Source organism: Drosophila miranda, assembly GCF_003369915.1.
Source record: "Drosophila miranda strain MSH22 chromosome Y unlocalized genomic scaffold, D.miranda_PacBio2.1 Contig_Y2_pilon, whole genome shotgun sequence".
Lineage (NCBI taxonomy): Eukaryota > Metazoa > Arthropoda > Insecta > Diptera > Drosophilidae > Drosophila > Drosophila miranda.
In genome coordinates, this window is record NW_022881614.1 from 20012590 (window position 1) to 20150837 (window position 138248).

Sequence of the window (138248 nt, forward strand, 5' to 3'; positions counted from 1 at the left end):
CACCTTGTGGCCTAGATACCGCAGCTCTTTCCTAAAGAACTCGCACTTGTCTGCGTTCAGCCGCAGGTTCGCCAAGCGCAGCCGTCGAAACACCTCTTTCAGGTTTCTTCGGTGTTCTTCCTCTGTTCGCCCGATGACCACTATGTCATCCTGGTATGCGAACGCGTGCGGCATCATTTCTGGCCCAATCACTTGGTCTAACGCCCGTTGGAAGGTGGCCGACGCGGAGTGTAACCCAAACGGCATCACCTTCCATTGGTATAGCCCCTTTCCGGGCACCGTGAACGCCGTGATCGGCCGGCTGCTCTCGGCCAGGGGGATCTGCCAATATCCATCCTTCAGATCTAGGCTACTTATGAATTTCGCTTCCCGCAGTTGATCGAGGATGTAATCGATCCTGGGCATTGGGTACGCGTCCTTTACTGATCTCGCGTTAACTTGACGAAAGTCCACGCACAATCTCCATTTGCCATTTTTCTTCTTTACCATCACTATAGGCGAACTGTAGGGGCTCTTTGACGGCTCTATGCATCCCATTTCTACTAGTTCGTCCACTTTCTGGTTAATCTCGGCCTGCATTTTGGGGTTCTTCGGGTAATATCTTTGCTTAATCGGTTGCGGGTCACTCATGGTGATTGTGTGCACCGCCACATTAGACACCCCCTCGATCTTGGAAAATGCCTCTAACTCTCGGGCTAAGAATTCCTCCACTGGCTCTTCCCTCGCCCTTATTCTGCCTCATGCCCGCTGACACCCCTCTGGCGGCCATTCTTAGGGTCGTGTCCGTTTCGTTGTCGGACTCCGGAGCCGTGTCTCCAGCTTCGGCCTTCGCCACGGACAGTCTTTCCTCCTGGTCTCCTCGTTCCCGATCTTGGGCAGGGATTACCACCCTGTGCCCTGCACAGGTCACCACTGCCCCGACCGCGCGGAGAAAATCCCATCCCAACACTAACTCATCAATCACACCCGGCAATACGAGTAGCACCATTGGGATCTCCCTGTTCCCAAAGCATACCTTCGTTTCAATCTGGCACGTGACCTCCTGGCTATGGCCATCCGCCAACCTCACCCTTTTCCTTGCCGCCGCCTCCCGGCCTTCACCCTTTAGTCGGTCCGCCAGCTCGCGGCTCACGAAACTGCTGGTAGCTCCTGTATCCACCGTGGCTTGCACCTCCACTACTGCGGATAACTGTTCCTCCTCGCTGGTCAGCCTGCCGACTAGGCTTGAGGGACCGTTTCTTGCGACCCTGGCACGGCCCTCCGCGGCGTGGGTCGCGGGGCGTTTCCCGTCTTCCTGCAGCATTGCCATGCCGAGATGCCCACTTTTCCGCATCTCCAGCAGTAGGTGAGAGGTCGGCCGTTGCACTCCCGGCTCCAATGATCCGCGCTCCCACACCTTCGGCACGCCTGGGCCGGATTCTTGACATATCCGTTCTCGATATTGCCGTTGGTCGGTGTCGGCCTAATGACACGCTCTCCCCTCTCCTCAAGTGCTGCTCCGTCCAGCGGGCCGTCCTTGCATCGCCGACAGGCCGTCGTCTCGGCTGGCTTGTGGAAGGGATTCGCTGCCCGGGCTTTCACGGTTGGATTCTCCCGTTGGAACTCTAGGCGGTCCCTCTCCAACGCCTCGAACTCGTCTGCCAGTTCCATCATGGTGTCGAGGTCCTTGCACCGGTGCGGCCTCATATACGCTCTCAGATCGGGCATGCTATTCTCACGAATCAGCTCCGTCTGCTCCTCTTGGGGACATTTCAGGGGTCGCATAAGTGTCTGCATCTCTCCCATATACTCTTTGAATGGCTCGCCCCATTTCTGTTTCCGCATCCTCACTTCCTGCAGCAACTTCTCAAAGTATCCCCGCGGCAGAAAGTAAGCCTGGAAGCTCGACGAGAACTCTTTCCACGTTCTCCACTGTCGATTGTTCGCCACGAACCACATCAGCGCCCGCCCTTTTAGCAGCTCCGGCATCGCCCTTGGGACCAGATCCGGATCCAGACCGTACGTCTCGGCGGACCACTCGACCTGCTCCAAGAACTCGAGAGGCTTCGTCGTCCCGTCGAACCGGAACGACCACTCTCTCACCTGTTTCGCCACTCTAGCGTAGTCCAGGTGTGCTGGCCGTATTGTGGCTGGTTCGGTTCTCCCTCTTTCGGTCTCTCGGCTTCGATCCCTTCCTTGGTGGCGGGGCCTGCTAGGCGTCCCCGTGTGCGAGCGTTCCGGTATTGGCACTGAGAGACTCGCTATCAATCCTCTCTGTATGTCGACTGGGGACCTCCACAGCGTCGCCGCGGTTGCGCCGGGTCTGGGTGCCAGGTGCTCGTACGCGGCTTGTTTGTCGTCCGCCCGGGGTGTCGGCGAGGACCTGTCCGCCCGACACTCCCATACCTCAATCAGATCGGCCCACTCCGACTCATCTTCGTGTTCCCTCATCCACTCCTTAAATGTTCTTCTCATTTCGTCCACTGTGCCCTCCAGCCGCACGCCGAAGGCGTGGCCGCATTGGACAAGCTCCTCCTTTCTCAACCGGTGGATCCATTGTCCCTTCCCCATTCTCTCATCTATATTTCTCCTCCCTTTGTCCTACTATTTGTCGTTGTAGGCCCCACGTTGGGCGCCAGTTGTAACGGACCTGCTTCTTGGTTCGCTTGAGTTTGCTGGGCTCGCTCAGCGGTCGGCCGATTCGTCGCAACGTATTTTTATTGTTGCCCCCAACGACAAATGATTAGACCTTCCTTTTCTTTAATCGAATCTCTCTTTATTCGTACTTATATTAGGACTTAGGGCTAGATGCTACAATTCAGCTTATCTATGGATCTCCACCACGCGTGGGCTCTCGTCGGGTGTGGCAGCGTTGAGGCTGTTGATCGGGGCAGTTTGACCTCCGCTATTGCTTTGGCCCGCCACGCAAATCCGCACTCTACGTCTCGCACTCCCCTCTTAGCTTCCGCCGGCAACTGTGGATCACCTCTTAACTTAGACTCACTCTGGGGGCAGGCGGGGCCTGTCTTCCTGTTGTTATTCACTTCACTGCACTTCTTCGAACCGTACCGGGTATTACTCTCACGTTTCGGCGGGGTTTCAACGTGCGCGCGCGATCACTTCTCCACGGAAAAAGAGAACCGCTTCGTTGCCGCAGCCTCCTTTTATAGCCCCTTGACGGGCCCCGGCTCGGCGTTGGTGGGTTTCCATCGCCGTCTCCTGGTTTCCACGGCCTTCGTAACGGGGCCTGGCCGGTGGCGTGATCCCATGCCCCTATTTGGTCATGCGTCGGATCGCTGCCGGCCCGATCCCGCCGTCTCCTCTGCCTCTCGCGTTTCTCTTGCTCCGAGAGCGGGACACTTCTCCTCTCGGGGCCCTTGGCCTCTTCGCCGCATCCGGCTATCCGTGGGTATCTGGGCTGACCTTCGCCTTATCCAGCCAGCCATCAGCCTTTATCCGACCGTCCCACCGCCTTTATCCGGCTATGCTTTGGTCGAATTCGGCCTGTGGGAACCACGGTTCCTCACAAAGTATATATATTCTTGATCAGCATCAATAGCCGAGTCGATTGAGCCCTGTCTGTCTGTCCGTCTGTCCGTCCGTCCGTCCGTCCGTCCGTCCGTCCGTCCGTCCCCTTCAGCGCCTAGTGCTCAAAGACTATAAGAGCTAGAGCACTGCTCTAGCACTGCTACAAAAATATTTCAAAACTTCGCCCCGCCCACTTCCGCCCCCACAAAAGACGAAAATCTGTGGCATCCACATTTTGAAATATACGATAGAACCAAAAACGCAGAATCGTAGAGGATGACTATATGTTCTAAAGTGTAAAATCTCAACCAGATCGTCTAATTATTATAGCCAGAATCAAGAAAACAATTTCATTCTTTCTCGCTCTGTCTCTCTCTAACACACAGGTTTCATGGTCGGCTTTGCCAATTGCAAAACATGAGTTCAAGGATCTCAGAACCTATAAGAGCCAGAGCAACCAAATTTGTTATCCACACTCCTGTGATATCGGACCTTGACCGTTTCGTGTCCAAATTTCGCCACACCCCCTTCCGCCCCCGCAAAGGACGAAAATCTGGGGCATCCACAAATCTCAGAGACTATTAAGGCTAGAGTAACCAAATTTGGTATCCGCACTTCTGTTAGATCTCACTATAAAACGTATATCTCAGAATTTCGCCCCACCCTTTTCCGCCCCCACAAAGGACGAAAATCTGTTGCATCCATAATATTGCACATTCGAGAAAACTAACAACGCTGAATCATAGATAATAACCATATCTATCAGATTGCTGAATCTGGATCAGATCAGATCATTTTTATAGCCAAAAGGAACAAATCAATTTTCAGTGGCTACGCAGCCCCCGACGTCACGCTCAGACTGATTTTCTGTCTCTCTCGCACGCACTCCTTGTCGTGTCGTTTAATATTAGCGGCGTCTGCCGGAGGAGAGCCATACTGACTTAGTATCGGGTATAAATGTAGAGTTGCGGTCTCCGCAGCAACTCACAACGTTCCCCCTCGTTTTATTGTAGGAAATTAATTTTTCAGATTGGCGGTTAGTGCCGGCTTAAACTTCGGGCAATCGTTTGGGTACCTGTCTGAACCCCAATACGAAAGCTCGCAACAACAATTTCCCCGATATTAGGGCCTCCGCCCGCGGCAAGGGACTTATGCTCCTCGCCCAACTACAGCTCCGTACCAAAAATTCCCAGCGCTAGGCCGAGCAGCACAAAGTGGGAGGCGTAAAAGATTGGCTCATCAGTCGCTTTGCGGGCGCGAGCCACTTATGTGTCACGGACCCGCGATATATTGGAGGCCGTCCAATTCTGCGGAAATTATTAAAGCTATGTAAACGGTCAGCCAATTTCTACCCGAAATATAGATCTGGGTCTCGACCTATTTTCGTTTCCCCATACGAAGTGCCGAGGAGTGCCCAGATGTGAAGCCGGCGGCAACGACTGTCGTTTTTTTTTTATATCCATCAGTGTAACCGCTGATTCCTATTTTTATGCTATAGTGTCATTAGTGTAATTAGCTTAGTAAATTTCTTTTGGTTGTGTTTTTAAATTCTGTTCGGAAGAAATAGCAAGTGGAATGTGTGACAGGGCGAAAGTGAACAACGGTTAAACGGCAGAGGAGAGCGTGAGTTTTTTTTTGTAAAAGTATTTCTCCAGCTTTCGTTTTAGGAACGTTGCCGCAGTCCATGGAAGCGCTTTCATCGCTGTTTCAACGCATTTATTAAAACAAATCAAAGGAAGGCCGTAAGTGATCCCAAAACATAAAGATAAAACATTGGAGTTTGTTTGTTATGAGCAACTATTTATTGCATGACCAAAAAAAAAAAAACCACGTAGTCAGGGGCTTCGTCGCTTAAGAGAGGCTGTGCGCTCTCCCTTATGCCCTGTTGGCAACCATAAGCGCTTACGCCGCGCATAAGAACCAGCCCTCTTAAGAACAAGGCACAAAAGGGAAGATGCGAGGCTGGTCGCTCTGACGTTCTTTTATGCTTTCTACTTGCGGTTGCTTTCGCTAATGCACTTGAATAACTGACCTGCCATAACGATCGCGGCGCACAGTTTTTACATTCCCTTTTGCATATTTATTTATTATTATTAGATAATATGTACCCTTCCCTTCTTTCAATTTGTAATTTAAATTTCAATCTAAAGTGTATTATTAAGAGTTAATCATTTATTAGTTTACTAGTGCGATGCATGTGCTATTGCTCAATATGAAATATAGGATTTAACATGAATCGGGGCTAGAGTTCTATATGCGGGGACCATGCTGGGCAAAGGAGGGTAATGGGGTTGGATAGGAAGGTAAGAGCCTTCTTTATGGGATCACCGGATGAACCGGGCGCGGTGATCATGGTAGGGTGGGCATGAGTGGTCACAACAACACCGTGGCACGACTTGTATGTGTGTATGTGTCCGTGTGTGTGTAGTTAGGTGTATTTGCTCTTGTACATATTTGTGTCGATACTTCGCTTGCACGTGAAATTTTAATGAACGTTACTGTGTCAGTATTATGATTGTTGGAGTAGAGCTGTGTCCCGTCCGTTCTGGGAAATAAAAAAAAACCACCTCATTTCTTGCCGATGAGACGGAAGCCGGAACAAGAACGTGCCCGGACGGGAGACGAACCATCACCTGCTCAGCCGTCCGCCGATGTTTGGTAATATCCAATATGCTACAGTTAGTTTATTATTTGGCGCCCAACGTGGGGCCCGAGTTGTCGCAACTGACAACAAACCGGCAAGGCCCAAATGATTGTGAAAATTGTGGAATGTAGATGTTACCTTACATTCCCAACCAGTATCGGGCCACATGTGTCTTTCTAGTTGTCATTCTGTTTTGTTTGTTTTGGCTTTATCACTTTATGCTGGATCAGCGCAGTGGGTTATTAAACTATTGCCACCGTTGTAAGTGACCAAGCGGGCTCCTAGATGCAGGCCGGAATGATGAGTACATATAACACCGGTACCACCCCGATGCATCGAGCATATTACTATTCGTTTCGTTCTTTCTTTCTTTATTCGTTTGTCTTCCTTTCCTTCCTGTTCCTTCTGGCCAATGCTGGAGGAATGCTCCTTTTTTTTCCGGTTTGGATTATCCGATCAGGAACGGTGGGTGAAAGGCCTCAATTTGCCAGGAAGGAGTTGTGAATGGACTCATACTCATCGGGCTGGGTATCTGGTATCGTTGGATGGAAACGTGGTATAAAACTATTACCCACCGCGAAAGACCCGGACCGCCTATAGCTACGAGTTGTGGGTTATTATTAATTTCTTTATGCATGTAGTTGAGTAAATGTAGTACATGGGAAACATCATACACATACACACACATAGATATACCCTATTATTCCCTTTGACTTAAGCATGGTCCTAGCAGATTGTTTTTTTTGTTTGATACTGTATTTTTTTTTTTATTAATTTCTTAAATTTTATTTATCTATTTAATTACTTTATTATTATATTTTATATTTTATATTATGCCCGTATTTGGCAGTTGCGAGAATTTAGCAGACGAAGAATTACAAGAAAGTGTTTGCTTGATCTGCCAGGCTCAGGTGGAATATTTGGCTCAGCTCCTTACCACGTCTTGTGGTCACACTTTCCATAGGGCCTGTTTTGGCGCACGAGTGGGTTCTAAGAAGGGTTGTCCTGTCTGCAAAACGTCTTTTCAGTCATCGACGTTGAATTTATTAGACGAAACTGCTGGGGATACCGTCGGAACCTTATTGGTACCAAAAATGCCTGATACAAGGAGTAAGGCCCATGTGGGGGCTCCACAGGGAGCTTCGACGTCTGCTCCGGCCAATCAGCCGCAAACTAGAGAAGCTGGTCCGCCAGTGGTGGTAGCTCCGCCGCCTAGTAACGAGCTTCAGCGAATGATAGCCGAAGCCATAGCTGAAGCCTCGTTGACACAAACCGAGATGCTAAGCAATGCGATCGCTAATGGTTTTCAACGTATTCTCAGCTCTCTCTTGGGCCAATTGGCAAATACAGCGGATGTTCCTTCGAGGGATAACCAAGCTGGAGAAGGATCGGCACGACGGCCGACACCTTTGCCCGGGTTTCAGGGTTTTGAAACAGCCAGCAGGAATTCCCCCATGAGTGTGGATATTCGACTAGAGCGTGTTAGTCAAATTTTAGTCAATTGGAAGCTTAGGTTCTCTGGGCGGACTGGAATTTCCGTCGACGATTTCATTTATCGGGTAGAAGCTCTCACGATCCAAACATTGGACGGGAATTTCGAGTTGCTTTCGAGATAGGTTAGGTTAGGTTAACCCGGACGGCCCTCAGCGGGGCCACGCATAGGCCAATATGGCCCTTAGTTATCCGGATGGGGGGTTGTATGAACCGTCGCGGGAGTGTGCTTTCGAGATACGTGAGCAATCTCTTTGAGGGAAGTGCCAGTGACTGGTATTGGCGCTACCATAAGAGTGTTAGGACGGTCGTTTGGGCCGACCTTAAATCTTCATTGTTAGTACGATTCAAGGATGCGAGGACAGACGTCAACATTCGAGCTGCAATAGACCGAAGGAAGCAGAAGGAGAACGAATCATTTGATGAGTTCTACGAAGCGATTGTCCGACTGGCAGATACCCTGACAACGCCCTTGTCAGTAGTTTCCCTGATGGAGTCACTCCGATTCAATTTATTGCCGGAGATACAGCATGAACTGCTATATGAAAAGATCTTTAGCATTGCACAGTTAAGACACTTGGTGAAGACTCGGGAACTGTTCATGCAAACTGTTGGTAAAGATCCGGTGGCTAGACCACGACCAGCACCAAGACGGTTGGTTCACGCGGTAGAAAGCCCAGGGCAAGAGGAGTCAGACGAAAGTGATGGGGAGATAGCAGCGTTCAACTTAGTCTGTTGGAACTGCCGTGGTAATGGTCATCGCTACCAGGATTGCGTAGCAGAGCGAGTAGTTTTTTGCTATGGGTGTGGCCAGCCTGACACTTACAAGCCGTCGTGCCAAAAATGCCAAGCAACAAAAAACACCCAAGTGCGTGCACCCTTGAAAAGTGCACGCAGACCATCAGCGTCCAAAGCGACGAACACCGAGTAGCGATAGAAGCTGCTACGCAATTCCCAATCCCAATAGTAAACAATAATTTAACCATAGTTAATAAGAAAATAACACAGGAAGAAAAAGGGGATAGGGAGTCTAAACGGAAGGCACGAGCTAAAGTACGTCGGGAAGAATTTGTCAGAAATCTAAGGTTAGAGAAAAAAGCTCTGGTATCGTCAATAATATCAGAAGATCTCAGGCCATATGCAGAGGTCACATTATTAGACAGAAAGCTTGTTGGATTAATGGATACAGGGGCATCTATTAGTTGCATTGGTGGAGATTTGGCCAGCGAGATGCTTGAAAGCCAATTTCAATTTAAGCCCATGACATCCACAGTTCGGACAGCGGGTGGGCAGTCTCAGAGAGTGGTGGGGAAGCTTAAAGCGGAAGTGGTCTATAAAGGTGTTACCAGGTCTGTTACCCTATACATCGTTCCAACCCTAACGCAGCCTCTGTATCTGGGCATTAACTTTTGGACCGAATTTGGCTTATTGCCAGCCGATTTGTATTCACAAGGAAGTGCTAATGACACGGTGAACCATTGCGATGAGGTGTGGAAGCCAGAAAACCAACGTCCTTTATCGGAGGTGCAACGAGAACAACTGAATAGAACCATTCAGTGTCTTCCGTCTTTCGCGGATAATGGTTTAGGAAAAACCACGTTGTTGTCCCATGTAATAGATGTAGGGAGGCAAAGCCCACAAAACAACGACACTATGCAGTGTCCCCAGCTATCGAGAAATTAATGTATGAGGAGTTGGATCGCATGTTAGCGCTAGGGGTCATCGAAGAATCCAACAGTGCGTGGTCTTGTCCGGTAGTACTCGTCCGGAAGCCGGAGAAGGTTCGTCTTTGTATAGACAGCCACAAGGTGAACGAGGTGACTCGGAAGGACGCGTATCCCATGCCGCTCATAGATGGGATCTTAAGCCGGTTACCAAAGGCAGAATACATAACTATCCTCGACCTGAAAGATGCCTACTGGCAAATACCGCTAGAAGAAGGTTCTAGGGATAAAACAGCATTCACAGTGCCTGGACGGCCGCTTTACCAGTTTAAAGTTATGCTTTAAGCCCGTTTGGGCTAACCAATGCGCCGTCTACTATGTCCAAACTTATGGACCGCATTATTCCAGCCAATCTTCGAAACGAAGTGTTTATATACTTGGATGACCTGCTTATAGTGTCAGACACCTTTGAAAGGCATCTGAGTGTGTTAAAAGTATTAGCAGAGAAGCTGTCTGCAGCGGGGCTTACAATTAATATACAGAAGAGCAAGTTCTGTGTGCCTGAGGTCCGCTATCTGGGGCATGTAGTGGGTCACGGTATTATAGGCATTGACTTGGACAAAATAGAGGCCATTAAGGAATATCCTGCTCCGAAGTCGGTGAAACAGTTGCGTCGATTCTTGGGTATGACGGGATGGTACCACAAATTTATAAAGAATTTTGCGGCTATTGCGGCGCCTCTGACGGACGCCCTGAAGCAGAAACGCCAGTTCATTTGGTCCGAAGAAGCAGAAGCTGCATTCACAGCTCTGAAGAACTCAATGTGTGAAGCTCCCGTCTTACACACACCGAATTTTGAAAAGCCTTTTTTTATCCACTGCGACGCTAGTCACTCAGGAGTAGGAGGGGTACTGATGCAGATAAACGAAGAGGGCAATGAAGTACCAATTGCGTTTATGTCACGAAAATTGAATAAGTGCCAACGTGCTTACTCGGTGACGGAAAAGGAATGCTTAGCTGCCATTCTGAGCATCAAGAAATTTCGCGCTTATGTAGAGGGACATCAATTTACGGTGATAACCGACCATGCCTCCTTGAAGTGGCTGATGTCCCAATCAGATCTGAGTAGCAGACTGGCCAGATGGGCTTTGAAGCTTCAGGGGTATTCCTTTAATATTAGCCACCGAAAAGGGTCTCGAAACATCGTTCCAGACGCCTTGTCTCGGGTCTTTTCCCCAGATTTGTCAGAGATCGAACCAGAAGAAAGGATCGATTTGGAGTCGGAGCACTTTAGTTCGACGGATTACGTTTCCCTTAGGGCTAAAGTAGCGAGTAGTCAGGCTCAGATGCCAGATGTAAAGGTGGTAGGCAGGCATATATATCGTCGCACCGAGCACGCAACAGGCGAAAGGGTAGCGGATGAACTCTGTTGGAAAATTTGGATTCCCAAGGGGCTCATAGATTCGGTCCTGAAAACGGCCCACGCTAACGAGCACGCCCTATCTGCACACGGAGGCATAAATAAAACGCTCGAAAAGGTTCGGCGCTACTATTATTGGCCGACGTTGTTAAAAGATGTCAAAGAGTTCATAAACCGGTGTGAAATTTGTAAGTGTACTAAGCATCCAAATAGACCTTTAAGACCGCCACTAGCAAAAACGGGGGAAACAGAACGGTTCTTCCAGAAGCTCTACGTAGATTTTCTGGGACCGTATCCTAGAAGTCGTAGTGGGAATGTCGGGATATTTGTGGTGTTAGATAATTTTTCCAAATTTCCGTTTATTAAACCCGTAAGAAAATTTACCGCCGACGCCATCGTACCATACATTGAGGAACAATTATTTCACTGCTTTGGAGTGCCGGAAAAGCTAGTCTCGGACAACGGCGTCCAATTTAAGTCCCATGCATTCAACTCCTTGCTTCAGAAGTATGGCATAGAGCACGCTTACACCGCCGTTTACGCTCCGCAGGCTAACGCGTCCGAGCGAGTTAACAGATCTATCTTGGCAGCAATCAAAGCCTACATAAATACTGACCAAGGTAACTGGGATGAGCAGCTCAGCAGTGTAGCATGTGCGTTAAGATCGGCTGTGCACAGTGCCGTAAAGGCGAGTCCATACCAGTTGGCGTTTGGGCAACAGATGATCACGAATGGTACCACGTATCAGTTGTTGAGGCAGCTAGAGATGTTAGAAGATCGTTGGGTGCATTTTTCTAGGGACGACTCATCCCCAATCGGCCGACTAATTATTTCGAATTAAACAAAACTCGGCGCAGAAATAAAATTACGATATGTTCTTTAATGCGTGACATCCAAATTGCAAGTGTGGCTTGCCTGCCCTTTACATGAGTGACATAGACATAAGTAACAAACAAAATAAGCGGCTGAGGGCCAAGAATTAGGTGCTATTTGGCAAGCAGCTAATCGGCTGGGTTCTGCTCCGAACATTCACCCCCCGTTGGAAGGCAAAGGCTTTCAACAGATCCATCCTGAAGGGGCAGAACCGCTATTTTTCCAACGGCCCTCTTGAAGATGCTTGCTTGGGCGCAGCTGGCGGCTACGCTGGGATGATCGTCGAACGCAGCAATCGGCGCTTCTTTACGAAGGCGGCTTGTCGTGATTACGTCTTGATCATCGGGAACCTCTGTAATTGTATAGAATGGCAGGAAATTTGGCAATGTAGAAATTGTTGAAAGTTGAATTTCATTTAGCGTGGATATGTAGGTTTTTAAAATATGGAAAAGTTCGCGCTGCAGTTCCTGATTCTCCGATCGCAGTTTTTCCACTTGCACCTGGCACTCGAGCAGCTGCTTCCTGCATTGCTGCTCTAAGTTTTGGTACTCCAGCGTTGTGGGTCGAAAATCGTCAATAGAGATGCACGAGGAATTTTCAAAAGCGGCTAAAGCTGCACGCTTATTCTCCGAGCTATCAATGCTTCCTGATACTATCCAACCAAGTTTTGTCTCCTGCAATGTTGGCAATTGGTCTGATAGTCGAATCTGTCCGACGCACATTAAATCGAAGAACAAACCAGAACCTATCAACAGATCGATACGTTGGGGCTTGGAGAAATTAGGATCAGCTAGTTTTAGATTATTCGGCATTGGCCAATCCTTTGCGTCTAGGCCGAAGTTAGGCTGCATTTCCGTAATTGAGTTGGTGACAATTGCAGCGAAGGAAGCTCGATAGCTTGCGTCCTGGGATTGTACAACTATATGTACAGACTTGCTCGAAGGTAGAATGGAATCTCCGATTCCAGAGATGTGAACATAAGACGAGCGATGATCCAACTGCAACTGATCAGCAAGTCTAGATGTTACAAAGTTTGCCTGTGATGCAGAATCCAAAATGGCACGACATGGGATAAGTGCTCCATAACGATCTGTTACATGGACGAGGGCAGTAGGTAGCAACACGTTCTGGCTAGGCTGAGATTTCTGGATCGAGGGGGGAGGGCTGGAACACCCGCTTGCTAGAAGCACAGTCGCGGCCTCTTGCTGGATCGATTCCTCGGCCGGTGAAGAGGAAGATGAAGCACCAGTTCCCGATGGAATGTGGAGTAGCGTGTGATGTTTGGCCTGGCAATGCCTGCAAAGTCCTGACCTGCACCTCTGCAGACATCTAGATATGTAATGCTCGGAGGAATTGCAATGGTTACATATGGGGTTAGGATGGTCGTTACTGGAGGTGATAAGGGTGACAGGTTTGTCTTCTCCCACCTGTTGACTAGGACTTGTTGCCATGGCTGATCCCAAATTCTCCAGCATCCGACATTTCGCTTCCGGAAATGAGGCCATGCTTGACCACCGAGGCAATCCTGACGTCGGCAAGTTCTCTTCCCATTTCTCCTTTGTTTTGTGGTCCAGTTTCGTGCCTATGATGAAGATCAGCAACCCATCGGATATCTCCTGCGGGGTCGCCAAGGTCTGAAGTGCACGCAAGTGCGAATTGATTTTGTCGCTGAGCGCGCGCAAGCCGATAGCCGCGCCCTTCTCCACCCCTTGCAGCCCGAAAATAGCCTTGACGTGTGCCTGAAAATGTAACAGTTTATTATCGAATCGCAACATTAGTAAATTCAACGCCTTGTCGTAATTCTCCTCAGAAAGTTCCAAGGAACGAATCGTATCCAGCGCAGCACCATCTAGACATCCACGAAGATATTGGAATTTTTCGATGATTGGTATACGATGGTCTTTGTGCACCATTGTCGAGAACATCGAGTGGAATTCTGGCCAATCCATGTAGTTCCCACCGAATCGCGGAAGCTGCAACTCGGGCATTCGAGAACGGCCTATACTATTATAGGCGAACAACGACGAATTCCCCTCGAGAGTATGCCGAGCCGTTGAATTGGCAACATTTACCGTGCGAGCAGCCATCAACTCCCGCGACAGCCTGGACCTAACCTTGACATAAACATTCGAAAAGTCCAGCCGGGCATCATGGGCTAACTGCAGGAAATCCAGCCTTTCAAGGCTCGTTTGAGCGGCATCGAAATCCACATTCATTCGCTCGATCTGCTCTAAGCGAGCTTGAAGTTCTGCCTCATCTAACTCGGCAAGCTCTCCCTTGGTGAGAAAGCGATCCATGGCCTTTAGTTGGCGCGCGATGGACTCGGCCTTGTGCTTGTAGAAATCTACATCACTCGGCATTGCTGCGTTCGCGACATTGGTAGGCTCAGGTGCTGCCATGTTGAGGTTTTAAAAGAGTCTCTCAGCACGACCGAAAAAGACACCCTGTATACGTATAAACGTGGGAACCGAAAGCAAAGGGATTACAGCTAATGCCTTTAGCTGTGCGGCTGTGCGAGCTGTCCGATTCCGCTTTGTACTCCGCTTGTGTGTATTAGTGAGTTCGCTGCACTGCCTACCGCACTGCACTGACCGAATTGTCGCGACAGAGAAATTAATAGCCAGCAATGCGTGTATGTAGGTGTATGTAAGTGTGTTTTAGCACCGAATTGTGCTTAACCGCCGAAAATTTGCTAGGGCTAACGAATGTCGATCGCGAATGATTATTAATTGACACTGCAACTCAGAGATCACGTCGGGGTCACCAAACTTTATGTGGAGATAATGTTTTTTACCCCCAATCGGCCGACTAATTATTTCGAATTAAACAAAACTCGGCGCAGAAATAAAATTACGATATGTTCTTTAATGCGTGACATCCAAATTGCAAGTGTGGCTTGCCTGCCCTTTACATGAGTGACATAGACATAAGTAACAAACAAAATAAGCGGCTGAGGGCCAAGAATTAGGTGCTATTTGGCAAGCAGCTAATCGGCTGGGTTCTGCTCCGAACAGAAAGAGTAACGTATAAAAAAAAGGTATAAATACTGGGATCCACAAAAGGGAACATTTGGAAAAGTACCAAGAAGGGATATTGGTCTCCCTATGTTACACAACTTTGCCGCCTCAATTCAAGTTAAAAGGTAAACGAAGGAGAGCGGGTTTTTTTCTGTTTTTTTGAGTTTAAACTTGTAAAATAATTACGGCGTCAATTCGAAAATGAAGGATTCTCAAGTTTAACGCTGTACTGGGGGGTCTCAGACTGTGCAGATCTAGCCTCGGTCTCTTGGAAGAAAAACTGTTGGCGAAGACAGACGTGCTATTTTTGTCCAGTCCAAGTATAAAGGAAAAAAAAGATGAATAAAAACCGGGAAAAGATCTTAACAGCTGAATACAGCAAAAAGAAAGTAATATTGTGCGTTTATAAAGTAAAAGTGTGTTAAGTGCCAATCTCAATTGGTATGTATTTCAGCGTCGCTAATATACACCACATACACTCGTGGCGTAGGGTAGTGCTTTTTTTTATTGTAGGAAATTAATTTTTCAGATTGGCGGTTAGTACCGGCTTAAACTTCGGGCAATCGTTTGGGTACCTGTCTGAACCCCAATACGAAAGCTCGCAACAACAATTTCCCCGATATTAGGGCCTCCGCCCGCGGCAAGGGACTTATGCTCCTCGCCCAACTACAGCTCCGTACCAAAAATTCCCAGCGCTAGGCCGAGCAGCACAAAGTGGGAGGCGTAAAAGATTGGCTCATCAGTCGCTTTGCGGGCGCGAGCCACTTATGTGTCACGGACCCGCGATATATTGGAGGCCGTCCAATTCTGCGGAAATTATTAAAGCTATGTAAACGGTCAGCCAATTTCTACCCGAAATATAGATCTGGGTCTCGACCTATTTTCGTTTCCCCATACGAAGTGCCGAGGAGTGCCCAGATGTGAAGCCGGCGGCAACGACTGTCGTTTTTTTTTTATATCCATCAATGTAACCGCTGATTCCTATTTTTATGCTATAGTGTCATTAGTGTAATTAGCTTAGTAAATTTCTTTTGGTTGTGTTTTTAAATTCTGTTCGGAAGAAATAGCAAGTGGAATGTGTGACAGGGCGAAAGTGAACAACGGTTAAACGGCAGAGGAGAGCGTGAGTTTTTTTTTGTAAAAGTATTTCTCCAGCTTTCGTTTTAGGAACGTTGCCGCAGTCCATGGAAGCGCTTTCATCGCTGTTTCAACGCATTTATTAAAACAAATCAAAAACAAATCCCAAAACATAAAGATAAAACATTGGAGTTTGTTTGTTATGAGCAACTATTTATTGCATGACCAAAAAAAAAAAAACCTCACGTAGTCAGGGGCTTCGTCGCTTAAGAGAGGCTGTGCGCTCTCCCTTATGCCCTGCTGGCAACCATAAGCGCTTACGCCGCGCATAAGAACCAGCCCTCTTAAGAACAAGGCACAAAAGGGAAGATGCGAGGCTGGTCGCTCTGACGTTCTTTTATGCTTTCTACTTGCGGTTGCTTTCGCTAATGCACTTGAATAACTGACCTGCCATAACGATCGCGGCGCACAGTTTTTACATTCCCTTTTGCATATTTATTTATTATTATTATCTATTTGCCTAACATAAAAGCTGGAGATATGTACCCTTCCCAGCTTTCAATTTGTAATTTAAATTTCAATCTAAAGTGTATTATTAAAAGTTAATCATTTATTAGTTTACTAGTGCGATGCATGTGCTATTGCTCAATATGAAATATAGGATTTAACATGAATCGGGGCTAGAGTTCTATATGCGGGGACCATGCTGGGCAATGGAGGGTAATGGGGTTGGATAGGAAGGTAAGAGCCTTCTTTATGGGATCACCGGATGAACCGGGCGCGGTGATCATGGTAGGGTGGGCATGAGTGGTCACAACAACACCGTGGCACGACTTGTATGTGTGTATGTGTCCGTGTGTGTGTAGTTAGGTGTATTTGCTCTTGTACATATTTGTGTCGATACTTCGCTTGCACGTGAAATTTTAATGAACGTTACTGTGTCAGTATTATGATTGTTGGAGTAGAGCTGTGTCCCGTCCGTTCTGGGAAATAAAAAAAAACCCCCCCATTTCTTGCCGATGAGACGGAAGCCGGAACAAGCACGTGCCCGGACGGGAGACGAACCATCACCTGCTCAGCCTTCCGTGAAGGTTTGGGAATATCCAATATGCTACAATACTCCAATACTCATTTTGAGTATCGGGTATAACAATACTCATTTTGAGTATCGGGTATAAAAAGAGGAATAACGAGGGGGAACGTTGTGAGTTGCTGCGTACACCGCAACTCTACAGTTATACCCGATACTAAGTCAGTATTGCTCTCCTGCGGCAGACGCCGCTAATATTGAACCACACGACAAGGAGTGCGTGCGAGAGAGACAGAAAATCAGTCTGAGCGTGACGTCGGGCGCTGCGTGGCCACTGCAAATTGATTTCTTGCTTTTGGCTACAAAAATGATCCGATCTGATCCAGATTCAGCAATTTGATAGATATAATCATTATCTATGATTCTGCGTCTTTAGTTTTCTCGAATGTGGATGCAACAGATTTTCGTCCTTTGTGGGGGCGGAAGGGGGTGAGGCGAAATTTTGAGATATACGTTTTATAGTGACATCTAACGGAGTGCGGTTACCAAATTTGGTTACTCTAGCCTTAATAGTCTCTGAGATTTGTGAATATCCGCAGATTTTCATCCTTTGCGGGGGCGGAAGGGGGTGTGGCGAAATTTTGAAACAAACTCGTCTCGGTCCGATATATTAGGAGTGTGGATACCAAATTTGGTTGCTCTAGCTTTTGTAGTCTCTGAGATCTAGGCGCTAATGTTTTACTCTAAGCAAAGCCGCCTATGCTACGTGTGTGTTAGAGAGAGACAGGGCGAGAAAAAATGAAATTGTTTTCTTGATGCTGGCTATAATAATAATACGATCCAATTCAGATTCCGTAGTCTTAAAGATATGGTCATTCTCTACAACTCTACGTTTTTGGTTTTCTCATATCTTTAAAATTGTGAATGCCAGAGATTTTCGTCCTTTGTGGGGGCGGAAGTGGGCGGGGCGAAGTTTTTAAATATTTTTGTAGCAGTGACATATCACAGAAGTCTGGATCCAAAACATCGTTGCTCTAGCTCTTATAGTCTTTGAGCACTAGGCGCTGAAGGGGACGGACGGACGGCCGGACGGACGGACGGACGGACGGACGGCCGGACAGACAGACAGGGCTCAATCGACTCGGCTATTGATGCTGATCAAGAATATATATACTTTATGGGGTCGGAAACGATTCCTTCTGGACGTTACACACATCCACTTTTACCACAAATTTAATATACCCCAATACTCATTTTGAGTATCGGGTATAGAAACGAGGGGGAACGTTGTGAGTTGCTGCGGAGACCGCAACTCTACAGTTATGCCCGATACTAAGTCAGTATGGCTCTCCTCCGGCAGACGCCGCTAATATTAAATGACACGACAAGGAGTGCGTGCGAGAGAGACAGAAAATCAGTCTGAGCGTGACGTCGGGCGCTGCGTAGCCACTGAAAATTGATTTCTTGCTTTTGGCTATAAAAATGATCTGATCTGATCCAGATTCAGCAATCTGATAGATATGGTCATTATCTATGATTCTGCGTTTTTAGTTTTCTCGAATGTGCAATATTGTGGATGCAACAGATTTTCGTCCTTTGTGGGGGCGAAAGGGGGTGGGGCGAAATTCTGAGATATACGTTTTATAGTGAGATCTAACAGAAGTGCGGATACCAAATTTGGTTACTCTAGCCTTAATAGTCTCTGAGATTTGTGGATGCCCCAGTTTTTCGTCCTTTGCGGGGGCGGAAGGGGGGGTGGCGAAAATTTGGCACGAAACGGTCAAGGTCCGATATCACAGGAGTGTGGATACCAAATTTGTTTGCTCTGGCTCTTATAGGTTCTGAGATCCTTGAACTCATATTTTGCAATTGGCAAAACCGACCATGAAACCTGTGTGTTAGAGAGAGACAGAGCGAGAAAGAATGAAATTGTTTTCTTGATTCTGGCTATAATAGTTATACGATCTGGTTGAGATTTTACACCTTAGAACACATAGTCATCCACTACGATTCTGCGTTTTTGGTTTTATCGTATCTTTAAAAATGTGGATGCCACAGATTTTCGTCCTTTGTGGGGGCGGAAGTCGGCGGGGCGAAGTTTTGAAATATTTTTGTAGCAGTGACATATCACAGAAGTCTGGATCCAAAACATCGTTGCTCTAGCTCTTATAGTCTTTGAGCACTAGGCTCTGAAGGGGACGGACAGACGGACGGACGGACAGACGGACAGACGGACAGACAGACAGACAGACAGGGCCCAATCGACTCGGCTATTGATGCTGATCAAGAATATATACTTTATGGGGTCGGAAACGATTCCTTCTGGTCGTTACACACATCCACTTTTGCCACAAATCTAATATACCCCAATACTCATTTTGAGTATCGGGTATAAAAAGAGGAATAACGAGGGGGAACGTTGTGAGTTGCTGCGTACACCGCAACTCTACAGTTATACCCGATACTAAGTCAGTATGGCTCTCCTGCGGCAGACGCCGCTAATATTGAACCACACGACAAAGAGTGCGTGCGAGAGAGACAGAAAATCAGTCTGAGCGTGACGTCGGGCGCTGCGTGGCCACTGCAAATTGATTTCTTGCTTTTGGCTACAAAAATGATCCGATCTGATCCAGATTCAGCAATCTGATAGATATAGTCATTATCTATGATTCTGCGTTTTTAGTTTTCTCGAATGTGCAATATTGTGGATGCAACAGATTTTCGTCCTTTGTGGGGGCGGAAGGGGGTGGGGCGAAATTTTGAGATACACGTTTTATAGTTAGATCTAACAGGAGTGCGGATACCAAATTTGGTTACTCTAGCCTTAATAGTCTCTGAGATTTGTGAATATCCGCAGATTTTCATCTTTTGCGGTGGCGGAAGGGGGTGTGGCGAAATTTTGAAACAAACTCGTCTCGGTCCGATATATTAGGAGTGTGGATACCAAATTTGGTTGCTCTAGCTTTTGTAGTCTCTGAGATCTAGGCGCTAATGTTTTACTCTAAGCAAAGCCGCCTATGCTACGTGTGTGTTAGAGAGAGACAGGGCGAGAAAAAATTAAATTGTTTTCTTGATGCTGGCTATAATAATAATACGATCCAATTCAGATTCCGTAGTCTTAAAGATATGGTCATTCTCTACAACTCTACGTTTTTGGTTTTCTCATATCTTTAAAATTGTGAATGCCACAGATTTTCGTCCTTTGTGGGGGCGGAAGTGGGCGGGGCGAAGTTTTTAAATATTTTTGTAGCAGTGACATATCACAGAAGTCTGGATCCAAAACATCGTTGCTCTAGCTCTTATAGTCTTTGAGCACTAGGCGCTGAAAGGGACGGACGGACGGACGGACGGACGGACGTACGGACGGACGGACGGACAGACGGACAGACAGACAGGGCTCAATCGACTCGGCTATTGATGCTTACAAGACTATATATATACTTTATGGGGTCGGAAACGATTCCTTCTGGACGTTACACACATCCACTTTTACCACAAATCTAATATACCCCAATACTCATTTTGAGTATCGGGTATAAAAAACAGAAAAAACGAGGGGGAACGTTGTGAGTTGCTGCGTACACCGCAACTCTACAGTTATACCCGATACTAAGTCAGTATGGCTCTCCTGCGGCAGACGCCGCTAATATTGAACCACACGACAAAGAGTGCGTGCGAGAGAGACAGAAAATCAGTCTGAGCGTGACGTCGGGCGCTGCGTGGCCACTGCAAATTGATTTCTTGCTTTTGGCTACAAAAATGATCCGATCTGATCCAGATTCAGCAATCTGATAGATATAGTCATTATCTATGATTCTGCGTTTTTAGTTTTCTCGAATGTGTAATATTGTGGATGCAACAGATTTTCGTCCTTTGTGGGGGCGGAAAAGGGTGGGGCGAAATTCTGAGATATACGTTTTATAGTGAGATCTAACAGAAGTGCGGATACCAAATTTGTTTACTCTAGCCTTAATAGTCTCTGAGATTTGTGGATGCCCCAGATTTTCGTCCTTTGCGGGGGCGGAAGGGGGTGTGGCGAAATTTGGACACGAAACGGGCAAGGTCCGATATCACAGGAGTGTGGATACCAAATTTGGTTGCTCTGGCTCTTATAGGTTCTGAGATCCTTGAATTCATATTTTGCAATTGGCAAAACCGACCATGAAACCTGTGTGTTAGAGAGAGACAGAGCGAGAAAGAATGAAATTGTTTTCTTGATTCTGGCTATAATAATTATACGATCTGGTTCAGATTTTTCACTCTAGCAGATATAGTCATCTTCTACGATTCTGCGTTTTTAGTTTTCTCGTATCGTCGAAATTGTGGATGCCACAGATTTTCGTCTTTTGTGGGGGCGGAAGTGGGCGGGGCAAAGTTTTGAAATATTCTTGTAGCAGTGACATATCACAGAAGTCTGGATCCAAAACATCGTTGCTCTAGCTCTTATAGTCTTTGAGCACTAGGCGCTGAAGGGGACGGACAGACGGACGGACGGACAGACGGACAGACAGACATGGCTCAATCGACTCGGCTATTGATGCTGATCAAGAATATATATACTTTATGGGGTCGGAAACGATTCATTCTGGACGTTACACACATCCACTTTTACCACAAATCTAATATACCCCAATACTCATTTTGAGTATCGGGTATAAAAAACCTCACGTAGTCAGGGGCTTCGTCGCTTAAGAGAGGCTGTGCGCTCTCCCTTATGCCCTGCTGGCAACCATAAGCGCTTACGCCGCGCATAAGAACCAGCCCTCTTAAGAACAAGGCACAAAAGGGAAGATGCGAGGCTGGTCGCTCTGACGTTCTTTTATGCTTTCTACTTGCGGTTGCTTTCGCTAATGCACTTGAATAACTGACCTGCCATAACGATCGCTGCGCACAGTTGTTACATTCCCTTTTGCATATTTATTTATTATTATTATCTATTTGCCTAACATAAAAGCTAGAGATATGTACCCTTCCCTTCTTTCAATTTGTAAGTTAAATTTCAATCTAAAGTGTATTATTAAGAGTTAATCATTTATTAGTTTACTAGTGCGATGCATGTGCTATTGCTCAATATGAAATATAGGATTTAACATGAATCGGGGCTAGAGTTCTATATGCGGGGACCATGCTGGGCAAAGGAGGGTAATGGGGTTGGATAGGAGGCTGTAAGAGCCTTCTTTATGGGATCACCGGATGAACCGGGAGCGGTGATCATGGTAGGGTGGGCATGAGTGGTCACAACAACACCGTGGCACGACTTGTATGTGTGTATGTGTCCGTGTGTGTATTTGCTCTTGTACATATTTGTGTCGATACTTCGCTTGCACGTGAAATTTTAATGAACGTTACTGTGTCAGTATTATGATTGTTGGAGTAGAGCTGTGTCCCGTCCGTTCTGGGAAATAAAAAACCCCCCCATTTCTTGCCGATGAGACGGAAGCCGGAACAAGCACGTGCCCGGACGGGAGACGAACCATCACCTGCTCAGCCTTCCGTGAAGGTTTGGTAATATCCAATATGCTACAATTGTTCTCAAATATTCCATATGGCGATAAGCTGAAGCCCCCGTGAACCACTGGCTTAGAAAATTCTGGAAAGTCACATCGGTCCGCTTTGGTAATAACGTGAGGTTTTATATTTAATAATATTTCATCAGAAATCATCATGGATTCATCTGAAAACGCAAGATTTAATTTTCCTAAAATTGGTTTTGCGTTGCTTAACAAAAAAAATGGCAGCGTTAAATACTATGCGCATACTTGCAAACATATTAATGTTTCTTCCAATATACAACTTTCGTTAATCGTTCAAGGTTGCAATGTGTTGTCTAAGCTGGCTCTTAACTTTTACAAATCACACCGGTTCAGCAATTGTTTTGGAGGCTCTACTGTGCTTCCACTCCCACTCACAACAATTTGGCGCAATGCCGGTTTTGGGGAGCCAAACCTAAACAAACCGGAAGGTTGCCAGACTGCTGCACACAGATGTTCGCATTGAACTGTGTGGCAACCATTGCAAGGTGCGCTGCACGTGTTTCAAATTCGCGTGTGTTGCTTGTTCATTCCCGGGTCTGAGCTCTGAAATTAATTCGAAAGCAGTTAAAAGTAGCTCGAAAGAAATAACAGTATACGAATACAGTTGACCGGCTACCAAGGCAATGGAGGTAAATGCCATCAAGCTACGATTTTGTGCACAGCGACTTCTGCAGTTGACTGCCAACGAGCCCCAAGACAATTTGTTTGTTCAAAATGTACAGAAGTTCATCAGAAAGAAGGTAAGTGTATGATCATATTTTAGAAATATGTGCCTCAAGACGTGGAACGTCTGTTCTGCAGTCTCAGCGAGCAACTTGCGTGTCCGGCCTACACCGTTCCCTTGGCAGTGAGCTTTGAGGAGCAACTGTTGCTGCTCCTTAGCATGGCCCTGCGATGGGACTCGGCTGGAGACGATATCCATCAATATCATAAGGAGTGCATCGCCCTGTCAAAGCTAATGGACATCTCTGTGGATGCGCAGAGGTAAGTAGAGGTCCCTGTATCGGATGACCAGTCTCAAAAGCACACATTCCCTCTGACACCCGTATAGGTTTGCAAAGAGCTACTTCCACAACAGGCCAGCACCGTTCGAGAAAAGCCAAAGTAATTCCAGCAGTGTCCCCAGCAAAAGGGCAAAGAACGCAAAGGCCAGCCAAAAGTTAGATGAACTGGAGCTCTTGAAATGTTGCTACCAGTTGCTGCGAAGTGACACGTCCTACTTCCGTGACTTGTGGGTCCGGCTTCATTGCCACCTACTCGCACCTCGAGACCCCCTGCCCGATGATACAACTCTACTGCAACTACATCATGGCCATGCTCACGAATATGAGCCCAACACAGCGGAATGCCCAAAATGCCAAGATATCCACAGAAGCACAGCTCCGATTTGAACGCGAGAAGGAACAGTCATGGGCCGTAGCCAGGCAGGCCGAGGGCTGCTGCTATTCTCCCGAAGACGAAACGCCTGAACAGATGCTGAGCCTGAGCCTCAACCAGAGTGTGACCAACATTGAGGGCGTACTCTTGCCGACATTCAACAAGAAGAATCAGGAATTCTATGCAAGCACTGACGGCTGCTACGATCGCATTGTAAAGGTGGATTCGACGGTTGTAAATCTGCGGAGCATTGCCCTCGGCGTCGCAGCGGCCAAGCCGATTTGCCTCTCCGGTCCTGTGGGCTGTGGCAAGACGACGCTTATTGAGTATCTGGCCTGCAAGACGGGACACATTTGCCCCAAGCCCAAGGAGATTGACACTCGCGAAAAGGCGCTGCGAAAGGCTGAAGAGGAGGACAAATTGTTGACACCAAAAAAAGGAAAAAAGGGGAAAGAAAAGAAGCGGAAACTGGAGGAGGACCTTCCCATCGACCAGGCATTGCTGGATCTGGGTGAAATGTCGCAAAAGCATGGCTTTCTACGGATACAGCTGGGCGACCAGACCGACAGCAAAATGCAATTGGGCCAATATCGCTGCACAGATGTGCCTGGGGAATTCGTTTGGCTTCCTGGTGTCCTCACGCAGGTGAGAAGGAATTGATTAAACTGAACGAGGGTTCTATTATATGAATGATTATTTGCACTTTTAGGCTGTCATGCATGGCTACTGGCTGTTGCTGGAGGATCTGGATGCCGCCACCCAAGACACCTACACAATTCTGAGCAGTTTGCTGGAGAGGCAGTGCCTGAGCGTTCCCGGCTTTCACGACTCTGTGCAGATTGAGCCAGGCTTTCAATTGTTTGTCACAGTGCGGTAAGAGTCCATGGAGCATTCAAAGCATCTTTATCCTAAACATTTTCTCTGTTTTAGGACCAACAAATCGGCCAGCAATTCGGGACAGAAATCGCTCTATTCGCTGCTGGATAAATATCTGTATACGATCAACGTTTTGCCGCTTTCCCGCAACGAGCTGTGCAAGGTGGTCAGCACCAACTATCCCAAGCTGGCGACCGTCGCCAATCGAGTGGTGGACGTGTTCCTTACCTTCTCCAGTGGCAATCACATGGCCGCCGACAATCTGCGTCAGCAGGATTCGAACGACAAGGCGGACAACACGGAGAAGTACGTGGCGCTGCCCTTTAAGCAGGTCACACTCTCATCCAGTCCGAACTCGGGCCCCCTAAAGTCGGCCCGGGATCTGGTCAAGCTGTGCCAGCGTTCGAATGCCCAGTTCTCGGTGACCAGCGCCGAGTGTGCCTACTTTATGTTCCAGAATGCCGTCGATGTATTCTGTTCGTATCTGCCGCATAGTAGGGAGAAGATCACGCTGATCACGAGCATCGGCGCCAAGTTGGGCATCATTCGCTCCAGATGCGAGCATTTCGCTAATGAATACAAACCTGATGTGGATTTTGGACTGGAGATTATCAAGATCGGACGTGCCAGTCTCCTGGCCAAGTCCGAGCTGCTGTCCAATAATGAGAATGGGGAGCAGCTCTCAGAGCAAGACCTGAAGCGACAGAAACTAACCGAGCAGACCAGGAGGGCCATCGGCCAGACCAGCGTCAAGCGTGCCACCTTCTCGTTTACACGTCTCGCCAGCTGCATCTTGGAACGGATTGCCGTCTGTGTGAGCCACTCGGAGCCCGTGCTGCTGGTGGGAGAGACGGGTGGGGGCAAGACCTCCTCCGTGCAGTATCTGGCCGAGCGCACCGAACACAAGCTGGTCGTCGTGAACATGAACAACCAGTCGGATGTCTCGGATCTCGTGGGCGGATTCAAGCCCGTCGAACTCAACTACGTGCACTTGCTCTGCGAGACCTTCAATGCCGAGATGAACATGCAGTTCCTCCGGATCTTTGCCACGCATTACAACAGCGGCCGGCACAGTGTCATCATACGCACTATGATCAGCCTGTGCTATCAGGTGTTCAGGAACACGGATCTAACGAGCCACCAGATGGTGCCGCGTTGGCGCACGCTTTGCGAGAAGCTGCAGAAGCTGCAGACACAGCTGGACAAGAGCATTAACATTTCGTTTGCCTTCATACCCGGTTCCCTGGTGAACTGCATCAGCAAAGGCTGCTGGACGATAAGCTATCGTCTTATCGGCGATAAGCTGAAGCCCCCGTGAACCACTGGCTTGGAAAATTCTGGAAAGTCACATCGGTCCGCTTTGGTAATAATGTGAGGTTTTATATTTAATAATATTTCATCAGAAATCATCTGAAAACGCAAGATTTAATTTTCCTAAAATTGGTTTTGCGTTGATTAACAAAAAAAAATGGCAGCGTTAAATACTATGCGCATACTTGCAAACATATTAATGTTTCTTCCAATATACAACTTTCGTTAATCGTTCAAGGTTGCAATGTGTTGTTTAAGCTGGCTTTTAACTTTTACAAATCACACCGGTTCAGCAATTATTTTGCTTCCCACTCCCACTCACAACAATTTGGCGCAATGCCGGTTTTGGGGATGCCAAACCTAAACAAACCGGAAGGTTGCCAGACTGCTGGCACTGCTGTGCTGCACACAGATGTTCGCATTGAACTGTGTGGCAACCATTGCAAGGTGCGCTGCACGTGTTTCAAATTCGCGTGTGTTGCTTGTTCATTCCCGGGTCTGAGCTCTGAAATTAATTCGAAAGCAGTTAAAAGTAGCTCGAAAGAAATAACAGTATCCGAATACAGTTGACCGGCTACCAAGGCAATGGAGGTAAATGCCATCAAGCTACGATTTTGTGCACAGCGACTTCTGCAGTTGACTGCCAACGAGCCAAGACAATTTGTTTGTTCAAAATGTACAGAAGTTTATCAGAAAGAAGGTAAGTGTATGATCATATTTTAGAAATATGTGCCTCAAGACGTGGAACGTCTGTTCTGCAGTCTCAGCGAGCAACTTGCGTGTCCGGCCTACACCGTTCCCTTGGCAGTGAGCTTTGAGGAGCAACTGTTGCTGCTCCTTAGCATGGTCAAAGCTAATGGACATCTCTGTGGATGCGCAGAGGTAAGTAGAGGTCTCTGTGGATGCGCAGAGGTAAGTAGAGGTCCCTGTATCGGATGACCAGTCTCAAAAGCACACATTCCCTCTGACACCCGTATAGGTTTGCAAAGAGCTACTTCCACAACAAGCCAGCACCGTTCGAGAAAAGCCAAAGTAATTCCAGCAGTGTCCCCAGCAAAAGGGCAAAGAACGCAAAGGCCAGCCAAAAGTTAGATGAACTGGAGCTCTTGAAATGTTGCTACCAGTTGCTGCGAAGTGACACGTCCTACTTCCGTGAGTTGTGGGACTGGTCCGGCTTCATTGCCACCTACTCGCACCTCGAGACCCCCTGCCCGATGATACAACTCTACTGCAACTACATCATGGCCATGCTCACGAATATGAGCCCAACACAGCGGAATGCCCAAAATGCCAAGATATCCACAGAAGCACAGCTCCGATTTGAACGCGAGAAGGAACAGTCATGGGCCGTAGCCAGGCAGGCCGAGGGCTGCTGCTATTCTCCCGAAGACGAAACGCCTGAACAGATGCTGAGCCTGAGCCTCAACCAGAGTGTGACCAACATTGAGGGCGTACTCTTGCCGATCTGGAGGATCTGGATGCCGCCACCCAAGACACCTACACAATTCTGAACAGTTTGCTGGAGAGGCAGTGCCTGAGCGTTCCCGGCTTTCGCGACTCTGTGAAGATTGAGCCAGGCTTTCAATTGTTTGTCACAGTGCGGTAAGAGTCCATGGAGCATTCAAAGCATCTTTATCCTAAACATTTTCTCTGTTTTAGGACCAACAAATCGGCCAGCAATTCGGGACAGAAATCGCTCTATTCGCTGCTGGATAAATATCTGTATACGATCAACGTTTTGCCGCTTTCCCGCAACGAGCTGTGCAAGGTGGCTGTTGCTGGAGGATCTGGATGCCGCCACCCAAGACACCTACACAATTCTGAACAGTTTGCTGGAGAGGCAGTGCCTGAGCGTTCCCGGCTTTCGCGACTCTGTGAAGATTGAGCCAGGCTTTCAATTGTTTGTCACAGTGCGGTAAGAGTCCATGGAGCATTCAAAGCATCTTTATCCTAAACATTTTCTCTGTTTTAGAACCAACAAATCGGCCAGCAATTCGGGACAGAAATCGCTCTATTCGCTGCTGGATAAATATCTGTATACGATCAACGTTTTGCCGCTTTCCCGCAACGAGCTGTGCAAGGTGGCTGTTGCTGGAGGATCTGGGTGCCGCCACCCAAGACACCTACACAATTCTGAACAGTTTGCTGGAGAGGCAGTGCCTGAGCGTTCCCGGCTTTCGCGACTCTGTGAAGATTGAGCCAGGCTTTCAATTGTTTGTCACAGTGCGGTAAGAGTCCATGGAGCATTCAAAGCATCTTTATCCTAAACATTTTCTCTGTTTTAGGACCAACAAATCGGCCAGCAATTCGGGACAGAAATCGCTCTATTCGCTGCTGGATAAATATCTGTATACGATCAACGTTTTGCCGCTTTCCCGCAACGAGCTGTGCAAGGTGGTCAGCACCAACTATCCCAAGCTGGCGACCGTCGCCAATCGAGTGGTGGACGTGTTCCTTACCTTCTCCAGTGGCAATCACATGGCCGCCGACAATCTGCGTCAGCAGGATTCGAACGACAAGGCGGACAACACGGAGAAGTACGTGGCGCTGCCCTTTAAGCAGGTCACACTCTCATCCAGTCCGAACTCGGGCCGCCTGGTCTCGACCCGGGATCTGGTCAAGCTGTGCCAGCGTTCGAATGCCCAGTTCTCGGTGACCAGCGCCGAGTGTGCCTACTTTATGTTCCAGAATGCCGTCGATGTATTCTGTTCGTATCTGCCGCATAGTAGGGAGAAGATCACGCTGATCACGAGCATCGGCGCCAAGTTGGGCATCATTCGCTCCAGATGCGAGCATTTCGCTAATGAATACAAACCTGATGTGGATTTTGGACTGGAGATTATCAAGATCGGACGTGCCAGTCTCCTGGCCAAGTCCGAGCTGCTGTCCAATAATGAGAATGGGGAGCAGCTCTCAGAGCAAGACCTGAAGCGACAGAAACTAACCGAGCAGACCAGGAGGGCCATCGGGCAGACCAGCGTCAAGCGTGCCACCTTCTCGTTTACACGTCTCGCCCGCTGCATCTTGGAACGGATTGCCGTCTGTGTGAGCCATTCGGAGCCCGTGCAGCTGGTGGGGGAGAAGGGTGTGGCAAGACCTCCGTGCAGTATCTGGCCGAGCGCACCGAACACAAGCTGGTCGTCGTGAACATGAACAACCAGTCGGATGTCTCGGATCTCGTGGGCGGATTCAAGCCCGTCGAACTCAACTACGTGCACTTGCTCTGCGAGACCTTCAATGCCGAGATGAACATGCAGTTCCTCCGGATCTTTGCCACGCATTACAACAGCGGCCGGCACAGTGTCATCATACGCACTATGATCAGCCTGTGCTATCAGGTGTTCAGGAACACGGATCTAACGAGCCACCAGATGATGCCGCGTTGGCGCACGCTTTGCGAGAAGCTGCCTAAGCTGCAGACACAGCTGGACAAGAGCATTAACATTTCGTTTGCCTTCATACCCGGTTCCCTGGTGAACTGCATCAGCAAAGGCTGCTGGACGATAAGCTATCGTCTTATCGGCGATAAGCTGAAGCCCCCGTGAACCACTGGCTTGGAAAATTCTGGAAAGTCACATCGGTCCGCTTTGGTAATAATGTGAGGTTTTATATTTAATAATATTTCATCAGAAATCATCTGAAAACGCAAGATTTAATTTTCCTAAAATTGGTTTTGCGTTGATTAACAAAAAAAAATGGCAGCGTTAAATACTATGCGCATACTTGCAAACATATTAATGTTTCTTCCAATATACAACTTTCGTTAATCGTTCAAGGTTGCAATGTGTTGTTTAAGCTGGCTTTTAACTTTTACAAATCACACCGGTTCAGCAATTATTTTGCTTCCCACTCCCACTCACAACAATTTGGCGCAATGCCGGTTTTGGGGATGCCAAACCTAATCAAACCGGAAGGTTGCCAGACTGCTGGCACTGCTGTGCTGCACACAGATGTTCGCATTGAACTGTGTGGCAACCATTGCAAGGTGCGCTGCACGTGTTTCAAATTCGCGTGTGTTGCTTGTTCATTCCCGGGTCTGAGCTCTGAAATTAATTCGAAAGCAGTTAAAAGTAGCTCGAAAGAAATAACAGTATCCGAATACAGTTGACCGGCTACCAAGGCAATGGAGGTAAATGCCATCAAGCTACGATTTTGTGCACAGCGACTTCTGCAGTTGACTGCCAACGAGCCAAGACAATTTGTTTGTTCAAAATGTACAGAAGTTTATCAGAAAGAAGGTAAGTGTATGATCATATTTTAGAAATATGTGCCTCAAGACGTGGAACGTCTGTTCTGCAGTCTCAGCGAGCAACTTGCGTGTCCGGCCTACACCGTTCCCTTGGCAGTGAGCTTTGAGGAGCAACTGTTGCTGCTCCTTAGCATGGTCAAAGCTAATGGACATCTCTGTGGATGCGCAGAGGTAAGTAGAGGTCTCTGTGGATGCGCAGAGGTAAGTAGAGGTCCCTGTATCGGATGACCAGTCTCAAAAGCACACATTCCCTCTGACACCCGTATAGGTTTGCAAAGAGCTACTTCCACAACAAGCCAGCACCGTTCGAGAAAAGCCAAAGTAATTCCAGCAGTGTCCCCAGCAAAAGGGCAAAGAACGCAAAGGCCAGCCAAAAGTTAGATGAACTGGAGCTCTTGAAATGTTGCTACCAGTTGCTGCGAAGTGACACGTCCTACTTCCGTGAGTTGTGGGACTGGTCCGGCTTCATTGCCACCTACTCGCACCTCGAGACCCCCTGCCCGATGATACAACTCTACTGCAACTACATCATGGCCATGCTCACGAATATGAGCCCAACACAGCGGAATGCCCAAAATGCCAAGATATCCACAGAAGCACAGCTCCGATTTGAACGCGAGAAGGAACAGTCATGGGCCGTAGCCAGGCAGGCCGAGGGCTGCTGCTATTCTCCCGAAGACGAAACGCCTGAACAGATGCTGAGCCTGAGCCTCAACCAGAGTGTGACCAACATTGAGGGCGTACTCTTGCCGATCTGGAGGATCTGGATGCCGCCACCCAAGACACCTACACAATTCTGAACAGTTTGCTGGAGAGGCAGTGCCTGAGCGTTCCCGGCTTTCGCGACTCTGTGAAGATTGAGCCAGGCTTTCAATTGTTTGTCACAGTGCGGTAAGAGTCCATGGAGCATTCAAAGCATCTTTATCCTAAACATTTTCTCTGTTTTAGGACCAACAAATCGGCCAGCAATTCGGGACAGAAATCGCTCTATTCGCTGCTGGATAAATATCTGTATACGATCAACGTTTTGCCGCTTTCCCGCAACGAGCTGTGCAAGGTGGCTGTTGCTGGAGGATCTGGATGCCGCCACCCAAGACACCTACACAATTCTGAACAGTTTGCTGGAGAGGCAGTGCCTGAGCGTTCCCGGCTTTCGCGACTCTGTGAAGATTGAGCCAGGCTTTCAATTGTTTGTCACAGTGCGGTAAGAGTCCATGGAGCATTCAAAGCATCTTTATCCTAAACATTTTCTCTGTTTTAGAACCAACAAATCGGCCAGCAATTCGGGACAGAAATCGCTCTATTCGCTGCTGGATAAATATCTGTATACGATCAACGTTTTGCCGCTTTCCCGCAACGAGCTGTGCAAGGTGGCTGTTGCTGGAGGATCTGGGTGCCGCCACCCAAGACACCTACACAATTCTGAACAGTTTGCTGGAGAGGCAGTGCCTGAGCGTTCCCGGCTTTCGCGACTCTGTGAAGATTGAGCCAGGCTTTCAATTGTTTGTCACAGTGCGGTAAGAGTCCATGGAGCATTCAAAGCATCTTTATCCTAAACATTTTCTCTGTTTTAGGACCAACAAATCGGCCAGCAATTCGGGACAGAAATCGCTCTATTCGCTGCTGGATAAATATCTGTATACGATCAACGTTTTGCCGCTTTCCCGCAACGAGCTGTGCAAGGTGGTCAGCACCAACTATCCCAAGCTGGCGACCGTCGCCAATCGAGTGGTGGACGTGTTCCTTACCTTCTCCAGTGGCAATCACATGGCCGCCGACAATCTGCGTCAGCAGGATTCGAACGACAAGGCGGACAACACGGAGAAGTACGTGGCGCTGCCCTTTAAGCAGGTCACACTCTCATCCAGTCCGAACTCGGGCCGCCTGGTCTCGACCCGGGATCTGGTCAAGCTGTGTCAGCGTTCGAATGCACAGTTCTCGGTGACCAGCGCCGAGTGTGCCTACTTTATGTTCCAGAATGCCGTCGATGTATTCTGTTCGTATCTGCCGCATAGTAGGGAGAAGATCACGCTGATCACGAGCGTCGGCGCCAAGTTGGGCATCATTCGCTCCAGATGCGAGCATTTCGCTAATGAATACAAACCTGATGTGGATTTTGGACTGGAGATTATCAAGATCGGACGTGCCAGTCTCCTGGCCAAGTCCGAGCTGCTGTCCAATAATGAGAATGGGGAGCAGCTCTCAGAGCAAGACCTGAAGCGACAGAAACTAACCGAGCAGACCAGGAGGGCCATCGGGCAGACCAGCGTCAAGCGTGCCACCTTCTCGTTTACACGTCTCGCCCGCTGCATCTTGGAACGGATTGCCGTCTGTGTGAGCCATTCGGAGCCCGTGCAGCTGGTGGGGGAGAAGGGTGTGGCAAGACCTCCGTGCAGTATCTGGCCGAGCGCACCGAACACAAGCTGGTCGTCGTGAACATGAACAACCAGTCGGATGTCTCGGATCTCGTGGGCGGATTCAAGCCCGTCGAACTCAACTACGTGCACTTGCTCTGCGAGACCTTCAATGCCGAGATGAACATGCAGTTCCTCCGGATCTTTGCCACGCATTACAACAGCGGCCGGCACAGTGTCATCATACGCACTATGATCAGCCTGTGCTATCAGGTGTTCAGGAACACGGCTCTAACGAGCCACCAGATGATGCCGCGTTGGCGCACGCTTTGCGAGAAGCTGCAGAAGCTGCAGACACAGCTGGACAAGAGCATTAACATTTCGTTTGCCTTCATACCCGGTTCCCTGGTGAACTGCATCAGCAAAGGCTGCTGGACGATAAGCTATCGTCTTATCGGCGATAAGCTGAAGCCCCCGTGAACCACTGGCTTGGAAAATTCTGGAAAGTCACATCGGTCCGCTTTGGTAATAATGTGAGGTTTTATATTTAATAATATTTCATCAGAAATCATCTGAAAACGCAAGATTTAATTTTCCTAAAATTGGTTTTGCGTTGATTAACAAAAAAAAATGGCAGCGTTAAATACTATGCGCATACTTGCAAACATATTAATGTTTCTTCCAATATACAACTTTCGTTAATCGTTCAAGGTTGCAATGTGTTGTTTAAGCTGGCTTTTAACTTTTACAAATCACACCGGTTCAGCAATTATTTTGCTTCCCACTCCCACTCACAACAATTTGGCGCAATGCCGGTTTTGGGGATGCCAAACCTAAACAAACCGGAAGGTTGCCAGACTGCTGCACACAGATGTTCGCATTGAACTGTGTGGCAACCATTGCAAGGTGCGCTGCACGTGTTTCAAATTCGCGTGTGTTGCTTGTTCATTCCCGGGTCTGAGCTCTGAAATTAATTCGAAAGCAGTTAAAAGTAGCTCGAAAGAAATAACAGTATCCGAATACAGTTGACCGGCTACCAAGGCAATGGAGGTAAATGCCATCAAGCTACGATTTTGTGCACAGCGACTTCTGCAGTTGACTGCCAACGAGCCAAGACAATTTGTTTGTTCAAAATGTACAGAAGTTTATCAGAAAGAAGGTAAGTGTATGATCATATTTTAGAAATATGTGCCTCAAGACGTGGAACGTCTGTTCTGCAGTCTCAGCGAGCAACTTGCGTGTCCGGCCTACACCGTTCCCTTGGCAGTGAGCTTTGAGGAGCAACTGTTGCTGCTCCTTAGCATGGTCAAAGCTAATGGACATCTCTGTGGATGCGCAGAGGTAAGTAGAGGTCTCTGTGGATGCGCAGAGGTAAGTAGAGGTCCCTGTATCGGATGACCAGTCTCAAAAGCACACATTCCCTTTGACACCCGTATAGGTTTGCAAAGAGCTACTTCCACAACAAGCCAGCACCGTTCGAGAAAAGCCAAAGTAATTCCAGCAGTGTCCCCAGCAAAAGGGCAAAGAACGCAAAGGCCAGCCAAAAGTTAGATGAACTGGAGCTCTTGAAATGTTGCTACCAGTTGCTGCGAAGTGACACGTCCTACTTCCGTGAGTTGTGGGACTGGTCCGGCTTCATTGCCACCTACTCGCACCTCGAGACCCCCTGCCCGATGATACAACTCTACTGCAACTACATCATGGCCATGCTCACGAATATGAGCCCAACACAGCGGAATGCCCAAAATGCCAAGATATCCACAGAAGCACAGCTCCGATTTGAACGCGAGAAGGAACAGTCATGGGCCGTAGCCAGGCAGGCCGAGGGCTGCTGCTATTCTCCCGAAGACGAAACGCCTGAACAGATGCTGAGCCTGAGCCTCAACCAGAGTGTGACCAACATTGAGGGCGTACTCTTGCCGACATTCAACAAGAAGAATCAGGAATTCTATGCAAGCACTGACGGCTGCTACGATCGCATTGTAAAGGTGGATTCGACGGTTGTAAATCTGCGGAGCATTGCCCTCGGCGTCGCAGCGGCCAAGCCGATTTGCCTCTCCGGTCCTGTGGGCTGTGGCAAGACGACGCTTATTGAGTATCTGGCCCGCAAGACGGGACGCATTTGCCCCAAGCCCAAGGAGATTGACACTCGCGAAAAGGCGCTGCGAAAGGCTGAAGAGGAGGACAAATTGTTGACACCAAAAAAAGGAAAAAAGGGGAAAGAAAAGAAGCGGAAACTGGAGGAGGACCTTCCCATCGACCAGGCATTGCTGGATCTGGGTGAAATGTCGCAAAAGCATGGCTTTCTACGGATACATCTGAGCGACCAGACCGATAGCAAAATGCTATTGGGCCAATATCGCTGCACAGATGTGCCTGGGTAATTCGTTTGGCTTCCTGGTGTCCTCACGCAGGTGAGAAGGAATTGATTAAACTGAACGAGGGTTCTATTATATGAATGATTATTTGCACTTTTAGGCTGTCATGCATGGCTACTGGCTGTTGCTGGAGGATCTGGATGCCGCCACCCAAGACACCTACACAATTCTGAACAGTTTGCTGGAGAGGCAGTGCCTGAGCGTTCCCGGCTTTCGCGACTCTGTGAAGATTGAGCCAGGCTTTCAATTGTTTGTCACAGTGCGGTAAGAGTCCATGGAGCATTCCAAGCATCTTTATCCTAAACATTATCTCTGTTTTAGGACCAACAAATCGGCCAGCAATTCGGGACAGAAATCGCTCTATTCGCTGCTGGATAAATATCTGTATACGATCAACGTTTTGCCGCTTTCCCGCAACGAGCTGTGCAAGGTGGCTGTTGCTGGAGGATCTGGATGCCGCCACCCAAGAAACCTACACAATTCTGAACAGTTTGCTGGAGAGGCAGTGCCTGAGCGTTCCCGGCTTTCGCGACTCTGTGAAGATTGAGCCAGGCTTTCAATTGTTTGTCACAGTGCGGTAAGAGTCCATGGAGCATTCAAAGCATCTTTATCCTAAACATTTTCTCTGTTTTAGGACCAACAAATCGGCCAGCAATTCGGGACAGAAATCGCTCTATTCGCTGCTGGATAAATATCTGTATACGATCAACGTTTTGCCGCTTTCCCGCAACGAGCTGTGCAAGGTGGTCAGCACCAACTATCCCAAGCTGGCGACCGTCGCCAATCGAGTGGTGGACGTGTTCCTTACCTTCTCCAGTGGCAATCACATGGCCGCCGACAATCTGCGTCAGCAGGATTCGAACGACAAGGCGGACAACACGGAGAAGTACGTGGCGCTGCCCTTTAAGCAGGTCACACTCTCATCCAGTCCGAACTCGGGCCGCCTGGTCTCAACCCGGGATCTGGTCAAGCTGTGCCAGCGTTCGAATGCCCAGTTCTCGGTGACCAGCGCCGAGTGTGCCTACTTTGTGTTCCAGAATGCCGTCGATGTATTCTGTTCGTATCTGCCGCAGAGTAGGGAGAAGATCACGCTGATTACGAGCATCGGCGCCAAGTTGGGCATCATTCGCTCCAGATGCGAGCATTTCGCTAATGAATACAAACCGGATGTGGATTTTGGACTGGAGATTATCAAGATCGGACGTGCCAGTCTCCTGGCCAAGTCCGAGCTGCTGTCCAATAATGAGAATGGGGAGCAGCTCTCAGAGCAAGACCTGAAGCGACAGAAACTAACCGAGCAGACCAGGAGGGCCATCGGGCAGACCAGCGTCAAGCGTGCCACCTTCTCGTTTACACGTCTCGCCCGCTGCATCTTGGAACGGATTGCCGTCTGTGTGAGCCATTCGGAGCCCGTGCTGCTGGTGGGGGAGAAGGGTGTGGCAAGACCTCCGTGCAGTATCTGGCCGAGCGCACCGAACACAAGCTGGTCGTCGTGAACATGAACAACCAGTCGGATGTCTCGGATCTCGTGGGCGGATTCAAGCCCGTCGAACTCAACTACGTGCACTTGCTCTGCGAGACCTTCAATGCCGAGAAGAACATGCAGTTCCTCCGGATCTTTGCCACGCATTACAACAGCGGCCGGCACAGTGTCATCATACGCACTATGATCAGCCTGTGCCATCAGGTGTTCAGGAACACGGATCTAAAGAGCCACCAGATGGTGCCGCGTTGGCGCACGCTTTGCGAGAAGCTGCAGAAGCTGCAGACACAGCTGGACAAGAGCATTAACATTTCGTTTGCCTTCATACCCGGTTCCCTGGTGAACTGCATCAGCAAAGGCGAATGGGTGCTGCTGGACGAGATCAATTTGGCATCGGCCGAGACCCTGGAATGCCTGTCGACCATCCTAGAGCCAGAGGGATCGGTTGTGCTGCTGGAGCGGGGCGATTTCATGCCCGTCAAGCGGCATCCGGACTTTCGCATCTTCGCGTGCATGAACCCCAACACGGACATTGGCAAGAAGGATCTGTCCGTGGGCATACGCAATCGATTTACCGAATTCTTTGTGGACGAACTGACGACGGACGCGTACCTCAGTCTGCTGGTGAGTGACTATTTGGCCAACACGGGCATCCAGCGGAAGTCCGTGCACAGCATTGTCCAGCTCTACAAGTCACTGCGTCGCCTCTCCGAGCACCAGCTGAACGATGGCCTGTGCAATCGTCCCGTCTACTCTTTGCGCACCCTGTGCCGCAGTCTGCGCATCTGTGCTCGGAATCTGTGCGGCTCCATTGAGCGGAATCTGTACGAGAGATTCTGCCTGAGTTTTCTCACCCAGCTGGATCCGGAGTCGCATCATGTGGTGCTGCTGCTCATTCGGAATGCCCTGCTGAGCAATGCCAAGGCCGTGCTTAGCAAGCAGCTGCCCCGATTGGGAGAGAACTATCTACAGTTCGAGGGCTACTGGATACAGCTGGGGGGCCTGGAGCAGCAGTCCTGCTCCCACTACATCCTCACGGAGAGCGTCCAAAAGAATCTGCAAGATCTCGCGCGCATCATATCGATTGGCAAGCTGCCCATCCTGCTCCAGGGACCCACCAGTGCCGGCAAGACTAGTCTTATCGACTACGTGGCCCGCCGAAGTGGCAATCGCTGTCTGCGCATCAACAACCACGAGCATACCGACCTTCAGGAGAACATTGGCACCTATGCGGCCGATCTGGAGGGCAAGCTCACTTTCCAGGAGGGTGTCCTCGTGCAGGCCATGCGTCAGGGTTACTGGATCATCTTGGACGAACTGAATCTGGCCTCCACCGACATTCTGGAAGCGCTCAATCGCGTGCTGGACGACAATCGAGAGCTTTACATTGCCGAGACGCAGACACTAGTGAAAGCACATCCGAATTTTATCAATCGCTATAAAGAAATTTACCGGTCTAGTACACGGCTACATAGCACAGTTAGTCTAGTCGCAGGAGGCAGTTGCCGAGTCGAGAAATATATTTGCTTCAGATTGTAGTACTGACTAAACATGATTAAAATGCGGTGTATGGAAGCTGCCATGCTAATTTTCGGCTACATTGCCACTACATCAGCCGCCGAGAGTGATGTCCTGGACCTGGGGGACGACAACTTCGCATCCACACTGAAGCAGCAGGAGACGACATTGGTTATGTTCTATGCTCCCTGGTAAGTGCGTGTGTGTGGTGTGAGGGGAGCGGGCGTGGCAGGTCGGGAGTGCGATTACCTTAATCAGCTTGTTGCGTCTGCTTTTTAATTAAATTGCGCTGCGAAGAATCGAATTAAAAGTACACGTCAGCGTTAAGAAGAGGGTCGAAACAGAAGAAAAAAAAAAATCTGCGACTACAAAGTCGGTATCAGAGCGGCCATTTTAAGAGAGCTTCAACCAGCTAATGTGTCAATACAACTATCTCTTTGTTCGCATATGAGTGTGAGTAGATTATTAGGAGAAAACTTCAAAGCTATCATTTCCAGATACGAGTGCATACGGTTTTTGTATGTGGGCTTGCCGGCCGGTGGCCGATTTCCATCTCCCCGGAGAGCAGTGAAAGAGTTTTTAAATTACATTTAATCCCCGCATCGTTGGGCTTATCAGCTCTGGAACATAAGCAGTTTAATTAGACGTTGTTAGCAATAAGAGTGCATGATAAGGCAACCCAACTGATAAGTATACGCACCCCATGCTATAATTACAAACTATTCGACTTTTTGGGTAACATGTCTTCCTGTTGTCGTGATAAAAATGATGAACTACTAGCTAAATTTGTTCGAGAAAAGACTGGGACGTGTCCTAATAGACTTTTTCTGTTCTTATAGGTGCGGCCACTGCAAGCGCCTCAAGCCTGAGTATGCCAAGGCGGCTGAGCTCGTCAAGGATGATGATCCACCAATTAAGCTGGCCAAGGTTGACTCCGAGGCTGGCAAGGAGACCTGCAGCAAGTACTCAGTGAGCGGCTATCCCACACTGAAAATATTCCGTCAGGATGAAGTTTCGCAGGACTACAGCGGACCACGTGAGGCCATCGGCATTGCGAAATACATGCGCGCTCAAGTTGGACCTGCCTCTAAGAATGTGCGCTCTGTGGAGGAGCTCGCCAAGTTCCTGGACACCAAGGAGACCTCAATCTTTGGTAGCTTTGAAGACATTGACTCCAAGCTGGCGAAGATCTTCCTCAAGTTTGCCGACAAGAACCGCGAGAAGTATCGCTTTGGCCACAGCAGCGACGAGGAGGTGTTGAAGAAGAATGGTGAAACGTAAATGATGCCATGTCAAGACTGCAAATGCGTTTATTATACTTTATATAATTTGTTACGCCTCCGGAAATAAAAAATAGCTTTTAAGTTTTGTCCCTTGTCTTAAATAACCAAAGTATTCGATGGCTCTTGTCTTCCGTACAGCGATAAGATTGTGCTGATCCGTGCTCCACATTTGAGCAACAAGTTTGAGGCTTCCACAGTCAAGTTTGAGGGAAGCGCTGAGTCCGACCTGACCCAAGTAAGTGATCTCTTTTCTATATCCTCCCCCAAGCACACTCTTAATTTACGTTCGTTCAATCTCTGCAGCCATGGCTTGGTTGGTCATCGTACCCAGGACACTTCGCGGGACTTCCAGAACCCCCTGATCACCGCCTACTACAGCGTCGACTACCAGAAGAATCCCAAGGGCACCAACTACTGGCGCAACCGTGTCCTCAAGGTGGCCAAGGAATTTGCCGGCCAAATTAGCTTTGCCATCAGCTCCAAGGACGACTTCCAGCACGAATTGAACGAATACGGCTACGATTTTGTTGGTGACAAGCCCATCGTTTTGGCCCGTGATGCCAAGAATCTCAAGTACTCTCTGAAGGACGAGTTCTGCGTGGAGAACCTACAAGATTTTGTTGAGAAGCTGCTGGCCGACGAACTGGAGCCATATGTCAAGAGCGAGCCCGTCCCAGAGTCGAACGATACTCCGGTCAAGGTGGCTGTAGCTAAGAACTTTGACGATCTGCTGATCAACAACGGCAAGGACACGCTCATTGAGTTCTACGCCCCATGGTGCGGCCACTGCAAGAAGCTGACTCCCATCTACGAGGAGCTGGCCGAGAAACTGCAAGACGAGGATGTGGTCATTTTCAAAATGGATGCCACGGCCAACGATGTGCCACCAGAGTTCAATGTGCGTGGATTCCCCACACTCTACTGGCTCCCCAAGGACTCGAAGAATAAGCCCGTAAGCTACAACGGGGGTCGCGAGGTCGATGATTTCATCAAATACATTGCCAAGGAGGCGACCACAGAACTGAAGAGCTTCGACCGTGACGGAAGGCCCAAGAAGACCGAGCTCTAAGCTTCAGGCTCTAATCTTAACTCTTACTGCTAACTGCGTCGTTAATGTGGTGTAGTGGCGGTGTAACTAGCATTTCCATATTTTTGTAAAAGTCGAATGCATTCTCTTCAAAGTCTTGATGGGACAAAAATTGTATTAAATTATATATAGTAGTGATGATGATAACGCAGATGAACACAAACCCAACCCCATGAAGATGTCACAATAAACTTAAAACTTAATTTATCTACTCAACAATGAAATGAAAAATTATTTTCTTTAATTCTTATGAAGTGTTGTGTGGGTTAGGTCCTCCATGCGCTCGTCCAACATGATGCGAAACCAATCGGGAATGAAGGTATACTGGTTCCTGCCAAGATACGAAGGTTACGAGATCTCCCCCTGGCTAGCATCAAACTTCATCAGATACACGGTCTTGGGGCAGTCGACTACCGACATAAAGCCGCGAATCTGGTCCACCAGCCGCAGCAGGAAATTGACACAGACATTCGGTGACCAGGCTTTTTCCTGCGCAAACAAATTAAAGTGTTATTTCAATCGGAGTATATTGTATATATGTACTAACGCAGTCCTTCCAAAGTTGGCGCACAGATAGCTTGTTAATGGTGTGCGCGATGGTGTCGCGGTTAACATTAGCAACGTAAATGTTTTCGATGCCCACCAGAACGCACTTGGACCCCCACTTGAGGGCGTCGCAACGGTTGTGCGTAGCCCATTCATCCACGCTCATACTGTCTAGGCGAAACTGCAGCTCCGTAAAGACATAATTTGAACTATCAGGCGAATAAGAGCAAATTTAAACCGATTTTAAATGTACATTCAAGGCCCCGTACTTACTTCCCGTCACTTCCTGTCCTAAAACCTTCGGCCAGAACTGGTGAATCGAAAATAAAACGTGTGGCATTTATGCTGAAGTAAAACACTCCGTTGTATTGTCCAGTCGGTTCCATTGGGTCGCATGGTTTCGGCATTGCATTTGCATTCTCTGAAAAAAAAAAAAAAAAAAATACTAAATAGTAATATTGGATGGGTAATCCAATGCCCTACCGGATAGGAAGTGCCTACGAAGCTTTGCGAGCCAATCAGCATTCAGTTCCTTCATGGGAGAAGTTTTTAGATCCTCAAGAACCACGGGGCTGATGTAAATCGTGTTTCGATACTTGGTCACGGCGAGGGTCCAGTTCTCCTTCATTTCGTAGGGAGTCCTCAAGATTAGTTCAAGAACTTCGGTGGTGCACACAATGTCGTAACTGACTTCCACCTCCAGTTTGGCACTTAGATGGGATGTCCCAGTGCTCTCCATGTACAATAGTATGTTGTCCAAGCCTGGCTGCGATAAGAGTAAACTTCGCGGAGGACTCGGCTCAGAGTCCCCCAGGTGCACTTGGAATTTGTTCATTTTTGGAACGACTACGTAGCGCAAGCGATTTGCATTGTTCTCAAATATTCCATATGGCGATAAGCTGAAGCCCCCGTGAACCACTGGCTTAGAAAATTCTGGAAAGTCACATCGGTCCGCTTTGGTAATAACGTGAGGTTTTATATTTAATAATATTTCATCAGAAATCATCATGGATTCATCTGAAAACGCAAGATTTAATTTTCCTAAAATTGGTTTTGCGTTGCTTAACAAAAAAAAATGGCAGCGTTAAATACTATGCGCATACTTGCAAACATATTAATGTTTCTTCCAATACACAACTTTCGTTAATCGTTCAAGGTTGCAATGTGTTGTCTAAGCTGGCTTTTAACTTTTACAAATCACACCGGTTCAGCAATTATTTTGGAGGCTCTACTGTGCTTCCCACTCCCACTCACAACAATTTGGCGCAATGCCGGTTTTGGGGATGCCAAGCCTAAACAAACCGGAAGGTTGCCAGACTGCCGCACACAGATGTTCGCATTGAACTGTGTGGCAACCATTGCAAGGTGCGCTGCACGTGTTTCAAATTCGCGTGTGTTGCTTGTTCATTCCCGGGTCTGAGCTCTGAAATTAATTCGAAAGCAGTTAAAAGTAGCTCGAAAGAAATAACAGTATCCGAATACAGTTGACCGGCTACCAAGGCAATGGAGGTAAATGCCATCAAGCTACGATTTTGTGCACAGCGACTTCTGCAGTTGACTGCCAACGAGCCCCAAGACAATTTGTTTGTTCAAAATGTACAGAAGTTCATCAGAAAGAAGGTAAGTGTATGATCATATTTTAGAAATATGTGCCTCAAGACGTGGAACGTCTGTTCTGCAGTCTCAGCGAGCAACTTGCGTGTCCGGCCTACACCGTTCCCTTGGCAGTGAGCTTTGAGGAGCAACTGTTGCTGCTCCTTAGCATGGCCCTGCGATGGGACTCGGCTGGAGACGATATCCATCAATATCATAAGGAGTGCATCGCCCTGTCAAAGCTAATGGACATCTCTGTGGATGCGCAGAGGTAAGTAGAGGTCCCTGTATCGGATGACCAGTCTCAAAAGCACACATTCCCTCTGACACCCGTATAGGTTTGCAAAGTGCTACTTCCACAACAAGCCAGCACCGTTCGAGAAAAGCCAAAGTAATTCCAGCAGTGTCCCCAGCAAAAGGGCAAAGAACGCAAAGGCCAGCCAAAAGTTAGATGAACTGGAGCTCTTGAAATGTTGCTACCAGTTGCTGCGAAGTGACACGTCCTACTTCCGTGAGTTGTGGGACTGGTCCGGTTTCATTGCCACCTACTCGCACCTCGAGACCCCCAGCCCGATGATACAACTCTACTGCAACTACATCATGACCATGCTCACGAATATGAGCCCAACACAGCGGAATGCCCAAAATGCCAAGATATCCACAGAAGCACAGCTCCGATTTGAACGCGAGAAGGAGCAGTCATGGGCCGTAGCCAGGCAGGACGAGGGCTGCTGCTATTCTCCCGAAGACGAAACGCCTGAACAGATGCTGAGCCTGAGCCTCAACCAGAGTGTGACCAACATTGAGGGCGTACTCTTGCCGACATTCAACAAGAAGAATCAGGAATTCTATGCAAGCACTGACGGCTGCTACGATCGCATTGTAAAGGTGGATTCGACGGTTGTAAATCTGCGGAGCATTGCCCTCGGCGTCGCAGCGGCCAAGCCGATTTGCCTCTCCGGTCCTGTGGGCTGTGGCAAGACGACGCTTATTGAGTATCTGGCCCGCAAGACGGGACGCATTTGCCCCAAGCCCAAGGAGATTGACACTCGCGAAAAGGCGCTGCGGAAGGCTGAAGAGGAGGACAAATTGTTGACACCAAAAAAAGGAAAAAAGGGGAAAGAAAAGAAGCGGAAACTGGAGGAGGACCTTCCCATCGACCAGGCATTGCTGGATCTGGGTGAAATGTCGCAAAAGCATGGCTTTCTACGGATACAGCTGGGCGACCAGACCGACAGCAAAATGTTATTGGGCCAATATCGCTGCACAGATGTGCCTGGGGAATTCGTTTGGCTTCCTGGTGTCCTCACGCAGGTGAGAAGGAATTGATTAAACTGAACGAGGGTTCTATTTTATGAATGATTATTTGCACTTTTAGGATGTCATGCATGGCTACTGGCTGTTGCTGGAGGATCTGGATGCCGCCACCCAAGACACCTACACAATTCTGAGCAGTTTGCTGGAGAGGCCGTGCCTGAGCGTTCCCGGCTTTCGCGACTCTGTGAAGATTGAGCCAGGCTTTCAATTGTTTGTCACAGTGCGGTAAGAGTCCATGGAGCATTCCAAGCATCTTTATCCTATATTTTATCTCTGTTTTAAGAGCTACAAATCGGCCAGCAATTCGGGACAGAAATCGCTCTATTCGCTGCTGGATAAATATCTGTATACGATCAACGTTTTGCCGCTTTCCCGCAACGAGCTGTGCAAGGTGGCTGTTGCTGGAGGATCTGGATGCCGCCACCCAAGAAACCTACACAATTCTGAACAGTTTGCTGGAGAGGCAGTGCCTGAGCGTTCCCGGCTTTCGCGACTCTGTGAAGATTGAGCCAGGCTTTCAATTGTTTGTCACAGTGCGGTAAGAGTCCATGGAGCATTCAAAGCATCTTTATCCTAAACATTTTCTCTGTTTTAGGACCAACAAATCGGCCAGAAATTCGGGACAGAAATCGCTCTATTCGCTGCTGGATAAATATCTGTATACGATCAACGTTTTGCCGCTTTCCCGCAACGAGCTGTGCAAGGTGGTCAGCACCAACTATCCCAAGCTGGCGACCGTCGCCAATCGAGTGGTGGACGTGTTCCTTACCTTCTCCAGTGGCAATCACATGGCCGCCGACAATCTGCGTCAGCAGGATTCGAACGACAAGGCGGACAACACGGAGAAGTACGTGGCGCTGCCCTTTAAGCAGGCCACACTCTCATCCAGTCCGAACTCGGGCCGCCTGGTCTCAACCCGGGATCTGGTCAAGCTGTGCCAGCGTTCGAATGTCCAGTTCTCGGTGACCAGCGCCGAGTGTGCCTACTTTATGTTCCAGAATGCCGTCGATGTATTCTGTTCGTATCTGCCGCATAGTAGGGAGAAGATCACGCTGATCACGAGCATCGGCGCCAAGTTGGGCATCATTCGCTCCAGATGCGAGCATTTCGCTAATGAATACAAACCGGATGTGGATTTTGGACTGGAGATTATCAAGATCGGACGTGCCAGTCTCCTGGCCAAGTCCGAGCTGCTGTCCAATAATGAGAATGGGGAGCAGCTCTCAGAGCAAGACCTGAAGCGACAGAAACTAACCGAGCAGACCAGGAGGGCCATCGGCCAGACCAGCGTCAAGCGTGCCACCTTCTCGTTTACACGTCTCGCCAGCTGCATCTTGGAACGGATTGCCGTCTGTGTGAGCCACTCGGAGCCCGTGCTGCTGGTGGGGGAGACGGGTGTGGGCAAGACCTCCTCCGTGCAGTATCTGGCCGAGCGCACCGAACACAAGCTGGTCGTCGCGAACTTGAACAACCAGTCGGATGTCTCGGATCTCGTGGGCGGATTCAAGCCCGTCGAACTCAACTACGTGCACTTGCTCTGCGAGACCTTCAATGCCGAGAAGAACATGCAGTTCCTCCGGATCTTTGCCACGCATTACAACAGCGGCCGGCACAGTGTCATCATACGCACTATGATCAGCCTGTGCTATCAGGTGTTCAGGAACACGGATCTAACGAGCCACCAGATGGTGCCGCGTTGGCGCACGCTTTGCGAGAAGCTGCAGAAGCTGCAGACACAGCTGGACAAGAGCATTAACATTTCGTTTGCCTTCATACCCGGTTCCATGGTGAACTGCATCAGCAAAGGCGAATGGGTGCTGCTGGACGAGATCAATTTGGCATCGGCCGAGACCCTGGAATGCCTGTCGACCATCCTAGAGCCAGAGGGATCGGTTGTGCTGCTGGAGCGGGGCGATTTCGTGCCCGTCAAGCGGCATCCGGACTTTCGCATCTTCGCCTGCATGAACGCCAACACGGACATTGGCAAGAAGGATCTGTCCGTGGGCATACGCAATCGATTTACCGAATTCTTTGTGGACGAACTGACGACGGACGCGTACCTCAGTCTGCTGGTGAGTGACTATTTGGCCAACACGGGCATCCAGCGGAAGTCCGTGCACAGCATTGTCCAGCTCTACAAGTCACTGCTTCGCCTCTCCGAGCACCAGCTGAACGATGGCCTGTGCAATCGTCCCGTCTACTCTTTGCGCACCCTGTGCCGCAGTCTGCGCATCTGTGCTCGGAATCTGTGCGGCTCCATTGAGCGGAATCTGTACGAGAGCTTCTGCCTGAGTTTTCTCACCCAGCCGGAGTCGCATCATGTGGTGCTGCTGCTAATTCGGAATGCCCTGCTGAGCAATGCCAAGGCCGTGCTTAGCAAGCAGCTGCCCCGATTGGGAGAGAACTATCTACAGTTCGAGGACTACTGGATACAGCTGGGGGGCCTGGAGCAGCAGTCCTGCTCCCACTACATCCTCACGGAGAGCGTCCAAAAGAATCTGCAAGATCTCACGCGCATCATATCGATTGGCAAGCTGCCCATCCTGCTCCAGGGACCCACCAGTGCCGGCAAGACTAGTCTTATCGACTACGTGGCCCGCCGAAGTGGCAATCGCTGTCTGCGCATCAACAACCACGAGCATACCGACCTTCAGGAGTACATTGGCACCTATGCGGCCGATCTGGAGGGCAAGCTCACTTTCCAGGAGGGTGTCCTCGTGCAGGCCATGCGTCAGGGTTACTGGATCATCTTGGACGAACTGAATCTGGCCTCCACCGACATTCTGGAAGCGCTCAATCGCGTGCTGGACGACAATCGAGAGCTTTACATTGCCGAGACGCAGACACTAGTGAAAGCACATCCGAATTTTATCAATCGCTATAAAGAAATTTACCGGTCTAGTACACGGCTGCATAGCACAGTTAGTCTAGTCGCAGCAGGCAGTTGCCGAGTCGAAAAATATATTTGCTTCAGATTGTAGTACTGACTAAACATGATTAAAATGCGGTGTCTGGCAGCTGCCATGCTAATTTTCGGCTACATTGCCACTACATCAGCCGCCGAGAGTGATGTCCTGGACCTGGGGACGACAACTTCGCATCCACACTGAAGCAGCAGGAGACGACATTGGTTATGTTCTATGCTCCCTGGTAAGTGCGTGTGTGTGGTGTGAGGGGAGCGGGCGTGGCAGGTCGGGAGTGCGATTACCTTAATCAGCTTGTTGCGTCTGCTTTTTAATTAAATTGCGCTGCGAAGAATCGAATTAAAAGTACACGTCAGCGTTAAGAAGAGGGTCGAACAGAAGAAAAAAAAAAATCTGCGACTACAAAGTCGGTATCAGAGCGGCCATTTTAAGAGAGCTTCAACCAGCTAATGTGTCAATACAACTATCTCTTTGTTCGCATATGAGTGTGAGTAGATTATTAGGAGAAAACTTCAAAGCTATCATTTCCAGATACGAGTGCATACGGTTTTTGTATGTGGGCTTGCCGGCCGGTGGCCGATTTCCATCTCCCCGGAGAGCAGTGAAAGAGTTTTTAAATTACATTTAATCCCCGCATCGTTGGGCTTATCAGCTCTGGAACATAAGCAGTTTAATTAGACGTTGTTAGCAATAAGAGTGCATGATAAGGCAACCCAACTGATAAGTATACGCACCCCATGCTATAATTACAAACTATTCGACTTTTTGGGTAACATGTCTTCCTGTTGTCGTGATAAAAATGATGAACTACTAGCTAAATTTGTTCGAGAAAAGACTGGGACGTGTCCTAATAGACTTTTTCTGTTCTTATAGGTGCGGCCACTGCAAGCGCCTCAAGCCTGAGTATGCCAAGGCGGCTGAGCTCGTCAAGGATGATGATCCACCAATTAAGCTGGCCAAGGTTGACTCCGAGGCTGGCAAGGAGACCTGCAGCAAGTACTCAGTGAGCGGCTATCCCACACTGAAAATATTCCGTCAGGATGAAGTTTCGCAGGACTACAGCGGACCACGTGAGGCCATCGGCATTGCGAAATACATGCGCGCTCAAGTTGGACCTGCCTCTAAGAATGTGCGCTCTGTGGAGGAGCTCGCCAAGTTCCTGGACACCAAGGAGACCTCAATCTTTGGTAGCTTTGAAGACATTGACTCCAAGCTGGCGAAGATCTTCCTCAAGTTTGCCGACAAGAACCGCGAGAAGTATCGCTTTGGCCACAGCAGCGACGAGGAGGTGTTGAAGAAGAATGGTGAAACGTAAATGATGCCATGTCAAGACTGCAAATGCGTTTATTATACTTTATATAATTTGTTACGCCTCCGGAAATAAAAAATAGCTTTTAAGTTTTGTCCCTTGTCACAAATAACCAAAGTATTCGATGGCTCTTGTCTTCCGTACAGCGATAAGATTTGGGTGATCCGTGCTCCACATTTGAGCAACAAGTTTGAGGCTTCCACAGTCAAGTTTGAGGGAAGCGCTGAGTCCGACCTGACCACCTTCATCAAGGAGAATTAGTAAGTGATCTCTTTTCTATATCCTCCCCCAAGCACACTCTTAATTTACGTTCGTTCAATCTCTGCAGCCATGGCTTGGTTGGTCATCGTACCCAGGACACTTCGCGGGACTTCCAGAACCCCCTGATCACCGCCTACTACAGCGTCGACTACCAGAAGAATCCCAAGGGCACCAACTACTGGCGCAACCGTGTCCTCAAGGTGGCCAAGGAATTTGCCGGCCAAATTAGCTTTGCCATCAGCTCCAAGGACGACTTCCAGCACGAATTGAACGAATACGGCTACGATTTTGTTGGTGACAAGCCCATCGTTTTGGCCCGTGATGCCAAGAATCTCAAGTACTCTCTGAAGGACGAGTTCTGCGTGGAGAACCTACAAGATTTTGTTGAGAAGCTGCTGGCCGACGAACTGGAGCCATATGTCAAGAGCGAGCCCGTCCCAGAGTCGAACGATACTCCGGTCAAGGTGGCTGTAGCTAAGAACTTTGACGATCTGCTGATCAACAACGGCAAGGACACGCTCATTGAGTTCTACGCCCCATGGTGCGGCCACTGCAAGAAGCTCCCATCTACGAGGAGCTGGCCGAGAAACTGCAAGACGAGGATGTGGTCATTTTCAAAATGGATGCCACGGCCAACGATGTGCCACCAGAGTTCAATGTGCGTGGATTCCCCACACTCTACTGGCTCCCCAAGGACTCGAAGAATAAGCCCGTAAGCTACAACGGGGGTCGCGAGGTCGATGATTTCATCAAATACATTGCCAAGGAGGCGACCACAGAACTGAAGAGCTTCGACCGTGACGGAAGGCCCAAGAAGACCGAGCTCTAAGCTCCAGGCTCTAATCTTAACTCTTACTGCTAACTGCGTCGTTAATGTGGTGTAGTGGCGGTGTAACTAGCATTTCCATATTTTTGTAAAAGTCGAATGCATTCTCTTCAAAGTCTTGATGGGACAAAAATTGTATTAAATTATATATAGTAGTGATGATGATAACGCAGATGAACACAAACCCAACCCCATGAAGATGTCACAATAAACTTAAAACTTAATTTATCTACTCAACAATGAAATGAAAAATTATTTTCTTTAATTCTTATGAAGTGTTGTGTGGGTTAGGTCCTCCATGCGCTCGTCCAACATGATGCGAAACCAATCGGGAATGAAGGTATACTGGTTCCTGCCAAGATACGAAGTGTACGAGATCTCCCCCTGGCTAGCATCAAACTTCATCAGATACACGGTCTTGGGGCAGTCGACTACCGACATAAAGCCGCGAATCTGGTCCACCAGCCGCAGCAGGAAATTGACACAGACATTCGGTGACCAGGCTTTTTCCTGCGCAAACAAATTAAAGTGTTATTTCAATCGGAGTATATTGTATATATGTACTAACGCAGTCCTTCCAAAGTTGGCGCACAGATAGCTTGTTAATGGTGTGCGCGATGGTGTCGCGGTTAACATTAGCAACGTAAATGTTTTCGATGCCCACCAGAACGCACTTGGACCACCACTTGAGGGCGTCGCAACGGTTGTGCGTAGCCCATTCATCCACGCTCATACTGTCTAGGCGAAACTGCAGCTCCGTAAAGACATAATTTGAACTATCAGGCGAATAAGAGCAAATTTAAACCGATTTTAAATGTACATTCAAGGCCCCGTACTTACTTCCCGTCACTTCCTGTCCTAAAACCTTCGGCCAGAACTGGTGAATCGAAAATAAAACGTGTGGCATTTATGCTGAAGTAAAACACTCCGTTGTATTGTCCAGTCGGTTCCATTGGGTCGCATGGTTTCGGCATTGCATTTGCATTCTCTGAAAAAAAAAACAAAAAAAATACTAAATAGTAATATTGGATGGGTAATCCAATGCCCTACCGGATAGGAAGTGCCTACGAAGCTTTGCGAGCCAATCAGCATTCAGTTCCTTCATGGGAGAAGTTTTTAGATCCTCAAGAACCACGGGGCTGATGTAAATCGTGTTTCGATACTTGGTCACGGCGAGGGTCCAGTTCTCCTTCATTTCGTAGGGAGTCCTCAAGATTAGTTCAATAACTTCGGTGGTGCACACAATGTCGTAACTGACTTCCACCTCCAGTTTGGCACTTAGATGGGATGTCCCAGTGCTCTCCATGTACAATAGTATGTTGTCCAAGCCTGGCTGCGATAAGAGTAAACTTCGCGGAGGACTCGGCTCAGAGTCCCCCAGGTGCACTTGGAATTTGTTCATTTTTGGAACGACTACGTAGCGCAAGCGATTTGCATTGTTCTCAAATATTCCATATGGCGATAAGCTGAAGCCCCCGTGAACCACTGGCTTAGAAAATTCTGGAAAGTCACATCGGTCCGCTTTGGTAATAACGTGAGGTTTTATATTTAATAATATTTCATCAGAAATCATCATGGATTCATCTGAAAACGCAAGATTTAATTTTCCTAAAATTGGTTTTGCGTTGCTTAACAAAAAAAAATGGCAGCGTTAAATACTATGCGCATACTTGCAAACATATTAATGTTTCTTCCAATACACAACTTTCGTTAATCGTTCAAGGTTGCAATGTGTTGTCTAAGCTGGCTTTTAACTTTTACAAATCACACCGGTTCAGCAATTATTTTGGAGGCTCTACTGTGCTTCCCACTCCCACTCACAACAATTTGGCGCAATGCCGGTTTTGGGGATGCCAAGCCTAAACAAACCGGAAGGTTGCCAGACTGCCGCACACAGATGTTCGCATTGAACTGTGTGGCAACCATTGCAAGGTGCGCTGCACGTGTTTCAAATTCGCGTGTGTTGCTTGTTCATTCCCGGGTCTGAGCTCTGAAATTAATTCGAAAGCAGTTAAAAGTAGCTCGAAAGAAATAACAGTATCCGAATACAGTTGACCGGCTACCAAGGCAATGGAGGTAAATGCCATCAAGCTACGATTTTGTGCACAGCGACTTCTGCAGTTGACTGCCAACGAGCCCCAAGACAATTTGTTTGTTCAAAATGTACAGAAGTTCATCAGAAAGAAGGTAAGTGTATGATCATATTTTAGAAATATGTGCCTCAAGACGTGGAACGTCTGTTCTGCAGTCTCAGCGAGCAACTTGCGTGTCCGGCCTACACCGTTCCCTTGGCAGTGAGCTTTGAGGAGCAACTGTTGCTGCTCCTTAGCATGGCCCTGCGATGGGACTCGGCTGGAGACGATATCCATCAATATCATAAGGAGTGCATCGCCCTGTCAAAGCTAATGGACATCTCTGTGGATGCGCAGAGGTAAGTAGAGGTCCCTGTATCGGATGACCAGTCTCAAAAGCACACATTCCCTCTGACACCCGTATAGGTTTGCAAAGAGCTACTTCCACAACAGGCCAGCACCGTTCGAGAAAAGCCAAAGTAATTCCAGCAGTGTCCCCAGCAAAAGGGCAAAGAACGCAAAGGCCAGCCAAAAGTTAGATGAACTGGAGCTCTTGAAATGTTGCTACCAGTTGCTGCGAAGTGACACGTCCTACTTCCGTCAATTGTGGGACTGGTCCGGCTTCATTGCCACCTACTCGCACCTCGAGACCCCCTGCCCGATGATACAGCTCTACTGCAACTACATCATGGCCATGCTCACGAATATGAGCCCAACACAGCGGAATGCCCAAAATGCCAAGATATCCACAGAAGCACAGCTCCGATTTGAACGCGAGAAGGAACAGTCATGGGCCGTAGCCAGGCAGGCCGAGGGCTGCTGCTATTCTCCCGAAGACGAAACGCCTGAACAGATGCTGAGCCTGAGCCTCAACCAGAGTGTGACCAACATTGAGGGCGTACTCTTGCCGACATTCAACAATAAGAATCAGGAATGCTATGCAAGCACTGACGGCGGCTACGGTCGCATTGTAAAGGTGGATTCGACGGTTGTAAATCTGCGGAGCATTGCCCTCGGCGTCGCAGCGGCCAAGCCGATTTGCCTCTCCGGTCCTGTGGGCTGTGGCAAGACGACGCTTATTGAGTATCTGGCCCGCAAGACGGGACACATTTGCCCCAAGCCCAAGGAGATTGACACTCGCGAAAAGGCGCTGCGAAAGGCTGAAGAGGAGGACAAATTGTTGACACCAAAAAAAGGAAAAAAGGGGAAAGAAAAGAAGCGGAAACTGGAGGAGGACCTTCCCATCGACCAGGCATTGCTGGATCTGGGTGAAATGTCGCAAAAGCATGGCTTTCTACGGATACAGCTGGGCGACCAGACCGACAGCAAAATGCAATTGGGCCAATATCGCTGCACAGATGTGCCTGGGGAATTCGTTTGGCTTCCTGGTGTCCTCACGCAGGTGAGAAGGAATTGATTAAACTGAACGAGGGTTCTATTATATGAATGATTATTTGCACTTTTAGGCTGTCATGCATGGCTACTGGCTGTTGCTGGAGGATCTGGATGCCGCCACCCAAGACACCTACACAATTCTGAGCAGTTTGCTGGAGAGGCAGTGCCTGAGCGTTCCCGGCTTTCGCGACTCTGTGCAGATTGAGCCAGGCTTTCAATTGTTTGTCACAGTGCGGTAAGAGTCCATGGAGCATTCAAAACATCTTTATCCTAAACATTTTCTCTGTTTTAGGACCAACAAATCGGCCAGCAATTCGGGACAGAAATCGCTCTATTCGCTGCTGGATAAATATCTGTATACGATCAACGTTTTGCCGCTTTCCCGCAACGAGCTGTGCAAGGTGGTCAGCACCAACTATCCCAAGCTGGCGACCGTCGCCAATCGAGTGGTGGACGTGTTTCTTACCTTCTCCAGTGGCAATCACATGGCCGCCGACAATCTGCGTCAGCAGGATTCGAACGACAAGGCGGACAACACGGAGAAGTACGTGGCGCTGCCCTTTAAGCAGGTCACACTCTCATCCAGTCCGAACTCGGGCCGCCTGGTCTCGACCCGGGATCTGGTCAAGCTGGGCCAGCGTTCGAATGCCCAGTTCTCGGTGACCAGCGCCGAGTGTGCCTACTTTATGTTCCAGAATGCCGTCGATGTATTCTGTTCGTATCTGCCGCATAGTAGGGAGAAGATCACGCTGATCACGAGCATCGGCGCCAAGTTGGGCATCATTCGCTCCAGATGCGAGCATTTCGCTAATGAATACAAACCTGATGTGGATTTTGGACTGGAGATTATCAAGATCGGACGTGCCAGTCTCCTGGCCAAGTCCGAGCTGCTGTCCAATAATGAGAATGGGGAGCAGCTCTCAGAGCAAGACCTGAAGCGACAGAAACTAACCGAGCAGACCAGGAGGGCCATCGGCCAGACCAGCGTCAAGCGTGCCACCTTCTCGTTTACACGTCTCGCCAGCTGCATCTTGGAACGGATTGCCGTCTGTGTGAGCCACTCGGAGCCCGTGCTGCTGGTGGGGGAGACGGGTGTGGGCAAGACCTCCTCCGTGCAGTATCTGGCCGAGCGCACCGAACACAAGCTGGTCGTCGTGAACATGAACAACCAGTCGGATGTCTCGGATCTCGTGGGCGGATTCAAGCCCGTCGAACTCAACTACGTGCACTTGCTCTGCGAGACCTTCAATGCCGAGAAGAACATGCAGTTCCTCCGGATCTTTGCCACGCATTACAACAGCGGCCGGCACAGTGTCATCATACGCACTATGATCAGCCTGTGCCATCAGGTGTTCAGGAACACGGATCTAAAGAGCCACCAGATGGTGCCGCGTTGGCGCACGCTTTGCGAGAAGCTGCAGAAGCTGCAGACACAGCTGGACAAGAGCATTAACATTTCGTTTGCCTTCATACCCGGTTCCCTGGTGAACTGCATCAGCAAAGGCTGCTGGACGATAAGCTATCGTCTTATCGGCGATAAGCTGAAGCCCCGTGAACCACTGGCTTAGAAAATTCTGGAAAGTCACATCGGTCCGCTTTGGTAATAATGTGAGGTTTTATATTTAATAATATTTCATCAGAAATCATCTGAAAACGCAAGATTTAATTTTCCTAAAATTGGTTTTGCGTTGATTAACAAAAAAAAATGGCAGCGTTAAATACTATGCGCATACTTGCAAACATATTAATGTTTCTTCCAATATACAACTTTCGTTAATCGTTCAAGGTTGCAATGTGTTGTCTAAGCTGGCTTTTAACTTTTACAAATCACACCGGTTCAGCAATTATTTTGCTTCCCACTCCCACTCACAACAATTTGGCGCAATGCCGGTTTTGGGGATGCCAAACCTAAACAAACCGGAAGGTTGCCAGACTGCTGCACACAGATGTTCGCATTGAACTGTGTGGCAACCATTGCAAGGTGCGCTGCACGTGTTTCAAATTCGCGTGTGTTGCTTGTTCATTCCCGGGTCTGAGCTCTGAAATTAATTCGAAAGCAGTTAAAAGTAGCTCGAAAGAAATAACAGTATCCGAATACAGTTGACCGGCTACCAAGGCAATGGAGGTAAATGCCATCAAGCTACGATTTTGTGCACAGCGACTTCTGCAGTTGACTGCCAACGAGCCCCAAGACAATTTGTTTGTTCAAAATGTACAGAAGTTCATCAGAAAGAAGGTAAGTGTATGATCATTGTTCGGAGCAGAACACAGCCGATTAGCTGCTTGCCAAATAGCACCTAATTCTTGGCCCTCAGCCGCTTATTTTGTTTGTTACCTATGTCTATGTCACTCATTTGTTTGTTAAAGCTTTGCGCTTGCTTGCCCTGCTAAACGCCCTCTGCCAGCTCGCTCTTCGCTATCTCCGCTTTGCGTCTGCCTCCCGACGTCGGCCGAGCGAAGCTGCGCTTAGCGATCGGAGCGGCAATGTAAAGGGCAGGCAAGCCACACTTGCAATTTGGATGTCACGCATTAAAGAACATATCGTAATTTTATTTCTGCGCCGAGTTTTATTTAATTCGAAATAATTAGTCGGCCGATTGGGGATAAAAAACATTATCTCCACATAAAATTTGGTGACCCCGACGTGATCTCTGAGTTGCAGTGTCAATTAATAATCATTCGCGATCGACAATCGTTAGCCCTAGCAAATTTTCGGCGGTTAAGCACAATTCGGTGCTAAAACACACTTACATACACCTACATACACGCATTGCTGGCTATTAATTTCTCTGTTGCGACAATTCGATCAGTGCAGTGCGGTAGGCAGTGCAGCGAACTCACTAATACACACAAGCGGAGTACAAAGCGGAATCGGACAACTCGCACAGCCGCACAGCTAAAGGCATTAGCTGTAATCCCTTTGCTTTCGGTTCCCACGTTTATACGTATACAGGGTGTCTTTTTCGGTCGTGCTGAGTGACTCTTTTAAAACCTCAACATGGCAGCACCTGAGCCTACCAATGTCGCGAACGCAGCAATGCCGAGTGATGTAGATTTCTACAAGCACAAGGCCGAGTCCATCGCGCGCCAACTAAAGGCCATGGATCGCTTTCTCACCAAGGAAGAGCTTGCCGAGTTAGATGAGGCAGAACTTCAAGCTCGCTTAGAGCAAATCGAGCGAATGAATGCGGATTTCGATGCCGCTCAAACGAGCCTTGAAAGGCTGGATTTCCTGCAGTTAGCCCATGATGCCCGGCTGGACTTTTCGAATGTTTATGTCAAGGTTAGGTCCAGGCTGTCGCGGGAGTTGATGGCTGCTCGCACGGTAAATGTTGCCAATTCAACGGCTCGGCATACTCTCGAGGGGAATTCGTCGTTGTTCGCCTATAATAGTATAGGCCGTTCTCGAATGCCCGAGTTGCAGCTTCCGCGATTCGGGGGGAACTACATGGATTGGCCAGAATTCCACTCAATGTTCTCGACAATGGTGCACAAAGACCATCGTATACCAATCATCGAAAAATTCCAATATCTTCGTGGATGTCTAGATGGTGCTGCGCTGGATACGATTCGTTCCTTGGAACTTTCTGAGGAGAATTACGACAAGGCGTTGAATTTGCTAATGTTGCGATTCGATAATAAACTGTTACATTTTCAGGCACACGTCAAGGCTATTTTCGGGCTGCAAGGGGTGGAGAAGGGCTCAGCTATCGGCTTGCGCGCGCTCAGCGACAAAATCAATTCGCACTTGCGTGCACTTCAGACCTTGGCGACCCCGCAGGAGATTTCGGATGGGTTGCTGATATTCATCATAGGCACGAAACTGGACCACAAAACAAAGGAGAAATGGGAAGAGAACTTGCCGACGTCAGGATTGCCTCGGTGGTCAAGCATGGCCTCATTTTTGGAAGCGAGATGTCGGATGCTGGAGAATTTGGGATCAGCCATGGCAACAAGTCCTAGTCAACAGGTGGGAGAAGACAAACCTGTCACCCTTATCACCTCCAGTAACGACCATCCTAACCCCATATGTAACCATTGCAATTCCTCCGAGCATTACATATCTAGATGTCAGGAATTCCTGAATCTCTCTGCGTTTGAACGATACAACGAAGCAAAGAAGAGCCGCTTGTGTTTGAACTGCCTCAACAAAGGCCATGAATTGCAGAGGTGCAGGTCAGGACTTTGCAGGCATTGCCAGGCCAAACATCACACGCTACTCCACATTCCATCGGGAACTGGTGCTTCATCTTCCTCTTCACCGGCCGAGGAATCGATCCAGCAAGAGGCCGCGACTGTGCTTCTAGCAAGCGGGTGTTCTAGCCCTCCCCCTCGATCCAGAAATCTCAGCCTAGCCAGAACGTGTTGCTACCTACTGCTCTCGTCCATGTAACAGATCGTTATGGAGCACTTATCCCATGTCGTGCCATTTTGGATTCTGCATCACAGGCAAACTTTGTAACATCTAGACTTGCTGATCAGTTGCAGTTGGATCATCGCTCGTCTTATGTTCACATCTCTGGAATCGGAGATTCCATTCTACCTTCGAGCAAGTCTGTACATATAGTTGTACAATCCCAGGACGCAAGCTATCGAGCTTCCTTCGCTGCAATTGTCACCAACTCAATTACGGAAATGCAGCCTAACTTCGGCGTAGACGCAAAGGATTGGCCAATGCCGAATAATCTAAAACTAGCTGATCCTAATTTCTCCAAGCCCCAACGTATCGATCTGTTGATAGGTTCTGGTTTGTTCTTCGATTTAATGTGCGTCGGACAGATTCGACTATCAGCCCAATTGCCAACATTGCAGGAGACAAAACTTGGTTGGATAGTATCAGGAAGCATTGATAGCTCGGAGAATAAGCGTGCAGCTTTAGCCGCTTTTGAAAATTCCTCGTGCATCTCTATTGACGATTTTCGACCCACAACGCTGGAGTACCAAAACTTAGAGCAGCAATGCAGGAAGCAGCTGCTCGAGTGCCAGGTGCAAGTGGAAAAACTGCGATCGGAGAATCAGGAACTGCAGCGCGAACTTTTCCATATATTAAAAACCTACATATCCACGCCAAATGAAATTCAACTTTCAACAATTTCTACATTGCCAAATTTCCTGCCATTCTATACAATTACAGAGGTTCCCGATGATCAAGACGTAGTCACGACAAGCCGCCTTCGTAAAGAAGCGCCGATTGCTGCGTTCGACGATCATCCCAGCGTAGCCGCCAGCTGCGCCCAAGCAAGCATCTTCAAGAGGGCCGTTGGAAAAATAGCGGTTCTGCCCCTTCAGGATGGATCTGTTGAAAGCCTTTGCCTTCCAACGGGGGGGGAATGTTCGGAGCAGAACACAGCCGATTAGCTGCTTGCCAAATAGCACCTAATTCTTGGCCCTCAGCCGCTTATTTTGTTTGTTACTTATGTCTATGTCACTCATTTGTTTGTTAAAGCTTTGCGCTTGCTTGCCCTGCTAAACGCTCTCTGCCAGCTCGCTCTTCGCTATCTCCGCTTTGCGTCTGCCTACCGACGTCGGCCGAGCGAAGCTGCGCTTAGCGATCGGAGCGGCAATGTAAAGGGCAGGCAAGCCACACTTGCAATTTGGATGTCACGCATTAAAGAACATATCGTAATTTTATTTCTGCGCCGAGTTTTATTTAATTCGAAATAATTAGTCGGCCGATTGGGGATAAAAAACATTATCTCCACAATCATATTTTAGAAATATGTGCCTCAAGACGTGGAACGTCTGTTCTGCAGTCTCAGCGAGCAACTTGCGTGTCCGGCCTACACCGTTCCCTTGGCAGTGAGCTTTGAGGAGCAACTGTTGCTGCTCCTTAGCATGGTCAAAGCTAATGGACATCTCTGTGGATGCGCAGAGGTAAGTAGAGGTCTCTGTGGATGCGCAGAGGTAAGTAGAGGTCCCTGTATCGGATGACCAGTCTCAAAAGCACACATTCCCTCTGACACCCGTATAGGTTTGCAAAGAGCTACTTCCACAACAAGCCAGCACCGTTCGAGAAAAGCCAAAGTAATTCCAGCAGTGTCCCCAGCAAAAGGGCAAAGAACGCAAAGGTCAGCCAAAAGTTAGATGAACTGGAGCTCTTGAAATGTTGCTACCAGTTGCTGCGAAGTGACACGTCCTACTTCCGTGAGTTGTGGCACTGGTCCGGCTTCATTGCCACCTACTCGCACCTCGAGACCCCCAGCCCGATGATACAACTCTACTGCAACTACATCATGACCATGCTCACGAATATGAGCCCAACACAGCGGAATGCCCAAAATGCCAAGATATCCACAGAAGCACAGCTCCGATTTGAACGCGAGAAGGAACTGTCATGGGCCGTAGCCAGGCAGGCCGAGGGCTGCTGCTATTCTCCCGAAGACGAAACGCCTGAACAGATGATGAGCCTGAGCCTCAACCAGAGTGTGACCAACATTGAGGGCGTACTCTTGCCGACATTCAACAAGAAGAATCAGGAATTCTATGCAAGCACTGACGGCTGCTACGATCGCATTGTAAAGGTGGATTCGACGGTTGTAAATCTGCGGAGCATTGCCCTCGTCGTCGCACCGGCCAAGCCGATTTGCCTCTCCGGTCCTGTGGGCTGTGGCAAGACGACGCTGGCCCGCAAGACGGGACGCATTTGCCCCAAGCCCAAGGAGACTGAGACTCGCGAAAAGGCGCTGCGAAAGGCTGAAGAGGAGGACAAATTGTTGACACCAAAAAAAAGGAAAAAAGGGGAAAGAAAAGAAGCGGAAACTGGAGGAGGACCTTCCCATCGACCAGGCATTGCTGGATCTGGGTGAAATGTCGCAAAAGCATGGCTTTCTACGGATACAGCTGGGCGACCAGACCGACAGCAAAATGCTATTGGGCCAATATCGCTGCACAGATGTGCTGGGGAATTCGTTTGGCTTCCTGGTGTCCTCACGCAGGTGAGAAGGAATTGATTAAACTGAACGAGGGTTCTATTATATGAATGATTATTTGCACTTTTAGACTGTCATGCATGGCTACTGGCTATTGCTGGAGGATCTGGATGCCGCCACCGCCGCCGACAATCTGCGTCAGCAGGATTCGAACGACAGGGCGGACAACACGGAGAAGTACGTGGCGCTGCCCTTTAAGCAGGTCACACTCTCATCCAGTCCCAACTCGGGCCGCCTGGTCTCGACCCGGGATCTGGTCAAGCTGTGCCAGCGTTCGAATGCCCAGTTCTCGGTGACCAGCGCCGAGTGTGCCTACTTTATGTTCCAGAATGCCGTCGATGTATTCTGTTCGTATCTGCCGCATAGTAGGGAGAAGATCACGCTGATCACGAGCATCGGCGCCAAGTTGGGCATCATTCGCTCCAGATGCGAGCATTTCGCTAATGAATACAAACCGGATGTGGATTTTGGACTGGAGATTATCAAGATCGGACGTGCCAGTCTCCTGGCCAAGTCCGAGCTGCTGTCCAATAATGAGAATGGGGAGCAGCTCTCAGAGCAAGACCTGAAGCGACAGAAACTAACCGAGCAGACCAGGAGGGTCATCGGCCAGACCAGCGTCAAGCGTGCCACCTTCTCGTTTACACGTCTCGCCAGCTCCATCTTGGAACGGATTGCCGTCTGTGTGAGCCACTCGGAGCCCGTGCTGCTGGTGGGGGAGACAGGTGTGGGCAAGACCTCCTCCGTGCAGTATCTGGCCGAGCGCACCGAACACAAGCTGGTCGTCGTGAACATGAACAACCAGTCGGATGTCTCGGATCTCGTGGGCGGATTCAAGCCCGTCGAACTCAACTACGTGCACTTGCTCTGCGAGACCTTCAATGCCGAGAAGAACATGCAGTTCCTCCGGATCTTTGCCACGCATTACAACAGCGGCCGGCACAGTGTCATCATACGCACTATGATCAGCCTGTGCCATCAGGTGTTCAGGAACACGGATCTAAAGAGCCACCAGATGGTGCCGCGTTGGCGCACGCTTTGCGAGAAGCTACAGAAGCTGCAGACACAGCTGGACAAGAGCATTAACATTTCGATTGCCTTCATACCCGGTTCCCTGGTGAACTGCATCAGCAAAGGCGAATGGGTGCTGCTGGACGAGATCAATTTGGCATCGGCCGAGACCCTGGAATGCCTGTCGACCATCCTAGAGCCAGAGGGATCGGTTGTGCTGCTGGAGCGGGGCGATTTCATGCCCGTCAAGCGGTATCCGGACTTTCGCATCTTCGCCTGCATGAACCCCAACACGGACATTGGCAAGAAGGATCTGCCCGTGGGCATACGCAATCGATTTACCGAATTCTTTGTGGACGAACTGACGACGGACGCGTACCTCAGTCTGCTGGTGAGTGACTATTTGGCCAACACGGGCATCCAGCGGAAGTCCGTGCACAGCATGGTCCAGCTCTACAAGTCACTGCGTCGCCTCTCCGAGCACCAGCTGAACGATGGCCTGTGCAATCGTCCCGTCTACTCTTTGCGCACCCTGTGCCGCAGTCTGCGCATCTGTGCTCGGAATCTGTGCGGCTCCATTGAGCGGAATCTGTACGAGAGCTTCTGCCTGAGTTTTCTCACCCAGCTGGATCCGGAGTCGCATCATGTGGTGCTGCTGCTCATTCGGAATGCCCTGCTGAGCAATGCCAAGGCCGTCCTTAGCAAGCAGCTGCCCAGATGGGGAGAGAACTATCTACAGTTCGAGGGCTACTGGATACAGCTGGGGGGCCTGGAGCAGCAGTCCTGCTCCCACTACATCCTCACGGAGAGCGTCCAAAAGAATCTGCAAGATCTCGCGCGCATCATATCGATTGGCAAGCTGCCCATCCTGCTCCAGGGACCCACCAGTGCCGGCAAGACTAGTCTTATCGACTACGTGGCCCGCCGAAGTGGCAATCGCTGTCTGCGCATCAACAACCACGAGCATACCGACCTTCAGGAGAACATTGGCACCTATGCGGCCGATCTGGAGGGCAAGCTCACTTTCCAGGAGGGTGTCCTCGTGCAGGCCATGCGTCAGGGTTACTGGATCATCTTGGACGAACTGAATCTGGCCTCCACCGACATTCTGGAAGCGCTCAATCGCGTGCTGGACGACAATCGAGAGCTTTACATTGCCGAGACGCAGACACTAGTGAAAGCACATCCGAATTTTATCAATCGCTATAAAGAAATTTACCGGTCTAGTACACGGCTACATAGCACAGTTAGTCTAGTCGCAGCAGGCAGTTGCCGAGTCGAGAAATATATTTGCTTCAGATTGTAGTACTGACTAAACATGATTAAAATGCGGTGTCTGGAAGCTGCCATGCTAATTTTCGGCTACATTGCCACTACATCAGCCGCCGAGAGTGATGTCCTGGACCTGGGGGACGACAACTTCGCATCCACACTGAAGCAGCAGGAGACGACATTGGTTATGTTCTATGCTCCCTGGTAAGTGCGTGTGTGTGGTGTGAGGGGAGCGGGCGTGGCAGGTCGGGAGTGCGATTACCTTAATCAGCTTGTTGCGTCTGCTTTTTAATTAAATTGCGCTGCGAAGAATCGAATTAAAAGTACACGTCAGCGTTAAGAAGAGGGTCGAAACAGAAGAAAAAAAAATCATCTGCGATTACAAAGTCGGTATCACAGCGGCCATTTTAAGAGACGTAGGGTAGCGGGCAGGCAGCTTCAACCAGCTAATGTGTCAATACAGCTATCTCTTTGTTCGCATATGAGTGTGAGTAGATTATTAGGAGAAAACTTCAAAGCTATCATTTCCAGATACGAGTGCATACGGTTTTTGTATGTGGGCTTGCCGGCCGGTGGCCGATTTCCATCTCCCCGGAGAGCAGTGAAAGAGTTTTTAAATTACATTTAATCCCCGCATCGTTGGGCTTATCAGCTCTGGAACATAAGCAGTTTAATTAGACGTTGTTAGCAATAAGAGTGCATGATAAGGCAACCCAACTGATAAGTATACGCACCCCATGCTATAATTACAAACTATTCGACTTTTTGGGTAACATGTCTTCCTGTTGTCGTGATAAAAATGATGAACTAGCTAAATTTGTTCGAGAAAAGACTGTGACGTGTCCTAATAGACTTTTTCTGTTCTTATAGGTGCGGCCACTGCAAGCGCCTCAAGCCTGAGTATGCCAAGGCGGCTGAGCTCGTCAAGGATGATGATCCACCAATTAAGCTGGCCAAGGTTGTCTGTACCGAGGCTGGCAAGGAGACCTGCAGCAAGTACTCAGTGAGCGGCTATCCCACACTGAAAATATTCCGTCAGGATGAAGTGTCGCAGGACTACAGCGGACCACGTGAGGCCATCGGCATTGCGAAATACATGCGCGCTCAAGTTGGACCTGCCTCTAAGAATGTGCGCTCTGTGGAGGAGCTCGCCAAGTTCCTGGACACCAAGGAGACCTCAATCTTTGGTAGCTTTGAAGACATTGACTCCAAGCTGGCGAAGATCTTCCTCAAGTTTGCCGACAAGAACCGCGAGAAGTATCGCTTTGGCCACAGCAGCGACGAGGAGGTGTTGAAGAAGAATGGTAAAACGTAAATGATGCCATGTCAAGACTGCAAATGCGTTTATTATACTTTATACAATTTGTTACGCCTCCGGCAATAAAAAATAGCTTTTAAGTTTTGTCCCTTGTCACAAATAACCAAAGTATTCGATGGCTCTTGTCTTCCGTACAGCGATAAGATTGTGCTGATCCGTGCTCCACATTTGAGCAACAAGTTTGAGGCTTCCACAGTCAAGTTTGAGGGAAGCGCTGAGTCCGACCTGACCACCTTCATCAAGGAGAATTAGTAATTGATCTCTTTTCTATATCCTCCCCCAAGCACACTCTTAATTTACGTTCGTTCAATCTCTGCAGCCATGGCTTGGTTGGTCATCGTACCCAGGACACTTCGCGGGACTTCCAGAACCCCCTGATCACCGCCTACTACAGCGTCGACTACCAGAAGAATCCCAAGGGCACCAACTACTGGCGCAACCGTGTCCTCAAGGTGGCCAAGGAATTTGCCGGCCAAATTAGCTTTGCCATCAGCTCCAAGGACGACTTCCAGCACGAATTGAACGAATACGGCTACGATTTTGTTGGTGACAAGCCCATCGTTTTGGCCCGTGATGCCAAGAATCTCAAGTACTCTCTGAAGGACGAGTTCTCCGTGGAGAACCTACAAGATTTTGTTGAGAAGCTGCTGGCCGACGAACTGGAGCCATATGTCAAGAGCGAGCCCGTCCCAGAGTCGAACGATACTCCGGTCAAGGTGGCTGTAGCTAAGAACTTTGACGATCTGCTGATCAACAACGGCAAGGACACGCTCATTGAGTTCTACGCCCCATGGTGCGGCCACTGCAAGAAGCTGACTCCCATCTACGAGGAGCTGGCCGAGAAACTGCAAGACGAGGATGTGGTCATTTTCAAAATGGATGCCACGGCCAACGATGTGCCACCAGAGTTCAATGTGCGTGGATTCCCCACACTCTACTGGCTCCCCAAGGACTCGAAGAATAAGCCCGTAAGCTACAACGGGGGTCGCGAGGTCGATGATTTCATCAAATACATTGCCAAGGAGGCGACCACAGAACTGAAGAGCTTCGACCGTGACGGAAGGCCCAAGAAGACCGAGCTCTAAGCTCCAGGCTCTAATCTTAACTCTTACTGCTAACTGCGTCGTTAATGTGGTGTAGTGGCGGTGTAACTAGCATTTCCATATTTTTGTAAAAGTCGAATGCATTCTCTTCAAAGACTTGATGGGACAAAAATTGTATTAAATTATATATAGTGACACATAATGTGTATGGGATGTGGGGAATTATGGATATTTCACTCCCCCAACGTTTGTTATTAGCCTGTCCCTAGGCGATTACCCTCGGGTATAGTGACGGGGTGTCAAGTGCGGTGGCTGAGGTTGGTTCCTCTTCTGCTTCTATTATAGGGTTAATACATTTAACCGTGACTCTTTTAGAAGTTTTCTTAAATTTAACAGCTACATAACTTAGTAGTACTAATATAATTATGACAAATGAAATTAGTAGACTTATTTGTAATAGGTTACTATATTTGGTGTATTGCATAATTATTTCATTAGTTTGGACATACGACAGGGGTTTTATTTTAGTTATGTTGTTGTTGACATAAACAATCTGGGCAAAATCTAACATTGTGTTTGATATTGTAAATTCATTTAATTGGATTGAACAGTTGCAGATTTTTATAATGGTATTTCCTTCCGCTATGATTTCTTGGTTTACACAATTCTGGTTTAGCGTTGTTTTTGGAAGATTCCATGTGATTAGTATATTGGGTTCAATAAAGTTTATTTGAAAGTTTTGAAAAGTTTTGGAATATGGACATTTAGTGGGAATTTGCATTAAAATTCCTTTTATACAATTGTCATTGGTTTTCAATCTAGTTTCTTTAACAAATACTTCTTCATTTTTTATGTAGTACTTGTCGTATGCCATATCTGTTAACATGTTATTTAATTCGTCTGGATACGGAACGATTTTATAGATTGGTACTTTTGTAATGTCTTTGGGAATGTTGGAAATTATTAGAATTTCGTTGGTATCGGATTTTAGCCATGTGGAGGTTTTTATATTTAGTATTTTCTCAGAATTTATTTGTTCCAGGTAGTCTTGTTTTAATAATTTTGGATTAAATATACCGAGCCTAGTTAATTGCATACCTAGTTCTGTATCTTCGACATATTCTGTGAAATGTTGTAGATTGAATATCAAAATTTCTATTTGTTGATTCCTGTCTTTTTCTTTATTTAGTTTGTTTATAACGTTTATTCCGCTATTAACTGCATCTATTACCAAATTTAGTTCATTCATTTGAATTCTATGGCTGGCTAAATTTTCAATTTTTTGTTCCAAATCGACTTTATCTTCCTGATCTAGTGTTCCAAAGAGATATTTGTAGGCTTTTCCTACTATATTGATTAGGCCTCTTTTATTTTTTTTGGTTATTTTTAGCCCGTTCATTTCTCTTTGCAATTAGTCTACTAGATATTTTATTTGGATTATGTCCTGGAATGGTATTCGTAATTGATAGGTATGTTAATCGATCCAGTTTTGAATATCATATATCCGTTTTGGGATTTTATAGGATTTATTTCTATGTTTTGGCCCTGTGCCATTACGATGGTAATTATGAGGAAGATGAGGATTTTAATTGTGTTGAAGTTCGCCGATTCCATTAACTTCCTCGGTTTCTCTGGGATTATTATATTTGCTTCTATTAGATTTCTTCTTTTTCTTGAATTTTGATTTATAATGAGTTATTTTCCTACCCCTATTTTTTTCTTCATAATGTTTTTCGTCTACCTGTCTAATTTCGCCCGTCCTTTTGAAAGGATTTTTTACCTTAGACTTAACTAGAGGTGATAGTTTATAGCGGGTATCTACTTCATACTCTATGCGGTTTTTATTTAATTGAGTGATTTTATTCACTTTATTTAGTTGGGTGTCATAATCAGGTGAGCCTGCATAAATGAATATATCAGCTGGTGTCCTATTTGTGGTATTATGTTTGGTTTTATGATTATAAGTATAAAGAATTAATTCAAACTTCGTGAATCTATCTATTGTGGACGTTGACATGCAATGACTGCATCTTTCAAGAGGCGATGCAGTTACTGCACCGTCAAGTGGCCCGTGTGACACCAGCAGAAGGCTGTTACGCGCGGATCCCAGGCAAAACGCAGCCCTCCTCCCGCCCAACCGACCGAGGGGCGCTGCCGCATGACGCGCGGTGCGTAGCCGAACCAAACGCGAACATGCAAGAAAGATAGCTATTAGACTAACATTCGAGGAAAATTAGTACTAAACTTACCAAGAAACTAAGCATGCAATCAAAATACAAATACCACTACAATTACTAATTTCTAGAAAGGTGTGTAAGGATTAATAATTTAATAAGAGGAAGAAAATTAGTGGTGGATATAATATGGTAGAGGGAATTATAATCCGAGCATAAGACCCTAAACGGTTCATGCAAGGAATAATTCGATCTACAAAGTGGAAGGAACAACGGTATAAAATTTCTAGTCAGTCTAATAGGAATCGTGAAGTTTATGCGGCTCAACAGATCAGGGCTGTCTATGTCACCCCTGATCAAGTTGTGCATAAATATCACACCAAGCATTTTTCTACGGTTAACTAAGGATGGGAGGTTTACTAATAGTAGTCTACTAGAGTAAGATGGGAGTCTTACACCCGCATCCCAGTTAAGGCCCCGCAGAGCAAAGATTAAAAAGTTTTTCTGTACTGATTCTATACGGTCCTGGTGTATTTTGTACTGAGGGCACCATACACAGGAGCCGTATTCTAAGATCGGACGAACAAGCGAGGTATAGAGAGTCTTTGTTATATAGGGGTCGTCAAATTCCTTTGACCACCTCTTTATAAACCCAAGCACGCCCATGGCCTTATTTGCCATGGTAGAAATGTGTTCGGAAAACTTTAACTTGGGGTCTAACATAACACCCAGATCATCCACCAGGGTAATTCTCTCAAGAGAACCACCAAATAGGGTGTAGGGAGCCAACAAAGGGCTAGAACGATGAAATGTCATAACTTTGCATTTCGAGGCATTAAGGTGTAACAAGTTTGCACAACACCATGACTGAAAGTTATTGAGATCGGATTGCAAGCGAGAATGAAATGAAATGTACTGGACACAGAGTTTAACATCATCCGCATACATAAGTACTCGAGGGTATGTTAATACTGAAGGTAAGTCATTAATAAAGAGTGTGAAGAGTAAGGGGCCTAGATGGCTGCCTTGTGGTACTCCCGAAGAAACCTTTACTGGTAAAGAGAGGGAGTTTTTGAAGAGGACTCTTTGAGACCTAGAACAAAGATAGCTAGAAATCCATCTCAGGAGGTTGGGCGGAAACCCTAAAAGGTCAAGTTTATGCGCTAAAAGGGAATGGTTTACAGAGTCGAATGCTTTACTAAAGTCGGTGTAAATAACATCCGTCTGTAAGTTACATTGAAAGCCTTTAATAATGAAAGAGGTAAACTCTAACAAGTTCGTGGTGGTTGATCGCCGCCTTATAAATCCATGCTGAGTTGGAGATATAAGTGACTTGCAGAGATGTTGCAAGTGCGGAGTTAAAACCCTCTCAAACATTTTAGGAATAGCGGATAACTTTGCTATACCTCTATAATTTTTTGCATCAGACTTGCTACCTTTTTTATGGAGAGGAATTATAAACGATTCCTTCCAGATCGGGGGGAAGCAAGAAGAATCAATGGATAGGGTGAATAGTTTAAGCAAAGGTCCACACAGAGCCTCGGCGCAGTACCTGAGTACACAACCTGGAACCCCGTCTGGACCCGGTGAAAACACCGGCTTAACTAGTCGAAGATCATGAAGTAGGGAACATTCATTTAACAAGGGACTGAAAATGCCGTTCGACCTCGGTAAACCGTATGGGTACGGATGACCAGAGTAGCTTTCCTCAGAATAGGTGGTTTGGAAGAATTGGGCAAAAAGATCGGCAATTGCCTGATCATTATTTGCCGACGTATTACAAAATGATAGCGAGGATGGGTGTGCGGACGTTCTACGCTTACTGTTTACGAAGCTGTAAAACTGTTTAGGGTCCTGAGAAAAACGTATCCTGCATCGAGATAGGTAGTTCTTATAGCATTGAGCATTAAGAACTGAAAAGTTTGACCGAGCTAATACATAGCGAGAGTGAGAAGTAGGAGAACCCACTTCTTGAAATTTTTTATAAAGTCTTGATTTTAAGTTTTTTAGACTGGATAACTCTTTGGTAAACCAAGGGGGTTTTCCAGATCTAGTCGGACAAGAAAGCGGGACACAAGAATCGAAAAATGTGCCAAGAGCATTGTAAAAAATGTTTGTGCCTTTTATGCACAAGAACAAAGCGGACCAATCAAAATCCCTAATGAGGTTATTAAGCTTCGCAAACTCGGCTTTACGAAAGCAGCGGACACGTTCGGGCAGCCTACTCGACCGATCCAATACAGTTGGTCCTATATCTAGCGACACCTCGAAAGTAGGGTGGTAGGCGTCTTCAGGTATAGTGAGCGGAAGGGCTCGGGTTAACAACACTATGGTCGGATCCGATACAAAGCACAGATCAAGCAATCGACCCAAGGAATTTTTCACATGGTTGACCTGAGACAGGGATAGGTCAAGCAAGCCGTCAACAAAGTCATGTCGTGACATGGGCACTAGGATACTAGACTCGTTTACCGAAGACCAAACAGTTCCTGGCAAGTTGAAGTCACCAAGAAGTATCATACGATCTTTATCAGATAGCGATGAAGAAACAGCGGTTAAAGCGGACAAGTGCTGCTGAAGGGACTGAAAATGCCGTTCGACCTCGGTAAACCGTATGGGTACGGATGACCAGAGTAGCTTTCCTCAGAATAGGTGGTTTGGAAGAATTGGGCAAAAAGATCGGCAATTGCCTGATCATTATTTGCCGACGTATTACAAAATGATAGCGAGGATGGGTGTGCGGACGTTCTACGCTTACTGTTTACGAAGCTGTAAAACTGTTTAGGGTCCTGAGAAAAACGTATCCTGCATCGAGATAGGTAGTTCTTATAGCATTGAGCATTAAGAACTGAAAAGTTTGACCGAGCTAATACATAGCGAGAGTGAGAAGTAGGAGAACCCACTTCTTGAAATTTTTTATAAAGTCTTGATTTTAAGTTTTTTAGACTGGATAACTCTTTGGTAAACCAAGGGGGTTTTCCAGATCTAGTCGGACAAGAAAGCGGGACACAAGAATCGAAAAATGTGCCAAGAGCATTGTAAAAAATGTTTGTGCCTTTTATGATATCAGTGCACAAGAACAAAGCGGACCAATCAAAATCCCTAATGAGGTTATTAAGCTTCGCAAACTCGGCTTTACGAAAGCAGCGGACACGTTCGGGCAGCCTACTCGACCGATCCAATACAGTTGGTCCTATATCTAGCGACACCTCGAAAGTAGGGTGGTAGGCGTCTTCAGGTATAGTGAGCGGAAGGGCTCGGGTTAACAACACTATGGTCGGATCCGATACAAAGCACAGATCAAGCAATCGACCCAAGGAATTTTTCACATGGTTGACTTGAGACAGGGATAGGTCAAGCAAGCCGTCAACAAAGTCATGTCGTGACATGGGCACTAGGATACTAGACTCGTTTACCGAAGACCAAACAGTTCCTGGCAAGTTGAAGTCACCAAGAAGTATCATACGATCTTTATCAGATAGCGAGGAAGAAACAGCGGTTAAAGCGGACAAGTGCTGCTCATAAATTGAAATATCCGAAGAAGGTGGGATATACGAGCAAGTAATGAATATAGCGAAAGCGGGAAGAATCAGTTTTACACACAGGAATTCCAGTTCCTGTTGAACTTGGACTGTAAAGTGTTCCGACGTGAAGTAAGAGTCCACTGCAATTAGAACCCCCCTGCCCGTCGAGACGAACGGTCCTTTCTAAAAGTTGTGTACCGACCTGCCAAAACCTCGGAACTAAGATTGTCCGGCTTTAACCAGGTTTCAGTAAACACAATAACGTGGGAAGCAAATGCAACACTATCCCGGAAAAGAATGCTGAGCTTACTACGCAAGCCTCTTACATTCTGATAGGTTACTAAAAGAGAAGTTCGTTTTTTGGAAAGGTGGAAGCAAGACGGGAAGTTGAGGAAGAGGAAGTTGAGGTTGAGGGTGGCACACTGGAAAGATTTGGAAGGGATATGGGGGGCCTATTCTTCTTCTTAGCCTTAAACTCCTTCACCACCAAATGCTCCGGCCAAAATTTGGCGGAGCAAATGGTGTCAAATTGAGTTGGGGAGATGCTTATCTTAAACGAGGCTATCTCCCTGGCATAAAAGAAGTTAAATTTGGGTCTGGGTTATCCTCGCTAGATATAATTCTTAATTTTTCATTTACTGTTTTATGAAATCTTTCTACGTCAGATATTCCATTTTTGCTGGAGGTGATCTCTATTTTGACGTTTTCCGCATTCAGCCATGCTTGCAATGCTGTGCACATAAAAGCTGAATCTTTATCGGCTTTGATTTCAATTGGTTTGCCCATCTCGTTAAAAACTTTCATGATGGCTCTTTTTGCTTCTAACCAGTCACGACTTTTTACTTCTACAAGAGTGGCAAACTTCGAGTATACGTCAATACATGATAGGAACTGTTGGTTTCCAACCATATAGAAATCTATGACGTATTTCTCTCTGATGTTCAGTATTTCCGGTGTAGTTTCGAATGCCAACTTCGTATTTCTATGCTCTGTTTTGCCAATATTACAAGTAGGACATTCGTTTATGATGTTTTGGATTAGTTTTTGATAATCCGGGTAATAGTATTTTCCCCTAAACCAATTGACGGTTTTCTCTATCCCTGGATGGAGTAAGCCTTTATGATTCTTTAATATGGTTTCTTTAAATTCAGCGTAATTCTGAATATCTAGGAGTTTCGTGCTTGATTTAATAGCTTTGGTTATATTGTTAGAATTAATGATTTCTAAATAGGCTTTTTGGAATGGAGGAAAATCTATTTCGTTATGGAAATATAATGCGCTCTTTTTGGTGCATAGATATTCCTTTATTATATCCTTCGCTAAGGTGTTAGTCATTTCCTTATACGTGATCTTGATGATTAGCTTGTGAAAATAACGAATTGTTTCTACCTTATCTTCATTGCCTTTTATTAGCTCAATTTGCCGATTGTAATAGTTAATTGGTCTTTCCGTGATAGCAATGTGATTTAGATTGTCTTCCTGTCCGCTATGTACAGTTGCACCAACGCTATTGGAAGCTTCTCCAAGGAGATTTTCATTAATCTTTACCCTTGATAAGGCATCAGCTACATGATTTTCTCTGCCTGGTAGCTATTTCATTTTAAAATCAAACTCATTCAGTTTTATTTTCCACCTTTGTAATTTCATATTTGGCTCCTTGAGGTTGTTCAACCAAATCAAGGGTTTATGATCGCTTTGTATCTCGAATGTTCTACCGAACAGGTATGAACGGAAATACTTGGTTGCCCATACGATCGCTAATAATTCCTTTTCGATGGCTGAATAGTTTATTTCATGTTCATTTAGGGTTCTGCTAGCGTAGCAGATCGGTTTGTGTTCTTGTGACAAAACCGCTCCTAATGCTATGTTACTAGCGTCGGTTGTTACCGTGAACATTTTGTCAAAGTCTGGGAACGCAAGGATAGGGTCTGAGGTGATGAGTACTTTTAGTCTCTCAAATGCCTCGACGTACTTTTCTTCCTTGGGGTCTATGACAGCTCCTTTCTTTAGTTTGAGTGTCATGGGTTTTGCTATGTTTGCAAAATTAGGAATGAATTTCCTGTAGAACCCGCACAGACCTAAGAATGACTTTATTTGTTTAGTCGTTTCTGGTATTGGAAATTTGACAATGGCAGAGATTTTGCCTGGATTTGGTACTATTCCTTCAGTAGTTATCCATTTGTAGCTTCAAGTTGGCGTCTCTCAACTTTCCAAATACTCTCCTTAGTGACAACAAGTGTTCTTCCAATGAAGTGAAAAATATAATGATGTCATCTAAGTATACAAAGCAATCTTTGAAGATTAACTCTTCTAGCAGATTGTTCATACATCTTTGGAAGGTAGCTGGGGCAGTGGTTAGCCCAAAGGGCATACGAGTGAACTCGTAATGTCCATGCTTAGTGGAGAACGCAGTTTTGGGGATTGAGCTAGGTTCCATGGGTATTTGACGGAAACCTTTTGCTAAATCGATTGTGGTAAAATACTGACATTTACCTAGTTTGTCTAGGATTTCATCCATTCGTGGAGTTGGGAATTTGTCCTTAACTGTTATTTCATTTAGACTTCTATAGTCTACTACCATTCGATATTTTTGCTTTCCTGACGCATCTATCTTCTTCGGAATCATAGATATGGGCGAGCAGTAAGGAGAATTCGACTTTCGAATTATTCCCTGCCTGATCATATCTTTGATTTGCTGGTTTACCTCCTGATCATGTATCTGGGCATATTTGGAGGGTCGTCTGTAGACCGGGTCTTCATGTTGAGTTTTGATCTCGTGCTTGATTGTACTTGTGAAAGTCAAATTGTCACCTTCTCTGTACTGCACATCCTTAAACTCATATAAGACCTTCTTTAACTCTTCCCTCTCTTCGTCGTTCAAGTGTTCCAGTCTTAATTGATTACATTCCCTTAATTCACTGTCTAGAGCGGAAGCGAAGTATTGATCTCCCTCTGGAGATGGGTCAAGGCACTTAGGTACGATCTTCTCTTCTTTTGTAGAGGGATCGGTGAACTTTGTAACGGGCAACGAGTCCTGTTCGAAAACGGGCGTTACGATTTGAGAGAGCTGGGCACGCTAATAATTATCCGGCTCTAGCTCGTCGGCTTTGGGGGTGGAGTTGTTGCTCCCTCAGATCAACCCAGACTCGAGGCTTCAATTACCAATAATATTGCCAGAATTTAGCGTGCTGCGACTTATGCTAGAACGGTAGATTTGACGAGAAGAAGATACGAAGCTAAAGAGGATAGAGAACAGGAAGAGAGAGGGAAGCGAAAGGAAAGAAGGATAAAGAGGAAAGGGAAGTGAGAACCAAGGAAAACGGAGAGACATCGGTGTATATGTCCGCAGATGTTATGCGGAGTCTGAACCCACCCTGCCTTTGGTCATCCTCACGGAATAGCCGTTATTCGATGACCCCTTTTGAACTTTTACGAAAACGCGCGAGCTAGCATTGAGTCCATTTTGTTCTTCTATCTAAACTTCAACATTATTTCCTTAAAACAAAAATTAAATCCGATATGGCAACATAGTAAATGATCTTAATAACTACTAAAAATAGGTGATTCGTAATGGTTGGGTATATAAGGATATTTGATAATGTAATGAGTATATATATAATAAGACTGTAATTCGGGTTAAATTCTAATTAAATTCATAAATTTCGCTTTTCGCATAACATGGGAAAATCATTGAATACTTTAAGTTCGTTACTTTCGCTTTTCGCACCAATGTGGAAAAATCATTAAATCTTTTAACTTCCGAATAAGTCGAAAATCAAGTCGAAAAACTCCTATGCGGAGTTCAGTCGATGACCGGATGCAGATGGCATCTCTAACGAGATGCCAACGATCAGATCGCTCAAGGCAAAGCCTCAATAGGCAGGGGGCAGAGGTTTCAAATTCGTGAGGTTGGGCAAGGATCAGTTGGTTTTCAAAACTACGTACATTTCAACTTTTGGAAGGTATGCTTACTCACTCACTGTTCAATTTCCAACGACGAAAGATCGATCTTCCGGCGTAGGCTGAAAACAAGCGTTAATTCGGAAAGGTGGTTTACAGTACGGAGACTCTATCTCTTGCTACAACTCAGAATTCCTAACTTCGACCTACTCCTTGTATGTGGAGCCACAGAACTTTTGTGGGAATTTTCTCCCTGACAAGCTGTGGCGTCTTTCCTCCGAGCGGGATCTGTCGCGAGACTCCCGTGCCCCGTCACTCCACTTGTACGAGCAAGGGAATCAGCGGGTGCGTGAGCTGCAGAAAATCAGATGAAAACCTGTTCTGTGGATTTTTCCAATCGCACTCACCCAAAATATCGCGATCAACCGAAAGGTATGTCTTTTCCGTACCGTGTCGAGTTGTTTCACAATGGAATTTTCCTATGATGGCACTTCTTACAAAAGATTCCTTTGCGCGCACACCCGTTCTCGACGAGATCTTTAACCGGAAAAGGAACCTTAACCGATTAATCTTAACCGATTAATCCTTCCCGCCAAACCTATCGACTTCTTCTACGTCGCTTCAGGCCCGCTACAAAGCCCCCCCACCAGATCAGACGAGGGGTGGTTACATCTCCTAGGCTGATACCGCATGAAGCGACTTATCATTGTCGTATGTCCTTTGCGTGGTAGTTCCCCAAAGATCGTCCTTGCAAGTCTTCCAATTCATAATACGCACCGCCAAGCTTTCTTCGAACTCGAGCCTTCACAAACGCTTGTCCGAATTTGGCACTGTACCCTGTTTGGAAGCAGCTTTGCTTGAAGTTCCTCCGGAACACTTCCTGACCTACGGCGAAATCTACTTGTCTTGAGCGCAGGTTGTATCGCTTCTCGTTTTGATCGTGCATCTTCTGCATTTGTACACAGGCGCCCTTGCGTATGATTTCAAGCGAGTCGGGTCTGTTGAATACCAAGGATCGATCGTCTAGTAACTTTAATTTCCTGAGTAGCGAATATGTTGACCCGGCCGTGACCATATGCTGGCCAAACACCATGTAGTACGGGGTAGTCCCTATACTAGCATGAGACGCGGATCTTAGCGCACATGAAATGCGACTTAGGTGCTCGTCCCAATCCTTCTGATCGGTTCGTAGGTACGCCCTGATCCCGCTAATCACTGACCGGTTCACACGCTCAGAGGCGTTCGCTTGCGGTGAATGCACGGCCGTTAAAGTGTGTGTTATTTCAAACCGACTTAAAAGCTTTCGAAACGATTCGGATCGGAACTGGGATCCATTATTAGATACGATTGTTTCGGGAACACCAAACGTCATGAATAATTCAGTTTCGAGTTTCTTAACCTCCACGTCAGCGCTTATTTTCTTGACGGGCTTCAGGAAGATGTATTTCGAGAAGTGGTCCAGTACGATAAAAATGCCTATGTTTCCGCCTCTCGACCTGGGATAAGGTCCCAGGAAATCCACGAACAGTCTTTGAAAGAACCGCTGACTCTCCGGCGCTTTCCCTAACGGAGGTCGAAGAACATAATTCGGGGCTTTGGTCGTCTTACACACGAGACAAGCATTGATGTGGGCTTTTACGTCGGATACTAGACCAGGCCAGAAATAATGTCGCCTTATGCGTTCAATAGTCTTGTGGATTCCTCTGTGGGACGCTAACGAATTGTCGTGAGCGCGCGCAAGCACGTCGGGAACCATTATCTTTGGTATCAACAGCTTCCAAGCGTACTCGTCGTGAACTTGTTCTCCGGTCAGATGTTCAGCGCGACGGTACACAAATCCCTTATCCGTTTTTAAGTCAGGCAGCTGGTCCTGGTTAGCCTGGACCTTCTGTACTAAATCCGTATATTCGGACGATAAGAAGTGTTTAGAAAATAAATCGACCAAGGTGAATCCAAAGCTGCTACTTCAGCTTCGTTGACCCGGGACAAAAAATCGTTCTGCGCACCTTTACGATGTTCGATCTTGAATCGATACCTCTGCAGAGCAATGGCCCAACGAGCTAACCGGGAACTTAGATCTGTGTTGGACATAAGCCATTTTAACGAGGCGTGATCGGTTATGATCGTGAACTCATGACCTTCCACGTATGCTCTGAAGTTCTTCAAAGATACTATTGCCGCCAAGCATTCCTGCTCCATCACAGTGTAATTACGTTGCGCTCTGATCAACTTCTTTGAAACGAAGGCAATAGGGCATTCGTCTCCCTCTTTGGACAACTGTACTAATACTCCTCCCACTCCCGTTTTGCTGGCGTCGCAATGAATTTAGAAAGGTTTTGTAAAATCTGGATTTCTCAGTACCGGGGCTTCACAGAGACATTGCTTCAAGGCGTCAAAAGCTTTTTCCGTCAGAGCAAATTTCCGTTTGGTGGTCATGACGTCCGTTAATGGAGCAGAGAGCGAAGCGAAATTTGGTACGAATTTACGATACCATCCGCATAAACCCATAAAACTTCTCAGTCCCTTTAAAGTTTTGGGTAAGGGATAACTGGTGATCGCCTCGATCTTCTCGGGATCTGTCCGGATACCCCCATCTCCTATGACATGACCTAGGTAACGCACTCGTCGCATGCAGAAATGACTTTTAGCAATATTGATCGTCAATCCTGCTTGTTTCAGATGCCTAGATATCTCTGACAAAACCTCTAGGTGCTTTTCAAAATTCGAGGAAACAACTAATAAATCGTCTAAATAAACGAATACTTCGTTCCGCAACCGGGCTGGAACTACTTTATCCATTAAGCGAGACATGGTGCTGGTGGCATTACACAATCCAAACGGCATTACCTTGAATTGGTACAGATGCCTACCCGGAACCGTAAACGCGGTCTTATCGCGAGACTTGAGCTGTAACGGTACTTGCCAGTAGGCGTCCTTCAAATCGAGACTCGTGATGTATTCTGGTTTCGGCAGTCGGCTAAGAATGCCACTAATCTGAGGCAAAGGATAAGCGTCCTTTTCTGTGAAACCATTTACCTTTCGACAATCTAAGCAGATCCGAACCTTTCCGGGCTTAGTAACCATTACTATCGGTGAGGACCACGGACTGTCCGATTCCTCAATCACACCTAACTGAAACATCCGGTCTATTTCGGTATACATGGCCTTTTCAACGGCTGGCGAAACAGGAAAATGCCTTTGTTTTACTGGCTTGGCATTTCCCACGTCGATAACGTGTGTGATTAAGTTCGTTTTACCTAAGCCATTTACAGCGAACGAGGGATAAGCGTCTATGACCTTGGACAGTTGGTCCTTTTGGGTTCTGGTTAACGAATGTTGTTCCTCACTATCCTTCGTTCGCGGAGCCTCTATTTCTGATACCCGCAACCTACTAGGCAGGAATCAAATAAATCTCTAGTGACTTTTTATCACCTCCGTATTCGATGTCTATCCTCATTTTCCCTGCTATCCGTTGTGCTCTTCCATCAGCGGTTTTATCATTTTCCGTGATTCTCTTGTAAGGTACGTTTCCGCACATCACTTCGCTCGCTAAGTTACCTCCTATACAGCTGATGGACGCTCCTGAATCCAGCAAACCGTATACTGTGCAGTTGAATCGGTAAAAACGGACGAGGATCTCTAGCCATTTCAGAGAGAGCGCTTAGATACGCCACACCTGATTTACTCTTCTTTACTTCTTGCCAGAATCGAATCATGCGCTTCTTTCCCCGAGATTTATTCTTCCCTACGGTCTCTGGTAATTCACAGCCAGTTAAAATTTTTTTGATCCGAGTTTGCAATCCAAATCATTGTTGCTTTTTTGAAAGTCCGGTGTAATCAGTGATGTCACTGTTGTTGGCTCCGAAGTTAATCGGTGTTTGTGCCTTGATGGCGAAGCACACTCGAAGTCTTCAGTTTGTACTGCGACTTTGGCGTGCTGGACTTGGAGTTTTTTGTACACTTTTCGCAACTTGGTTTATAAGTGTTCGCGGCTCCACAGCCGTAACAAAAAACTTTTCGTTCTGAAACGCAATCTTGATATCTGTGACCGGTCTGATGACAGTTCCAGCAGATTAACGAGATGGCTTCTACCGCCAACTCCCTCTCGGTGTCTGAGCCTTCTCGTAGCTCCCGATCTAGCAGTAGTTCTGATACTTCACGTCGAAATGGAACAGCTTTGGTATACCCATGCGTACTTTTGACGTCTTCTAAAAACATCTCCCGCCTGCGGCACACTTCCCTGAGCTCCTGTACACTTTTTAAATCGATATTCAACAGCTCATGGCGAATTTCCGGACGCAGGTTGTTCTTTAATACACGCACCAACTTCCGAATGGTCCAGGGTACTTCCAACTGATCGGTCAAGTTAGAGATGCTATCGTAAAAACTATCGAAAGTCTCGCTTGCCCTCTGCTTTCGGTTTCGGATCAGCTCTTCGATGTCGACGTCATCTTTTTCTTGGCGAAACTGAAGTCGTAAGGCAGCACATAAAGTATTCCATTGAACTTCAACTACGGCCTTGTGATGTCGCCAGTAAAACTCGTTAGCTTTGCCTTCAAACAAAACACTCACATTCCGGCAAAGCACGGAGAAATTTCCTTCCAAAGTTTGATGGGTCAATGCCTCTACTCTATATATGAAGTTATCTATCGATACTCCGACTCCCGAGAACTTAATTTTCCAGCCATTAAGTATATGGACTACTTTGTCCGGTCTCTGGGATAAATCAGAAAAACCGCTTCTCAATAGTGACGGATGAGCTATGCTTTGGGGTTCTAGTCTATGGCCAGGACTAGTTCCCTCACCATAGTTGGTTGCTTGCAACTGCTCGGACAACGGCGTTGAAGAACGGTCTAAAGCTGCGGTGACAGTGGACTGACTTGAGGTTCGGGTTAACTGTTGCATTGAATCAACTACCGAGCTTTGAATCAGTTCTGCCATTCGTTTGCTTAGTGAAGTGAGCAATATCTGTTCCATTGCCACCAGATCTATATTTTTAGAAGAGCTCGCTTCTTCTCCCCCTTTTGCACGTTCCTTAGACTGAGCGCGAGGATTTTGCGCTACTACCTTCGGCACCGCCCCGCTTACAGTTCTACACCTGCCTTTACATACCGGGCAAACATTGCTAGTCTTTAAATGGGTGGTCATACAGGGAAGATGGAACACGTGCTCGCAAACCGATCGGAATACCTCATCCGTGGTCAGTATGGCTTTCTGGCACAGCGCGCACAGCGGGCTGACGCCTTCACCTGCCCCTTGGGCTTCCTTTCCGGGAGATCTGTACAAACCCATGGCCAGAAATACTATACTCAAAGTCGTGCCTATAATTCTTCCTAACTTTGTTTTATTCACCTACAATTCCGATAATAACTTTAATACCAATGATGAACTCAATTGACTAACTTGAACTCACTTGAACTAACTTGGACTAGCTTGAACTCAATGCAGCTACGCAGCGAATCGTAAGGTCCTAATCATACAACCGATATCTCCCTCACCACGGAAAAAGATTAGAGTTACTACTCTCAAGTAAATCGCTTGGTCGTGGGCAGTCAGGAATCTCCAGACTTATTCCTCAAAACGAACGATGTTCCCGTCAGCAGCTCACACCGAAGCGGACAGACAACTGTTCAACAACGGTTTGTCGGTTTTCCAGCTTTCGATGGCTACCTCTAATGCTTCTTCAGAAAAATCAACCGAAGATATTCTCCAGCGACCGTGGATAAAGAGACCCTCGAAAGCTGTCTATTTATTTTCCGACGCGGCAGCGTAAAAGAACCAATCTAACATTGAACACCAATAAGCCAATGACGCGGCACTCTCTACAGGGTCAGGTGGTCAACCGGAGTCGATCTCGTCCTGCAATTCCTCTGCTTAAAGTGGCCTAACGTCGCTTGCATATTTGGAAAAATCGGCACCGAACCAGTAATCCGCGGTCAGAAGGGAATACGGGTATTCTCTCTATCTGTCTTCCAAGCGGACTCTAACACGGCAATAACTCCTCCCGTAAATAAAAGCGGAAAATTTAGAAAAGGGAAAAAATGAAAGAATCTATCTAATCATCCAGGAGTCCCCGTGGAATATTTCGAAGTACCCACTGGGGCCCCACGTTGGGCGCCACTTTTAATATTATTAATAATTATAACTGTAACGTGCAACGAGTCCTGTTCGAAAACGGGCGTTACGATTTGAGAGAGCTGGGCACGCTAATAATTATCCGGCTCTAGCTCGTCGGCTTTGGGGGTGGAGTTGTTGCTCCCTCAGATCAACCCAGACTCGAGGCTTCAATTACCAATAATATTGCCAGAATTTAGCGTGCTGCGACTTATGCTAGAACGGTAGATTTGACGAGAAGAAGATACGAAGCTAAAGAGGATAGAGAACAGGAAGAGAGAGGGAAGCGAAAGGAAAGAAGGATAAAGAGGAAAGGGAAGTGAGAACCAAGGAAAACGGAGAGACATCGGTGTATATGTCCGCAGATGTTATGCGGAGTCTGAACCCACCCTGCCATTGGTCATCCTCACGGAATAGCCGTTATTCGATGACCCCTTTTGAACTTTTACGAAAACGCGCGAGCTAGCATTGAGTCCATTTTGTTCTTCTATCTAAACTTCAACATTATTTCCTTAAAACAAAAATTAAATCCGATATGGCAACATAGTAAATGATCTTAATAACTACTAAAAATAGGTGATTCGTAATGGTTGGGTATATAAGGATATTTGATAATGTAATGAGTATATATATAATAAGACTGTAATTCGGGTTAAATTCTAATTAAATTCATAAATTTCGCTTTTCGCATAACATGGGAAAATCATTGAATACTTTAAGTTCGTTACTTTCGCTTTTCGCACCAATGTGGAAAAATCATTAAATCTTTTAACTTCCGAATAAGTCGAAAATCAAAGAGGCGGTCTGGCTGACATAACGTGATCTCCTATGCGGAGTTCAGTCGATGACCGGATGCAGATGGCATCTCTAACGAGATGCCAACGATCAGATCGCTCAAGGCAAGGCCTCAATAGGCAGGGGGCAGAGGTTTCAAATTCGTGAGATTGGGCAAGGATCAGTTGGTTTTCAAAACTACGTACATTTCAACTTTTGGAAGGTATGCTTACTCACTCACTGTTCAATTTCCAACGACGAAAGATCGATCTTTCGGCGTAGGCTGAAAACAAGCGTTAATTCGGAAAGGTGGTTTACAGTACGGATACTCTATCTCTTGCTACAACTCAGAATTCCTAACTTCGACCTACTCCTTGTATGTGGAGCCACAGAACTTTTGGGGGAATTTTCTCCCTGACAATTCAATCCGAACTTAACTGACAACAATAGCTTGTGAATGTTTATAAAGATTGCTTAAGCATGATATGAGTTTAACGAATGTGTAACGAAAATGAATTAAACTAGCGATGTCTTAACAATACTTATAACTGCAACTTCTGAACACATTTCCCGAACTCCCAGTGGGAACTTGAACGTTAATGAGGTTGGCTGATAATTATTCTTCATGAATATAAAAATTTTGTGATATTTATACCCGATACTCAAAATGAGTATTGGGGTATATTAGATTTGTGGTAAAAGTGGATGTGTGTAACGTGCAGAAGGAATGGTTTCCGACCCCATAAAGTATATATATTCTTGATCAGCATCAATAGCCGAGTCGATTGAGCCCTGTCTGTCTGTCCGTCCGTCCGTCCGTCCCCTTCAGCGCCTAGTGCTCAAAGACTATAAGAGCTAGAGCAACGATGTTTTGGATCCAGACTTCTGTAATATGTCACTGCTACAGAAATATTTCAAAACTTCGCCCCGCCCACTTCCGCCCCCACAAAGGACGAAAATCTGTGGCATCCACATTTTTAAAGATACGATAAAACCAAAAAACGCAGAATCGTAGAGGATGACCATATCTTTTACAGTGCAAAATCTGAACCAGATCGTATAGTGATTATAGCCAGAAGCAAGAAAACAATTTCATTCTTTCTTGCTCTGTCTCTCTCTAACACACAGGTTTCATGGTCGGTTTTGTCATTTGCAAAATATGAGTTCAAGGATCTCAGAACCTATAAGAGCCAGAGCAACCAAATTTGGTATCCACACTCCTGTGATATCGGACCTTGACCGTTTCGTGTTTAAATTTCGCCACACCCCCTTCCGCCCCCGCAAAGGACGAAAATCTGGGGCATCCACAAATCTCAGAGACTATTAAGGCTAGAGTAACCAAATTTGATATCCGCACTTCTGTTAGATCTCACTATAAAACGTATATCTCAGAATTTCGCCCCACCCCCTTCCGCCCACACAAAGGACGAAAATCTGTTGCATCCACAATATTGCACATTCGAGAAAACTAAAAACGCAGAATCATAGATAATGACCATATCTATCAGATTGCTGAATCTGGATCAGATCGGATCATTTTTGTAGCCAAAAGCAAGAAATCAATTTTCAGTGGCTACGCAGCGCCCGACGTCACGCTCAGACTGATTTTCTGTCTCTCTCGCACGCACTCTTTGTCGTGTGGTTCAATATTAGCGGCGTCTGCCGCAGGAGAGCCATACTGACTTAGTATCGGGTATAACTGTAGAGTTGCGGTGTCCGCAGCAACTCACAACGTTCCACCTCGTTTTATACTTTAAACATTAGGATGGTAATAGACGAGGCTAGCATCCGCTGAACCCTATGATTTGGTGAACTGTGCATCCTGAAGCTGCTGGAAGAGGAATCCTGGACAGAGTCGGGGCGAAGAGGACAGCCGAAGGCGGAGAATTCTGCCTCTGTTTGGCCGACGATTGGGCAACCAGGAAGACGATGGCCGCAGTTGGCTTTATCACTGTAGCATGGTCTGCGTTCGGCAACCAAGAAAACGAAGGCCGCAGGTGGCTTTAGCACTGCAGCATGGTCTGCGCTCGGGCAACCAAGAAAACGAAGGCCGCAGGTGGCTTTAGCACTGCAGCATCCCTGATTTGCTCCTGCTTCTTCTCCACGCGCCTTGGCGCGCGCTGCTGTTTAACCCTGTCTAGGGTGCTCCTCGCAGGCGAAGGGTCCCAAGCGGGAAGGCGTTTGCTTATTCCAGCCCCCGGCTGACTTCGCTCTGCGGCTTACTTAGCCGGCGACTGGACGATGGGGTGCCTTTAAATAGCGTGGGTCGCTGCCCCACGCAATAAGCGAAAAACCGTCCGGTCTTTGAAGCTTTCCTCCGAGCGGGATCCGTCGCGAGACTCCCGTGCCCCGTCACTCCACTTGTACGAGCAAGGGAATCAGCGGGTGCGTGAGCTGCAGAAAATCAGATGAAAACCTGTTCTGTGGATTTTTCCAATCGCACTCACCCAAAATATCGCGATCAACCGAAAGGTATGTCTTTTCCGTACCGTGTCGAGTTGTTTCACAATGGAATTTTCCTATGATGGCACTTCTTACAAAAGATTCGTTTGCGCGCACACCCGTTCTCGACGAGATCTTTAACCGGAAAAGGAATTTGACATGGCCTGTCAGATGTCCAAAGCATCTCTGCGCGTTAACAGGTCAAAGTAACCCTGCGCCTGTTAACAGGTCAAAGGGTGGCAGCATGTATCCCTGGCCCCGAGATCGATATCATGGTCTTGACTTTAAATTTTTCTTTCAAATCTTACCCGATTAAGCCTTCCCGCCAAACCTATCGACTTCTTCTACGTCGCTTCAGGCCCGCTACAACTTCTGTGCGGTCTTGCCGGCTTCAATAGCTTCTCCACTCTGAATGATTGGGTACGACCTAGCTCCTAGTGTTACAGTGTCATTTCTGTAATCGATGACGGCTTTACTTGCCATCAAGTATTCTCTTCCTAATAAAATATCATAATTTTCGGAAAAGTTATGTATGTAGAACTTTTGTTCGGACGGACATGTTTTGTTCGCATTCCTCATTATACTCTTAGTTAAACGGACAGATCCATTGATGGTATGGACCGTAAGGTTATCGTCTTTTATCTCGGAATCTGTATAATTTTCTTTCATGATGTTGATCGATGATCCCGAGTCAGCGATACACCTTAATATTCTTTTATTAATGGTAATGTTTATATAGGGTCCTCCTCGGTTTCTTCCGAGGCGGCTTGATGAAAATTTACGTCCATCTTCGTTTGGCCACTCTGGCTCTCCCTCCCTCTTTTAGTAGGTTGGTTGGGTCCACTCCCACTAGCTTGGTTTTGAGATATTTGCTGATTGAATGGATTCTGAGCCCTACCTTGATTCATTTTACACCTTTTAACTCATTGTATAATCCAGGATTTTGGGAATTTTGATTTTGATTTGTTCGATTAGTCTGACCTGTTCCAGATGAACTCTGAGTTTGATTGTGATAGTTAGTAGTATTATAATTTGGATAATAGTTTCCAACATTCTTTCGATTTGATTGAGACGATTTCGATTGATCTTTATTTGTACCTGAACCTGTTGTACTAGCTTCGTACAATCCTTCTTCTTGTGCTGCCTTCTTAAGATTAGACAATGTGGTAATATCTTTTCTTGCTAAGGTCATGAACGTTCTGTCAGGAAGTTTTCGAGTAATGACATCTTTAATTGTGTTGTTCAAAGCGTTTTTATAAATGACATTATTTTCTGGTATGTTTTCTAAGTTTAGCTTATTGTTTATTAATAATGCTTTTATCTCTAATTCTTCTATAAACTTACGAAGACTGCCGTTGAATCTGGTGGTGTATAGTTGTCGTAAGAGTTCTTCATATGGTGTGTGATTTTTGAACTCGTTGATCAGCGCCGTCTTCAGTTCGAGCCACGTGTTGGGTTGTATCATTTGCGATATGCGTTGTGCCTCTCCTGACAGTTGGATCTCGGTCGCTCCAAATAGGATCCTTTGTTGGCGAAGATCTTCAGTTGGATATAATCCGCATACATATTCGATTCGTTTGATAAATGAGCTTAGCTGTCCAGATGAACCGTCATAGGCAGGTATTTGTCTGATCGACAGCAGTGCCTGGTTCAAGTGGATTTCGCTCAATGATAGTGGTGGTAACGCCATGTTGTTGGTGTTGATTGGGTTTTGTTTTGTTTTCAGTAGTTTTTAACTTTATTTTGGTTCACTTGTAAGTTTTTTGATTTTGTATTTAGTGTTTCACTGTTCTTGGTGGATCACTATCTCCGCTTACTTCAGTTCACTTAATTTTAGTTTTGCAAATCGTATGTGCTCGTAACACATAGGTTCTTTGGCGGATTTCACAATTTTATTAACGATTCCGGGATTACGTGATCACATTAATTAGAAATTACACAAGCTGACCATTACCGAAATATAGGAGTTGATTTTAAACGAAATCCTACCGACTGCGCCAGTTAAATATCCGCAACTCGATTTTAAGTTTAAAAAAAAAGACTTATTTTACAACTTAAATATCTTTATGTCACAAGATTTAAATGAATTCCCCGACTTGACTTTGGGTCTGCTTGTCTCAAACGGAACTGATCTCTCTGCTGCTGGCTAGTTTCCATGAGCCCTTCTCTTGGAACTCCCGACTCTGGCTTCGGGCGTTGCTTTCCTCGGCTGCATCTTCGTGTCGGTGGCGTACGTGCCTGGATCGATATTTGGGGATGCGTCGGCTTTGATGAAAGGCATCCACTGCTGGCGATCGGTGTTGCATTACATGACGGAGCTAGGAATGTGATACTCCTGGTTTTATGTCTAGCTTTGATTGGTCCTCATGAGTGGCGTGATTCTAAAGAATCGATTTCTCGAGAGTGGCGTGATTCTAATGTTGATGAAACAATGTGGTCCATTGTTTATATTATGGGGGGCCCTAGCTTGGAGTATGGGAAGAAACAGTTATTGATTCTTGAGTGGGGTCCTGTTACTTGTGTGGATGGGGTGGATGAATTGTACATAAACATAATGTGTATGGGATGTGGGGAATTATGGATATGTCACTATATAGTAGTGATGATGATAACGCAGAGGAACACAAACCCAACCGCATGAAGATGTCACAATAAACTTAAAACTTCATTTATCTACTCAACAATGAAATGAAAAATTATTTTCTTTAATTCTTATGAAGTGTTGTGTGGGTTAGGTCCTCCATGCGCTCGTCCAACATGATGCGAAACCAATCGGGAATGAAGGTATACTGATTCCTGCCAAGATACGAAGTGTACGAGATCTCCCCCTGGCTAGCATCAAACTTCATCAGATACACGGTTTTGGGGCAGTCGACTACCGACATAAAGCCGCGAATCTGGTCCACCAGCCGCAGCAGGAAATTGACACAGAGATTCGGTGACCAGGCTTTTCCTGCGCAAACAAATTAAAGTGTTATTTCAATCGGAGTATATTGTATATATGTACTAACGCAATCCTTCCAAAGTTGCCGCACAGATAGCTTGTTAATGGTGTGCGCGATGGTGTCGCGGTTAACATTAGCAACGTAAATGTTTTCGATGCCCACCAGAAAGCACTTGGACCACCACTTGAGGGCGTCGCAACGGTTGTGCGTAGCCCATTCATCCACGCTCATACTGTCTAGGCGAAACTGCAGCTCCGTAAAGACATAATTTGTACTAGCAGGCGAATAAGAGCAAATTTAAACCGATTTTAAATGTACATTCAAGGCCCCGTATTTACTTCCCGTCACTTCCTGTCCTAAAACCTTCGGCCAGAACTGGTGAATCGAAAATAAAACGTGTGCCATTTATGCTGAAGTAAAACACTCCGTTGTATTGTCCAGTCGGTTCCATTGGGTCGCATGGTTTCGGCATTGCATTTGCATTCTCTGAAAAAAAAAACAAAAAAAATACTAAATAGTAATGTTGGATGGGTAATCCAATGCCCTACCGGATAGGAAGTGCCTACGAAGCTTTGCGAGCCAATCAGCATTCAGTTCCTTCATGGGAGAAGTTTTTAGATCCTCAAGAACCACGGGGCTGATGTAAATCGTGTTTCGATACTTGGTCACGGCGAGGGTCCAGTTCTCCTTCATTTCGTAGGGAGTCCTCAAGATTAGTTCAAGAACTTCGGTGGTGCACACAATGTCGTAACTGACTTCCACCTCCAGTTTTGCGCTTAGATGGGATGTCCCAGTGCTCTCCATGTACAATAGTATGTTGTCCAAGCCTGGCTGCGATAAGAGTAAACTTCGCGGAGGACTCGGCTCAGAGTCCCCCAGGTGCACTTGGAATTTGTTAATTTTTGGAACGACTACGTAGCGCAAGCGATTTGCATTGTTCTCAAATATTCCATATGGCGATAAGCTGAAGCCCCCGTGAACCACTGGCTTAGAAAATTCTGGAAAGTCACATCGGTCCGCTTTGGTAATAACGTGAGGTTTTATATTTAATAATATTTCATCAGAAATCATCATGGATTCATCAGAAAACGCAAGATTTAATTTTCCTAAAATTGGTTTTGCGTTGCTTAACAAAAAAAATGGCAGCGTTAAATACTATGCGCATACTTGCAAACATATTAATGTTTCTTCCAATACACAACTTTCGTTAATCGTTCAAGGTTGCAATGTGTTGTCTAAGCTGGCTTTTAACTTTTACAAATCACACCGGTTCAGCAATTATTTTGGAGGCTCTACTGTGCTTCCCACTCCCACTCACAACAATTTGGCGCAACGCCGGTGTGGAGATAATGTTTTTTATCCCCAATCGGCCGACTAATTATTTCGAATTAAACAAAACTCGGCGGAGAAATAAAATTACGATATGTTCTTTAATGCGTGACATCCAACTTGCAAGTGTGGCTTGCCTGCCCTTTACATTGCCGCTCCGATCGCTAAGCGCAGCTTCGCTCGGCCGACGTCGGTAGGCAGACGCAAAGCGGAGATAGCGAAGAGCGAGTTGGCAGAGAGCGTTTAGCAGGGCAAGCAAGCGCAAAGCTTTAACAAACAAATGAGTGACATAGACATAAGTAACAAACAAAATAAGCGGCTGAGGGCCAAGAATTAGGTGCTATTTGGCAAGCAGCTAATCGGCTGGGTTCTGCTCCGAACATTCACCCCCCGTTGGAAGGCAAAGGCTTTCAACAGATCCATCCTGAAGGGGCAGAACCGCTATTTTTCCAACGGCCCTCTTGAAGATGCTTGCTTGGGCGCAGCTGGCGGCTACGCTGGGATGATCGTCGAACGCAGCAATCGGCGCTTCTTTACGAAGGCGGCTTGTCGTGATTACGTCTTGATCATCGGGAACCTCTGTAATTGTATAGAATGGCAGGAAATTTGGCAATGTAGAAATTGTTGAAAGTTGAATTTCATTTAGCGTGGATATGTAGGTTTTTAATATATGGAAAAGTTCGCGCTGCAGTTCCTGATTCTCCGATCGCAGTTTTTCCACTTGCACCTGGCACTCGAGCAGCTGCTTCCTGCATTGCTGCTCTAAGTTTTGGTACTCCAGCGTTGTGGGTCGAAAATCGTCAATAGAGATGCACGAGGAATTTTCAAAAGCGGCTAAAGCTGCACGCTTATTCTCCGAGCTATCAATGCTTCCTGATACTATCCAACCAAGTTTTGTCTCCTGCAATGTTGGCAATTGGGCTGATAGTCGAATCTGTCCGACGCACATTAAATCGAAGAACAAACCAGAACCTATCAACAGATCGATACGTTGGGGCTTGGAGAAATTAGGATCAGCTAGTTTTAGATTATTCGGCATTGGCCAATCCTTTGCGTCTACGCCGAAGTTAGGCTGCATTTCCGTAATTGAGTTGGCGACAATTGCAGCGAAGGAAGCTCTATAGCTTTCGCCCTGGGATTGTACAACTATATGTACAGACTTGCTCGAAGGTAGAATGGAATCTCCGATTCCAGAGATGTGAACATAAGACGAGCGATGATCCAACTGCAACTGATCAGCAAGTCTAGATGTTACAAAGTTTGCCTGTGATGCAGAATCCAAAATGGCACGACATGGGATAAGTGCTCCATAACGATCTGTTACATGGACGAGGGCAGTAGGTAGCAACACGTTCTGGCTAGGCTGAGATTTCTGGATCGAGGGGGGAGGGCTGGAACACCCGCTTGCTAGAAGCACAGTCGCGGCCTCTAGCTGGATCGATTCCTCGGCCGGTGAAGAGGAAGATGAAGCACCAGTTCCCGATGGAATGTGGAGTAGCGTGTGATGTTTGGCCTGTCAATGCCTGCAAAGTCCTGACCTGCACCTCTGCAATTCATGGCCTTTGTTGAGGCAGTTCAAACACAAGCGGCTCTTCTTTGCTTCTTTGTATCGTTCAAACGCAGAGAGATTCAGGAATGCCTGACATCTAGATATGTAATGCTCGGAGGAATTGCAATGGTTACATATGGGGTTAGGATGGTCGTTACTGGAGGTGATAAGGGTGACAGGTTTGTCTTCTCCCACCTGTTGACTAGGACTTGTTGCCATGGCTGATCCCAAATTCTCCAGCATCCGACATCTCGCTTCCAAAAATGCGGCCATGCTTGACCACCGAGGCAATCCTGACGTCGGCAAGTTCTCTTCCCATTTCTCCTTTGTTTTGTGGTCCAGTTTCGTGCCTATGATGAAGATCAGCAACCCATCGGATATCTCCTGCGGGGTCGCCAAGGTCTGAAGTACACGCAAGTGCGAATTGATTTTGCCGCAAAGCGCGCGAAAGCCGATAGCCGAGCCCTTCTCCACCCCTTGCAGCGCGAAAATAGCCTTGACGTGTGCCTGAAAATGTAACAGTTTATTATCGAATCGCAACATCAGTAAATTCAACGCCTTGTCGTAATTCTCCTCAGAAAGTTCCAAGGAACGAATCGTATCCAGCGCAGCACCATCTAGACATCCACGAAGATATTGGAATCTTTCGATGATTGGTATACGATGGTCTTTGTGCACCATTGTCGAGAACATCGAGTGGAATTCTGGCCAATCCATGTAGTTCCCACCGAATCGCGGAAGCTGCAACTCGGGCATTCGAGAACGGCCTATACTATTATAGGCGAACAACGACGAATTCCCCTCGAGAGTATGCCGAGCCGTTGAATTGGCAACATTTACCGTGCGAGCAGCCATCAACTCCCGCGACAGCCTGGACCTAACCTTGACATAAACATTCGAAAAGTCCAGCCGGGCATCATGGGCTAACTGCAGGAAATCCAGCCTTTCAAGGCTCGTTTGAGCGGCATCGAAATCCGCATTCATTCGCTCGATTTGCTCTAAGCGAGCTTGAAGTTCTGCCTCATCTAACTCGGCAAGCTCTTCCTTGGTAAGAAAGCGATCCATGGCCTTTAGTTGGCGCGCGATGGACTCGGCCTTGTGCTTGTAGAAATCTACATCACTCGGCATTGCTGCGTTCGCGACATTGGTAGGCTCAGGTGCTTTCATGTTGAGGTTTTAAAAGAGTCACTCAGCACGACTGAAAAAGACATCCTGTATACGTATAAACGTGGGAACCGAAAGCAAAGGGATTACAGCTAATGCCTTTAGCTGTGCGGCTGTGCGAGCTGTCCGATTCCGCTTTGTACTCCGCTTGTGTGTATTAGTGAGTTCGCTGCACTGCCTACCGCACTGCACTGACCAAATTGTCGCGACAGAGAAATTAATAGCCAGCAATGCGTGTATGTAGGTGTATGTAAGTGTGTTTTAGCACCGAATTGTGCTTAACCGCCGAAAATTTGCTAGGGCTAACGAATGTCGATCGCGAATGATTATTAATTGACAAGGCAACTCAGAGATCACGTCGGGGTCACCAAATTTTATGTGGAGATAATGTTTTTTATGCCCAATCGGGCGACTAATTATTTCGAATTAAACAAAACTCGGCGCAGAAATAAAATTACGATATGTTCTTTAATGCGTGACTTCCAAATTGCAAGTGTGGCTTGCCTGCCCTTTACATTGCCGCTCCGATCGCCAAGCGCAGCTTCGCTCGGCCGACGTCGGTAGGCAGACGCAAAGCGGAGATAGCGAAGAGCGAGCTGGCAGAGAGCGTTTAGCAGGGCAAGCAAGCGCAAAGCTTTAACAAACAAATGAGTGACATAGACATAAGTAACAAACAAAATAAGCGGCTGAGGGCCAAGAATTAGGTGCTATTTGGCAAGCAGCTAATCGGCTGGGTTCTGCTCCGAACAGCCGGTTTTGGGGATGCCAAACCTAAACAAACCGGAAGGTTGCCAGACTGCCGCACACAGATGTTCGCATTGAACTGTGTGGCAACCATTGCAAGGTGCGCTGCACGTGTTTCAAATTCGCGTGTGTTGCTTGCTCATTCCCGGGTCTGACCTCTGAAATTAATTAGAAAGCAGTTAAAAGTAGCTCGAAAGAAATAACAGTATCCGAATACAGTTGACCGGCTACCAAGGCAATGGAGGTAAATGCCTTCAAGCTACGATTTTGTGCACAGCGACTTCTGCAGTTGACTGCCAACGAGCCCCAAGACAATTTGTTTGTTCAAAATGTACAGAAGTTCATCAGAAAGAAGGTAAGAGTGTGATCATATTTTAATAAAAAACACACTTTACTTTACAAACCTTTGCTCCACTTTAGAAATATGTGCCTCAAGACGTGGAACGTCTGTTCTGCAGTCTCAGCGAGCAACTTGCGTGTCCGGCCTACAAGGTACCCTTGGCAGTGAGCTTTGAGGAGCAACTGTTGCTGCTCCTAAGCATGGCCCTGCGATGGGACTCGGCTGGAGACGATATCCATCAATATCATAAGGAGTGCATCACCCTGTCAAAGCTAATGGACATCTCTGTGGATGCGCAGAGGTGAGTAGAGGTCCCTGTATCGGATGACCTGTCTCAAAAGCACACATTCTCTCTGACACCCGTATAGGTTTGCAAAGAGCTACTTCCACAACAAGCCAGCACCGTTCGAGAAAAGCCAAAGTAATTCCAGCAGTGTCCCCAGCAAAAGGGCAAAGAACGCAAAGGCCAGCCAAAAGATAGATGAACTGGAGCTCTTGAAATGTTGCTACCAGTTGCTGCGAAGTGACACGTCCTACTTCCGTGAGTTGTGGGACTGGTCCGGCTTCATTGCCACCTACTCGCACCTCGAGACCCCCTGCCCGATGATACAACTCTACTGCAACTACATCATGGCCATGCTCACGAATATGAGCCCAACACAGCGGAATGCCCAAAATGCCAAGATATCCACAGAAGCACAGCTCCGATTTGAACGCGAGAAGGAACAGTCATGGGCCGTAGCCAGGCAGGACGAGGGCTGCTGCTATTCTCCCGAAGACGAAACGCCTGAACAGATGCTGAGCCTGAGCCTCAACCAGAGTGTGACCAACATTGAGGGCGTACTCTTGCCGACATTCAACAAGAAGAATCAGGAATTCTATGCAAGCACTGACGGCTGCTACGATCGCATTGTAAAGGTGGATTCGACGGTTGTAAATCTGCGGAGCATTGCCCTCGGCGTCGCAGCGGCCAAGCCGATTTGCCTCTCCGGTCCTGTGGGCTGTGGCAAGACGACGCTTATTGAGTATCTGGCCCGCAAGACGGGACACATTTGCCACAAGCCCAAGGAGATTGACACTCGCGAAAAGGCGCTGCGAAAGGCTGAAGAGGAGGACAAATTGTTGACACCAAAAAAAGGAAAAAAGGGGAAAGAAAAGAAGCGGAAACTGGAGGAGGACCTTCCCATCGACCAGGCATTGCTGGATCTGGGTGAAATGTCGCAAAAGCATGTCTTTCTACGGATACAGCTGGGCGACCAGACCGACAGCAAAATGCAATTGGGCCAATATCGCTGCACAGATGTGCCTGGGGAATTCGTTTGGCTTCCTGGTGTCCTCACGCAGGTGAGAAGGAATTGATTAAACTGAACGAGGGTTCTATTATATGAATGATTATTTGCACTTTAAGGCTGTCATGCATGGCTTCTGGCTGTTGCTGGAGGATCTGGATGCCGCCACCCAAGACACCTACACAATTCTGAACAGTTTGCTGGAGAGGCAGTGCCTGAGCGTTCCCGGCTTTCGCGACTCTGTGAAGATTGAGCCAGGATTTCAATTGTTTGTCACAGTGCGGTAAGAGTCCATGGAGCATTCAAAGCATCTTTATCCTAAACATTTTCTCTGTTTTAGGACCAACAAATCGGCCAGCAATTCGGGACAGAAATCGCTCTATTCGCTGCTGTATAAATATCTGTATACGATCAACGTTTTGCCGCTTTCCCGCAACGAGCTGTGCAAGGTGGTCAGCACCAACTATCCCAAGCTGGCGACCGTCGCCAATCGAGTGGTGGACGTGTTCCTTACCTTCTCCAGTGGCAATCACATGGCCGCCGACAATCTGCGTCAGCAGGATTCGAACGACAAGGCGGACAACACGGAGAAGTACGTGGCGCTGCCCTTTAAGCAGGTCACACTCTCATCCAGTCCGAACTCGGGCCGCCTGGTCTCGACCCGGGATCTGGTCAAGCTGTGCCAGCGTTCGAATGCCCAGTTCTCGGTGACCAGCGCCGAGTGTGCCTACTTTATGTTCCAGAATGCCGTCGATGTATTCTGTTCGTATCTGCCGCATAGTAGGGAGAAGATCACGCTGATCACGAGCATCGGCGCCAAGTTGGGCATCATTCGCTCCAGATGCGAGCATTTCGCTAATGAATACAAACCTGATGTGGATTTTGGACTGGAGATTATCAAGATCGGACGTGCCAGTCTCCTGGCCAAGTCCGAGCTGCTGTCCAATAATGAGAATGGGGAGCAGCTCTCAGAGCAAGACCTGAAGCGACAGAAACTAACCGAGCAGACCAGGAGGGCCATCGGCCAGACCAGCGTCAAGCGTGCCACCTTCTCGTTTACACGTCTCGCCAGCTGCATCTTGGAACGGATTGCCGTCTGTGTGAGCCACTCGGAGCCCGTGCTGCTGGTGGGGGAGACGGGTGGGGGCAAGACCTCCTCCGTGCAGTATCTGGCCGAGCGCACCGAACACAAGCTGGTCGTCGTGAACATGAACCAGTCGGATGTCTCGGATCTCGTGGGCGGATTCAAGCCCGTCGAACTCAACTACGTGCACTTGCTCTGCGAGACCTTCAATGCCGAGATGAACATGCAGTTCCTACGGATCTTTGCCACGCATTACAACAGCGGCCGGCACAGTGTCATCATACGCACTATGATCAGCCTGTGCTATCAGGTGTTCAGGAACACGGATCTAAAGAGCCACCAGATGGTGCCGCGTTGGCGCACGCTTTGCGAGAAGCTGCAGAAGCTGCAGACACAGCTGGACAAGAGCATTAACATTTCGTTTGCCTTCATACCCGGTTCCCTGGTGAACTGCATCAGCAAAGGCGAATGGGTGCTGCTGGACGAGATCAATTTGGCATCGGCCGAGACCCTGGAATGCCTGTCGACCATCCTAGAGCCAGAGGGATCGGTTGTGCTGCTGGAGCGGGGCGATTTCAAGCCCGTCAAGCGGTATCCGGACTTTCGCATCTTCGCCTGCATGAACCCCAACACGGACATTGGCAAGAAGGATCTGCCCGTGGGCATACGCAATCGATTTACCGAATTCTTTGTGGACGAACTGACGACGGACGCGTACCTCAGTCTGCTGGTGAGTGACTATTTGGCCAACACGGGCATCCAGCGGAAGTCCGTGCACAGCATTGTCCAGCTCTACAAGTCACTGCGTCGCCTCTCCGAGCACCAGCTGAACGATGGCCTGTGCAATCGTCCCGTCTACTCTTTGCGCACCCTGTGCCGCAGTCTGCGCATCAGTGCTCGGAATCTGTGCGGCTCCATTGAGCGGAATCTGTACGAGAGCTTCTGCCTGAGTTTTCTCACCCAGCTGGATCCGGAGTCGCATCATGTGGTGCTGCTGCTCATTCGGAATGCCCTGCTGAGCAATGCCAAGGCCGTGCTTAGCAAGCAGCTGCCCCGATTGGGAGAGAACTATCTACAGTTCGAGGGCTACTGGATACAGCTGGGGGGCCTGGAGCAGCAGTCCTGCTCCCACTACATCCTCACGGAGAGCGTCCAAAAGAATCTGCAAGATCTCGCGCGCATCATATCGATTGGCAAGCTGTCCATCCTGCTCTAGGGACCCACCAGTGCCGGCAAGACTAGTCTTATCGACTACGTGGCCCGCCGAAGTGGCAATCGCTGTCTGCGCATCAACAACCACGAGCATACCGACCTTCAGGAGAACATTGGCACCTATGCGGCCGATCTGGAGGGCAAGCTCACTTTCCAGGAGGGTGTCCTCGTGCAGGCCATGCGTCAGGGTTACTGGATCATCTTGGACGAACTGAATCTGGCCTCCACCGACATTCTGGAAGCGCTCAATCGCGTGCTGGACGACAATCGAGAGCTTTACATTGCCGAGACGCAGACACTAGTGAAAGCACATCCGAATTTTATCAATCGCTATAAAGAAATTTACCGGTCTAGTACACGGCTACATAGCACAGTTAGTCTAGTCGCAGCAGGCAGTTGCCGAGTCGAGAAATATATTTGCTTCAGATTGTAGTACTGACTAAACATGATTAAAATGCGGTGTCTGGAAGCTGCCATGCTAATTTTCGGCTACATTGCCACTACATCAGCCGCCGAGAGTGATGTCCTGGACCTGGGGGACGACAACTTCGCATCCACACTGAAGCAGCAGGAGACGACATTGTTATGTTCTATGCTCCCTGGTAAGTGCGTGTGTGTGGTGTGAGGGGAGCGGGCGTGGCAGGTCGGGAGTGCGATTACCTTAATCAGCTTGTTGCGTCTGCTTTTTAATTAAATTGCGCTGCGAAGAATCGAATTAAAAGTACACTTCAGCGTTAAGAAGAGGGTCGAAACAGAAGAAAAAAAAAAAAATCTGCGACTACAAAGTCGGTATCAGAGCGGCCATTTTAAGAGACGTAGGGTAGAGGGCAGGCAGCTTCAACCAGCTAATGTGTCAATACAGCTATCTCTTTGTTCGCATATGAGTGTGAGTAGATTATTAGGAGAAAACTTCAAAGCTATCATTTCCAGATACGAGTGCATACGGTTTTTGTATGTGGGCTTGCCGGCCGGTGGCCGATTTCCATCTCCCCGGAGAGCAGTGAAAGAGTTTTTAAATTACATTTAATCCCCGCATCGTTGGGCTTATCAGCTCTGGAACATAAGCAGTTTAATTAGACGTTGTTAGCAATAAGAGTGCATGATAAGGCAACCCAACTGATAAGTATACGCACCCCATGCTATAATTACAAACTATTCGACTTTTTGGGTAACATGTCTTCCTGTTGTCGTGATAAAAATGATGAACTAGCTAAATTTGTTCGAGAAAAGACTGTGACGTGTCCTAATAGACTTTTTCTGTTCTTATAGGTGCGGCCACTGCAAGCGCCTCAAGCCTGAGTATGCCAAGGCGGCTGAGCTCGTCAAGGATGATGATCCACCAATTAAGCTGGCCAAGGTTGTCTGTACCGAGGCTGGCAAGGAGACCTGCAGCAAGTACTCAGTGAGCGGCTATCCCACACTGAAAATATTCCGTCAGGATGAAGTGTCGCAGGACTACAGCGGACCACGTGAGGCCATCGGCATTGCGAAATACATGCGCGCTCAAGTTGGACCTGCCTCTAAGAATGTGCGCTCTGTGGAGGAGCTCGCCAAGTTCCTGGACACCAAGGAGACCTCAATCTTCGGTAGCTTTGAAGACATTGACTCCAAGCTGGCGAAGATCTTCCTCAAGTTTGCCGACAAGAACCGCGAGAAGTATCGCTTTGGCCACAGCAGCGACGAGGAGGTGTTGAAGAAGAATGGTAAAACGTAAATGATGCCATGTCAAGACTGCAAATGCGTTTATTATACTTTATACAATTTGTTACGCCTCCGGCAATAAAAAATAGCTTTTAAGTTTTGTCCCATGTTACAAATAACCAAAGTATTCGATGGCTCTTGTCTTCCGTACAGCGATAAGATTGTGCTGATCCGTGCTCCACATTTGAGCAACAAGTTTGAGGTTTCCACAGTCAAGTTTGAGGGAAGCGCTGAGTCCGACCTGACCACCTTCATCAAGGAGAATTAGTAACTGATCTCTTTTCTATATCCTCCCCCAAGCACAGTCTTAATTTACGTTCGTTCAATCTCTGCAGCCATGGCTTGGTTGGTCATCGTACCCAGGACACTTCGCGGGACTTCCAGAACCCCCTGATCACCGCCTACTACAGCGTCGACTACCAGAAGAATCCCAAGGGCACCAACTACTGGCGCAACCGTGTCCTCAAGGTGGCCAAGGAATTTGCCGGCCAAATTAGCTTTGCCATCAGCTCCAAGGACGACTTCCAGCACGAATTGAACGAATACGGCTACGATTTTGTTGGTGACAAGCCCATCGTTTTGGCCCGTGATGCCAAGAATCTCAAGTACTCTCTGAAGGACGAATTCTCCGTGGAGAACCTACAAGATTTTGTTGAGAAGCTGCTGGCCGACGAACTGGAGCCATATGTCAAGAGCGAGCCCGTCCCAGAGTCGAACGATACTCCGGTCAAGGTGGCTGTAGCTAAGAACTTTGACGATCTGCTGATCAACAACGGCAAGGACACACTTATTGAGTTCTACGCCCCATGGTGCGGCCACTGCAAGAAGCTGACTCCCATCTACGAGGAGCTGGCCGAGAAACTGCAAGACGAGGATGTGGTCATTTTCAAAATGGATGCCACGGCCAACGATGTGCCACCACAGTTCAATGTGCGTGGATTCCCCACACTCTACTGGCTCCCCAAGGACTCGAAGAATAAGCCCGTAAGCTACAACGGGGGTCGCGAGGTCGATGATTTCATCAAATACATTGCCAAGGAGGCGACCACAGAACTGAAGAGCTTCGACCGTGACGGAAGGCCCAAGAAGACCGAGCTCTAAGCTCCAGGCTCTAATCTTAACTCTTACTGCTAACTGCGTCGTTAATGTGGTGTAGTGGCGGTGTAACTAGCATTTCCATATTTTTGTAAAAGTCGAATGCATTCTCTTCAAATTCTTAATGGGACAAAAATTGTATTAAATTATATATAGTGACATATCCATAATTCCCCACATCCCATACACATAATGTGTATGCACAGTCTTAATTTACGTTCGTTCAATCTCTGCAGCCATGGCTTGGTTGGTCATCGTACCCAGGACACTTCGCGGGACTTCCAGAACCCCCTGATCACCGCCTACTACAGCGTCGACTACCAGAAGAATCCCAAGGGCACCAACTACTGGCGCAACCGTGTCCTCAAGGTGGCCAAGGAATTTGCCGGCCAAATTAGCTTTGCCATCAGCTCCAAGGACGACTTCCAGCACGAATTGAACGAATACGGCTACGATTTTGTTGGTGACAAGCCCATCGTTTTGGCCCGTGATGCCAAGAATCTCAAGTACACATTATGTGTATGGGATGTGGGGAATTATGGATATTTCACACATAATGTGTATGGGATGTGGGGAATTATGGATATTTCACTCCCCCAACGTTTGTTATTAGCCTGTCCCTAGGCGATTACCCTCGGGTATAGTGACGGGGTGTCAAGTGCGGTGGCTGAGGTTGGTTCCTCTTCTGCTTCTATTATAGGGTTAATACATTTAACCGTGACTCTTTTAGAAGTTTTCTTAAATTTAACAGCTACATAACTTAGTAGTACTAATATAATTATGACAAATGAAATTAGTAGACTTATTTGTAATAGGTTACTATATTTGGTGTATTGCATAATTATTTCATTAGTTTGGACATACGACAGGGGTTTTATTTTAGTTATGTTGTTGTTGACATAAACAATCTGGGCAAAATCTAACATTGTGTTTGATATTGTAAATTCATTTAATTGGATTGAACAGTTGCAGATTTTTATAATGGTATTTCCTTCCGCTATGATTTCTTGGTTTACACAATTCTGGTTTAGCGTTGTTTTTGGAAGATTCCATGTGATTAGTATATTGGGTTCAATAAAGTTTATTTGAAAGTTTTGAAAAGTTTTGGAATATGGACATTTAGTGGGAATTTGCATTAAAATTCCTTTTATACAATTGTCATTGGTTTTCAATCTAGTTTCTTTAACAAATACTTCTTCATTTTTTATGTAGTACTTGTCGTATGTCATATCTGTTAACATGTTATTTAATTCGTCTGGATACGGAACGATTTTATAGATTGGTACTTTTGTAATGTCTTTGGGAATGTTGGAAATTATTAGAATTTCGTTGGTATCGGATTTTAGCCATGTGGAGGTTTTTATATTTAGTATTTTCTCAGAATTTATTTGTTCCAGGTAGTCTTGTTTTAATAATTTTGGATTAAATATACCGAGCCTAGTTAATTGCATACCTAGTTCTGTATCTTCGACATATTCTGTGAAATGTTGTAGATTGAATATCAAAATTTCTATTTGTTGATTCCTGTCTTTTTCTTTATTTAGTTTGTTTATAACGTTTATTCCGCTATTAACTGCATCTATTACCAAATTTAGTTCATTCATTTGAATGCTATGGCTGGCTAAATTTTCTATTTTTTGTTCCAAATCGACTTTATCTTCCTGATCTAGTGTTCCAAAGAGATATTTGTAGGCTGTTCCTACTATATTGATTAGGCCTCTTTTATTTTTTTTGGTTATTTTTAGCCCGTTCATTTCTCTTTGCAATTAGTCTACTAGATATTTTATTTGGATTATGTCCTGGAATTTAGTGGCTTGCATTAATAAATTTTGGTATAGTTCTTCGGTTTTAGTTACATTAACAGTTAGATAATGGTATTCGTAATTGATAGGTATGTTAATCGATCCAGTTTTGAATATCATATATCCGTTTTGGGATTTTATAGGATTTATTTCTATGTTTTGGCCCTGTGCCATTACGATGGTAATTATGAGGAAGATGAGGATTTTAATTGTGTTGAAGTTCGCCGATTCCATTAACTTCCTCGGTTTCTCTGGAATTATTATATTTGCTTCTATTAGATTTCTTCTTTTTCTTGAATTTTGATTTATAATGAGTTATTTTCCTACCCCTATTTTTTTCTTCATAATGTTTTTCGTCTACCTGTCTAATTTCGCCCGTCCTTTTGAAAGGATTTTTTACCTTAGACTTAACTAGAGGTGATAGTTTATAGCGGGTATCTACTTCATACTCTATGCGGTTTTTATTTAATTGAGTGATTTTATTCACTTTATTTAGTTGGGTGTCATAATCAGGTGAGCCTGCATAAATGAATATATCAGCTGGTGTCCTATTTGTGGTATTATGTTTGGTTTTATGATTATAAGTATAAAGAATTAATTCAAACTTCGTGAATCTATCTTCTGGGTTATCCTCGCTAGATATTATTCTTAATTTTTCATTTACTGTTTTATGAAATATTTCTACGTCAGATATTCCATTTTTGCTGGAGGTGATCTCTATTTTGACGTTTTCCGCATTCAGCCATGCTTGCAATGCTGTGCACATAAAAGCTGAATCTTTATCGGCTTTGATTTCAATTGGTTTACCCATCTCGTTAAAAACTTTCATGATGGCTCTTTTTGCTTCTAACCAGTCACGACTTTTTACTTCTACAAGAGTGGCAAACTTCGAGTATACGTCAATACATGATAGGAACTGTTGGTTACCAACCATATAGAAATCTATGACGTATTTCTCTCTGATGTTCAGTATTTCCGGTGTAGTTTCGAATGCCAACTTCGTATTTCTATGCTCTGTTTTGGCAATATTACAAGTAGGACATTCGTTTATGATGTTTTGGATTAGTTTTTGATAATCCGGGTAATAGTATTTTCCCCTAAACCAATTGACGGTTTTCTCTATCCCTGGATGGAGTAAGCCTTTATGATTCTTTAATATGGTTTCTTTAAATTCAGCGTAATTCTGAATATCTAGGAGTTTCGTGCTTGATTTAATAGCTTTGGTTATATTGTTAGAATTAATGATTTCTAAATAGGCTTTTTGGAATGGAGGAAAATCTATTTCGTTATGGAAATATAATGCGCTCTTTTTGGTGCATAGATATTCCTTTATTATATCCTTCGCTAAGGTGTTAGTCATTTCCTTATACGTGATCTTGATGATTAGCTTGTGAAAATAACGAATTGTTTCTACCTTATCTTCATTGCCTTTTATTAGCTCAATTTGCCGATTGTAATAGTTAATTGGTGTTTCCGTGATAGCAATGTGATTTAGATTGTCTTCCTGTCCGCTATGTACAGTTGCACCAACGCTATTGGAAGCTTCTCCAAGGAGATTTTCATTAATCTTTACCCTTGATAAGGCATCAGCTACATGATTTTCTCTGCCTGGTAGCTATTTCATTTTAAAATCAAACTCATTTAGTTTTATTTTCCACCTTTGTAATTTCATATTTGGCTCCTTGAGGTTGTTCAACCAAATCAAGGGTTTATGATCGCTTTGTATCTCGAATGTTCTACCGAACAGGTATGAACGGAAATACTTGGTTGCCCATACGATCGCTAATAATTCCTTTTCGATGGCTGAATAGTTTATTTCATGTTCATTTAGGGTTCTGCTAGCGTAGCAGATCGGTTTGTGTTCTTGTGACAAAACCGCTCCTAATGCTATGTTACTAGCGTCGGTTGTTACCGTGAACATTTTGTCAAAGTCTGGGAACGCAAGGATAGGGTCTGAGGTGATGAGTACTTTTAGTCTCTCAAATGCCTCGACGTACTTTTCTTCCTTGGGGTCTATGACAGCTCCTTTCTTTAGTTTGAGTGTCATGGGTTTTGCTATGTTTGCAAAATTAGGAATGAATTTCCTGTAGAACCCGCACAGACCTAAGAATGACTTTATTTGTTTAGTCGTTTCTGGTATTGGAAATTTGACAATGGCAGAGATTTTGCCTGGATTTGGTACTATTCCTTCAGTAGTTATCCATTTGTAGCTTCAAGTTGGCGTCTCTCAACTTTCCAAATACTCTCCTTAGTGACAACAAGTGTTCTTCCAATGAAGTGGAAAATATAATGATGTCATCTAAGTATACAAAGCAATCTTTGAAGATTAACTCTTCTAGCAGATTGTTCATACATCTTTGGAAGGTAGCTGGGGCAGTGGTTAGCCCAAAGGGCATACGAGTGAACTCGTAATGTACATGCTTAGTGGAGAACGCAGTTTTGGGGATTGAGCTAGGTTCCATGGGTATTTGATGGAAACCTTTTGCTAAATCGATTGTCGTAAAATACTGACATTTACCTAGTTTGTCTAGGATTTCATCCATTCGTGGAGTTGGGAATTTGTCCTTAACTGTTATTTCATTTAGACTTCTATAGTCTACTACCATTCGATATTTTTGCTTTCCTGAAGCATCTATCTTCTTCGGAATCATAGATATGGGCGAGCAGTAAGGAGAATTCGACTTTCGAATTATTCCCTGCCTGATCATATCTTTGATTTGCTGGTTTACCTCCTGATCATGTATCTGGGCATATTTGTATGGTCGTCTGTAGACCGGGTCTTCATGTTGAGTTTTGATCTCGTGCTTGATTGTACTTGTGAAAGTCAAATTGTCACCTTCTCTGTACTGCACATCCTTAAACTCATATAAGACCTTCTTTAACTCTTCCCTCTCTTCGTCGTTTAAGTGTTCCAATCTTAATTGATTACATTCCCTTAATTCACTGTCTAGAGCGGAAGCGAAGTATTGATCTCCCTCTGGAGATGGGTCAAGGCACTTAGGTACGATCTTCTCTTCTTTTGTAGAGGGATCGGTGCACTTTGTAACGTGCAACGAGTCCTGTTCGAAAGAGAGAGAGAGAGAGAGCTGGGCACGCTAATAATTATCCGGCTCTAGCTCGTCGGCTTTGGGGGTGGAGTTGTTGCTCCCTCAGATCAACCCAGACTCGAGGCTTCAATTACCAATAATATTGCCAGAATTTAGCGTGCTGCGACTTATGCTAGAACGGTAGATTTGACGAGAAGAAGATACGAAGCTAAAGAGGATAGAGAACAGGAAGAGAGAGGGAAGCGAAAGGAAAGAAGGATAAAGAGGAAAGGGAAGTGAGAACCAAGGAAAACGGAGAGACATCGGTGTATATGTCCGCAGATGTTATGCGGAGTCTGAACCCACCCTGCCATTGGTCATCCTCACGGAATAGCCGTTATTCGATGACCCCTTTTGAACTTTTACCATTTTGTTCTTCTATCTAAACTTCAACATTATTTCCTTAAAACAAAAATTAAATCCGATATGGCAACATAGTAAATGATCTTAATAACTACTAAAAATAGGTGATTCGTAATGGTTGGGTATATAAGGATATTTGATAATGTAATGAGTATATATATAATAAGACTGTAATTCGGGTTAAATTCTAATTAAATTCATAAATTTCGCTTTTCGCATAACATGGGAAAATCATTGAATACTTTAAGTTCGTTACTTTCGCTTTTCGCACCAATGTGGAATAATCATTAAATCTTTTAACTTCCGAATAAGTCGAAAATCAAAGAGGCGGTCTGGCTGACATAACGTGATCTCCTATGCGGAGTTCAGTCGATGACCGGATGCAGATGGCATCTCTAACGAGATGCCAACGATCAGATCGCTCAAGGCAAAGCCTCAATAGGCAGGGGGCAGAGGTTTCAAATTCGTGAGGTTGGGCAAGGATCAGTTGGTTTTCAAAACTACGTACATTTCAACTTTTGGAAGGTATGCTTACTCACTCACTGTTCAATTTCCAACGACGAAAGATCGATCTTCCGGCGTAGGCTGAAAACAAGCGTTAATTCGGAAAGGTGGTTTACAGTACGGAGACTCTATCACTTTCTACAACTCAGAATTCCTAACTTCGACCTACTCCTTGTATGTGGAGCCACAGAACTTTTGGGGGAATTTTCTCCCTGACAAGCTGTGGCGTCTTTCCTCCGAGCGGGATCTGTCGCGAGACTCCCGTGCCCCGTCACTCCACTTGTACGAGCAAGGGAATCAGCGGGTGCGTGAGCTGCAGAAAATCAGATGAAAACCTGTTCTGTGGATTTTTCCAATCGCACTCACCCAAAATATCGCGATCAACCGAAAGGTATGTCTTTTCCGTACCGTGTCGAGTTGTTTCACAATGGAATTTTCCTATGATGGCACTTCTTACAAAAGATTCCTTTGCGCGCACACCCGTTCTCGACGAGATCTTTAACCGGAAAAGGAACCTTAACCGATTAATCTTAACCGATTAATCCTTCCCGCCAAACCTATCGACTTCTTCTACGTCGCTTCAGGCCCGCTACAAAGCCCCCCCACCAGATCAGACTAGGGGTGGTTACATCTCCTAGGCTGATACCGCATGAAGCGACTTATCATTGTCGTATGTCCTTTGCGTGGTAGTTCCCCAAAGATCGTCCTTGCAAGTCTTCCAATTCATAATACGCACCGCCAAGCTTTCTTCGAACTCGAGCCTTCACAAACGCTTGTCCGAATTTGGCACTGTACCCTGTTTGGAAGCAGCTTTGCTTGAAGTTCCTCCGGAACACTTCCTGACCTACGGCGAAATCTACTTGTCTTGAGCGCAGGTTGTATCGCTTCTCGTTTTGATCGTGCATCTTCTGCATTTGTACACAGGCGCCCTTGCGTATGATTTCAAGCGAGTCGGGTCTGTTGAATACCAAGGATCGATCGTCTAGTAACTTTAATTTCCTGAGTAGCGAATATGTTGACCCGGCCGTGACCATATGCTGGCCAAACACCATGTAGTACGGGGTAGTCCCTATACTAGCATGAGACGCGGATCTTAGCGCACATGAAATGCGACTTAGGTGCTCGTCTCAATCCTTCTGATCGGTTCGTAGGTACGCCCTGATCCCGCTAATCACTGACCGGTTCACACGCACAGAGGCGTTCGCTTGCGGTGAATGCACGGCCGTTAAAGTGTGTGTTATTTCAAACCGACTTAAAAGCTTTCGAAACGATTCGGATCGGAACTGGGATCCATTATCAGATACGATTGTTTCGGGAACACCAAACGTCATGAATAATTCAGTTTCGAGATACTTAACCACCACGCCAGCGCTTATTTTCTTGACGGGCTTCAGGAAGATGTATTTCGAGAAGTGGTCCAGTACGATAAAAATGCCTATGTTTCCGCCTCTCGACCTGGGATAAGGTCCCAGGAAATCCACGAACAGTCTTTGAAAGAACCGCTGACTCTCCGGCGCTTTCCCTAACGGAGGTCGAAGAACATAATTCGAGGCTTTGGTCGTCTTACACACGAGACAAGCATTGATGTGTGCTTTTACGTCGGATACTAGACCAGGCCAGAAATAATGTCGCCTTATGCGTTCAATGGTCTTGTGGATTCCTCTGTGGGACGCTAACGAATTGTCGTGAGCGCGCGCAAGCACGTCGGGAACCATTATCTTTGGTATCCACAGCTTCCAAGGGTACTCGTCGTGAACTTGTTCTCCGCTCAGATGTTCAGCGCGACGGTACACAAATCCCTTATCCGTTTTTAAGTCAGGCAGCTGGTCCTGGTTAGCCTGGACCTTCTGTACTAAATCCGTATATTCGGACGATAAGAAGTGTTTAGAAGATCAATCGACCAACGACCATCAGGTGAATCCAAAGCTGCTACTTCAGCTTCGTTGACCCGGGACAAAAAATCGTTCTGCGCACCTTTACGATGTTCGATCTTGAATCGATACCTCTGCAGAGCAATGGCCCAACGAGCTAACCGGGAACTTAGATCTGTGTTGGACATAAGCCATTTTAACGAGGCGTGATCGGTTATGATCGTGAACTCATGACCTTCCACGTATGCTCTGAAGTTCTTCAAAGATACTATTGCCGCCAAGCATTCCTTCTCCATCACAGTGTAATTACGTTGCGCTCTGATCAACTTCTTTGAAACGAAGGCAATAGGGCATTCGTCTCCCTCTTTGGACAACTGTACTAATACTCCTCCCACTCCCGTTTTGCTGGCGTCGCAATGAATTTAGAAAGGTTTTGTAAAATCTGGACTTCTCAGTACCGGGGCTTCACAGAGACATTGCTTCAAGGCGTCAAAAGCTTTTTCCCTCAGAGCGAATTTCCGTTTGGTGGTCATGACGTCCGTTAATGGAGCAGAGAGCGAAGCGAAATTTGGTACGAATTTACGATACCATCCGCATAAACCCATAAAACTTCTCAGTCCCTTTAGAGTTTTGGGTAAGGGATAACTGGTGATCGCCTCGATCTTCTCGGGATCTGTCCGGATACCCCCATCTCCTATGACATGACCTAGGTAACGCACTCGTCGCATGCAGAAATGACTTTTAGCAATATTGATCGTCAATCCTGCTTGTTTCAGATGCCTAGATATCTCTGACAAAACCTCTAGGTGCTTTTCAAAATTCGAGGAAACAACTAATAAATCGTCTAAATAAACGAATACTTCGTTCCGCAACCGGGCTGGAACTACTTTATCCATTAAGCGAGACATGGTGCTGGTGGCATTACACAATCCAAACGGCATTACCTTGAATTGGTACAGAGGCCTACCCGGAACCGTAAACGCGGTCTTATCGCGAGACTTGAGCTGTAACGGTACTTGCCAGTAGGCGTCCTTCAAATCGAGACTCGTGATGTATTCTGGTTTCGGCAGTCGGCTATGAATGCCACTAATCTGAGGCAAAGGATAAGCGTCCTTTTCTGTGAAACCGTTTACCTTTCGACAATCTAAGCAGATCCGAACCTTTCCGGGCTTAGTAACCATTACTATCGGTGAGGACCACGGACTGTCCGATTCCTCAATCACACCTAACTGAAACATCCGGTCTATTTCGGTATACATGGCCTTTTCAACGGCTGGCGAAACAGGAAAATGCCTTTGTTTTACTGGCTTGGCATTTCCCACGTCGATAACGTGTGTGATTAAGTTCGTTTTACCTAAGCCATTTACAGCGAACGAGGGATAAGCGTCTATGACCTTGGACAGTTGGTCCTTTTGGGTTCTGGTTAACGAATGTTGTTCCTCACTATCCTTCGTTCGCGGAGCCTCTATTTCTGATACCCGCAACCTACTAGGCAGTAAATCGTATAAGTTCCAGAAATCAATTCCGAGTTATAGGTCATGTTTCAATGAAGGAATCAAATAAATCTCTAGTGACTTTTTATCACCTCCGTATTCGATGTCTATCCTCATTTTCCCTGCTATCCGTTGTGCTCTTCCATTAGCGGTTTTAGCATTTTCCGTGATTCTCTTGTAAGGTACGTTTCCGCACATCACTTCGCTCGCTAAGTTACCTCCTATACAGCTGATGGACGCTCCTGAATCCAGCAAACCGTATACTGTGCAGTTGAATCGGTAAAAACGGACGAGGATCTCTAGCCATTTCAGAGAGAGCGCTTAGATACGCCACACCTGATTTACTCTTCTTTACTTCTTGCCAGAATCGAATCATGCGCTTCTTTCCCCGAGATTTATTCTTCCCTACGGTCTCTGGTAATTCACAGCCAGTTAAAATTTTTTTGATCCGAGTTTGCAATCCAAATCATTGTTGCTTTTTTGAAAGTCCGGTGTAATCAGTGATGTCACTGTTGTTGGCTCCGAAGTTAATCGGTGTTTGTGCCTTGATGGCGACTTCGGCGTGCTGGACTTGGAGTTTTTTGTACACTTTTCGCAACTTGGTTTATAAGTGTTCGCAGCTCCACAGCCGTAACAAAAAACTTTTCGTTCTGAAACGCAATCTTGATATCTGTGACCGGTCTGATGACAGTTCCAGCAGATTAACGAGATGGCTTCTACCGCCAACTCCCTCTCGGTGTCTGAGTCTTCTCGTAGCTCCCGATCTAGCAGTAGTTCTGATACTTCACGTCGAAATGGAACAGCTTTGGTATACCCATGCGTACTTTTGACGTCTTCTAAAAACATCGCCCGCCTGCGGCACACTTCCCTGAGCTCCTGTACACTTTTTAAATCGATATTCAACAGCTCATGGCGAATTTCCGGACGCAGGTTGTTCTTTAATACACGAACCAACTTCCGAATGGTCCAGGGTACTTCCAACTGATCGGTCAAGTTAGAGATGCTATCGTAAAAACTATCGAAAGTCTCGCTTGCCCTCTGCTTTCGGTTTCGGATCAGCTCTTCGATGTCGACGTCATCTTTTTCTTGGCGAAACTGAAGTCGTAAGGCAGCACATAAAGTATTCCATTGAACTTCAACTACGGCCTTGTGATGTCGCCAGTAAAACTCGTTAGCTTTGCCTTCAAACAAAACACTCACATTCCGGCAAAGCACGGAGAAATTTCCTTCCAAAGTTTGATGGGTCAATGCCTCTACTCTATATATGAAGTTATCTATCGATACTCCGACTCCCGAGAACTTAATTTTCCAGCCATTAAGTATATGGACTACTTTGTCCGGTCTCTGGGATAAATCAGAAAAACCGCTTCTCAATAGTGACGGATGAGCTATGCTTTGGGGTTCTAGTCTATGGCCAGGACTAGTTCCCTCACCATAGTTGGTTGCTTGCAACTGCTCGGACAACGGCGTTGAAGAACGGTCTAAAGCTGCGGTGACAGTGGACTGACTTGAGTTTCGGGTTAACTGTTGCATTGAATCAACTACCGAGCTTTGAATCAGTTCTGCCATTCGTTTGCTTAGTGAAGTGAGCAATATCTGTTCCATTGCCACCAGATCTATATTTTTAGAAGAGCTCGCTTCTTCTCCCCCTTTTGCACGTTCCTTAGACTGAGCGCGAGTGTTTTGCGCTACTACCTTCGGCACCGCCCCGCTTACAGTTCTACACCTGCCTTTACATACCGGGCAAACATTCCTAGTCTTTAAATGGGTGGTCATACAGGGAAGATGGAACACGTGCTCGCAAACCGATCGGAATACCTCATCCGTGGTCAGTATGGCTTTCTGGCACAGCGCGCACAGCGGGCTGACGCCTTCACCTGCCCCTTGGGCTTCCTTTCCGGGAGATCTGTCCAAACCCATGGCCAGAAATACTATACTCAAAGTCGTGCCTATAATTCTTCCTAACTTTGTTTTATTCACCTACAATTCCGATAATAACTTTAATACCAATGATGAACTCAATTGACTAACTTGAACTCACTTGAACTAACTTGGACTAGCTTGAACTCAATGCAGCTACGCAGCGAATCGTAAGGTCCTAATCATACAACCGATATCTCCCTCACCACGGAAAAAGATTAGAGTTACTACTCTCAAGTAAATCGCTTGGTCGTGGGCAGTCAGGAATCTCCAGACTTATTCCTCAAAACGAACGATGTTCCCGTCAGCAGCTCACACCGAAGCGGACAGACAACTGTTCAACAACGGTTTGTCGGTTTTCCAGCTTTCGATGGCTACCTCTAATGCTTCTTCAGAAAAATCAACCGAAGATTTTCTCCAGCGACCGTGGATAAAGAGACTCTCGAAAGCTGTCTATTTATTTTCCGACGCGGCAGCGTAAAAGAACCAATCTAACATTGAACACCAACAAGCCAATGACGCGGCACTCTCTACAGGGTCAGGTGGTCAACCGGAGTCGATCTCGTCCTGCAATTCCTCTGCTTAAAGTGGCCTAACGTCGCTTGCATATTTGGAAAAATCGTCACCGAACCAGTAATCCGCGGTCAGAAGGGAATACGGGTATTCTCTCTATCTGTCTTCCAAGCGGACTCTAACACGGCAATAACTCCTCCGGAAAATAAAAGCGGAAAATTTAGAAAAGGGAAAAAATGAAAGAATCTATCTAATCATCCAGGAGTCCCCGTGGAATATTTCGAAGTACCCACTGGGGCCCCACGTTGGGCGCCACTTTTAATATTATTAATAATTATAACTGTAACGTGCAACGAGTCCTGTTCGAAAACGGGCGTTACGATTTGAGAGAGCTGGGCACGCTAATAATTATCCGGCTCTAGCTCGTCGGCTTTGTGGGTGGAGTTGTTGCTCCCTCAGATCAACCCAGACTCGAGGCTTCAATTACCAATAATATTGCCAGAATTTAGCGTGCTGCGACTTATGCTAGAACGGTAGATTTGACGAGAAGAAGATACGAAGCTAAAGAGGATAGAGAACAGGAAGAGAGAGTGAAGCGAAAGGAAAGAAGGATAAAGAGGAAAGGGAAGTGAGAACCAAGGAAAACGGAGAGACATCGGTGTATATGTCCGCAGATGTTATGCGGAGTCTGAACCCACCCTGCCTTTGGTCATCCTCACGGAATAGCCGTTATTCGATGACCCCTTTTGAACTTTTACGAAAACGCGCGAGCTAGCATTGAGTCCATTTTGTTCTTCTATCTAAACTTTAACATTATTTCCTTAAAACAAAAATTAAATCCGATATGGCAACATAGTAAATGATCTTAATAACTACTAAAAATAGGTGATTCGTAATGGTTGGGTATATAAGGATATTTGATAATGTAATGAGTATATATATAATAAGACTGTAATTCGGGTTAAATTCTAATTAAATTCATAAATTTCGCTTTTCGCATAACATGGGAAAATCATTGAATACTTTAAGTTCGTTACTTTCGCTTTTCGCACCAATGTGGAAAAATCATTAAATCTTTTAACTTCCGAATAAGTCGAAAATCAAAGAGGCGGTCTGTCGATGTCGATGACCGGATGCAGATGGCATCTCTAACGAGATGCCAACGATCAGATCGCTCAAGGCAAGGCCTCAATAGGCAGGGGGCAGAGGTTTCAAATTCGTGAGGTTGGGCAAGGATCAGTTGGTTTTCAAAACTACGTACATTTCAACTTTTGGAAGGTATGCTTACTCACTCACTGTTCAATTTCCAACGACGAAAGATCGATCTTTCGGCGTAGGCTGAAAACAAGCGTTAATTCGGAAAGGTGGTTTACAGTACGGAGACTCTATCTCTTGCTACAACTCAGAATTCCTAACTTCGACCTACTCCTTGTATGTGGAGCCACAGAACTTTTGGGGGAATTTTCTCCCTGACAATTCAATCCGAACTTAACTGACAACAATAGCTTGTGAATGTTTATAAAGATTGCTTAAGCATGATATGAGTTTAACGAATGTGTAACGAAAATTAATTAAACTAGCGATGTCTTAACAATACTTATAACTGCAACTTCTGAACACATTTCCCGAACTCCCAGTGGGAACTTGAACGTTAATGAGGTTGGCTGATAATTATTCTTCATGAATATAAAAATTTTGTGATATTTATACCCGATACTCAAAATGAGTATTGGGGTATATTAGATTTGTGGTAAAAGTGGATGTGTGTAACGTGCAGAAGGAATGGTTTCCGACCCCATAAAGTATATATATTCTTGATCAGCATCAATAGCCGAGTCGATTGTGCCCTGTCTGTCTGTCCGTCCGTCCGTCCCCTTCAGCGCCTAGTGCTCAAAGACTATAAGAGCTAGAGCAACGATGTTTTGGATCCAGACTTCTGTGATATGTCACTGCTACAGAAATATTTCAAAACTTCGCCCCGCCCACTTCCGCCCCCACAAAGGACGAAAATCTGTGGCATCCACATTTTTAAAGATACGATAAAACCAAAAAACGCAGAATCGTAGAGGATGACCATATCTTTTACAGTGCAAAATCTGAACCAGATCGTATAATGATTATAGCCAGAAGCAAGAAAACAATTTCATTCTTTCTCGCTCTGTCTCTCTCTAACACACAGGTTTCATGGTCGGTTTTGTCATTTGCAAAATATGAGTTCAAGGATCTCAGAACCTATAAGAGCCAGAGCAACCAAATTTGGTATCCACACTCCTGTGATATCGGATCTTGACCGTTTCGTGTCCAAATTTCGCCACACCACCTTCCGCCCCCGCAAAGGACGAAAATCTGGGGCATCCACAAATCTCAGAGACTATTAAGGCTAGAGTAACCAAATTTGGTATCCGCACTTCTGTTAGATCTCACTATAAAACGTATATCTCAGAATTTCGCCCCACCCTCTTCCGCCCACACAAAGGACGAAAATCTGTTGCATCCACAATATTGCACATTCGAGAAAACTAAAAACGCAGAATCATAGATAATGACCATATCTATCAGATTGCTGAATCTGGATCAGATCAGATCATTTTTATAGCCAATAGGAACAAATCAATTTGCAGTGGCTACGCAGCGCCCGACGTCACGCTCAGACTGATTTTCTGTCTCTCTCGCACGCACTCTTTGTCGTGTGGTTCGATATTAGCGGCGTCTGCCGCAGGAGAGCCATACTGACTTAGTATCGGGTATAACTGTAGAGTTGCGGTGTCCGCAGCAACTCACAACGTTCCACCTCGTTTTATACTTTAAACATTAGGATGGTAATAGACGAGGCTAGCATCCGCTGAACCCTATGATTTGGTGAACTGTGCATCCTGAAGCTGCTGGAAGAGGAATCCTGGACAGAGTCGGGGCGAAGAGGACAGCCGAAGGCGGAGAATTCTGCCTCTGTTTGGCCGACGATTGGGCAACCAGGAAGCCGATGGCCGCAGTTGGCTTTATCACTGTAGCATGGTCTGCGTTCGGCAACCAAGAAAACGAAGGCCGCAGGTGGCTTTAGCACTGCAGCATGGTCTGCGCTCGGGCAACCAAGAAAACGAAGGCCGCAGGTGGCTTTAGCACTGCAGCATCCCTGATTTGCTCCTGCTTCTTCTTCACGCGCCTTGCCGCGCGCTGCTGTTAAACCCTGTCTAGGGTGCTCCTTGCAGGCGAAGGGTCCCAAGCGGGAAGGCGTTTGCTTATTCCAGCCCCCGGCTGACTGCGCTCTGCGGCTTACTTAGCCGGCGACTGGACGATGGGGTGCCTTTAAATAGCGTGGGTCGCTGCCCCACGCAATAAGCGAAAAACCGTCCGGTCTTTGAAGCTTTCCTCCGAGCGGGATCTGTCGCGAGACTCCCGTGCCCCGTCACTCCACTTGTACGAGCAAGGGAATCAGCGGGTGCGTGAGCTGCAGAAAGTCAGATGAAAACCTGTTCTGTGGATTTTTCCAATCGCACTCACCCAAAATATCGCGATCAACCGAAAGGTATGTCTTTTCCGTACCGTGTCGAGTTGTTTCACAATGGAATTTTCCTATGATGGCACTTCTTACAAAAGATTCGTTTGCGCGCACACCCGTTCTCGACGAGATCTTTAACCGGAAAAGGAATTTGACATGGCCTGTCAGATGTCCAAAGCATCTCTGCGCGTTAACAGGTCAAAGTAACCCTGCGCCTGTTAACAGGTCAAAGGGTGGCAGCATGTATCCCTGGCCCCGAGATCGATATCATGGTCTTGACTTTAAATTTTTCTTTCAAATCTTAACCGATTAAGCCTTCCCGCCAAACCTATCGACTTCTTCTACGTCGCTTCAGGCCCGCTACAACTTCTGTGCGGTCTTGCCGGCTTCAATAGCTTCTCCACTCTGAATGATTGGGTACGACCTAGCGCCTAGTGTTACAGTGTCATTTCTGTAATCGATGACGGCTTTACTTGCCATCAAGTATTCTCTTCCTAATAAAATATCATAATTTTCGGAAAAGTTATGTATGTAGAACTTTTGTTCGGACGGACATGTTTTGTTCGCATTCCTCATTATACTCTTAGTTAAACGGACAGATCCATTGATGGTATGGACCGTAAGGTTATCGTCTTTTATCTCGGAATCTGTATAATTTTCTTTCATGATGTTGATCGATGATCCCGAGTCAGCGATACACCTTAATATTCTTTTATTAATGGTAATGTTTATATAGGGTCCTCCTCGGTTTCTTCCGAGGCGGCTTGATGAAAATTTACGTCCATCTTCGTTTGGCCACTCTGGCTCTCCCTCCCTCTTTTAGTAGGTTGGTTGGGTCCACTCCCACTAGCTTGGTTTTGAGATATTTGCTGATTGAATGGATTCTGAGCCCTACCTTGATTCATTTTACACCTTTTAACTCATTGTATAATCCAGGATTTTGGGAATTTTGATTTTGATTTGTTCGATTAGTCTGACCTGTTCCAGATGAACTCTGAGTTTGATTGTGATAGTTAGTAGTATTATAATTTGGATAATAGTTTCCAACATTCTTTCGATTTGATTGAGACGATTTCGATTGATCTTTATTTGTACCTGAACCTGTTGTACTAGCTTCGTACAATCCTTCTTCTTGTGCTGCCTTCTTAAGATTAGACAATGTGGTAATATCTTTTCTTGCTAAGGTCATGAACGTTCTTTCAGGAAGTTTTCGAGTAATGACATCTTTAATTGTGTTGTTCAAAGCGTTTTTATAAATGACATTATTTTCTGGTATGTTTTCTAAGTTAAGCTTATTGTTTATTAATAATGCTTTTATCTCTAATTCTTCTATAAACTTACGAAGACTGCCATTGAATCTGGTGGTGTATAGTTGTCGTAAGAGTTCTTCATATGGTGTGTGATTTTTGAACTCGTTGATCAGCGCCGTCTTCAGTTCGAGCCACGTGTTGGGTTGTATCATTTGCGATATGCGTTGTGCCTCTCCTGACAGTTGGATCTCGGTCGCTCCAAATAGGATCCTTTGTTGGCGAAGATCTTCAGTTGGATATAATCCGCATACATATTCGATTCGTTTGATAAATGAGCTTAGCTGTCCAGATGAACCGTCATAGGCAGGTATTTGTCTGATCGACAGCAGTGCCTGGTTCAAGTGGATTTCGCTCAATGATAGTGGTGGTAACGCCATGTTGTTGGTGTTGATTGGGTTTTGTTTTGTTTTCAGTAGTTTTTAACTTTATTTTGGTTCACTTGTAAGTTTTTTGATTTTGTATTTAGTGTTTCACTGTTCTTGATCACAGTAATTAGAAATTACACAAGCTGACCATTACCGAAATATAGGAGTTAATTTTAAACGAAATCCTACCGACTGCGCCAGTTAAATATCCGCAACTCGATTTTAAGTTTTTTAAAAAAGATTTTTATTTTACAACTTAAATATCTTTATGTCACAAGATTTAAATGAATTCCCCGACTTGACTTTGGGTCTGCTTGTCTCAAACGGAACTGATCTCTCTGCTGCTGGCTAGTTTCCATGAGCCCTTCTCTTGGAACTCCCGACTCTGGCTTCGGGCGTTGCTTTCCTCGGCTGCATCTTCGTGTCGGTGGCGTACGTGCCTGGATCGATATTTGGGGATGCGTCGGCTTTGATGAAAGGCATCCACTGCTGGCGATCGGTGTTGCATTACATGACGGAGCTAGGAATGTGATACTCCTTGGTTTTATGTCTAGCTTTGATTGGTCCTCATGAGTGGCGTGATTCTAAAGAATCGATTTCTCGAGAGTGGCGTGATTCTAATGTTGATGAAACAATGTGGTCCATTGTTTATATTATGGGGGGCCCTAGCTTGGAGTATGGGAAGAAACAGTTATTGATTCTTGAGTGGGGTCCTGTTACTTGTGTGGATGGGGTGGATGAATTGTACATAAACATAATGTGTATGGGATGTGGGGAATTATGGATATGTCACTATATAGTAGTGATGATGATAACGCAGATGAACACAAACCCAACCGCATGAAGATGTCACAATAAACTTAAAACTTCATTTATCTACTCAACAATGAAATGAAAAATTATTTTCTTTAATTCTTATGAAGTGTTGTGGGGGTTAGGTCCTCCATGCGCTCGTCCAACATGATGCGAAACCAATCGGGAATGAAGGTATACTGATTCCTGCCAAGATACGAAGTGTACGAGATCTCCCCCTGGCTAGCATCAAACTTCATCAGATACACGGTTTTGGGGCAGTCGACTACCGACATAAAGCCGCGAATCTGGTCCACGAGCCGCAGCAGGAAATTGACACAGACATTCGGTGACCAGGCTTTTTCCTGCGCAAACAAATTAAAGTGTTATTTCAATCGGAGTATATTGTATATATGTACTAACGCAATCCTTCCAAAGTTGCCGCACAGATAGCTTGTTAATGGTGTGCGCGATGGTGTCGCGGTTAACATTAGCAACGTAAATGTTTTCGATGCCCACCAGAAAGCACTTGGACCACCACTTGAGGGCGTCGCAACGGTTGTGCGTAGCCCATTCATCCACGCTCATACTGTCTAGGCGAAACTGCAGCTCCGTAAAGACATAATTTGAACTAGCAGGCGAATAAGAGCAAATTTAAACCGATTTTAAATGTACATTCAAGGCCCCGTACTTACTTCCCGTCACTTCCTGTCCTAAAACCTTCGGCCAGAACTGGTGAATCGAAAATAAAACGTGTGCCATTTATGCTGAAGTAAAACACTCCGTTGTATTGTCCAGTCGGTTCCATTGGGTCGCATGGTTTCGGCATTGCATTTGCATTCTCTGAAAAAAAAACAAAAAAAATACTAAATAGTAATGTTGGATGGGTAATCCAATGCCCTACCGGATAGGAAGTGCCTACGAAGCTTTGCGAGCCAATCAGCATTCAGTTCCTTCATGGGAGAAGTTTTTAGATCCTCAAGAACCACGGGGCTGATGTAAATCGTGTTTCGATACTTGGTCACGGCGAGGGTCCAGTTCTCCTTCATTTCGTAGGGAGTCCTCAAGATTAGTTCAAGAACTTCGGTGGTGCACACAATGTCGTAACTGACTTCCACCTCCAGTTTGGCGCTTAGATGGGATGTCCCAGTGCTCTCCATGTACAATAGTATGTTGTCCAAGCCTGGCTGCGATAAGAGTAAACTTCGCGGAGGACTCGGCTCAGAGTCCCCCAGGTGCACTTGGAATTTGTTAATTTTTGGAACGACTACGTAGCGCAAGCGATTTGCATTGTTCTCAAATATTCCATATGGCGATAAGCTGAAGCCCCCGTGAACCACTGGCTTAGAAAATTCTGGAAAGTCACATCGGTCCGCTTTGGTAATAACGTGAGGTTTTATATTTAATAATATTTCATCAGAAATCATCATGGATTCATCTGAAAACGCAAGATTTAATTTTCCTAAAATTGGTTTTGCGTTGCTTAACAAAAAAAAATGGCAGCGTTAAATACTATGCGCATACTTGCAAACATATTAATGTTTCTTCCAATACACAACTTTCGTTAATCGTTCAAGGTTGCAATGTGTTGTCTAAGCTGGCTTTTAACTTTTACAAATCACACCGGTTCAGCAATTATTTTGGAGGCTCTACTGTGCTTCCCACTCCCACTCACAACAATTTGGCGCAACGACGGTGTGGAGATAATGTTTTTTATCCCAATCGGCCGACTAATTATTTCGAATTAAACAAAACTCGGCGGAGAAATAAAATTACGATATGTTCTTTAATGCGTGACTTCCAAATTGCAAGTGTGGCTTGCCTGCCCTTTACATTGCCGCTCCGATCGCTAAGCGCAGCTTCGCTCGGCCGACGTCGGTAGGCAGACGCAAAGCGGAGATAGCGAAGAGCGAGCTGGCAGAGAGCGTTTAGCAGGGCAAGCAAGCGCAAAGCTTTAACAAACAAATGAGTGACATAGACATAAGTATCAAACAAAATAAGCGGCTGAGGGCCAAGAATTAGGTGCTATTTGGCAAGCAGCTAATCGGCTGGGTTCTGCTCCGAACATTCACCCCCGTTGGAAGGCAAAGGCTTTCAACAGATCCATCCTGAAGGGCAGAACCGCTATTTTTCCAACGGCCCTCTTGAAGATGCTTGCTTGGGCGCAGCTGGCGGCTACGCTGGGATGATCGTCGAACGCAGCAATCGGCGCTTTTTTACGAAGGCGGCTTGTCGTGATTACGTCTTGATCATCGGGAACCTCTGTAATTGTATAGAATGGCAGGAAATTTGGCAATGTAGAAATTGTTGAAAGTTGAATTTCATTTAGCGTGGATATGTAGGTTTTTAATATATGGAAAAGTTCGCGCTGCAGTTCCTGATTCTCCGATCGCAGTTTTTCCACTTGCACCTGGCACTCGAGCAGCTGCTTCCTGCATTGCTGCTCTAAGTTTTGGTACTCCAGCGTTGTGGGTCGAAAATCGTCAATAGAGATGCACGAGGAATTTTCAAAAGCGGCTAAAGCTGCACGCTTATTCTCCGAGCTATCAATGCTTCCTGATACTATCCAACCAAGTTTTGTCTCCTGCAATGTTGGCAATTGGGCTGATAGTCGAATCTGTCCGACGCACATTAAATCGAAGAACAAACCAGAACCTATCAACATATCGATACGTTGGGGCTTGGAGAAATTAGGATCAGCTAGTTTTAGATTATTCGGCATTGGCCAATCCTTTGCGTCTACGCCGAAGTTAGGCTGCATTTCCGTAATTGAGTTGGTGACAATTGCAGCGAAGGAAGCTCTATAGCTTGCGTCCTGGGATTGTTCAACTATATGTACAGACTTGCTCGAAGGTAGAATGGAATCTCCGATTCCAGAGATGTGAACATAAGACGAGCGATGATCCAACTGCAACTGATCAGCAAGTCTAGATGTTACAAAGTTTGCCTGTGATGCAGAATCCGAAATGGCACGACATGGGATAAGTGCTCCATAACGATCTGTTACATGGACGAGGGCAGTAGGTAGCAACACGTTCTGGCTAGGCTGAGATTTCTGGATCGAGGGGGGAGGGCTGGAACACCCGCTTGCTAGAAGCACAGTCGCGGCCTCTAGCTGGATCGATTCCTCGGCCGGTGAAGAGGAAGATGAAGCACCAGTTCCCGATGAAATGTGGAGTAGCGTGTGATGTTTGGCCTGGCAATGCCTGCAAAGTCCTGACCTGCACCTCTGCAATTCATGGCCTTTGTTGAGGCAGTTCAAACACAAGCGGCTCTTCTTTGCTTCTTTGTATCGTTCAAACGCAGAGAGATTCAGGAATGCCTGACATCTAGATATGTAATGCTCGGAGGAATTGCAATGGTTACATATGGGGTTAGGATGGTCGTTACTGGAGGTGATAAGGGTGACAGGTTTGTCTTCTCCCACCTGTTGACTAGGACTTGTTGCCATGGCTGATCCCAAATTCTCCAGCATCCGACATCTCGCTTCCAAAAATGAGGCCATGCTTGACCACCGAGGCAATCCTGACGTCGGCAAGTTCTCTTCCCATTTCTCCTTTGTTTTGTGGTCCAGTTTCGTGCCTATGATGAAGATCAGCAACCCATCGGATATCTCCTGCGGGGTCGCCAAGGTCTGAAGTACACGCAAGTGCGAATTGATTTTGTCGCTAAGCGCGCGCAAGCCGATAGCCGAGCCCTTATCCACCCCTTGCAGCGCGAAAATAGCCTTGACGTGTGCCTGAAAATGTAACAGTTTATTATCGAATCGCAACATTAGTAAATTCAACGCCTTGTCGTAATTCTCCTCAGAAAGTTCCAAGGAACGAATCGTATCCAGCGCAGCACCATCTAGACATCCACGAAGATATTGGAATCTTTCGATGATTGGTATACGATGGTCTTTGTGCACCATTGTCGAGAACATCGAGTGGAATTCTGGCCAATCCATGTAGTTCCCACCGAATCGCGGAAGCTGCAACTCGGGCATTCGAGAACGGCCTATACTATTATAGGCGAACAACGACGAATTCCCCTCGAGAGTATGCCGAGCCGTTGAATTGGCAACATTTACCGTGCGAGCAGCCATCAACTCCCGCGACAGCCTGGACCTAACCTTGACATAAACATTCGAAAAGTCCAGCCGGGCATCATGGGCTAACTGCAGGAAATCCAGCCTTTCAAGGCTCGTTTGAGCGGCATCGAAATCCGCATTCATTCGCTCGATTTGCTCTAAGCGAGCTTGAAGTTCTGCCTCATCTAACTCGGCAAGCTCTTCCTTGGTGAGAAAGCGATCCATGGCCTTTAGTTGGCGCGCGATGGACTCGGCCTTGTGCTTGTAGAAATCTACATCACTCGGCATTGCTGCGTTCGCGACATTGGTAGGCTCAGGTGCTGCCATGTTGAGGTTTTAAAAGAGTCACTCAGCACGACCGAAAAAGACACCCTGTATACGTATAAACGTGGGAACCGAAAGCAAAAGGATTACAGCTAATGCCTTTAGCTGTGCGGCTGTGCGAGCTGTCCGATTCCGCTTTGTACTCCGCTTGTGTGTATTAGTGAGTTCGCTGCACTGCCTACCGCACTGCACTGACCAAATTGTCGCGACAGAGAAATTAATAGCCAGCAATGCGTGTATGTAGGTGTATGTAAGTGTGTTTTAGCACCGAATTGTGCTTAACCGCCGAAAATTTGCTAGGGCTAACGAATGTCGATCGCGAATGATTATTAATTGACAAGGCAACTCAGAGATCACGTCGGGGTCACCAAATTTTATGTGGAGATAATGTTTTTTATCCCCAATCGGCCGACTAATTATTTCGAATTAAACAAAACTCGGCGCAGAAATAAAATTACGATATGTTCTTTAATGCGTGACATCCAAATTGCAAGTGTGGCTTGCCTGCCCTTTACATTGCCGCTCCGATCGCTAAGCGCAGCTTCGCTCGGCCGACGTCGGTAGGCAGACGCAAAGCGGAGATAGCGAAGAGCGAGCTGGCAGAGAGCGTTTAGCAGGGCAAGCAAGCGCAAAGCTTTAACAAACAAATGAGTGACATAGACATAAGTAACAAACAAAATATGCGGCTGAGGGCCAAGAATTAGGTGCTATTTGGCAAGCAGCTAATCGGCTGGGTTCTGCTCCGAACAGCCGGTTTTGGGGATGCCAAACCTAAACAAACCGGAAGGTTGCTAGACTGCCGCACACAGATGTTCGCATTGAACTGTGTGGCAACCATTGCAAGGTGCGCTGCACGTGTTTCAAATTCGCGTGTGTTGCTTGCTCATTCCCGGGTCTGAGCTCTGAAATTAATTCGAAAGCAGTTAAAAGTAGCTCGAAAGAAATAACAGTATCCGAATACAGTTGACCGGCTACCAAGGCAATGGAGGTAAATGCCATCAAGCTAGGATTTTGTGCACAGCGACTTCTGCAGTTGACTGCCAACGAGCCCCAAGACAATTTGTTTGTTCAAAATGTACAGAAGTTCATAAGAAAGAAGGTAAGTGTATGATCATATTTTAATAAAAAACACACTTTACTTTACAAACCTTTGCTCCACTTTAGAAATATGTGCCTCAAGACGTGGAACGTCTGTTCTGCAGTCTCAGCGAGCAACTTGCGTGTCCGGCCTACACCGTTCCCTTGGCAGTGAGCTTTGAGGAGCAACTATTGCTGCTCCTAAGCATGGCCCTGCGATGGGACTCGGCTGGAGACGATATCCATCAATATCATAAGGAGTGCATCACCCTGTCAAAGCTAATGGACATCTCTGTGGATGCGCAGAGGTGAGTAGAGGTCCCTGTATCGGATGACCTGTCTCAAAAGCACACATTCCCTCTGACACCCGTATAGGTTTGCAAAGAGCTACTTCCACAACAAGCCAGCACCGTTCGAGAAAAGCCAAAGTAATTCCAGCAGTGTCCCCAGCAAAAGGGCAAAGAACGCAAAGGCCAGCCAAAAGTTAGATGAACTGGAGCTCTTGAAATGTTGCTACCAGTTGCTGCGAAGTGACACATCCTACTTCCGTGAGTTGTGGGACTGGTCCGGCTTCATTGCCACCTACTCGCACCTCGAGACCCCCAGCCCGATGATACAACTCTACTGCAACTACATCATGACCATGCTCACGAATATGAGCCCAACACAGCGGAATGCCCAAAATGCCAAGATATCCACAGAAGCACAGCTCCGATTTGAACGCGAGAAGGAGCAGTCATGGGCCGTAGCCAGGCAGGACGAGGGCTGCTGCTATTCTCCCGAAGACGAAACGCCTGAACAGATGCTGAGCCTGAGCCTCAACCAGAGTGTGACCAACATTGAGGGCGTACTCTTGCCGACATTCAACAAGAAGAATCAGGAATTCTATGCAAGCACTGACGGCTGCTACGATCGCATTGTAAAGGTGGATTCGACGGTTGTAAATCTGCGGAGCATTGCCCTCGGCGTCGCAGCGGCCAAGCCGATTTGCCTCTCCGGTCCTGTGGGCTGTGGCAAGACGACGCTTATTGAGTATCTGGCCCGCAAGACGGGACGCATTTGCCCCAAGCCCAAGGAGATTGACACTCGCGAAAAGGCGCTGCGAAAGGCTGAAGAGGAGGACAAATTGTTGACACCAAAAAAAGAAAAAAGGGTAAAGAAAAGAAGCGAAAACTGGAGGACGACCTTCCCATCGACCAGGCATTGCTGGATCTGGGTGAAATGTCGCAAAAGCATGGCTTTCTACGGATACAGCTGGGCGACCAGACCGACAGCAAAATGCTATTGGGCCAATATCGCTGCACAGATGTGCCTGGGGAATTCGTTTGGCTTCCTGGTGTCCTCACGCAGGTGAGAAGGAATTGATTAAATTGAACGAGGGTTCTATTATATGAATGATTATTTGCACTTTTAGGATGTCATGCATGGCTACTGGCTGTTGCTGGAGGATCTGGATGCCGCCACCCAAGACACCTATACAATTCTGAGCAGCTTGCTGGAGAGGCCGTGCCTGAGCGTTCCCGGCTTTCGCGACTCTGTGAAGATTGAGCCAGGCTTTCAATTGTTTGTCACAGTGCGGTAAGAGTCCATGGAGCATTCAAAGCATCTTTATCCTAAACATTTTCTCTGTTTTAGGACCAACAAATCGGCCAGCAATTCGGGACATAAATCGCTCTATTCGCTGCTGGATAAATATCTGTATACGATCAACGTTTTGCCGCTTTCCCGCAACGAGCTGTGCAAGGTGGTCAGCACCAACTATCCCAAGCTGGCGACCGTCGCCAATCGAGTGGTGGACGTGTTCCTTACCTTCTCCAGTGGCAATCACATGGCCGCCGACAATCTGCGTCAGCAGGATTCGAACGACAAGGCGGACAACACGGAGAAGTACGTGGCGCTGCCCTTTAAGCAGGTCACACTCTCATCCAGTCCCAACTCGGGCCGCCTGGTCTCGACCCGTGATCTGGTCAAGCTGTGCCGCCAGCGTTCGAATGCCGAGTTCTCGGTGACCAGCGCCGAGTGTGCCTACTTTGTGTTCCAGAATGCCGTCGATGTATTCTGTTCGTATCTGCCGCAGAGTAGGGAGAAGATCACGCTGATCACGAAACTAACCGAGCAGACCAGGAGGGCCATCGGCCAGACCAGCGTCAAGCGTGCCACCTTCTCGTTTACACGTCTCGCCAGCTGCATCTTGGAACGGATTGCCGTCTGTGTGAGCCACTCGGAGCCCGTGCTGCTGGTGGGGGAGACGGGTGTGGGCAAGACCTCCTCCGTGCAGTATCTGGCCGAGCGCACCGAACACAAGCTGGTCGTCGTGAACATGAACAACCAGTCGGATGTCTCGGATCTCGTGGGCGGATTCAAGCCCTTCGAACTCAACTACGTGCACTTGCTCTGCGAGACCTTCAATGCCGAGAAGAACATGCAGTTCCTCCGGATCTTTGCCACGCATTACAACAGCGGCCGGCACAGTGTCATCATACGCACTATGATCAGCCTGTGCTATCAGGTGTTCAGGAACACGGATCTAAAGAGCCAACAGATGGTGCCGCGTTGGCGCACGCTTTGCGAGAAGCTGCAGAAGCTGCAGACACAGCTGGACAAGAGCATTAACATTTCGTTTGCCTTCATACCCGGTTCCCTGGTGAACTGCATCAGCAAAGGCGAATGGGTGCTGCTGGACGAGATCAATTTGGCATCGGCCGAGACCCTGGAATGCCTGTCGACCATCCTAGAGCCAGAGGGATCGGTTGTGCTGCTGGAGCGGGGCGATTTCATGCCCGTCAAGCGGCATCCGGACTTTCGCATCTTCGCCTGCATGAACGCCAACACGGACATTGGCAAGAAGGATCTGTCCGTGGGCATACGCAATCGATTTACCGAATTCTTTGTGGACGAACTGACGACGGACGCGTACCTCAGTCTGCTGGTGAGTGACTATTTGGCCAACACGGGCATCCAGCGGAAGTCCGTGCACAGCATGGTCCAGCTCTACAAGTCACTGCGTCGCCTCTCCGAGCACCAGCTGAACGATGGCCTGTGCAATCGTCCCGTCTACTCTTTGCGCACCCTGTGCCGCAGTCTGCGCATCTGTGTTCGGAATCTGTGCGGCTCCATTGAGCGGAATCTGTACGAGAGCTTCTGCCTGAGTTTTCTCAGCCAGCTGGATCCGGAGTCGCATCATGTGGTGCTGCTGCCCCGATTGGGAGAGAACTATCTACAGTTCGAGGGCTACTGGATACAGCTGGGGGGCCTGGAGCAGCAGTCCTGCTCCCACTACATCCTCACGAAGAGCGTCCAAAAGAATCTGCAAGATCTCGCGCGCATCATATCGATTGGCAAGCTGCCCATCCTGCTCCGGGGACCCACCAGTGCCGGCAAGACTAGTCTTATCGACTACGTGGCCCGCCGAAGTGGCAATCGCTGTCTGCGCATCAACAACCACGAGCATACCGACCTTCAGGAGTACATTGGCACCTATGCGGCCGATCTGGAGGGCAAGCTCACTTTCCAGGAGGGTGTCCTCGTGCAGGCCATGCGTCAGGGTTAATGGATCATCTTAGACGAACTGAATCTGGCCTCCACCGACATTCTGGAAGCGCTCAATCGCGTGCTGGACGACAATCGAGAGCTTTACATTGCCGAGACGCAGACACTAGTGAAAGCACATCCGAATTTTATGCCATTCGCCAAGACCCTTTCGCGTGCCTTCAAGAACCGCTTCATTGAGCTGCACTTTGCAGATTATCCACGCGTGGAACTGGAAACCATACTCGAGAAGCGGTGCCTCATCCCGCCCTCGTACGCCCGGAAGATGGTCCAGTGCATGACGCAGCTGCAGCACCACCGAAAAAACACCTCCAAGCAGGTGTTTACACTGCGCGACCTCTTCCGCTGGGGCAACCGATACACGCACGCGGACAAGTCGCTGCACGATGATCCCCGATACGACTGGAATCAGCATCTCGTCGAGGAGGGATACCTGGTGCTGCCCGCGAAAGTGCGGACCTCCGACGAGCACCAGTTGATCGAGCGGACGCTGCACTCGAACTTCAAGAAGACCATCGACCATCAGTTGCTCTTCGACATCCAAACGGCGAGCGAGAGCTGCTCCCCCGTGAGTAGGCGCATCCTGCAGGCCATACGCAACTTCAAGCTGCGCGGCGACATCGTGCGGACGAGGAATATGACGCGCATGAGCCTGTGCTGCTCGTGGGTCCCACGGGCTGTGGCAAGACCACTGTCTGCCAGCTCCTGGCCAGCATAGCCGATGTCCAGCTGCGGATACTGAACTGTCACATGCACACGGAGGCATTCCTGGGCGGTCTGCGACCCTGTCGCGGCCAGGATAACACGCAGCAATAAGGAACTCTCGCCCGCACTCCGGAATCGCTTCACCGAGATCTGGTGCCTGCCCTCCGACAACAAGGCGGACCTCATCGAGATCGCCCACAACTGCATGCGACAGGACAACGGATCCAGCCGCAAAGTGGCCGAGTACCTGGTGGAAATAGTCCTCCACATGCGCCAATCGAACGACAAGTTTATGTTCTCAGTGACATCCTCGCGTGGGCCAACTACATTGCGAGCAATCGGCACCTAAGCTTCGCCGAGCGGGCCATCTTTGGGCTGGAGACCATCTTCCTGGACGCCCTGAAAATGCTGCTTCACGAGCCCCAGGCCCAGGTGGAGCAGCTGAAGCGACGTATCATCGAGGAGGCCATCAAGCAGGCTGCTCTGATCCTAGACGAGCACTTCACCCTTGAGGATGTGACCCTGAAGCGGGGCGATCAAGTGGAGATGGACGCCGGTAACTTTGGCCTGCGACCCTTCTACATTGCTGTGAACCTGGAGCGCTCATCGCCCGCCAAGCAGGATGCCCCCTTCTTCTTTGATGCCCCCACCACCAAGCAGAATCTATTCCGGCTGCTGTCGGCGCTCTAACTGCAGAAGCCCGTGCTGCTGGAGGGGCCGCCGGGCGTTGGCAAGACATCGATTGTGGAGAGCATCGCAGCGGCCATTGGCTATCAGATTGTGCGCATCAATCTGTGTGAGCACACAGATCTGGCCGATCTCTTTGGCACCGATCTGCCAGCCGAGGATAATTTGCTCGAATTCAGCAGACAGGAGGCGTCGAAGGCCGCCATTGGCAGCTTTGTGTGGCGCGATGGCCCTCTCTTGGCCGCTCTGAAGGCGCACAATACCTGGATACTTCTCGATGAACTGAATCTGGCGCCACAATCGGTGCTCGAAGGACTCAATGCTGTGCTGGATCATCGTGGAGAGATGTACATTCCCGAGCTGAACAAGAGCTTCCATTTGGATGGCAGCACGCGCATCTTTGCCTGTCAGAATCCCCTCAAGCAGGGCGGCGGACGCAAGGGTTTGCCTCAATCTTTTCTCAATCGATCACCAAGGTCTACCTGCGTAAGCTAACCACCGAGTATCTTCTGCATGTGGTTCAAGTCAAGTACGGAGCCTACTTTGAGCAGCTGGGCAGCCACTTCCACTCGCTTTTGGACCAGGAGGCGAACCCTGTCCAGGGCAACCTCTTTGACCTGTACAATGGCAAGGGAACCAAAGAGGAATCGAGGAAAGCCTTCGATTTGGCCGCTCGTCTGGTGTGGCCACCATGGAGTTTGCCTACAGGGGCGGATCGTACGAGTTCAATTTGCGCGATATCCAGCGCTGGTGCGACCTGCTTCACAATCCGCAAACGGGCTACATCATCAAGCCGGCGACGACTCAAACAGACGTCTACAAACAGACTTCGTGGAGCAATTATGGAGCTGCTGGAGCAGGTACAATATGCTGACGAAGGTGACAGAAGGTGAGTGGACAAAGAGAGAGGAAGACTCCACTTTGGGCTAACTCTTGAATGCCTTTCAGTAGAATCCCAGCAGCACAGCAGCGTGGCCGATGAGCTGCAGTTTTTCGGCGTGCGTCTGCATGCGCTCGGGCAGATCATTCAGAAGCTGGAAGCAACGCCGCAGAGCTGCCAAGTTGAGGCGTTCCAGCAGATGGGTGAGATCGGGTCGCAGTTCATGCTGCTCCAGGGATACATCAAGAGTGCGGAATCGCTCAATACAGGCGGCTCCTTCGAGTGGGTGGACTCCCGCATTGTGACAGCGCTGAAGTGCAGCCAATTTATGTTGCTGGAGCACGTGAATCTCTGCTCCTCGGCTGTTTTGGATCTTCTGAATCCGGTCTTTGAGCCAAATGGAAATCTACTGATTGCCGAAAAGGGCATCAGTGCCCAGGACACCGCTGAGGTGGTCGAAAAGTCACCGAACTTCCGAGCCTTTCTCACCATCGACCCGAAGAATGGGGAGCTGTCGCGGGCCATGCGTAATCGATGCGTGGAGCTGTCGTTGTGCCGGAACGAATACACTACGGACGACATGCGGGCCTTTGTCCACGGCCAGGGCGTCCACCAGACGGAGGCCATTGATTGCATCCTGGACATACATCGCGCCATAAGCGGACTGACCGAGGATACTCCATCTCGCACCTGACACAGTTGGCCTTCCTCAGCGCCGCCTATCGGCTACCACCTGAAGCGGGCCATCTACGTGGCCGCCATGGAGGTGTATGTGTACGCGGCCAGCACGGATCTAATGGGCTACGGACTTTCCTACTACCAGAACAAGCTGCGCGAAGTGGTACTCGCCCGAACGGAGCTCCACAAGGGCGAGGAAACAGAGGGAAATGAGGAGGATCTCCTCAGCGATACCATCATAAGCACGGGAAATCTCAGTTCCCTAAAGCTAATCAAACTCCAGGCGGTGGCTCTTAGAGAGCTGCTCTGCGCTTTGTCGCTGGAGGAGACTGAGTTGCCGCAGCAGCAGCTCGCGGCGCTTTTCCATCGAATGGCGGCGCTGGACTTGAGTGGACTCAATCTGCAGGAGGTGTGCCGCCACTTCATCTACATGCTCTATGAGTCGTCTGCCTCTGGAGACCTCCAGATAAGACATCTCTACATGCAGCCGTGGCTCACGGAGCAGTCAACGGAGGTCCAAGACTTGGCGAATAAACTATACGCCTGCTTAGGCGAACAGGCTGCCGGGGCACCGGCAACTCCTCTGTTGAATCTGCCATGGAACAGGAAGCTCTTTCCTCGTCTGCGCGACTATGCAACGGCGGGGGAACTGGCATCGTCTGCTGATTCCCTAACGATCAGTGCCTCCCTTTTGGCACGACTGTCGCTCAGAGACGTGCCCAGCCCCAGCCAGGGAAATTCTGCCACCAGGGTGCAGTTGATGGACGCCCTGCAGTATTCGCAGGCTCTGCAGGAGCAGAAAGTCACAGAGAAGTACGCAAATGACTTCCTGGAGACGCTGCATCAGGGATTGCTGCAGGCATTGGCGGCAGCCCGCTTGGATCTGCCACAGTATGCACAGCTCGTGACGAGGTTCCACTGGTTCAATCGCCTGCTGGCCACGTGCCGGCAGCAGAAGCTGCTCTACAACAATGAGATCTTTGTACCGCTGATGCACAAGCTGGTGCTGCACTTCCAGTGGCTGCAGAAGCATCTGCTGGCTCCCCTATGGAAGGACTTGAGCGACCAGCCAGCACTGACGCAAAGTGTGCAGAAGCTGCTCGGTTATGTGGAGGAGACGAGGCGTCCCCTGAATATATCCTGCAAGATATACAGCAAACAGTTTACCCAGTTCCAGCCCCACTATCTGGATAGTCAGGTGAGTAAATCGGCCTCCCTGGAGATCTCAAAATGTAATTATTCTTTTGCGTAGATCAAACTGCATCTGGATCTGGAGCAACTGGAGCGGGACCTGAGCGTGGTGCCACGTTACGGCAATTTGGAGGAGACTGTCTTAGACGATGGCTGGTCCTGCAGTCGGATGAGGCGCACAAGTAGCGCTCGTTCCAGCGCTCGCATACGCAGGGGATTGCACTGAAGGCCTTCGAGCTGAGTGAATCCCTGATGGATGCCAATGTTGGGCTACAATCCTCGCTGCAGAAACTCCAAACGATACTCAAGGAGGCCACAGAAAACACTGAGGAGACCGGACTATCCATAGACATGGATCTTGACGGCCTCAAGGATCTATTGAACGCGGAAGAGCAGGAGGAGGAACAGGTGGAGCAGAATAGCCAAGCAGATATTGGTTCGCCGCAACTTTTGATGGCTGCCCTCAGAGAGTTTTTCATGGAGCGCCTGTTGACGGGCACGCTGCGTGAGGACTCTGAGGACCAAGTGAATCCCATGTACACGGACCAGCTGCTGACGCTGAACAGCCATCTGTGGCAGTGCCTCAACACGCTGAACAAAGTCACGCACGTGCAGATCCGTAGTGTCTGGCGGGAGCTGTGGCAAGAGTTGGTTAAAGGATTCCCAGGACTTTGCGTCAGTTCTAGAGAAGATGGGTGGCAGCTACAAAGGACTGCGCACGTATCAACGGCAGTACCGCAACGCCCTGCAGTGCTACCAACTGGAAAATCTCTCCACGCGCCTCGATTGCGTGCGCGGACCCTCCTCCGATGAGGAGAAGGAGCTCTCCAGTCAGCTTGCCGCCAGACCCTGGAGAGTGGCTGCCAGCTGCTGAAGGAGCTAGACTACGTGACGCACCTGAGTGCCGGTGCACAAAAATCGGACGCGGGCTTCGAGAACTGCAGAGTGGAGTTGCGCGCGATGCTCGGCCAATTGCAGTCGAGGAGCGATGATGCCAGCTTTCCAGAGGATTCCCTGACAGCCGCCTTCGATGTGGCCTTCACGAATGCTCTTGTGGGAGCTCTCGAACTGTGCCCGCTCACCCACGCCCCGCTGATCGATCCCGTGGAGAAGAATCGCCTGAAAAACCAGTACATCACCGAGGACATTGCCTGCCTGCGGAACCTGACCACTGCCTACGACTTTATGGGCATCATTATGGACTACCGCCACTTTTGGGAGGAGATCCACACGGAGCTGGTAACGCGCCTGCAGGCGGCACGGCAGCGACAGCAGCAGCTCTCCCAGAAGCTTGCCCTGCGACCCGAGCAGTGTCTGTACGCCGCTCTCGTCCAGGATCTGACTCACTTCCTGCAGTCGAACGGCGACTGCCAGACGCTGTACAACATGCTGCGCGTCGTTCGCTCCGATTGGATTGGTTTTACGGGGGCCCAGGCGGCCTCCAGTGGCCAGCAGAAGAGCAGCAGCGAGACGCTCGGCAAGCTGCAGCTGTGGCTGGCCAATGCCCAGAGATTCGTCCATCACACCCTGTCCCGCTACACCGCCTACTACCAGGACCTTGTACAGCCCATCAAGTGCGCCGTCAATCAGCTGCGGTTCGGCCTAGAGACGCTCAAAGTGATATTTGCGCGTGTCCAGAAGGCGGGCAATGTGGCCCAGGCGGAACAGTTGCAGCAGACCATCGGCGAGATTGTGCAGTTCCCCTCCCAGCAGCCGCTGCGCATACGGAACAGCCACCTCTACGGACTGCTCGCCGAGCTGCCGCACTCCGAGCACGAGTACTTCTGCCTGCTGAAGGCCAAGCTGATCGAGCTGCGCAACTACATTGCCCTGGCCTCGAGCATCGACGAGGAAAGCTTCGCGGCCTACGACGACGCCTTGAGCATCTGCAACCAGACCTGGCAGCAGGAGGAGCAGCGTCGGTGCCAGCTCAAGGCGGAGGCGGAGAGCCTGTACGTGACCAAGAGCCGCGGCGGTGTCGACAGTGAGGAGTTGGTGGAGCTGCAGGAGATCGAGCAGAACGTCCCCATTAATCTGGAAGAGGACCTTGCCGAGTTTCTAGCCCAGCCCACGCTCGAGCAGGTGCTGAAGCTCGACAAGAAGGCCGACAGCAAGGCGAAATTGTCGCAGATTGTGGCCGAGCAGGATTACTCCTTCCTGGCTCGCAATTTCATCGAGGTGATGGCCCGCCACACTCCCGTCTACTACCGGGAGCAGCCAAAGGACATAGCGGCAGCAGCAGCAGAGCTGCATTTCCTGTCGCCCTACCAGGCCCGCTTTCAGGTCTTTGCCCATCTCCACGGCCACTACAGGACCGCCCTGGGCGCCGCGCTCGACGAGCGCGCCTGCAATGGCCTGGCCTTTGGGCTGGCCCTGCAGCAGCGCCAGCTGAGTGACATCGATCTGCAGGAGGAGGCGGGAGCTCAGAAGCCGTACGACTACTACAAGGACTCGAACATAGCCGAGGTGCAGGGCTGCATGGACGTGCTGGGACGCATCGACAGGCGCGTGGTGGAGCAGCTGGAGCTGTACCCAGAGCACGCGGGACTGGCGGATATCCGCCTGGTGATTGCTCGCATCCGAAAGCTGCCCGCCCACGCCTGTGTGGTGCGCTTCAATACGGGCTTCCAGCTGCTCCGCCAGAAGGTGGCTCTCTGGAACGTGGTGGCGCACCGCAAGAACAACCTCGTCACGGAGGAGACGGAGGTGGCAGAGTTCGTGCAGCGCTGGACCAAGCTAGAGCTGCAGCACTGGCGCCAGTGCCTCAATCAGACCGCCGAGCAGGTGGAGCTGCAGGCGCATCGCTACTGGTTCTTCATCTACAACCTGCTGCAGCAGTTCATCCAGCAGAAGAAGCTGGATCAGTCCTATACGGACATCCGGTTTGCCGAGCAGCGCTTCGGGCAGGATCAACTGTTGGATGCCCAGGACTTGGGCGAGGCCAGCCGCGTCGAGGTGCCCCATATGATACGCATCCTGCGGCACAACGTGGAGCGGGCGGGGAAGATTGAGGGGTTGCCGCCACTGATCGCCGCGCTGCACAACCTTCAGCTGTACTTCTCGCAGTTTGCGGGAGAGGTGGCGGAGGGCGTGAAGGCACGACGGGCGCCCATCGAGAAGAAACTGCGTGAATTCGTGAAGATCCAGAGCCACAGCAAGGACCTGAGCTACTTCAGCATGCGGAATAATGTGGCCAGCGTTCACCGGAACCTCAACAAGTTCCTCAAGGAGTACAAGCTGGCGCTGCTGGCGAAGATCAGCGAGGTCTTCCATCCGAAGGACGCTACCGCCAAGGACTACAGTTTCGGCAACGACAAGGCCAAGAATCAGAGACACCTCAACAAGATAAAGTCCCTCCTCGCGGACCAGCCGGCCTGCTTCCTGGCCAGCGAGCAGCTAAGCGACATCTTCTCCATCCGCTCGGAGCACGTGGCCGACAATGCGCTGTTGCAGCGCCTGGAAAAGCACTTTGCCACCGCCCGCCATGTGGTGGAGGAGACGCTGGCGCATGTGCCATACGGCGAGCTGATCACAGAGCTGGACGAGCTGCTGTCCGCCCAGCTGGAACGCTGCGAGCATCTACGCGCCCTAAATGTGGACCGCAGTAAGGAGCGGCCCCAGCAGAAGCTGCAGGCCACGCAGATCCTTCAACAGAAGCGCAAGGCGCTGACGGACCTCTTCAAGACCCTCCATCGGCTGGGTATCAGCTACAAGACGGGCCTCATGGAGCTCTCGCTGCGCACCGAATTCGAGGACTTTAGGCTGCCGCCCTACTGCATGCGGGCCATGCTGCCGCGGCTCCATCCCACCTGGCAGCATCTGAACGAGAACCTAGACCTGTACTTCATGAAGAGCGTATTCAAGCTGAAGCTGCTGCAGAACATCATGCTGACGCCGCTCTCGGAGCTGGGGCCGCCCAATATCGAGCGTATCAAGGGCTTTTCCGTGGACATGTTCCTGCTGGTACAGCAGCAGCGCCAACAGCTCTCCGATGGCACACGGCAGCTGCACGAACTGCGCAACGCTCTGGCCAGTCTCCGGCAGGTGGCCGATGCCAGGGAGGGAGCCGAGAGCGAGCCGAGAGCGATCTCCAGTCGCTGGACTTCTCCCGCAGTGCGGATGTGAGCGCAGAGATGAGACAGAAGCTTTGCCAGATCCACTATGTCCTCATGCAGTGGCAGCTGCTTCTTAGCTGTGCTCCCCCAATCCTCTCATCGGCGGAGGTCAATGAGCACCGGGCCCTGGATCGGGCAGTTCCTCTGGCCCGATCGGAGGTCCTGCAGCTGTCCGGCCAGATCCTGGGGAGTAGCCAGAAGCTGCTGCACGAGCTAAATGCCAGTAGCCTCGAGTACGTGTCCACCGACAAGATGGAACACTACCAGAAGAGCTACCGTCAGATTCTCGAGACCATTGAGAAAATCCTCGCACTGCTCCGAACCGAACAGAATGCACTTCTGCCCGTGGCTCAGCCACTGGTAGATCTGCTGTCCAGACTTAAGGCGGAGACATCTACTGAGCTCTCGCCGGAGGAGCAGGAGTTCATCGATGTGGCCAATGCGGATACGGAATTGGCCAACATTGCCCACTGCGTCCTGCTGTCCCTGCAGAAGATCTATAACCAGCACGCCCAAGCGCAAGAGAACGGCAAGGAGCAACAGGAAGAGCAGCAATCGGACGCTCTGCAGGAGCAACATCTGTAGAAGTGTCTTACCAGCGATCTGGCTACGGACTGGCAGCTCCTGAGACTGCCCCGCGTCCTCGAGAAGCTCTCCAATGTGCTCCTGGTGCTGAAGCACGCCCATCCTAGCGCCGAGAAACTGCTGTGCCTGCGTCGCGCCGTGGCACTGATCCCCATCCTGGACCAGTATCAGCTGCTGGCTGACTACCTGCTGCTGCAGCAGCTGGGCACGCACAAGGTCTCGGCCAAGATGATGTCCGTGATGTTGACCATATTCGTGGAGATCGGCGGCAGGGGATTCTGTGTGCCGAAAGACCTGATGCAGGACGAAGAGGGGCAGTCGCAACAGGACTCGAAGAACGGCGAGGGCTTCGGCCTGGAGGATGGCACAGGGGAAAACGATGCCTCGGACAAGATCGAGTCGGAGGATCAGCTGGACGATGCCAAGCGGCCGGAGGATCGCAAGGACGAGGGCGACAATCAGGAGCCCGACTGCAAGGAGGAGAAGGGCATCGACATGAGCGACAATTTCGATGCCGAAATGCAGGACGTGGAGAAGCCCGAGGAGGACGACAGCTGCGAGTCCGAGGAAGAGGAGGAGCTCAACAAGGAAATGGGCGAGACGGAAGAGGGCGCCGAGAAGCTGGACGAGCAGATTTGGGGCGACGACGAGGAGAAGCCCGAGGAAGAGGAGCCCGAACTGAACGAAGAGGATCAGGGCAAGGGCAGCAAGGACGAGAAGGACACGCACAACGATCTGGATACCAAAAACGAAGCCGCCAAGGAGGATGGCCGGGATGAGCACGAGAAGGACGGCCTGGATGCCACCAACGAGCCCGGTGACAGCGAGGACAAGTGCAAGGAGCAGGCCAAGGACATCGAAGACATGAAGGATGCGGAAATGGATGAGGAGCAAACGAATGTCATGCACAACGAACTGGAGGAGCCCCCAGAGCCAGAGGAAATGGATCTGGGCGACATGAACAACGTCGACGAGGGCCACGACGAGGCGGAGGAGCCAACAGGCGAGAATCCCTTCGACATCGATGCCATGAAGGAGAACATGCAACCAGCCGAGGATGCCGACGGCGATGCAGAGGAAGACTACAAAGAAGAGGACGCCCATCCGGAGAGCGATGACAGAGACTCCGAAGAGGAAACGGAAGCGGGCAAGGATGCTGCCGATGCTGGACAAAATGGTCCAGAAGACGAAGGTGAAGACGCCTCACCGGAGGATGAAAAGCAGGAGCCCGAGACCCAGACGCGGGGAGAACTGGAACCCGAAGAGGAGGAAACCCCAGCCGATGCAGAGGATCCAGAGGAGGGCGAAAAGCGCGAAGAGAAGCCGGAGCAACACGCACAGTCGCAGGACAAGTCCAGCAAGGAAGAGAATGTGCAGTCTGTGCCCGAGACCGAGAAGAGCAGCTCCGCGGATCAAGTGCAGCAGCCCCAGGATCAGGATGTTAAGCAGGAGCAAAAGATGGACGAGCAGGAAACGGGCGAGGAGAAGGATGGCGTTAGCCAGGCCGAAAACGATGTAAGTGCGCACTCGGAATATACTTCAGCGTAAATAAACTCCTTCGCTTTGTAACTTTGTAACGAGGAGCGCACTCTGGGCAAGCATCAAAGATTTCCTGATTCTAAATTAAAGTCTAATCTGATTCATTTTTAACAGGAGAGGCGGAGAAGAATAAATTGAAGCAACTGAAGACCATTGATCAGATAAAGGAGTCTAAAGAAACGAAAGAGTCCGAGCAGCAGCAGCCGGACCAAACGGATCCGGCCGAGGCAGAGGAGTACCAGCATGTCAAGGACCCGAAGAACAGTGACAAGACGACCTTGGACAATGCCACCGAGGAGCAGTCGAAGAAGATCCAGCACCAGGAGGAGGATGAGGTGCCCAACGACGAGACGGAAGCGGAGAATGCCGATGAATTGATGGAAACCGAAGAGCTAGCAGCCGACCAGGAGGAAGATGCACAGCTCGAACAGCTAGGAGCGGAGAAGACGGAGCAAAACTGGCAGAGCATATCCAGTCGCATGACCCAGAATGCCCGCGAGCTCTGCGAGCAGCTGCGCCTTATTTTGGAGCCGACGAAGTGCACACGACTGAAGGGCGACTATCGCACCGGTCGTCGTATCAACATGAAGAAGATCATTTCCTACATTGCGTCCCAGTTCCGCAAGGATAAGATCTGGCTGCGACGCACTAAGCCTGCACAGCGGGACTACAAGATCACGATTGCCATCGACGATTCCAAGTCGATGCACCACAACAATTCCAAGACGCTGACCGTGGAGGCCATCTCACTGGTCTCGCAGGCCCTGACGCTGCTGGAGAGTGGACGCTTGAGCATTGTCTCGTTCGGCGAGGCACCACAGATCATCCTTAACCACACGGAACAGTTCGATGGACCGCGATTGGTGAACGCCCTGAAGTTTTCCCAGGACAAGACGAAAATTGCCGGACTGTTGGACTTTATGCGCACCGCGAACGCCGAGGAGAGTGGCTTGGGCGGAGACAATGGACTCTTTGAAAATCTGCTGCTCATCCTCAGCGATGGCCGCAACATATTTAGCGAGGGCGCCCAGAAGGTGAAGAGTGCCATCAAACTGGCGCGACTGTAGCGCATCTTCCTGGTGTACATCATCATTGACAATCCTGATAATAAGGTAATAGGACCAAACAAGGATTTCACTGCACTATGTACTAATCACACACTCCTTCTAGAACTCCATTCTGGACATACAGCATGTGGTCGTGAATGCGGATTGTTCGGTGAACATCAGCTCGTATCTGGACAGTTTCCCGTTCCCCTACTACGTGATTGTCAGGGATCTGAACCAGCTTCCGCTGGTGCTCGGCGAAGCCATGAGGCAGTGGTTCGAGCTGGTGAACAGCGAGTGAAGGGTGGTCTATAGGGTTGAACTATAGATTGGTCTGTACAGAATGCACTTATCATGAAGATAGTTATGTTTTCTTTTGTTCAAGTAAGACTGTAGCGCCATTTGGCTAATAATAATTGTTATTAGGATAGTATTTCATGAAGTCTAGTGTAAGTTAGGCTAGGGCAAAGCGGGAGCGCAATAAAAGCTCGCTCTCTCGCTCTTGGCGAATTCGCCCCGCTTTGCCACCGTAGGTAAGGTAGGCACAGAAGAAATTGTTTTAATATATGAAGGAAGTCGAGAAAAATCCATGAAAACGAACGCACGCACTCCTTTTTTTCGTCGTATTAAAATACAAAATTGCAGTCACCCAAGTTGTTTCGGTATCTTTATTTAGAAAAACTATTCTAAAATTTCATGGCGCCCCCGGGTGGACTTGCAATTTAAACGTATTAATTCAAGTGGAAGGCAAAAGTGACAGTGACACAGTGGAGAAAAGATAAATATCCAAAATCTATTATACCTACATGTACATGCTTATGTGCTGCAGCTAAATTGCCAAATTGACCGCGACGTGTGTGCAAAAAATTCAACAAACAAAACTAAAAATCACCGTGTCGGTCGTGCAATACCCTGTCTGCAGCTATATACAAAAGGAGATATGTATATACATATGTATACATCTACCAAAGAAGATCCAAGTGGAGCATCCAGTATAAGAAGAGGAGAGTACAGCACCTGGAATTTCCAATCTTCTCAAGAGGTATTTGTGCAAAAAATTTAAAGCTCGAGTGAAGACGAAAAGATTAAAAAACTCGCAATTATTGTCTTGTGATGAAACAATTGCACCTCGCTTTCAATTCTTGGCACATACATACGTATGACATAGTAGAGCTCGATTGCATGCTGTAGTTAGAGTTGAGCATATATGTATATTAATACATATATACATATGTATGTACATCTAACCCTCTTGGACGCAATAACTACCCTCTAGTACCAGGCAACTAGTTCCGCACTGGTGCCGCACTAGCTACCATTCTCACCTCCCTGGTTCCAGATCGATTACCCGTAATGTATTTCAGCGGAGAATTTAACACATGCATGTCCTAGGGCGGAACCACCCCTGGTTCCCGCTCGATTACCCTTCGATTACCCGTAGCTAGTTGCTCAGGTTGCTCCGAACTAGTTACCAGTAGAAAGCCAGCAACTAGTTCCCGCTCGACTACCCTTCGATTACCTGTAGCTTGTTGCTCAGGAGGTAGTTCCGAACTAGTTACCAGTAGAAAGCCAGCAACTAGTTCCCCACTCGACTACCCTTCGATTACCTGTAGCTAGCTCTGACCTAGTTACCAGTAACTAGTTCCTAACTGACTACTGGTAGTAGTCAATCTGGCAGTCTGGAATAATAAAAAAATAAAAACACAATGTCTTTCAATATAACGAATAATTTTTAATTATATGATGCTTAGCCTACTCCTGGTTTTTGGCAAGATACTTCTTTTTAAACACCCTTTTCTTCATCCTTTGCATTGCCTTCCGTACAGTGTTTTCGGGGGGCTCATCGCCAGGAGGACCCCATCGACGTTATATGCCAGAACAATGTCCTCACTCAAAATAAAGTTCAAGCCGCTCAAAACGCCAGCTGGCTGGAGAATTGATTTCATTGCTGTTATCTGTAAGTGAAACATTAAAATATAAAGATAAGACAGAGATAAAAGTCATACAATTTAGAGTTTAGATTTACGTACATAAATGTCCCTATTTAATTTTATTTTTTCCTCCAGTTGATTCCACGAGCGCAACTACAGTAAAATATCACGATTAACTTACCATTTCGGTGCTTATTGCATGGCGTGGCTCGGTAAAAACTAGCTGAGTGGGCACTGTAACTCCAGGGAATTGCGGTTATTTGCCGACTTCGAAAACAAAACGAAGGCGGCTTCGTTTTTCGGTTCTTTTCCGACTGGTCCGCGTTCGCTTCCCGCGTAACTAGTTGCAGAACTAGTACATTGTAGTCGACGAAGACCTGGTCCGCGTTCATTTCCCGCGTAACTAGTTACAGAACTAGTACATTGCAGTCGACGAAGACCTGGTCCGCGTTCGCTTCCCGCGTAACTAGTTACAGAACTAGTACATTGTAGTCGACAAAGACCTGGTCCGCGTTCGCTTCCCGCGTAACTATTTGCGTAGCTAGTTGCGCGGTAAGCAGCGCAGAACTAGTTCGAGAGGGGTCAATTGACCCCTTTGGTTCTACAGGGTACACATATAACTCATTTAAACTGCAATCGCTGTCACCCCTTTCCCCTTTCTCGTTTTCGTTGTGTCAAATATATGTATAGTTGGGTCGTTGGCCAAGCACGCATACCAATACGCAGCTGCAGCGGTGAATTTTTTCGTCTCGCTTTCGCTCTTCACCGTTGCTTATCGTTGTTCTTTTGTTTGGCGCGCTTGATCCAAACCAAACACCAAGTGACGCGCTACCCTGTTTTCGTCGGGTATATTCGTTTGGTGTCAGTAGGATCCAACTATCAATTAAGACAAAGTCGTGCCTCGCAAATCAATTAAGCGTCGATCGTTGTCGGTGCATACGTATACACAACATCCATTCTTCAGAACTACAGCAATCAGAATCAA

General features: G+C 47.7%; 14 protein-coding genes, 3 long non-coding RNA genes and 6 pseudogenes across 24 annotated transcripts; 18 read left to right on the forward strand and 5 right to left on the reverse strand.

Moving 5' to 3' along the window:
• Window positions 1-4541: 4541 nt before the first annotated feature.
• LOC117192194 lies at window positions 4542-5743 on the forward strand. The gene is made up of 2 exons (XR_004474243.1): window positions 4542-5249; window positions 5343-5743. It is a non-coding gene; the product is annotated as an uncharacterized LOC117192194 (long non-coding RNA).
• A 9231-nt stretch (window positions 5744-14974) lies between these two features.
• Window positions 14975-16187, forward strand: LOC117192193. The gene is made up of 2 exons (XR_004474242.1): window positions 14975-15057; window positions 15146-16187. It is a non-coding gene; the product is annotated as an uncharacterized LOC117192193 (long non-coding RNA).
• A 6819-nt stretch (window positions 16188-23006) lies between these two features.
• On the forward strand, window positions 23007-26886 carry LOC117193839 (midasin-like). Its single transcript, XM_033398544.1, has 7 exons — window positions 23007-23241; window positions 23309-24279; window positions 24344-24507; window positions 24565-25881; window positions 26060-26521; window positions 26583-26733; window positions 26801-26886. Exons 2-4 carry the CDS (start codon window positions 23539-23541, stop codon window positions 25826-25828), a joined length of 2169 nt encoding a protein of 722 aa, XP_033254435.1. The 5' UTR covers window positions 23007-23241; window positions 23309-23538; the 3' UTR covers window positions 25829-25881; window positions 26060-26521; window positions 26583-26733; window positions 26801-26886.
• Window positions 26887-28108: 1222 nt separating this feature from the next.
• Window positions 28109-32609, forward strand: LOC117192188 (midasin-like). Its single transcript, XM_033396859.1, has 3 exons — window positions 28109-28215; window positions 31441-31587; window positions 31645-32609. The coding sequence occupies exon 3, from the start codon at window positions 31838-31840 to the stop codon at window positions 32504-32506; it is 669 nt and encodes a 222-aa protein (XP_033252750.1). The 5' UTR covers window positions 28109-28215; window positions 31441-31587; window positions 31645-31837; the 3' UTR covers window positions 32507-32609.
• LOC117192189 lies at window positions 30087-31797 on the forward strand. Its single transcript, XM_033396860.1, has 5 exons — window positions 30087-30241; window positions 30339-30961; window positions 31019-31274; window positions 31332-31440; window positions 31754-31797. Exons 1-2 carry the CDS (start codon window positions 30216-30218, stop codon window positions 30868-30870), a joined length of 558 nt encoding a protein of 185 aa, XP_033252751.1. The 5' UTR covers window positions 30087-30215; the 3' UTR covers window positions 30871-30961; window positions 31019-31274; window positions 31332-31440; window positions 31754-31797.
• Window positions 32610-33608: 999 nt separating the features above from the next.
• On the forward strand, window positions 33609-37831 carry LOC117192178 (annotated as a pseudogene).
• LOC117192180 (protein disulfide-isomerase A3-like) lies at window positions 37829-40371 on the forward strand. 2 transcript variants are annotated; one of them, XM_033396847.1, is made up of 4 exons: window positions 37829-37994; window positions 38643-39080; window positions 39225-39321; window positions 39390-39588. In XM_033396847.1, exons 1-4 carry the CDS (start codon window positions 37837-37839, stop codon window positions 39549-39551), a joined length of 855 nt encoding a protein of 284 aa, XP_033252738.1. In that variant the 5' UTR covers window positions 37829-37836; the 3' UTR covers window positions 39552-39588. The 2 variants fall into 2 exon arrangements, with proteins under 2 accessions (XP_033252738.1, XP_033252737.1); XM_033396846.1 differs by having other exon boundaries at window positions 39225-40371.
• Window positions 40257-41983, reverse strand: LOC117192186 (protein cutoff-like). 3 transcript variants are annotated; one of them, XM_033396854.1, is made up of 5 exons: window positions 41823-41981; window positions 41203-41736; window positions 40993-41140; window positions 40721-40928; window positions 40257-40662 (listed from the first exon to the last, which is right to left on the reverse strand). In XM_033396854.1, exons 1-5 carry the CDS (start codon window positions 41830-41832, stop codon window positions 40522-40524), a joined length of 1041 nt encoding a protein of 346 aa, XP_033252745.1. In that variant the 5' UTR covers window positions 41833-41981; the 3' UTR covers window positions 40257-40521. The 3 variants fall into 3 exon arrangements, with proteins under 3 accessions (XP_033252745.1, XP_033252744.1, XP_033252746.1); XM_033396853.1 differs by having other exon boundaries at window positions 41203-41760; XM_033396855.1 differs by having other exon boundaries at window positions 40547-40631; window positions 40811-40928; window positions 41203-41760; window positions 41823-41983.
• A 71-nt stretch (window positions 41984-42054) lies between these two features.
• Window positions 42055-46684, forward strand: LOC117193841 (midasin-like). Its single transcript, XM_033398545.1, has 6 exons — window positions 42055-42339; window positions 42401-42583; window positions 42651-43626; window positions 43691-43854; window positions 43913-44167; window positions 44225-46684. Exons 1-6 carry the CDS (start codon window positions 42314-42316, stop codon window positions 46608-46610), a joined length of 3990 nt encoding a protein of 1329 aa, XP_033254436.1. The 5' UTR covers window positions 42055-42313; the 3' UTR covers window positions 46611-46684.
• Window positions 46628-49027, forward strand: LOC117192183 (annotated as a pseudogene).
• A 26-nt stretch (window positions 49028-49053) lies between these two features.
• LOC117192184 (protein cutoff-like) lies at window positions 49054-50777 on the reverse strand. Of its 2 annotated transcripts, none has more exons than XM_033396850.1 (5): window positions 50620-50777; window positions 50000-50533; window positions 49790-49937; window positions 49518-49725; window positions 49054-49459 (listed from the first exon to the last, which is right to left on the reverse strand). In XM_033396850.1, the coding sequence occupies exons 1-5, from the start codon at window positions 50627-50629 to the stop codon at window positions 49211-49213; spliced, it is 1149 nt and encodes a 382-aa protein (XP_033252741.1). In that variant the 5' UTR covers window positions 50630-50777; the 3' UTR covers window positions 49054-49210. The 2 variants fall into 2 exon arrangements, with proteins under 2 accessions (XP_033252741.1, XP_033252740.1); XM_033396849.1 differs by having other exon boundaries at window positions 50000-50557.
• Window positions 50778-50851: 74 nt separating this feature from the next.
• Window positions 50852-53971, forward strand: LOC117193842 (midasin-like). Its single transcript, XM_033398546.1, has 6 exons — window positions 50852-51136; window positions 51198-51380; window positions 51448-52423; window positions 52488-52651; window positions 52709-53892; window positions 53958-53971. Exons 1-6 carry the CDS (start codon window positions 51111-51113, stop codon window positions 53969-53971), a joined length of 2547 nt encoding a protein of 848 aa, XP_033254437.1. The 5' UTR covers window positions 50852-51110.
• A 545-nt stretch (window positions 53972-54516) lies between these two features.
• LOC117192187 (midasin-like) lies at window positions 54517-59235 on the forward strand. Of its 3 annotated transcripts, none has more exons than XM_033396858.1 (3): window positions 54517-54652; window positions 58132-58320; window positions 58388-58473. In XM_033396858.1, the coding sequence occupies exons 1-3, from the start codon at window positions 54536-54538 to the stop codon at window positions 58442-58444; spliced, it is 363 nt and encodes a 120-aa protein (XP_033252749.1). In that variant the 5' UTR covers window positions 54517-54535; the 3' UTR covers window positions 58445-58473. The 3 variants fall into 3 exon arrangements, with proteins under 3 accessions (XP_033252749.1, XP_033252747.1, XP_033252748.1); XM_033396856.1 differs by having other exon boundaries at window positions 54562-54652; window positions 58170-58290; window positions 58388-59235; XM_033396857.1 differs by having other exon boundaries at window positions 54563-54652; window positions 58132-58290; window positions 58388-59235.
• A 34-nt stretch (window positions 59236-59269) lies between these two features.
• On the forward strand, window positions 59270-61598 carry LOC117193843 (midasin-like). The gene is made up of 3 exons (XM_033398547.1): window positions 59270-59351; window positions 59416-61530; window positions 61584-61598. The coding sequence occupies exons 2-3, from the start codon at window positions 59422-59424 to the stop codon at window positions 61596-61598; spliced, it is 2124 nt and encodes a 707-aa protein (XP_033254438.1). The 5' UTR covers window positions 59270-59351; window positions 59416-59421.
• A 62-nt stretch (window positions 61599-61660) lies between these two features.
• Window positions 61661-64106, forward strand: LOC117192181 (protein disulfide-isomerase A3-like). Its single transcript, XM_033396848.1, has 4 exons — window positions 61661-61832; window positions 62499-62939; window positions 63084-63197; window positions 63266-64106. Exons 1-4 carry the CDS (start codon window positions 61675-61677, stop codon window positions 64029-64031), a joined length of 1479 nt encoding a protein of 492 aa, XP_033252739.1. The 5' UTR covers window positions 61661-61674; the 3' UTR covers window positions 64032-64106.
• Window positions 64107-73134: 9028 nt separating this feature from the next.
• Window positions 73135-74130, reverse strand: LOC117192192. The gene is made up of 2 exons (XR_004474241.1): window positions 73995-74130; window positions 73135-73941 (listed from the first exon to the last, which is right to left on the reverse strand). It is a non-coding gene; the product is annotated as an uncharacterized LOC117192192 (long non-coding RNA).
• An 11439-nt stretch (window positions 74131-85569) lies between these two features.
• On the reverse strand, window positions 85570-86155 carry LOC117192190 (protein cutoff-like). The gene is made up of 2 exons (XM_033396861.1): window positions 85929-86155; window positions 85570-85870 (listed from the first exon to the last, which is right to left on the reverse strand). Exons 1-2 carry the CDS (start codon window positions 86091-86093, stop codon window positions 85793-85795), a joined length of 243 nt encoding a protein of 80 aa, XP_033252752.1. The 5' UTR covers window positions 86094-86155; the 3' UTR covers window positions 85570-85792.
• A 4545-nt stretch (window positions 86156-90700) lies between these two features.
• On the forward strand, window positions 90701-95013 carry LOC117193844 (annotated as a pseudogene).
• LOC117192182 lies at window positions 94959-97492 on the forward strand (annotated as a pseudogene).
• A 17455-nt stretch (window positions 97493-114947) lies between these two features.
• LOC117192185 (protein cutoff-like) lies at window positions 114948-116573 on the reverse strand. 2 transcript variants are annotated; one of them, XM_033396852.1, is made up of 5 exons: window positions 116409-116573; window positions 115789-116322; window positions 115580-115727; window positions 115308-115515; window positions 114948-115249 (listed from the first exon to the last, which is right to left on the reverse strand). In XM_033396852.1, the coding sequence occupies exons 1-5, from the start codon at window positions 116416-116418 to the stop codon at window positions 115001-115003; spliced, it is 1149 nt and encodes a 382-aa protein (XP_033252743.1). In that variant the 5' UTR covers window positions 116419-116573; the 3' UTR covers window positions 114948-115000. The 2 variants fall into 2 exon arrangements, with proteins under 2 accessions (XP_033252743.1, XP_033252742.1); XM_033396851.1 differs by having other exon boundaries at window positions 115789-116346.
• Window positions 116574-121499: 4926 nt separating this feature from the next.
• LOC117192179 (midasin-like) lies at window positions 121500-123930 on the forward strand. The gene is made up of 3 exons (XM_033396845.1): window positions 121500-121707; window positions 121772-121935; window positions 121993-123930. The coding sequence occupies exons 1-3, from the start codon at window positions 121579-121581 to the stop codon at window positions 123905-123907; spliced, it is 2208 nt and encodes a 735-aa protein (XP_033252736.1). The 5' UTR covers window positions 121500-121578; the 3' UTR covers window positions 123908-123930.
• A 106-nt stretch (window positions 123931-124036) lies between these two features.
• LOC117193845 lies at window positions 124037-128298 on the forward strand (annotated as a pseudogene).
• A 4472-nt stretch (window positions 128299-132770) lies between these two features.
• LOC117192191 lies at window positions 132771-135735 on the forward strand (annotated as a pseudogene).
• The last annotated feature ends 2513 nt before the right edge of the window (window positions 135736-138248 follow it).

Bases quoted from the DNA above. Each gene is read 5' to 3' on its own strand.
- LOC117193839 (XM_033398544.1), top strand. From the start codon at position 23,539: ATGATACAACTCTACTGCAACTACATCATGGCCATGCTCACGAATATG. The intron at 24,280-24,343 runs GTGAGAAGGAAT...TTGCACTTTTAG, and splicing joins TTCCTGGTGTCCTCACGCAG to GCTGTCATGCATGGCTACTG. The intron at 24,508-24,564 runs GTAAGAGTCCAT...TCTCTGTTTTAG, and splicing joins CAATTGTTTGTCACAGTGCG to GACCAACAAATCGGCCAGCA.
- LOC117192189 (XM_033396860.1), top strand. From the start codon at position 30,216: ATGGACATCTCTGTGGATGCGCAGAG. The intron at 30,242-30,338 runs GTAAGTAGAGGT...ACACCCGTATAG, and splicing joins ATCTCTGTGGATGCGCAGAG to GTTTGCAAAGAGCTACTTCC.
- LOC117192188 (XM_033396859.1), top strand. From the start codon at position 31,838: ATGGCCGCCGACAATCTGCGTCAGCAGGATTCGAACGACAAGGCGGAC.
- LOC117192180 (XM_033396846.1), top strand. From the start codon at position 37,837: ATGATTAAAATGCGGTGTATGGAAGCTGCCATGCTAATTTTCGGCTAC. The intron at 37,995-38,642 runs GTAAGTGCGTGT...CTGTTCTTATAG, and splicing joins GTTATGTTCTATGCTCCCTG to GTGCGGCCACTGCAAGCGCC. The intron at 39,081-39,224 runs GTAAATGATGCC...TCTTCCGTACAG, and splicing joins TTGAAGAAGAATGGTGAAAC to CGATAAGATTGTGCTGATCC.
- LOC117192186 (XM_033396853.1), bottom strand. The intron at 40,929-40,992 runs GTAAGTACGGGG...TTCGCCTGATAG, and splicing joins AGGACAGGAAGTGACGGGAA to TTCAAATTATGTCTTTACGG. The intron at 40,663-40,720 runs GTTAGTACATAT...TTGTTTGCGCAG, and splicing joins GCCAACTTTGGAAGGACTGC to GAAAAAGCCTGGTCACCGAA.
- LOC117193841 (XM_033398545.1), top strand. From the start codon at position 42,314: ATGTACAGAAGTTCATCAGAAAGAAG. The intron at 42,340-42,400 runs GTAAGTGTATGA...TCTGTTCTGCAG, and splicing joins AGAAGTTCATCAGAAAGAAG to TCTCAGCGAGCAACTTGCGT. The intron at 42,584-42,650 runs GTAAGTAGAGGT...ACACCCGTATAG, and splicing joins ATCTCTGTGGATGCGCAGAG to GTTTGCAAAGTGCTACTTCC.
- LOC117192184 (XM_033396849.1), bottom strand. The intron at 49,938-49,999 runs GTAGGGCATTGG...TTTTTTTTTCAG, and splicing joins TCGTAGGCACTTCCTATCCG to AGAATGCAAATGCAATGCCG. The intron at 49,460-49,517 runs GTTAGTACATAT...TTGTTTGCGCAG, and splicing joins GCCAACTTTGGAAGGACTGC to GAAAAAGCCTGGTCACCGAA.
- LOC117193842 (XM_033398546.1), top strand. From the start codon at position 51,111: ATGTACAGAAGTTCATCAGAAAGAAG. The intron at 51,137-51,197 runs GTAAGTGTATGA...TCTGTTCTGCAG, and splicing joins AGAAGTTCATCAGAAAGAAG to TCTCAGCGAGCAACTTGCGT. The intron at 52,652-52,708 runs GTAAGAGTCCAT...TCTCTGTTTTAG, and splicing joins CAATTGTTTGTCACAGTGCG to GACCAACAAATCGGCCAGCA.
- LOC117192187 (XM_033396856.1), top strand. From the start codon at position 58,265: ATGGACATCTCTGTGGATGCGCAGAG. The intron at 58,291-58,387 runs GTAAGTAGAGGT...ACACCCGTATAG, and splicing joins ATCTCTGTGGATGCGCAGAG to GTTTGCAAAGAGCTACTTCC.
- LOC117193843 (XM_033398547.1), top strand. From the start codon at position 59,422: ATGCATGGCTACTGGCTATTGCTGGAGGATCTGGATGCCGCCACCGCC.
- LOC117192181 (XM_033396848.1), top strand. From the start codon at position 61,675: ATGATTAAAATGCGGTGTCTGGAAGCTGCCATGCTAATTTTCGGCTAC. The intron at 61,833-62,498 runs GTAAGTGCGTGT...CTGTTCTTATAG, and splicing joins GTTATGTTCTATGCTCCCTG to GTGCGGCCACTGCAAGCGCC. The intron at 63,198-63,265 runs GTAATTGATCTC...CAATCTCTGCAG, and splicing joins ACCTTCATCAAGGAGAATTA to CCATGGCTTGGTTGGTCATC.
- LOC117192190 (XM_033396861.1), bottom strand. From the start codon at position 86,093: ATGAGCGTGGATGAATGGGCTACGCACAACCGTTGCGACGCCCTCAAG. The intron at 85,871-85,928 runs GTTAGTACATAT...TTGTTTGCGCAG, and splicing joins GGCAACTTTGGAAGGATTGC to GAAAAGCCTGGTCACCGAAT.
- LOC117192185 (XM_033396851.1), bottom strand. The intron at 115,728-115,788 runs GTAGGGCATTGG...TTTTTTTTTCAG, and splicing joins TCGTAGGCACTTCCTATCCG to AGAATGCAAATGCAATGCCG. The intron at 115,516-115,579 runs GTAAGTACGGGG...TTCGCCTGCTAG, and splicing joins AGGACAGGAAGTGACGGGAA to TTCAAATTATGTCTTTACGG.
- LOC117192179 (XM_033396845.1), top strand. From the start codon at position 121,579: ATGTCGCAAAAGCATGGCTTTCTACGGATACAGCTGGGCGACCAGACC. The intron at 121,708-121,771 runs GTGAGAAGGAAT...TTGCACTTTTAG, and splicing joins TTCCTGGTGTCCTCACGCAG to GATGTCATGCATGGCTACTG. The intron at 121,936-121,992 runs GTAAGAGTCCAT...TCTCTGTTTTAG, and splicing joins CAATTGTTTGTCACAGTGCG to GACCAACAAATCGGCCAGCA.